General features: G+C 44.6%; 5 protein-coding genes and 1 pseudogene across 20 annotated transcripts; 2 read left to right on the plus strand and 4 right to left on the minus strand.

Annotated features, from left to right (window-relative positions):
- Window positions 1–14,748: 14,748 nt before the first annotated feature.
- LOC140579191 (zinc finger protein basonuclin-2 pseudogene) lies at window positions 14,749–18,772 on the minus strand (annotated as a pseudogene).
- A 5,709-nt stretch (window positions 18,773–24,481) lies between these two features.
- Window positions 24,482–57,340, minus strand: LOC111833831 (cell surface glycoprotein MUC18). 4 transcript variants are annotated; one of them, XM_023792457.2, is made up of 16 exons: window positions 57,147–57,340; window positions 31,671–31,795; window positions 31,266–31,500; window positions 30,755–30,825; window positions 30,388–30,472; window positions 29,981–30,160; window positions 29,557–29,681; window positions 29,070–29,193; window positions 28,825–28,940; window positions 28,586–28,727; window positions 28,351–28,478; window positions 28,054–28,189; window positions 27,344–27,370; window positions 26,769–26,892; window positions 26,560–26,674; window positions 24,482–26,329 (listed from the first exon to the last, which is right to left on the minus strand). In XM_023792457.2, the coding sequence occupies exons 1-16, from the start codon at window positions 57,208–57,210 to the stop codon at window positions 26,300–26,302; spliced, it is 1,827 nt and encodes a 608-aa protein (XP_023648225.1). In that variant the 5' UTR covers window positions 57,211–57,340; the 3' UTR covers window positions 24,482–26,299. The 4 variants fall into 4 exon arrangements, with proteins under 4 accessions (XP_023648225.1, XP_023648224.1, XP_023648226.1 ...); XM_023792456.2 differs by having other exon boundaries at window positions 29,070–29,217; XM_023792458.2 differs by having other exon boundaries at window positions 24,482–26,334; window positions 29,070–29,217.
- A 39-nt stretch (window positions 57,341–57,379) lies between these two features.
- Window positions 57,380–67,751, plus strand: LOC111833833 (E3 ubiquitin-protein ligase RNF26-like). Of its 3 annotated transcripts, XM_072701167.1 has the most exons (3): window positions 57,393–57,596; window positions 63,169–65,334; window positions 65,797–67,751. In XM_072701167.1, the coding sequence occupies exon 3, from the start codon at window positions 65,887–65,889 to the stop codon at window positions 67,087–67,089; it is 1,203 nt and encodes a 400-aa protein (XP_072557268.1). In that variant the 5' UTR covers window positions 57,393–57,596; window positions 63,169–65,334; window positions 65,797–65,886; the 3' UTR covers window positions 67,090–67,751. The 3 variants fall into 3 exon arrangements, with proteins under 3 accessions (XP_023648230.1, XP_072557268.1, XP_023648229.1); XM_023792462.2 differs by lacking the exon at window positions 63,169–65,334 and having other exon boundaries at window positions 57,380–57,596; XM_023792461.1 differs by lacking the exons at window positions 57,393–57,596; window positions 63,169–65,334 and adding an exon at window positions 65,341–65,646.
- Window positions 67,752–83,918: 16,167 nt separating this feature from the next.
- LOC111833843 (NLR family member X1) lies at window positions 83,919–104,268 on the minus strand. 8 transcript variants are annotated; one of them, XM_023792494.2, is made up of 9 exons: window positions 104,138–104,268; window positions 94,080–94,200; window positions 93,907–93,970; window positions 93,462–93,580; window positions 90,249–90,859; window positions 88,608–90,040; window positions 88,288–88,374; window positions 86,942–87,202; window positions 83,919–86,743 (listed from the first exon to the last, which is right to left on the minus strand). In XM_023792494.2, exons 2-9 carry the CDS (start codon window positions 94,177–94,179, stop codon window positions 86,416–86,418), a joined length of 3,003 nt encoding a protein of 1,000 aa, XP_023648262.1. In that variant the 5' UTR covers window positions 94,180–94,200; window positions 104,138–104,268; the 3' UTR covers window positions 83,919–86,415. The 8 variants fall into 8 exon arrangements, with proteins under 8 accessions (XP_023648262.1, XP_023648261.1, XP_023648266.1 ...); XM_023792493.2 differs by having other exon boundaries at window positions 104,103–104,262; XM_023792498.2 differs by lacking the exon at window positions 104,138–104,268 and adding an exon at window positions 96,839–97,012.
- Window positions 97,250–101,335, plus strand: LOC111839399 (uncharacterized). 3 transcript variants are annotated; one of them, XM_072701025.1, is made up of 6 exons: window positions 97,250–97,585; window positions 98,085–98,341; window positions 98,581–98,771; window positions 99,040–99,133; window positions 99,767–99,966; window positions 100,773–101,335. In XM_072701025.1, the coding sequence occupies exons 1-6, from the start codon at window positions 97,496–97,498 to the stop codon at window positions 100,778–100,780; spliced, it is 840 nt and encodes a 279-aa protein (XP_072557126.1). In that variant the 5' UTR covers window positions 97,250–97,495; the 3' UTR covers window positions 100,781–101,335. The 3 variants fall into 3 exon arrangements, 2 of the variants coding, with proteins under 2 accessions (XP_072557126.1, XP_023659042.2); XM_023803274.2 differs by having other exon boundaries at window positions 97,253–97,585; window positions 100,736–101,335; XR_011983190.1 differs by lacking the exon at window positions 98,581–98,771 and having other exon boundaries at window positions 97,252–97,585; window positions 100,736–101,335.
- Window positions 101,327–104,063, minus strand: LOC140578919 (uncharacterized). Of its 2 annotated transcripts, none has more exons than XM_072701024.1 (6): window positions 103,585–104,063; window positions 103,058–103,186; window positions 102,694–102,887; window positions 102,340–102,487; window positions 101,991–102,132; window positions 101,327–101,899 (listed from the first exon to the last, which is right to left on the minus strand). In XM_072701024.1, exons 1-6 carry the CDS (start codon window positions 103,870–103,872, stop codon window positions 101,595–101,597), a joined length of 1,206 nt encoding a protein of 401 aa, XP_072557125.1. In that variant the 5' UTR covers window positions 103,873–104,063; the 3' UTR covers window positions 101,327–101,594. The 2 variants fall into 2 exon arrangements, with proteins under 2 accessions (XP_072557125.1, XP_072557124.1); XM_072701023.1 differs by having other exon boundaries at window positions 101,991–102,195; window positions 103,585–104,062.
- Window positions 104,269–117,094: the final 12,826 nt, after the last annotated feature.

A 117,094-nucleotide genomic window follows, 5' to 3' on the forward strand; every position in this document is an offset into this window, starting at 1 on the left:
CGGATTGATGTCTAGCAATCTTGGATATTTTGGATGTCCACAGTACCTCCGCGGAAGTGTACACAGGATTCGGTGCACCTTCCCTAGGTAGACATGCAGGCAGGGCAGGGCCCGAGGTAAAGGGCCCTCGGGGGCCATTGACTAACTGTCCGACAAAGCATCGTTTAATATCAGATAACAATAGAAAACCAAGAAAGCGTTGTTTAATATTAGAAAACACTAAAGACCATGAAAGCATTATTTAATATCAGGAAACATCCATCTTCTCCATCACCCATGGAAAAACAAAAATTAAAGCACCACAGTTAATATTTTAAGCCTCAGTTGGGGAATGGACGGTGTGTGAGCAAGCGGGTGGATGCACCGATGGACCCGAATTGGCCAGTGACTTCCTGTGGCCCTGGGACGCTGGGGTCACAGGCCCTGGGGTTTCTAACCACAATTCATAACCCTAACCTAAACCCTAACCATAACCCGAAACGGAAATACTGAGCCCTTGGTGGGGAAATATCCTGAAACAAGAATAAAAAGGCTGATAATTACCTGCCTGCGTCACTGCTCCTCCATCTGCTCCTCCGGTCCACTTACCTGATGTCTTGGACTCTCCTGCATCCTTCTTCTCCATCACCCCTGGAAAAACAAATATAAAAAGGACCACAGTTAATATTTTAAACCACAGTTGGGGAATGGACGGTGTGCGCGCAAGCAGGTGGATGCACCGATGGACCCGAATTGGCCAGTGCCTTCCTGTGGCCCTGGGACGCTGGGGTCACAGGCCCTGGGGTCTCTAACCACAATTCATAACCCTAACCTAAACCCTAACCATAACCCAAAATGGAAATACTGAGCCCTTGGTGGGGAAATAACCTGAAACAAGAATAAAAAGGCTGATAATTACCTGTCTACGTCGCCGCTCCTCCATCTGCTCCTCCGGTCCACTTACCTGATGTCTTGCACTCTCCTACATCCATCTTCTCCATCACCCATGGAAAAACAAAAATTAAAGCACCACAGTTAATATTTTAAGCCCCAGTTGGGGAATGGACGGTGTGTGCGCAAGCGGGTGGATGCACCGATGGACCCGAATTGGCCAGTGCATTCATGTGGCCCTGGGACGCTGGGGTCACAGGCCCTGGGGTTTCTAACCACAATTCATAACCCTAACCTAAACCCTAACCTAAACCTTAACCATAACCCGAAACGGAAATACTGAGCCCTTGGTGGGGAAATAACCTGAAACAAGAATAAAAAGGCTGATAATTACCTGTCTACGTCGCCGCTCCTCCATCTGCTCCTCCGGTCCACTTACCTGATGTCTTGCACTCTCCTACATCCATCTTCTCCATCACCCATGGAAAAACAAAAATTAAAGCACCACAGTTAATATTTTAAGCCCCAGTTGGGGAATGGACGGTGTGTGCGCAAGCGGGTGGATGCACCGATGGACCCGAATTGGCCAGTGCATTCATGTGGCCCTGGGACGCTGGGGTCACAGGCCCTGGGGTTTCTAACCACAATTCATAACCCTAACCTAAACCCTAACCTAAACCTTAACCATAACCCGAAACGGAAATACTGAGCCCTTGGTGGGGAAATAACCTGAAACAAGAATAAAAAGGCTGATAATTACCTGTCTACGTCGCCGCTCCTCCATCTGCTCCTCCGGTCCACTTACCTGATGTCTTGCACTCTCCTACATCCATCTTCTCCATCACCCATGGAAAAACAAAAATGAAAGCACCACAGTTAATATTTTAAGCCTCAGTTGGGGAATGGACGGTGTGTGCGCAAGCGGGTGGATGCACCGATGGACCCGAATTGGCCAGTGCATTCATGTGGCCCTGGGACGCTGGGGTCACAGGCCCTGGGGTTTCTAACCACAATTCATAACCCTAACCTAAACCCTAACCTAAACCTTAACCATAACCCGAAACAGAAATACTGAGCCCTTGGTGGGGAAATAACCTGAAACAAGAATAAAAAGGCTGATATTTACCTGTCTACGTCGCCGCTCCTCCATCTGCTCCTCCGGTCCACTTACCTGATGTCTTGCACTCTCCTACATCCATCTTCTCCATCACCCATGGAAAAACAAAAATTAAAGCACCACAGTTAATATTTTAAGCCCCAGTTGGGGAATGGACGGTGTGTGCGCAAGCGGGTGGATGCACCGATGGACCCGAATTGGCCAGTGCATTCATGTGGCCCTGGGACGCTGGGGTCACAGGCCCTGGGGTTTCTAACCACAATTCATAACCCTAACCTAAACCTTAACTATAACCCGAAACGGAAATACTGAGCCCTTGGTGGGGAAATAACCTGAAACAAGAATAAAAAGGCTGATAATTACCTGTCTACGTCGCCGCTCCTCCATCTGCTCCTCCGGTCCACTTACCTGATGTCTTGCACTCTCCTACATCCATCTTCTCCATCACCCATGGAAAAACAAAAATTAAAGCACCACAGTTAATATTTTAAGCCCCAGTTGGGGAATGGACGGTGTGTGCGCAAGCGGGTGGATGCACCGATGGACCCGAATTGGCCAGTGCATTCATGTGGCCCTGGGACGCTGGGGTCACAGGCCCTGGGGTTTCTAACCACAATTCATAACCCTAACCTAAACCCTAACCTAAACCTTAACCATAACCCGAAACGGAAATACTGAGCCCTTGGTGGGGAAATAACCTGAAACAAGAATAAAAAGGCTGATAATTACCTGTCTACGTCGCCGCTCCTCCATCTGCTCCTCCGGTCCACTTACCTGATGTCTTGCACTCTCCTACATCCATCTTCTCCATAACACATGGAAAAACAAAAATTAAAGCACCACAGTTAATATTTTAAGCCCCAGTTGGGGAATGGACGGTGTGTGCGCAAGCGGGTGGATGCACCGATGGACCCGAATTGGCCAGTGCATTCATGTGGCCCTGGGACGCTGGGGTCACAGGCCCTGGGGTTTCTAACCACAATTCATAACCCTAACCTAAACCCTAACCTAAACCTTAACCATAACCCGAAACGGAAATACTGAGCCCTTGGTGGGGAAATAACCTGAAACAAGAATAAAAAGGCTGATATTTACCTGTCTACGTTGCCGCTCCTCCATCTGCTCCTCCGGTCCACTTACCTGATGTCTTGCACTGTCCTACATCCATCTTCTCCATCACACATGGAAAAACAAAAATTAAAGCACCACAGTTAATATTTTAAGCCCCAGTTGGGGAATGGACGGTGTGTGCGCAAGCGGGTGGATGCACCGATGGACCAGAATTGGCCAGTGCATTCATGTGGCCCTGGGACGCTGGGGTCACAGGCCCTGGGGTTTCTAACCACAATTCATAACCCTAACCTAAACCCTAACCTAAACCTTAACCATAACCCGAAACGGAAATACTGAGCCCTTGGTGGGGAAATAACCTGAAACAAGAATAAAAAGGCTGATAATTACCTGTCTACGTCGCCGCTCCTCCATCTGCTCCTCCGGTCCACTTACCTGATGTCTTGCACTCGCCTACATCCATCTTCTCCATCACCCATGGAAAAACAAAAATTAAAGCACCACAGTTAATATTTTAAGCCCCAGTTGGGGAATGAACAGCGTGCGCGCAAGCGGGTGGATGCACCGATGGACCCGAATTGGCCAGTGCATTCATGTGGCCCTGGGACGCTGGGGTAACAGGCCCTGGGGGTTTCTAACCACAATTCATAACCCTAACCTAAACCCTAACCTAAACCTTAACCATAACCCGAAACAGAAATACTGAGCCCTTGGTGGGGAAATAACCTGAAACAAGAATAAAAAGGCTGATAATTACCTGTCTGCATCGCTGCTCCTCCATCTGCTCCTCCGGTCCACTTACCTGATGTCTTGAACTGTCCTGCATCCTTCTTCCCCATCACCCCTGGAAAAACAAAAATAAAAGGACCACAGTTAATATTTTAAGCCCCAGTTGGGGAATACTGAGCCCTATACAAAATAAAAATAAAATCCTCTTCTTACCGGCTGCCTCTCCAGTCTCTGATGTTCTTCTGCGCAATCTCTCAGAACGGCAAAACAATCAAACATACAAGCTGGCTTCTTATACGCGTCTCCAAACTAAATAGTCTCACCTACTTCCTGCTACATCGCATGCGTGACGTCACAAGCGATATCACACCCATTAGATCGTAACAGCCTACGTTGTTTGACTGAACAGTGCTGCTGCTGACAGTGTCCATCACCTTCATGACCGCAGCCTCCCTGAGTGCTGCCGCTGACCGTGTCCATCACCTTCATGACCGCAGCCTCCCTGAGTGCTGCCGCTGACCGTGTCCATCACCTTCATGACCGCAGCCTCCCTGAGTGCTGCCGCTGACCGTGTCCATCCCTTTATGACCGCAGTCTACCTGAGTGCTGCCGCTGTCCGTGTCCATCCCTTTATGACCGCAGTCTACCTGAGTGCTGCCGCTGTCCGTGTCCATCCCTTTATGACCGCAGCCTACCTGAGTGCTGCCGCTGACCATGTCCATCCCTTGATGGCCGCAGCCTACCTGAGTGCTGCCGCTGTCCGTGTCCAAAACTAACGTTCTAAAACGTCCAAAACCTACTATTTAGCGATCTAAATCAATTATGTGACTCGTTAATGCTGCGGCTGAATGACAGTCTGCAACGCACACTTGGCGTCATTGGATTTCACACACATGTAAAAGAAAAGCTAACTTTTATGCACAAGCTACGTTTGATACTTTTTCCTCTATGTCTAAATGTTCACTCCTCGCAAATATCTAACTTACATTTTACAATGAAGGGACTGTAACTAGAGATATGCTAGTTATAAATACAGTAATCATTACTTTATTTAGGTAGAATAAGTTTGTTGTGGTTTCCAAGCTCATTAATGTTAACGTTAGCGGTCATCCACTGAAAGTGGCATTAGCTAGCTTTGTGGTTAGCTAGTCTATGATGAGCCATAATTTAGCAATGGATAACGTCATACTGCAAATTGTAAAACATACATTTTCAATACAACAGGCCAAGGAGAGATGATACGTCTCACTGCTATAACTGTCACGCTATTAAAGAAATACTTCAGTCTCATTGTCAAAAGTTAAAAGGACAGTCAGTCTACACTGTAAAACGTAACGTAATTACTAGCTAATTCCGCTTCACTCTCGGCTTATTTAACAGCAGCAAAACTGGACATGGCAGTCACGAATTTTGTCATGCTTATTTGAGTTAAGAGAACTGATGGGGATGTTCTTTTAATTGTTATTCAAGCAATGTATGTCTCGTGACCAACTCACCATGAACACACTTCACCAATGATCTCTCGCAGATAACTGGTTCTCTCTGCCCGACTGGATCAGGCTGGATCAGCAGGTTGCAGGATGTGTGGCGCGTTATACACGAGTGTTGCCAACAGGGACGGCCCTCTGGTGGACAAACTATACAACGCCAACACTCATGACATGGTTGAAGGGTGTTTCGTCCGTTTTTTTATTTTTTAAATATTCATTTATCGGCCATTATAAATGCCGATACCGAAAGTTTGGAAAATGCCTAATATCGGCCGATAATATCGATAAATCAGTCGGGCTCTATTGTCGTTGCCCCTTTTTACACTTGTTCCTCCTATTTTACACTTATTTTGCGCGTATAACGCGAATTTTTATTGGATGAGCGTCAATGTCTGAATGTCATTGATTGGTTGCATTTGAAGGGCGCCAAAGGCGAAATAATAATAATGTTGCATTATCGAATCTTACGTTGTGTGTCATGGATACTATTCGCTCCAAATCTCCCGACCACTATGTCGATCTGAGACAGCAAGACCAAGACAGAGGGATCCGAGAACAAGACAATAGACCGTTGAGACCGTGACAAGACCAAGACAGCATAAAAGACCGGTCTCGAGACATCAAACTCTAGCAAATGCACATACAAATATTCACATTACATATTAAATAAATTATTTCATTTTAATAGTTAAACACCTTCTAAAACAAGGAAGATAGTGATACACATTATATTCATATTACACAATAAATACCTTCCACCCGACACATGAGACACCTTCAACTCATCTTAAATTTCTGTATGCATCTCGCCGTTAACAACATACCTGCTTTTTTATACTACCAGCGTCCTTTCATATTTAAACCGGAGCAAAAATTGCCAACAATTACACCAAACCAAACTCATAATGCTGTCGCTCAACTTATGCCTTAAGAGAACCGCTACAACCACCAGTTATCAGCCACAACTGCAGATTTCACCGGCAGCAACAGTAAACCTCACAATATAAAAATAAAATCCTCTTCTTACCGTCTGCTTTTCCAGTCTCTGATGTTGCTCTTCTGCACAATCTCCCAGAACGGCGAAACAGACAAACATACAAGCCGGCTTCTTATACGCGTCTCCAAACTACAATTAGGTGAGAACCTACTTCCTGCTACGTCGCATGCGTGACGTCACAAGCGATACCACACCCATTAGATCGTAACAGCCTACGTTGTTTGACTGAACAGTGCTGCTGCTGACCATGTCCATCCCTTTATGACCACAGCCTACCTGAGTGCTGCTGCTGACCATGTCCATCACATTATGACCGCAGCCTACCTGAGTGCTGCTGCTGACCATGTCCATCACATTATGACCGCAGCCTACCTGAGTGCTGCTGCTGACCATGTCCATCACTTTATGACCGCAGCCTACCTGAGTGCTGCTGCTGACCATGTCCATCCCTTTATGATCACAGTCTACATGAGTGCTGCTGCTGACCATGTCCATCCCTTTATGATCACAGCCTACCTGAGTGCTGCTGACCGTGTCCATCACATTATGACCGCAGCCTACCTGAGTGCTGCTGCTGACCGTGTCCATCTCTTCATGACCGCAGCCTACCTGAGTGCTGCTGCTGACCATGTCCATCCCTTTATGATCACAGCCTACCTGAGTGCTGCTGCTGACCATGTCCATCCCTTTATGACTGCAGCCTACCTGAGTGCTGCTGCTGACCATGTCCATCCCTTTATGACCACAGCCTACCTGAGTGCTGCTGCTGACCATGTCCATCCCTTTATGACCACAGCCTACCTGAGTGCTGCTGCTGACCATGTCCATCACATTATGACTGCAGCCTACCTGAATGCTGCTGACCGTGTCCATCACATTATGACCGCAGCCTACCTGAGTGCTGCTGCTGACCGTGTCCATCGCTTTATGACCGCAGCCTACCTGAGTGCTGCTGCTGACCGTGTCCATCACATTATGACCACAGTATACCTGAGTGCTGCTGCTGACCGTGTCCATCCCTTTATGACCGCAGCCTACATGAGTGCTGCTGCTGACCGTGTCCATCCCTTTATGACCGCAGCCTACATGAGTGCTGCTGCTGACCGTGTCCATCCCTTTATGACCACAGTCTACATGAGTGCTGCTGCTGACCGTGTCCATCCCTTCATGACCGCAGCCTACCTGAGTACTGCTGCTGACCGTGTCCATCCCTTTATGACCACAGTCTACATGAGTGCTGCTGCTGACCATGTCCATCCCTTTATGATCACAGCCTACCTGAATGCTGCTGACCGTGTCCATCACATTATGACCGCAGCCTACCTGAGTGCTGCTGCTGACCGTGTCCATCGCTTTATGACCGCAGCCTACCTGAGTGCTGCTGCTGACCGTGTCCATCCCTTTATGACCGCAGCCTACCTGAGTGCTGCTGCTGACCGTGTCCATCCCTTTATGGCCGCAGCCTACCTGAGTGCTGCTGCTGACCGTGTCCATCCCTTTATGACCGCAGCCTACCTGAGTGCTGCTGCTGACCGTGTCCATCCCTTTATGACCGCAGCCTACCTGAGTGCTGCTGCTGACCGTGTCCATCTCTTCATGACCGCAGCCTACCTGAGTGCTGCTGCTGACCATGTCCATCCCTTTATGATCACAGCCTACATGAGTGCTGCTGCTGACCGTGTCCATCCCTTTATGACCGCAGCCTACCTGAGTGCTGCTGCTGACCGTGTCCATCCCTTTATGACCACAGCCTACCTGAGTGCTGCTGCTGACCATGTCCATCCCTTTATGACCGCAGCCGACCTGAGTGCTGCTGCTGACCGTGTCCATCCCTTTATGACCGCAGCTGACCTGAGTGCTGCTGCTGACCGTGTCCATCTCTTCATGACCGCAGCCTACCTGAGTGCTGCTGCTGACCGTGTCCATCCCTTTATGACCACAGTCTACATGAGTGCTGCTGCTGACCATGTCCATCCCTTTATGATCACAGTCTACATGAGTGCTGCTGCTGACCATGTCCATCCCTTTATGACCGCAGCCTACCTGAGTGCTGCTGCTGACCATGTCCATCCCTTTATGATCACAGCCTACCTGAGTGCTGCTGCTGACCATGTCCATCCCTTTATGACCGCAGCCTACCTGAGTGCTGCTGCTGACCATGTCCATCCCTTTATGACCGCAGCCTACCTGAGTGCTGCTGCTGACCATGTCCATCACATTATGACTGCAGCCTACCTGAATGCTGCTGACCGTGTCCATCACATTATGACCGCAGCCTACCTGAGTGCTGCTGCTGACCGTGTCCATCGCTTTATGACCGCAGCCTACCTGAGTGCTGCTGCTGACCGTGTCCATCCCTTTATGACCGCAGCCTACCTGAGTGCTGCTGCTGACCGTGTCCATCCCTTTATGACCGCAGCCGACCTGAGTGCTGCTGCTGACCGTGTCCATCCCTTTATGACCGCAGCCTACATGAGTGCTGCTGCTGACCGTGTCCATCCCTTTATGACCGCAGCCTACCTGAGTGCTGCTGCTGACCGTGTCCATCCCTTTATGACCGCAGCCGACCTGAGTGCTGCTGCTGACCGTGTACATCCCTTTATGACCGCAGCTGAACTGAGTGCTGCTGCTGACCGTGTCCATCTCTTCATGACCGCAGCCTACCTGAGTGCTGCTGCTGACCGTGTCCATCCCTTTATGACCACAGTCTACATGAGTGCTGCTGCTGACCATGTCCATCCCTTTATGACCGCAGCTGACCTGAGTGCTGCTGCTGACCGTGTCCATCTCTTCATGACCGCAGCCTACCTGAGTGCTGCTGCTGACCGTGTCCATCCCTTTATGACCACAGTCTACATGAGTGCTGCTGCTGACCATGTCCATCCCTTTATGACCGCAGCCTACCTGAGTGCTGCTGCTGACCATGTCCATCCCTTTATGACCGCAGCCTACCTGAGTGCTGCTGCTGACCATGTCCATCACATTATGACTGCAGCCTACCTGAATGCTGCTGACCGTGTCCATCACATTATGACCGCAGCCTACCTGAGTGCTGCTGCTGACCGTGTCCATCGCTTTATGACTGCAGCCTACCTGAGTGCTGCTGCTGACCGTGTCCATCCCTTTATGACCGCAGCCTACCTGAGTGCTGCTGCTGACCATGTCCATCACATTATGACTGCAGCCTACCTGAGTGCTGCTGCTGACCATGTCCATCCCTTTATGACCGCAGCCTACCTGAGTGCTGCTGCTGACCGTGTCCATCACATTATGACCGCAGCCTACCTGAGTGCTGCTGCTGACCGTGTCCATCGCTTTATGACCGCAGCCTACCTGAGTGCTGCTGCTGACCGTGTCCATCCCTTTATGACCGCAGCCTACCTGAGTGCTGCTGCTGACCGTGTCCATCCCTTTATGACCGCAGCCGACCTGAGTGCTGCTGCTGACCGTGTCCATCCCTTTATGACCGCAGCCTACCTGAGTGCTGCTGCTGACCATGTCCATCACATTATGACTGCAGCCTACCTGAGTGCTGCTGCTGACCATGTCCATCCCTTTATGACCGCAGCCTACCTGAGTGCTGCTGCTGACCGTGTCCATCACATTATGACCGCAGCCTACCTGAGTGCTGCTGCTGACCGTGTCCATCGCTTTATGACCGCAGCCTACCTGAGTGCTGCTGCTGACCGTGTCCATCCCTTTATGACCGCAGCCTACCTGAGTGCTGCTGCTGACCGTGTCCATCCCTTTATGACCGCAGCCGACCTGAGTGCTGCTGCTGACCGTGTCCATCCCTTTATGACCGCAGCTGACCTGAGTGCTGCTGCTGACCGTGTCCATCTCTTCATGACCGCAGCCTACCTGAGTGCTGCTGCTGACCGTGTCCATCCCTTTATGACCACAGTCTACATGAGTGCTGCTGCTGACCATGTCCATCCCTTTATGATCGCAGCCTACCTGAGTGCTGCTGCTGACCATGTCCATCCCTTTATGACCGCAGCCTACCTGAGTGCTGCTGCTGACCGTGTCCATCCCTTTATGACCGCAGCCGACCTGAGTGCTGCTGCTGACCGTGTCCATCCCTTTATGACCGCAGCTGACCTGAGTGCTGCTGCTGACCGTGTCCATCTCTTCATGACCGCAGCCTACCTGAGTGCTGCTGCTGACCGTGTCCATCGCTTTATGACCGCAGCCTACCTGAGTGCTGCTGCTGACCGTGTCCATCGCTTTATGACCGCAGCCTACCTGAGTGCTGCTGCTGACCGTGTCCATCCCTTTATGACCACGGTCTACCTGAGTGCTGCTGCTGACCATGTCCATCACTTTATGACCACAGCCTACCTCAGTGCTGCTGCTGACCGTGTCCATCCCTTTATGACCGCAGCCTACCTGAGTGCTGCTGCTGATCGTGTCCATCCCTTTAGGACCACAGTCTACCTGAGTGCTTGTCAAGTTGTCCCTTTTTCTTTTGTGCAATTTCCCAAACTTGAAAGGAATAACAGCATCCACTTGGAGGTATAACTGGATTCCACTCGACAGACTTGGCAAACCCGCTATTTCTTTTATCCTTATTTTCCTTTTATTTGGATCTCAGCAAGGTAACCAATGTTGCCACCAGATAAAATAGTCAGGTAGAAAACCTTTAAGCAAAGAAGAAAAGAAATAGACCCCAAACTATTACATACATGTTAAGTCGCGGGCAGTGGAGGAGGCCCTTAAGGCCACACATGACCGATTACAACAAGAGTTTGCTGGGAACAATCCAGTCCTCTATCTGACTCAGGCTGATGAGTCCAATCACTGAGGTTTCACTACAGTTCATTTGCTAGTAGGCGTGAATAGTACAGGTGAGGGATGGGTTTATTTGGCCCAGGTAATTATCACATGGGCTGCTGATAGAGCATGGGAGGCTGAGGACCCATTGGACACACATGTGAGGGCGAAGGGGAAGACCCTGCCTGAGGATGGCTTGGCTGTCATCCCTGTGAATGAGACTGTGTGTTTCCGTCTGTTTAATTCGGCCCAGTCGCTAACCCCTTCCTCCCCACCTCTGCACTGTAGGGCTTATGTCAACTTCTCTGTCCTTGGTGATGTCTTGCTAGTGGCACCACCACATTCTGCGTTTATCTGTGGCCACACAGACTCTCTTAAGGGTTACATTGTTTTGTCTCTTTTGGCGGCGGAGGTTGATTGGTATTATCTGGCTTATCTTGTTCCTCCTATTCGCGTGGTGCCCAAGGAGCAGATGTCTTTGGCTATGCGTGCATATTCACGCAGCAGACGGTCGCTTAGTCGGACTGAACAATGGTTTGGGGTGTTTATTCCATCCCTTGGAGTGTCAGACCTTCAGACTGAGGTGGCTGCCCTGCAGACTGCAGTGGAGAAACTGGCCAATCAGACACTTGATACTATAAAGGCCGTTCAGGGTGAATTATCCGTAGTTAAGCAGGTGGCTCTGCAAAACCGTATGGCATTGGATTTTCTATTGGCTGAGAAAGGCGGTGTTTGTGCTATAGTGGGGAGGGAATGTTGCACGTACATCCCTGATTCCTCTCAGGCTGTGCAGAATCTGGAGGACGTGGTGCACAAACGGATGTCTGCAATACATAAGGAGCATGGCCTGTTTGAGTACAGCTGGAACAATTGGTTCTCCTCACTGATTCCGGGTTTATCCGGGGTGTTTAAACCTTTAGTTTTTAGTATATTGATTTTGCTTGTAGTGTTGCTACTAATCATATTGCTGTTTAGGTGTTGTTCTAGTGTTCTGTCTTCCCAGGCGGGCTTCCCCTTACCCATATGGGGATGATCCTCTCCTTCCTGCCTGGCTCTATGAACCACAGCCCCAGGTTGTCGTCAATATGACCAGCAACGTCCAACTCTGCTGGTGACTCGTGGCCAACAGGCGCGGAGGCAGGGGGTGGCCGGGGGGGGCCGTGGCCACCCCCCGCCGAACCCCGGCCACCCTATTGGCCCCCCCTGGTCTGACCACAGCCATCCATGCAACCACCCGCGCGACGCGGAACCTTTTTTGTACTGCCACAGCAATGCCGGACACTTTTGTGTGCGCACATCCTGGTACCGCCAGTGGAGTGGCAGTGGAGTTCTTTTACTGTCATTGAGTGGAGCGGATATATTTCTATGAGTGGAGTGGAGTGGAGCGGAGAGGAGTCCAATACCACTGGCGGGAATTTGAAAATGCGACGGAACAAAAAATAATTACAGGTAATCTTGTTTAAACACTATTAATCTAATACAAAAGAAAAGATAGTAAAAGTATAAGCATTTTCTAACTTCTTTATGCCTCGGTGAATTCGTAATTAAACTGTTTAGTAAGCTACATGAGGCAAAAAAAGAGAAAAAAATAAAATTATGTCACATTTGTCATTTGCCACCCCCAAAATGATCACATAATCATCCTGGCCACCCCACAGAAAATTTCCTGCCTCCGCCACTGGTGGCCAACCAACCACCGCCAGCGCCCATCCCCCTGCTGCGCTTTTGTCTGGAGTATTACTACGCTGTGGACTCTGATTCTGTGAGAACAGTGCAGATTTCGCGTGTTCAAAAGGGGGGAGTGTGGAAGTAAAATTGGACATTAGTAGGCCTGGAAGGGGAGGCATATTGGGTCTGTTATGTTTTAGGCCTTAGGCAAGAAGAGATTGTTTTGAATACTGTGTGACCTCGCTTTGTGATAGCTGCCTGCAGTTGGCTCTGCAGAAGCTCGGACCTTGGAGAGGCAGACAGTGGAGCAAAGGGGGGGAGAAACCACTTGCAGGAAGAGACTCGTAGCCGCCCCAACTGGTGCACAAAAAGTTATAGCTTAATAAAGTAGTTGTTGTTACGCAATTGATCGCTTAAGTAATCATGTTAACCATACTAATCATATGTTAACCATGTATTTGCAGTGATTCAGGGACAATATGTCAATGTGTTATCAGAGGTTGATTTATAATTTTTCTACCACACTTAAACTTTAATTCGCTTACTTTAATTAAAGTAGAATCACTGTTGGTGTCCTCAATCCTTTAAATAAATATTTGACAGGGAGTCTAAGACAAGAGTATTACGTATGTGAGGTGGGGTGGGGGGGGGGGGCTGGGATTCATTTCCACTTTGCACAGCTGCACTCATAACAACAGCGGGGACGTCACTACAGCAGTCTCATGCGGCACTTACACCTTCATACACAGCAAGCAGGTGGCCATGATAATGACTGGCATTAAGTTACTGCTGCAGTCCGACACCAAAATTCATACAGATACAACGTACATCCAAACGCTGGTGGTCTGGTGAAGTTTGTCTCCAGTGGCTACCCATACTTATGCACCACTAGTGATGGTACAGCACATCAGAACACTAAGTGAGGACCCAAAGTGACTTGTGGCCAGATTTTCTGGAGAGCAAACTTAAAACTCGTGCCTTATGCTTGTGTCCCCAGCCTGAAATATGAAAACACTTCATTTGTTTTTCGTCACAGTTAAGTTCAAATATATGCTTGATTTATGCAGTCTTCAGAAAGCACCTGGATCACCTTAAATGAAGCATTAAAATGTAAATAATATAGAGATACAGAAATCTTGTCAACTTCTGGAGGGAACATTAATGAAGTAACAACTAAGCTTGGATATCACACTCTGGATGATACCTCAGAGATCACTCCCTGGGAACACCTCAGAAATCTCTCTCTGAACAATACCTTGAACAGCACTTGGGCTGCTCTTACAAGAGCTAAAAGCAGAGATTAATATTACTCTGCTTATCTGCTATTGCGCTAAGACTCAATGGTTGTGTCAAATGGAATGCAGAAAATCAGGTCATCAGCTCAGGAGCCACACATTCTCTGTATCTGGGACCCACAAGCATTTCAGCATTTTCTTAAAACGCCTTAGAGGCAGGTGACCTCAAGACACACAAAATATTACACATCCCCTTGTAGACTTGAAAAGTGCAAGACTGGGTCAACATACAAATGTTCATATGTTCAGAAGCCAAAAGCATGCAGGCCTTCTCTGCATTGGTACATTTATAAAAGAATTTGAGCTTTTAGTCTGAAGTGTGCATCAAAGTGAAATAAAGAAATCAAATGAGCTAGAGGCTACATTTTCCTTCAGTCTGAGAGCTGGAGGTGCCATGAAATGAAACAAGCATGGGCACTGACACCCTCAGTACATTTTTTACATGAAGAACCCTCTGGGATGTTATTTACAGATGAGGCTGTCATGCTCTGTTAATGGGTCATTTAAAAACTATTATTACACTAATAATACACTGAGAAGGCTCTCTTCTTATTACTACCATTTCTGCGAGCAACAGTCACAAAAGAAGTGTCTGAACAGTTTCTTTGGAGATGGACAAGGGTTTCCATGGAAGTGACAGTCACAGGGACGCAGCAGCAACAGAGCTACCCATCCAAGCGCGTCTAGAAACTTCCACGAGTACAGTGTGAAAGTAAGAGGCCTGGGGGTAGGGGGCAGTCATTTGGCCACGTGCCGGCGCAGGCTGCGGTTCTGGCTGTGCTGGTTGCAGCTCCGCGTCGAGGAGAATGTGAGGCTGCAGCCCGGAACCTTGCGGCGCTGCATCTGGCGCAGATGTACCGTCTTGAAGCGAGTGCCCTTGCAGCTGTATGGTTTGTGGCACAGCAGGCACAGGACAGCACTCGGGTCGACCCCCTGGCCCGGCAGTTCTGGGAACCCCTCCCTGGCACCACCCCTCACCCAGTCTGCCCTGTTTGAGCCACCCTCCCCTTCGCTGGCCCCCTCCACCTCTCGCTGGTAGTCCGAGCTTCATCCTGCTCCAGCTGGAGAATGCTCCTCAGTGCCAGCCCAGGGCTCACACTGCCCTCACTGTGGTTGCTGTTGTTGTAAAGGTGGGAATGTGGATGGTGGCATTCCTGGGTGCTAGTCATTCTATTCAGGACCCTGCCCCCTTCCTCATCCTCCTCCTCTTTGTCGTTGAATACATCAGCCACGCTGATGACCTCCTTCTCAGTTTTCACTGGCATGCTGGATTTGCGGGGCTTCTTCTTGGGTGTGGGGTCAACAAAATGTTCCTGGATGCCAGTACCAGGCAGCTTGTGGCTGACAAACCCTGCCTCGGCCACTAGAGGATTGTGGGAGCCAGGGGCCGAGGCCTGCTGCTCGATGAGAGATGTGTTGTTAGAGGCCGGAGGGAGTATGGAGCTGGTGGGCAGGGAGACCGGTGAACTGACAAGATCCCCAGGGGACAACAGCACACGATAGAATGGGGGTATCGGTTGTACTGGCTGGACTGATTTCAAGGATGGGAAGATCATAGAACTTTGCAGGGGAGACTGCAGCATGGGCTCGAGCGGTGGGGTGTTGAAGCCAAGAGGTGGCTGTCCCGGGCTCAAACTGCTTTTGGTGCTGGAGATGACAGATGTGCCAGAGCCAACGCTGGAGCGGATGAGGTCCTTGTCACGGTTGTTCCTCAGCATGGACATGTGTAGTCGGGGGTTAGGGTTGGCGCTGTGCTGGTTGCGGCTGCGCAGGGAGCTGAACACCATGTTGCAGCCCTCGATAGTGCAGCGGTGCTTGATCTTCAGGTGCACAGCATTGTAGTGGATCCTCTGGGTGCCCTTGTTATAGAAGGTCTTGCCGCATGCGTCGCAGCACACTCGGCCCTTGCGGGAGATAGAACCCATGCGCCGCATGCGGTGCATCTTGGAGGAGAAGGACGAGGTAACGATGCTCTTGGGTTGCTCACTCTTAACAAATGCATGTTGCTCACTCAGTCCAGCCGGCTGCTGCTGCTGCATTGGTGCTTGCTGCTGTTGAGGCTGCTGGGAGGTGGGGGTCGGGGAGATGGTTGTTACGCTAGCAGGCTCAGGCTTAGGCTCGATCGCCACGGTGACACCGGTGCCCCCCAGGCTTGGGCTTTGCCCATTGCGGAACGGTGAGAGAGACACCTCCGACTCACTGCTCTCGTTGGGGTCACTCAGGTTTGGCAGACTGGACTCCCGTGGCCTGTGACCTGGCTGCTCCAGCACGAGCCCATTTTGGGGCAGACCCAGCATGGGGGCAGACACTGGGTTGATGTACTGGAAAGGAAGCAGGAAGGCCAGGCTGTTGGGGATGTTCTCAAAGTGGTGTATAGTGGAGAGACTGCTGTTCTCGAGGTGCGTCAGCAGGCTGGGGCTACGAGAGCGGTTGTTGCTCTCGATGAAAGTCCTGATGTCAGAGTCAGTTTTGGATGAGGGCACTGCGATGGTCTGGCCTTCTTTCTCCTAGATGGCCAGATCTCCTCCTCCCGGGACATGATATTCCAGTGGTCCAGAACCTTGCCTGCAGCATCCTGAAGGCCATATCAAGGGGAACAAAGGACACCACAAGAAGTCATTGATTCTGCATAATTGGCACAGCTGATTAAAGGTAAATAGCTGCCTGCCTGCAATGTCCAGGCCTCCTGGAGCAAAGACCTCATAGATCTTAACAGAGCGACACCGCACACACCCTCCTTCTCCTAGCTTCCCTTTCAGTCTTCTTCTCTATCCATGAATGTAATGACTTCCTGCATGGTGACACAGGAGAACAGGAACGTTTTCAATCATTCAAGATTCAAGATTCAAGATTCAAAGCGTTTATTATCATATGTACAGAAAAAGTAGTATTTCTCAGTACAATGAAATTCTTACTTTGCTGCCCACTCACAAATGCCAGGTTAAATTAAATTACAAGTACAAAGAGCATACTTGAGAAAAAATAGTGCAAAAAGAGCTTAAAGTGCAAAGTGACCTGTTGTGCAAATGAGGTAGGTCATGATATGCAAAGTGATCTGTTATGTAAATGAGGTAGGTCGTCTATTTAGGAGTCTGATTGTAGTAGGGAAGAAAGAGTTGTTTAGCCGGGATGTTCTAGATTTCACACTTCTGAACCTTCGTCCCGAGGGCAGGAGTGTGAACAGTCCATGTTGGGGGTGTGTCGGGTCTTTGAGGATGGAGGCAGCTCTCCTCAGTGCTCTGCGATGGTAAATGCTCTGCAAAGAGGGTAGTGGAGTCCTAATGATCTTCTCCGCAGTTGTTATCACTCTCTGCAGGCGTTTGCGGTCCATAGCAGTTGTGCTGCCATACCATGCGGTGATACAGCTGGTCAGTGTGCTCTCCACAATGCAGCTGTAGAAATTGCTGAGGATCTTGCGTGACATGCCAAACTTCCTCAGCCTCCTCAGGAAATACAGCCGCTGTTGAGCTTTCTTGACCAGCTGTGTGGTGTTCAGTGTCCAGGTGAGGTCCTCACAGATGTAGATGCCCAGGTATTTAAAGCTGCTCACCCTCTCCACTTCAAGCTCCCGGATAAACAGTGGCAGGCGGGGGCTCCTCGTCTTCCCCATGTCCACTATCATCTCCTTTGTCTTGTCAGTGTTGAGGGTGAGGTTATTGTCCTCACACCATGATACCAGGCCGGCCACCTCTCTCCTGTAAGCCGTTTCGTCCCCTCCAGTGATGCGACCGATCACTGCAGTGTCATCCGCGAACTTCAGGATGATGTTGTCCTTACTGGTGGCGACACAGTCGTGGGTGAACAGGGTGTAGAGGATGGGGCTGAGGACACAGCCCTGCGGGACGCCAGTGTTTGTAATAATGCTGGCTGAAGTCCTGTTGCCAATCCTGACAGATTGAGGTCTGCCAGTCAAAAAGTCCTGTAGCCAGTCACAGAGGGTGGGGTGCAGGCCGAGCGTGGTCAGTTTGTGGGTGAGTTTGTGGGGTATGACTGTGTTAAAGGCAGAGCTGTAATCAACAAAAAGTACCCTAATGTAGGAGTCTTTGTTTTCCAGGTGGGAGAGGAAGTAATGAAGGACAGCAGCAATAGCGTCTGATATGGACCTATTAGGCTGGTAGGCATACTGCAGAGGGTCCAGAGTGTCTGGGATGTTGCTCTGGATGTAGGCCAGCACCACTCTCTCAAAACATTTTGCAATGATAGGAGTGAGTGCAACTGGTCTATAGTCATTTAGGCAAGTGGCTGGGCTTTTCTTGGGGAGGGGGACAATGGTTGTTGTCTTGAAGCATGTGGGAACGGTGCTCTGGCTGAGGGAAAGATTAAAAATGGAGGTGAGAACATCAGCCAGCTCATTAACACATGCTTTAAGGGCCCGTCCAGGAATGTTGTCTGGTCCTGTTGCTTTGCGGGGGTTGATTCTCCTCAGGGCTCTGCATACTTGGTCTGTTGTAAGTACTGGGGGGGAGGATTGGGTGATCTGGAGGTTCTGGGAGGTCTGGTTCCGAAGAGTCTGAGAAGTCTGGCAGTTCTTGGAGGTCTGGGAGGTCTCAAAACGAGTATAGAACACATTGAGGTCATCCAGCAGGCTGCCTGCAGAACTGATGGTGCTGGTAGTGGCCTTATACTCTGTGATGTGCTGCAGGCCTTGCCACATCCTCCCGGGGTCAGCAGAAGAGTAGAAGCCATCCAGCTTCTCTCTGTACCGCCTCTTAGCCTCTGTGATTGCTTTCCGCAGTCTGTACTTCGCAGCTTTGTACTCCATCTCATTGCCTGATCTGAATGCAAGAGAGCGAGCGCGCAGCATATGTCGTACCTGACTGTTAATCCAGGGCTTCTGATTGGGGAACTTCCTCACTTGTGTGGTGGGCACGATATTGTCAACACAAAAGCTGATGTACCCAGTCACGCACTCAGCATAGTCCTGTATGTTAATAGAACAGTCCTCCATAGTGGCTGCAGTTTCAAACACATCCCAGTCTGTCTGGGCAAAACAGTCCTGCAGGATGCTCTCAGTCTCTGAGCTCCAGCGTGTAACAGGTTTGATGACAGGGTTTGATTGTTTCAGCTTCTGTCTGTAAGCTGGGTACATAAACAGAGAGATGTGGTCTGACTGTCCAAAGGGGGGGCGCTGTACAGCCCTGTATGAACCGCGTATGTTACTGTAGACGTGGTCTAAGGTGTTCTTGTCCCGTGTGGGAATGTCCACATGTTGGTAGTATTTTGGAAGTACAGTCCGTAAGTTGCACTTATTAAAGTCACCAGCGACGATAAAAGCAGCGTCTAAATGAGTTGACTCTAATGAGCTGATGACGTCGTGGAGTTTGCCGAGTGCCGCTGTGCAGTTAGCTCGCGGCTGGATGTAAACAATGCCCAAAAACACAGCCGAGAGCTCCCGTGGCAGATAATAGGGGCGGCATTTCAGCATTAAAAGCTCCAAGTCTGGCGAACAGTACTTGTGGACAGTCTGTACATCTACACACCACGAGTTGTTAATAAATGCACACACACCTCCCCCAATAGCCTTACCGGAGGCTGCAGTGCGATCTCCCCGGTGTACTGAGTGTGTTTGTAGCTGAACGGCGCATTCCGGAACTTTGTCTGAAAGCCAGGTCTCAGTGAAAATAAGAGCGCAACATTCTCTTATTTCCCGTTGCGTTGTGATCCTGGCTCGTAGTTCGTCCAGTTTGTTTTCCAGGGACCGCACGTTGGCCAGTAAGAGGCTGGGTAGCGGTGGTCGGCTAGCCCGAGCCTTTAGCCTAGCATGTAGCCCCCCCCTCTTGCCTCGCTTGCGTCGCCGTCTCCGAAGCGCTCTCCTGGGGTCAGCCGGCTCGCCAGGACTCGACGCCTCGGGGTATACCCGGGAGTGGGGGTGGCGGTGGTGACGATGAAGCTCCGGTGGTATGAAAACAGTAAAGTCCAGATCATTGTGTCAGTTACCGATGTCCAGTAGTGCCTGTCTTGTGTAAGTTACCAGTGCACAACATTTATCCAGTGCAAAAAGAACAAAAAACACACAAAAGACTAAAGAAAACCGGCATTTGAGAGCGGAGCAAGCAAACACGTCTGCCTCGAGGGGCGCCATTTTCATTCATAAAATTATCATAATCATATTCATAATCATGTGAACCGTAAAAACAACCTAGGGCTTTGGGGCACTGCTATTAGTCAGTCCCTGCGATGCACGTCATTATAGAGAAGATGACCCACAGAAACACCTCAAAGTCTATTGTTTCTCAGCTGATCCATAGAAATACCTCACAGAAATACAAATACAATGACTCCCACAACAGAGGAGGAAGACTGACCTCTAACCGATGTGACCTCTAACCGGTGTGTTATGGTTTTGCAACGGTCCTGTTACACTTCTGTGATAGTTACCTACCTGCATTATGCTATCCTAGCTGAATCTCACCCCCGTATTGGTCCACACTCAAGCCCCAGCCACCTGTGGAAGCATTTCTCAGGTTGCAGAAGCTTTAAGTAATGTATGGTAATTGCAATACTTACATTCGGCCAGGAGATGGCAGCAAGGAAATAGAAAAAAAAAATTCCCACGGTTATTATGATAATTCACAAGGTAAATTTATTGTGTATGTGTGTGTATGTGTGTGTTTTACTGCACTTTGGGGACAGTTTTATCAAATGTGATCTAAGCAAACCCACACACACACACACAGTGCCCAGTTACAGCGTGCGCACACACACACACACGCACACACAGTGCCCAGTTACAGTGCACACACACACAACGCCCACTTAGAGCGCACACACACACACACACACAGCGCCCACTTAGAGCACACACACACACACACACACACAGTGCCCAGTTAGAGCACACACACACACACACAGAGCCCCCGGTCAGAGCTCACACACATTCACACAGTTCCCTGTTACAGCACACACAAACACACACAGCTCCCGGCTAGAGCTCACACACACAGACACAGCCCCCGGCTAGAGCTCACACACACAGACACAGAGCCCACGGTCAGAGCTCACACACATTCACACAGTGCCCTGTTACAGCACACACAAACACACACAGCCCCCGGCTAGAGCTCTCACACACACAGACACAGTGCCCTGTTACTGCACACACACATTTTATGCTGCCGTCTGGTGGCCAAAATTGAGTACTACCATTTAAAAACATTAAAATGATATTTTCTGGTAATTGCAATACTTACATTCGGCCAGGAGATGGCAGCAAGAAAATAGAAAAATGATTTTCCCACGGTTATTATGATAATTCACAAGGTAAATTTATTGTGTATTTGTTTGTCTGTGTGTATGTGTGTGTTTTACTACACTTTGGGGACAATTTTATCAAATGTGACCTATGCAAACCCACACAAACACACACACACACACACACACACACACACACAGTGCCCACTTAGAGCACACACACAGTCCACTGTTACAGCACACACAGACAATGCCCAGTTACAGGGCACCCACACAATCTCCACATGGAGTACACACACACACACACAGTGCCCTGTTACAGTGCACCCACACACATATACATACATACACACACAGTGCCCAGTTACAGCACACACACACACACAGTGCTGTTACAGCGCACACACATACACACACAGTGCCCAGTTACAGCACACACAAACACACACATACACAGTGACCACTTAGACCACACACACACAAAGTGCCCAGTTACAGCGCACACACACAGCACCCATTTATAGCACACACACCCACACACTGTGCACTGTTACAGCCCACACACACAGACACAGTGCCCTGTTACAGCACACACATGCATGCACACACACACACACAGAGCCCCCAGTCAGAGCTCACACACATTCACACAGTGCCCTGTTACAGCACACACACACATACAGGACTCAGTTACAGCACACACACACACACACAGTGCTGTTATAGCGCGCACACAAGTGCACACACACACAGTGCCCTGTTACACCACGTGCACACATACACACACAGTGCCCAGGTACAGCACACACAAACACACACATACACAGTGCCCACTTAGACCACACACACACACAAAGTGCCCAGTTACAGCGCACACACACAGCGCCCATTTAGGGCACACACACCCACACACTGTGCACTGTTACAGCCCACAGACACAGTGCCCTGTTATAGCACACGCACACACACAGACACAGTGCCCTGTTATAGCACACGCACACACACAGACAAAGTGCCCAGTTACAGCGCACACACACAAACACAGCGCCCATTTAGGGCACACACACACACAGGCCCCGGCTAGCGCTCACGCACACATACACACAAAAGGCCCAGTTACAGCGTGCACACACACACACAGCCCCTGGTTATAGCTCTCTCACACACGCACACACACAGACAAAGTGCCCTGTTATAGCACACGCACACACACAAACACAGCGCCGACTTAGAGCACACACACACGCAGGCCCCGGCTAGCGCTCACGCACACATACACACACAAGGCCCAGTTACAGCGTGCACACACACACAGCCCCTGGTTATAGCTCTCTCACACACACACACACACACACACACAGTGCCCAGTTTCAGTGCAAACATACAGTTTCCAGTTACAGCGCACACACACACATACACACTGTGCACTGTTATTGCACACAAACACACACACACACACATACAGTGCCCCCGGTTAGAGCTCACACACACTCACACAGTGCCCTGTTACAGTGCACACATGTTTTATGCTGCCGTCTGGTGGCCAAAATTTAGTACTACCATTTAAAAACATTAAAATGATCTTTTCTGGTAATTGCAATACTTACATTCGGCCAGGAGATGGCAGCAAGAAAATAGAAAAATTCCCACGGTTATTAGGATAATTTACAATGTAAATTTATTGTGTATGCGTGTGTCTTTGTGTATGTGTGTGTTTTACTACATTTTGGGGACAATTTTATCAAATCGAGTATGTAACACTGACGTAAAGTAGTACGCACAGTGGTGATTACTTCTAGGCTACCGTGATATTCAGCGAGCGACCGTCTCTTAATGACATTAATGTCACTGCAACGGACCTCAGTCACTCCATGAGCAGTGACTGTAATGATAACTGATTGCTATTATTAGTTACCTTATTGTCATCATCTGTTTCAGTGTAATCTAAATAGCCATGGTCAGGATCAGAATCACTCTTGGTCTCTGATGAAAAATGGATAACGTTAAATGATGTTAATGCATGTTTGATTAGTTCCCTGTACATCATTGTCTTGAGCCTTGTTGCCCGTTGTCTAGCTTTCCTTCTCTTTGTTCTCTCTTCCTCTTCATTAACATTAACGGTTCTGAGCGTTATACTGCAAGGTGGGTTTGCTGGCTTTACTTATGAACTTTCCATGCTGTGGATCATAGCTCAGTTCTGAATAGAGTATATTACCACGGTCATTTACACTGCACACCTACCCTGCTCAGAGTGGGTTTACTGGCTTTACTTATGAATTTTCCATGTCATTTTCCATGTCAAGGTAGAGTTCCTGTCGGGGTTTTTTTTTTGTTTGCTTTTGAACAAGAAACTACACTCTGCCAAACAAACACCAACCACCAGTACTTAAGTATTTAGTACTATATTAAGTACTATAAAACCACTCCACATCTAAACAAAAACGTACTTCAAAACACACCATGTTTCAAAATGCTTGCAAAAATATTCTAAAACAAATATTAATATCCACAATTTTCAAACTCAAGTCTGTTTACCTTCAGTTTTGCAAAAAAAAACTTGGAGCACCACTAATACGTAAGTATTTAGTACTATATTAAGGTGAAACAACAGGCTGTTGGAAAACAGGAAATATGCTACAAAATCATGCTAAATTGTGGTTTCCTATCCTACAAGGGCGCAGAACTGTCATAAAAACACATCAATATTTCAAAGACTTGGCAGCCCAGGCACCCCAAAACACAAAAAATAGGTTACAAAATTGCAAAATTGCCTTCGTGAATGTGCATCTGGCAATGCAAAACGTTAAAAAACTTCATACTTAGTAACATGCTAAAAATTAAGATTTGGCAGCCCCAGCATTGCAAAATGCAAAATCGGCAACCAAATTGCATTTTCAGGGGTGGGGGATCTTTTCCATGGAGGGCCAGTGGGGGTGCAGGTTTTTGGGATGACCTCTCAATCAGCCAGTAATAAAACAATGGTTCTCAACTCCAGTCCAGGGGACTGACTGTTATTAGAGGTCATACACTGTTATACACCGGCCCTCCACGAAAGTGGTTCCCCATGCCTGCCCTAAACTTTGACAGATGAGTCACTGTAGTACCTGGCTGCCATTGGTGGTACAGCACCCCATGTTACCATTAGCATGGTAATTTCATGATCATGCTCCAACTGTTCCCAAAATTCACACAATGGAAGGTGGAGCCTCAGAGCTCAGATTGGGCTTCAGAACTGGTTGTTCACGTCATTACTTACTGTGAACATAACAGGAATAACTTTAAATTCAAAAGCCTTTTATTTCACATATTCACTTTCAAAAGCATTGTTAAAAAAAATCTGCTCAAACATCCTTAATTTACACACTTGTGAAAATCATAAACATTACATATTAGATTTAATCTTTACAGTATAGCTATCTATCTATTGTTAAATGGTGATACATTTGAAATGAAAATGACATTTACAAGGTATCTGAAACGTTTGCGGTACACAGTGTACAATATACAACTTAAATTACCCAGATTAGAATATTCCAAAACTACCTATTTGATGATATTTAATCTTCAAACAGGGCCAAACAATTCAGAACGCTCAGTGTTTAAGGTATTAAAAAACAGTAGGCACAAGAATGTGACAGGCAGATTAAAATAAATTCTTTCCAGAACCAGTGCTTTGTTAAACTTAATGTATTGTATGGTGTGTGACAGCCATGTACATTTACATGCCCCAGGAAGCATAAGAAGGCTCTAAAAGAACAAGTTGCTTGAACCAGTGATATGTACATTTGTTTAAAAGACCTTTTCAGTTAAATAAGTCTGGTACAGCAATCCTCCAGTGTGTCTAATGTGCTCAACTGAGTATAGTTGTAGTGACATTTTTGCAATAGTATGAAGACATTTCCGGGTGCTTAGAAGTTCCTGGAACTGGGATGGGCAGTCTTGTCCAGAAAGGGCCGCTGTGTGTATGGGTTCTCTCCGCACCTCCCTAATTAGATTACTAATAAGAAGACTGATTGGCTAAAGAGTCCTCACACCTAGGTTTGAACAGCTGATCTAAAGGCTATCCCAAAAACCTACATATACACTAACCCTTTTCAGATAAGATTGCCCGCTGCCAAACTAGAATATATGAGCAGTTAAAGATGGTTGGCCATTTTTAAGAGTGGAGCCCTTACCAGCAAGTTTAATACACACCTATGTGCAGCTCTGGGTAGCAGTTCATTTAAATAAAGCCTAATTATTTGTCATTTTCATTTGATAGGTTGTTGTGTTGCTTTTCACTCCACCTCACTGGAGTCTTGTATATACTGTAAGTGCATCTTGACCGTATATAAAGTTCTTTGCTGGAGATCAGGACCCCCCCAAGATGTCTCAAATGTCTGAATGGGGAAGCCCACCCCACTTCACTCCACTCCACCCCCAGTTTGGAAGGAAGCTGTTGTGCACAAATCCTTTGTAATATGGTTTCCAAGCACCAAAATGGGCAGAGTACCACCCCCAAGGCTACTGAACGTGGATTCACCTATAGATATGCAGGCTGAATATTAAATAGCAGGGTTGTGTGGGGGGGGGGGGCTATGACACATGAGAGGCCAGGATCAGGAAAGGCAATCGCTTCAGCAGCAATTATCATGTACAACGATCTCCTCGCTTCATGTCCCGGAGAAATCCCACCTTCCCGGCAGCCCAGTTTGTCAAACCTGCATCCAATTGTGGGTCCATGAGGAAGAAGAGCAATCTCTGCCTGGCTCAAACGAGGAAGAGGAAGCGTAGGATTTGCTGACCTCTGTCCTAGAAGCTGGCATCTCATTTTTCTCCCCAGTTTTATATATATAGTGTGTGTGTGAGTGTGTGTAAATTTTAACAGCTTATCACAGTGACCAGGGGTGAAGCTTTTTTTGTTATGTACCAGTAGTCAAAAACTGTGAATGTCCTTTGACATTGCTTGTAGAAATAATTCAAATAGGCCTTATTTGTGATGTGGATCAGTCCCAGGCTTGTATCAGGGAAGAGGATGTGCAGCAGGTGGGGTGGGGGGGCTTGATGCTGTGCCCATGATTCTCCTCCTCCTTAAATCACAGAGGTCGGCAGCTCCTCAGTTTTCCACTTCCATGTATTCATCACACTTTACTCCAGGAGAAACAGGAAGATGACAGATGCAAACCATTACTGATCTTTTCCCTCACACATCAATCTCACTAACTATATGAAAATGGACTAAACTATCATGAATCAATTTGTAAAGAATATTATTAATTGCTTATAGTTGCATTTACTAGAAACAAAGACATGTTAATTATTGTTTCTAATCCAAGAGTCCCCTGTCACATATCTGTCGGATATGGCCCTAGTTACCTGATCATCAAGGCTTTTTTTGTCCCCATTGACACCCTGAAGAAGCACAGTCTCTTCTGTCTTGTCCGTCTTCATCTCCATGACAATGTCGTCTTTCTTACCCTTTTCCTTAGTTCTGTGGAGACATGAATAACCCTGGTCACAAAACACTAAGTAGCATACAATGATCAGCCCAACTGCTCATTTAAAAATCTGAAGTTTGTGCTCACATTTCCTTCTTCCCAGAATGTCCACAGGAGATCTTGCCCTTCTTGTACAGAAAGTAGAGGATACTCCCCAGGACAGCCAGCAGGAGAATAGAGATTATAATGACAGCGATAATCACACCACTCTCTGGAGGAAAACAGTGGAAATGCAGTCACATGCATTTTTCTCTCTCCTTATGCTCCCAGTATTTACACTATGAAAATTAATGATTCATAGGATATCATAGCAAAGTTATCTTCATTTTCGGATGCTGAAAGTTGACAACATTGCCCGTGCTGTAAACAATCTGAAGGGGGTTACGACCTCCGTGTTTTATTGTCCTGAATTTAAGCACAGAAGCACTATGCGGCAAACTGAAGAGACAGTCAGCAACATCTGACTACGCCCCATTTGGCATCACATAACAGCCAGTGTAGATGGCTGGATATCAGCTCAGTAACATTCGCAATATCATTAAATTAATAACATTACTTTGCTGTTGTATTGCAAAAGTACAGTAAATGCAGTAGTTTTTAACTATAATTTTCACTGGATATTTGTACATAAGGGGGTTGTGTATTAAAGATGGGATACACACCTTTTTGAACCTTCTTTGCTCTAGTACCTGTTAACAAACCAGATGACAATTATTAGAACAGATTCGATTAAACATAGGCAGAAGAGATTCTTGTTGAGTCATCCAGCTTTTCATTTGTTATGGTTAGTTATCAAGCTGGTGCATGTGTGTTTGGTCAGGTCCACGATTGTTATTCTGGAATAATGTGTTTCATGTAAAGGCTATTTCAGCTCTCAACAGGAAACCTATAAACAATGTAATTCAAACATCAAATTCAAAACAAAAATGTTCCCTGCAATGGCAACACGGGCCAGTGCTTAAGTTTGATTAAAGCTCCTCCTACTGTATGTGCCCCTCTGCTCTTCATTCCCAAGCCAGCTGGATACAAGGCACGTTCTCACTGTTGGGTATGTGTCAGAACTGGGTACAGGTCACGTTCTCACTGTTGGGTATGTGTCAGAACTGGGTACAGGTCACTTTCTCACTGTTGGGTATGTGTCAGAACTGGGTATAGGTCACTTTCTCACTGTTGGGTATGTGTCAGAACTGGGTACAGGTCACGTTCTCACTGTTGGATATGGGTCAGACCTGGGAACAGATCACATTCTCGCTGTTGTGTGTGGGTCGGAACTGGATACAGATCACGTCACTGTTGGGTATGGGTCTGAACTGGATACAGGGCATACCCACCCTAAACCCCCCACAGAGCCCAGTTGGCTGCTGACACTTACTGGCCCTGACCCTGTAGAACTTCTTGTCTGTGCCTTCGTCATTGGTCGCGATGCAGACGACTGCGAGGTTAGAGGTCACCTTCATGTCCAGCGCACTGTGAGTCCTGCCCTCCAAATGGTTGCTCCGCCCTGTCATCTGTATTACCCAGCAGAAGACCATGTATTACATTATAACTATTATATTAATCATAGAAACATGATGATATAGCCAATTCTGACTAGGAATTGACCCAAAAACTTAAATGTCCATAGTGTGAGAGGGGTATCGGGTCATGTGACATGGGGCAGGGATGTCACCTGACTGTTGTCAACTTTCCAGGTGAGGGTAGGTGAGGGTAAACCCAAAGCCTCACAGGTCAGGTTCAGAAAGTCCCCAATATGGGTGTCGATAATGACATCATCTGGCGAGATAATCATAGGGGGCCCTGTGGGGTGGGGGAGGTGTTAATAATGTCATACCTACCCAACTGCATCACCCCACTATCAACAGTTTTTGTACCATGGGAGATGGTGGGGGATTATGGGAGCTCACCCTGGGTGATTATATGGATGGTGGCACTGCGATGCAGATTGGGCAGAGAGGGCACAGTCACTTGGCAGCTGTACTCCCCTGCCATTCCATAAGACACATTTTGTAGCTCTAGCACATGTTCCTCTCCAATCTTCTTTCCACCCTATTGTTACAGATTAACAGATGGTTACTGTCAATCATAGTCAGTGTATCATGTGGAACACTCTGCAAACTGATATCTATGGCAACAGCAGTGGTACCTTGAACCACTCGGTATGGGTGCTCAGGGAGGACAAGGCATTACAGGTAATCTTCTGGCTGTCGCCCAGCTTCATCACCCTCCCTTTCTCAGCCATCAACACCACTTCATCCAGGTCTGAGGAGATCACAAGAAGAGCATAGAAATATCGTGGCCCTTACTCCCTCATAAAATTGCTTGTTGTGTATGTTTTTTAGCAAGATGGAGCAGGTGAAGAGCTGTCTGGACAAGCTTTACAGCACTCACAGTGGACTTGAAGCTCAGTTTTCCCTTGCTGCTGGTCGAGAATGATGTTTGTATCCATGGGATCACACAGGTACGTGCCACTGTCTGCACGAGTCACGTTCATTAGCAGTAGCTTTTCCCCATCCTGTTTAAAATCCATATCGATGTCCTAGGGACAGCAGAGGCAAACAGATGCATGGCACTGCACACACTCATGCAGGTGCATGGACATGCATGCTTACTTGTGGTCAAATCAATGGGTGACATGTCCATGTATGATTTGGAAGTGTTCACTGTAGTGCAAAATCTACTGTAATTTTGTGAGCTGTTAAAGCAGTGGTTCTCAACCCAGCCACCCCACACAACTCCATCATCTACATGTGGTAATTAGTTGACCAGTAAAATTAGATGTGTATGTAGCACAAAAAAAATGGACTAGCTTTTGGGGGGGGGGGGTGGTGAGGACAGATGAAAACCACTATGGTAAGCAAGTGGGCTGGTTTCCTACCTCCTTAGAAAACAAAAAATATGACGGTGGATTCCCATTTCCATGACAGGCGATCTCCACCTTATCCCCCTCTTTGACCAGCCTCTTTGGATGCAATATCCACATCTCAGTCTTCGTTGATGGATCTGTGTGTGGGTAGAAAAAAATGGCAAGGCTCTCATTATACTGGCACCTGTCAGTGTTCAGGAGGCCCACGAATGTATGAAGGCAGTGTACATATGTTGTTTCAAAGAGTACATGTACGGTCAGGTGTGGGACTGATGGTACGTGCGTGTGTTTTGGTCCGGTGTGAAATCGATGTGTGTGTACATTTGTTGAGGTCTAGGAACAGTATGGTTCATGTGCAATTGGTCATGGCTGGGGTCACTATGGTGCACATGCATTTTGTTGGGTTGGAGTTGAGTTGCATATGGTAGGCACTTACAGTGAACAGTGATACTGATGTGCTTTGATTCCATCATCCTTGTTTCACCAGGTAACAGGTAGGTGACCTCACAGTAGAAAAGGGCATCCTTATCCTGCTTGGTCACTTTATAGTGAAGCTCACTTTCGATGGTAAAAAGGCCGCTGGACTCCTGTATCTCCCGCTCCTGTATGAAGACGTCTGAGCGAAAACGGAACAGATTCATTACACCACCTCATTACTCAAGCAGGTATCCCTTTTAGCAAGAATCCACCAGTGAAAGAAGCACTGAGGTTAACCAGTCATAAATAAATGCAAGAAAACAAAGCAGTTGTACTGAAGAGTGAAAAAGTTAAACCAAACAGAGGCAGGAAGACTGTGATGATAGCCCTGACTCTGACCATCTACTTTTTCAACTCTGTACTCACCTGTGCTTTGCTGCAGTGTGGTGCGGTCACGGTACCAAGTAATTTTTGGTCTAGGGTAGCCATTTCTGGTCTTGCACGTTGCGACCTATAGCAGGGGTGGTGGAGGAGGGATGAACAGTGCAGGCAAAAGTAAAGGGCAGTCTTTATGCTTAAGGCCCCTGAGTGTCCAATTCTTTGCAATTTCTCTAGAACAGATTCTGTCCACCTATATATCTGGACACGTGAACAGAAGTGGATCCATACAGTAGAGCCTCCCCTGCAGCTTCAGCGAGGTGTAAACCCCTTGAGATGTCTGCCCACAGTGTCTCCTTCCCACACAAAAGAAATATGAAGCAAAGAACTTCTCTTTTTGAAGAGCATATCTTACCCTTAACTGCTCATTGCTGTCAACTCTGAATATAGACTCAGCATCTTCAATCTCGGGTGAATCTGGTGATTCTGTGGGTGGTGTGAGGGTAGGAAAGTCAGAAGAGTTTAGTTTTAACATCAAACGTCCTTTTGTACAAGTCTCTTAATTCACGTTTAATCAGCAGGTCTTGAATAACTGAAGATTTATTGTGACAAATATTAAAATTACATATCATGAGAACATGATTAAAAAACCTTAAATCTTATCTGATGGCTCAGATTAGGTCAGAATTACATTAGACACATAAGTGTGTTTTATTAGCAGACATGTTCTCATACTTATTCTCATACATGGTTTTTAACTTTTAATTGTGTTCCTCTGTTGACTAAGGTATCTGACTATTCGGCATGTTGACAGTCCCATCTCTCTGGTAGATATAACCCCAGAGGTGTACAGGGGTAGGTTAAAAAAGATTGCAGATAAACTCTCCACAAACAGACGGTTTACTTCCAATAGCTGGCAGTCGTACCGAACACTTTGAGCCAAGTCCGGCGTTCCTGCATCCCGGCCGACATGCCATCCACCTGGCAGGCAAACTGCTGCTCGTCCTTCACCTTCAGGTCCATTATGGTTAACACTGTTTCTCCCTGTCTGTCGTCGTCAGAGTCCCAGCTGATGTTGATGCGACCGACGAAATCCGGCAGCTCATCGGAAAGGCTCACCGTGATGTTGCTGTTGTAGATCCTCTTTCTATCACCTTTTAACTGGTGAACAGGGACCTTTTAATGATCTTGGTTAGTCTCCCCATGTATATGAACCAGTGATAACTTGAAATATATCATCAGTTTTGACCTGGACTTCGCATCATACCCAGTTCTCATCCCTGACTGCCATTTGTTCATGTCATCCCACTGTTGGTGGAGAGTATACTCACTGCAGTCCACTGTATAATCACATCCGGGGGCTTTTCGCTGAAGGAGTATGAGCAGGAGATCTGTGCTGTGTCTCCCACAGGAAACTCGACAGCATCCTCCATCTGCACACTCAGCTGTGACTGCACTAAAACACACATACACACACACACACAGAACAGGTATGTGTATTTTTGTGGGGACTCTCCATATATTTCTGAGGCGTATCCCTTATCCAAACTATGACAACCTGAACCCCTACCCAGCACTAACGTTAACCATAAGTAACCAAATAAACCTTTTTGGCATTTTTACATTTTTGATTGCCTTCACAGATTTTTTATTTTCCTTTTTTATATATAAAACAGTGTCCCCACAAGGTAAAAACAGGTCTTCATCACATTATAATATATACATTGCACATCCCCCCCCCACTGCACACACACACTGCACACTCACACTGCACACTCTTACGATTGGGCTGCTTGCACAGACACCTGTCCACTACAGAGCCTCTAATTCCAAATGCCATGGCACACATGGTCCACATGGTTTTGCGGATCATCATCATCTCATGCAGTACGCATCATCAGGTTGGCTGTAGTACACACTGCCAACCCCCCCATCCCCCCACCCACAATCAGTAAACAGCAGCACAAGCTCCCAGTGAAGGCCGCCCCATTATGGAGATCTGATTAAGGAACCCAAAGACATTTTCTGTGCATTAGTCTGGCAGCACTGACTCCTGCTGACTCATTTTTCACCCCAGGTGGAAAAGCAAGGTCAGTCGAGAACATGGTCCATTAGCATTAGCGTAAAACACCACAGCGGTCCAGCTCCAGGCCAACACACCAAGAGATCATTTAATTACAAATAAAGAATGCCCCCCGCCCTTTGGTATCGACACATCTGGCAGGTCACATTTGGGCGCGCTAATGTCCGTGTGCCCTGGCCCCTGCTGCATGACCAAACCGCCTTGTTAAAATAAAACAAAAACTGATATTTTGGTGACTGGTGGCATGCTCCTATTTATTTTTGGAGAGAGACATCACTCTCTTGCAATACAGAAAACAACAGTGGTGCGGTGGATGTCACATGATAATTTCCATTTTAAAAACGTGAACAAATATTCCATTTTAATCATAGCCACCACTAATGGACATTATGATAAACGAACTGAGGGAACCCCCCCCCCCAGCCTGGGAAATCTATTAAGGGCCCGTCTTGGGGTCGTGGGCTGAAAAATTTGGGAATCCAAGCATTACAACAGTCCTTGGAGACCCACAGATGGACCACATTTATGCTCCCTGCCAGACAGTACACATTTTTGCTCCCTACTGTAGCTGAGAGGGAGTAAAAACATGGATTCTCTGTTGGTCCCTGCGGAGCAGTTTTGGAAACACTGCATTAGGGGGTGAAGTGGGACAGTCCTGGGGAATGACCAGCTCATGCATGTGACAGATGCACCCACAAGAATACACAATGTTTAAGAAACTGTTTTTTTTGTAGCTCATCCCATAACATTCTATTCATGCTTAAAATGTGCTGAATGCCCCTGCAAGAAACAAGTCTGCTATTTAATTTATTGAGTTATAGAATTTAGTGATCAGTGATCACTGGTGATACACCACAACGACGAAATGTGTCCTCTGCATTTAACCCATATGTGACATCGTGATATAGCAGGGGGCAGCTAATTCAGCACCCAGGGAGCCGTGCTTGGGGGCGGTACCTTGCTCAGGGTACCTCAGTGGTGATTCGGGGATTCGAACCAGCAATCTTTCAATTACATCTGCGCTTCCCTAACCATCAGACCACCATTGCACTGAAGTTTGTCTGCTTCGCTGTAGTCATCTTTTGGAGGAGTTTTGCTGGACTTTCATGTTCTCTATGGGACGCAAGGTAACTGACAACCCATGTAGCAGCCAGTTGGTTCAGGGCGTAAGCATTCTTTAAAGGGCAGCACAGCTAACAGGGGGGGCTTATTAGGTGGCACCCATGGCTGCCTGGCAACATGCCCCGTTCCTGAAGCCAGCCTGTGAAGAGGTGGCATGCCATGCAGGCAGCTTCCTTGGAGACTTTTGCTGTGGCTGATGTATCGAAACACCTCCCACCGAAATACTCACTACTAAATAAATATAGCCACCACAAGGACCACATGATCGAAAGGTTACAGGTGCACACAGGCATGTGCTGGGGCGGAAGTCTCAGCCCTATAAATAGCAACTTTTCTTCCCTCAGCCCAACTGATTGCCTGGTGGAATATTTAATTCAGGTTAAAAGTATAACAAAATTACAAAAGCTCCCTTTCTGAGCTTTCTTCCTCAGGCCCCCTGTCTGACTGCTCCAGCACAGACTGCCCTCAAGGCATATTTTATCTATTTACTCATTTATTAAGCAGGAAGGAGCCTGAGGCCTGCCCTAAATAAACTGGTTTCATGCTCCCCTTGATCTCAATTCAGGACTTTCAGACAGTCCCTAAAAAGTTTGTGTAAAAAGGTCACTTTCTCTGTCAGTCTGACTGTTCTCCTACTTTCACCTCACTGTCAGTTGCTTAAAAGTTCTCTTATCCTGTAGGTTGCAACCATATTTTCGACAAAAGACATGAATGGTTGCCAGATACTGTAGCATAAAACTTCCCAACAGATCCACCAATGGTATATCTTATCTTTTCTAGATGAATATGACACATAACCTCTCTAATCCAATGCCCAAATGTTGGAGGATGATGGTCCTTCCATTTATAAAGAATAAGCCGTCTAGCCAGCAGAGAACAAAACGCAATCATCATAGACTTGTATCTACTCAAAGGTATGTCAGTTGGGACCACCCCAAATACTGAGATTAAAGGAGATGGGTATACAGTTTTCCCATAAGTATTTACATAAGTATTCTTATCAAAAGTGCATTTTATTGTAGGGTGCATTTAAATGTAAAATACACAATTACCTACTTATTTCATAGTCAGAGTTCCACCGCGACCTCCTTTACCGCCACCAACACGTACTTCTTTGTATGCACACCTTTCGTTTTTTTTAATATACCATTGCGTTAGTATACTGCTCACCCATCAAGAAAACCATGGGACAGTCAGTAATCCGCACAGCAGCAGAGCTGCCGCAACCCTCAGACGTAAAACCCATAATACAGCCGTATTCATGTAATATTTTAGTACTCATTAGGTACTTGTTTCGATAGCTTAATCTTATAAAATCAATCTTAATTCCACACCGTTAATAAAATAAAAGTCTCGCTTTAACATAAACACCAAAAAAACTGATCAATTTAATCGCTATTACAAGGGGGTATGGACGGTCTTTAAAAAAGACAGCGTTAGAGTCTGAAATCGTGTGTGACGCCAGATGTATGACATCTAGCAACCCCGAAGACGTACATTTAAATATTTTAACAGTTTCACCAGAGTTGATTTGTACAGGAAAAAAATCATTACTTTATATACTTGTTAAAAAGCGGAAACTTCGGCGAACATAAAATCACAAGTTTACTATGTCTATATTTATTCAACGTTTTATAAAATGCATACTGCGTTTGAAAACTTTTCAGCTGTACGATTTCAGGAATATTGCAGCGTTTTGATTGAATGTGTAAGATTGGCTTCTTAACGCAAACAAAAGGGCCGCATACACTGCAGTACGTGTTGCTTAGAGGTTAAAGGAATTTGTCATTATTTGGCGTGGGAAACGGCAGTTCTAGTGTTATTGGGGGTCCAAGTAGCGTTAGCTACAAGATCGCCGTTTTTCATTTAACTGGAATTGTTTTCTCTTTTATTATTACTTAATTTAACGAAACAGTTACAGCGTTTGTGATTGTTTTATGTTTGTTCTCTGCCAAGTTAAAAACAGTAATAGTCATGTGAAAAAAATAGCACACCCATTATATTTAGTTCTTTATTAAGAAATATCAACATATCAATATTAAATCTCCTTTCAAATCATATCTGTAGATAAAGGTGATGTAATTGTATCACCTATGCAAGAACAAGAAACCAATTCACTTAACTATGGTGCCAATTTTCACTGAAATGTATACATTTAACAAAGCACTGGATCTGGATATAATTTATTTTAATCTGCCTGTCACATTCTTGCGCCTACTTTTTTAATACTGTGACGTGTGGACTGATTTGGGTTTGGATGGGCGGAGACATAATTCAATTGATTTAATTGACCGTAGCACGTGTGGCTGATTCGGGAGTATTCCGGAACAAGGCAGGATATAAAAGGATACGAGAAATAGTTGAGGGGGTTTTGTTGTTTTGTATACCTGCGGCTTAACACTCTTGGGACGGGAGGGTGTCGTTCGCAAATATTTAGGATTGCAGGTGTTACGGAGATAGACAGATGAGGGGGATCAGTTCGTGCTGCATTAAGAGGGGAGGCTTGTTGCCTTCTTTAGTAAGTTAGGCCTGGGTTTAGGAGAGTGGAGTGCCGCAATTGGATTCGGTATATTGGCGTGAGCTTGATCCTTGTTTTTTTTGAGCTTGCGCTTCCCTTGGATTGTATGATAGTGCCTTGAACTTGAACCCCACGGGGGGGTGTTAAGCAACTTTTTATGTGTGTGTGTGTGTGTGTGTGTGTGAATGCGTGCGCGCGTATGTTGTGCGGGTGTGTTGCGGGGGAGGGAGTATAACTGCATCCCGCGACGGTGCTTCTCGTTGGTGTGTGTGCAGCCCTATATAGTGTTTGGGGATTACGTGGTCTGCAGTGCCTCCTTAGAGGGTTGTGAGCTTTAATTTAATGTGTGATGTAATGAAGCCCATTGTCTGGTATTGCTGATTATCTCTGCCCTCGCGATCTTTTTTACCCTTTTAATTGCAGAAAGTGTATGAATTAATAAAGATAGTCGATTCTCCTACATAAAGCTTGGGTTGTGATCATTACAGGCTCGGGTATTTGTTGCAGTTTTCTGCTGCGTTAAAGAACCCACATTTATTACAATACCTTAGGAACACAGCATTCTGAATTGTTTTTTTTTGTCCTGTTTGAAGATTAAATATCAAAGTTTTGGAATATTCTAATCTGGGGAATTTAAGTTGTATATTGTACACTAACTCAGATGTTTCAGATACCTTGTAAATGTCATTTCATTTCAAATGTATCACCATTTAACAATAGATAGCTAGCTATAGTGTAAAGATTAAATCTAATATGTAATGTTTATGATTTTCACAAGTGTGTAAATTAAGGATGCTTGAGCTGATTATTTTTTTTAACAATGCATTTGAAAAATTCAAAAGCCTTTTATTTCACATTAAAGTAATTCCTGTAACTTTCACAATAAGTAATGACATGTGAACAACCAGTCTAAGCCCAATCTGAGCATGCTAATTAAATTAGAATACTAGACTCTGAGGCACCACTGTCCATTATTGGCTGATTGAGAGGTCATCCCAGACACCCGCACCTCCACTGGCCCTCTATGGAAGAGATTCCCCACCCCTGCATAATTTTGCCGATTATGCATTTTGGGGTGCCGGTAAGGATGAAGTTCTCAACATTTTGAACTGGAACCTAATTCTATGCAATTGAAATAGTAATCACAGCATCACAGTTAATTTCTTCTGTTAAATAAGTGAATGTTTCTTGTTTTTGCATAGGTGATGCAATTATATAAATATAACTTGAAACAAGATTTAATGTTGATATTAATAAAGTACTAAATATTTAAGAACATAAGAACATAAGAACTATACAAACGAGAGGAGGCCATTCGGCCCATCGAGCTCGCTTGGGGAGAACTTAACTAATAGCTCAGAGTTGTTAAAATCTTATCTAGCTCTGATTTAAAGGAACCCAAGGATTCAGCTTGCACTACGTTATCAGGAAGACTATTCCATACTCTGACTACACGCTGTGTAAAGAAGTGCTTCCTTAAATCCAGTTTGAAATGTTCTCCCGCTAATTTCCACCTATGGCCACGAGTTCTTGTATTTGAACTAATGCTGAAGTAACTATTCGGTTGAACAGCATCCAAACCTGTTAGAATCTTATAGACCTGGATCATGTCCCCCCTCAGTCTCCTTTGCTTGAGGCTGAACAGATTTAGCTCAAATAACCTTTCCTCGTATGACATTCCTCTAAGACCAGGAATCATTCTTGTGGCCCTACGCTGCACCTTTTCTAAGGCCGCTATGTCCTTTTTAAGATATGGTGACCAAACCTGTACACAATATTCTAGGTGAGGTCTCACCAAGGAATTGTATAATCTTAGCATTACCTCCCTTGACTTAAACTCCACACACCTGGAGATGTACCCCAACATCCTATTGGCCTTTTTTATTGCTTCCCCACACTGGCGAGAATGAGACATGGAAGCATCAACATACACACCAAGGTCTTTCTCATAATCAGCTACCTTTATTTCAGTAGGTCCCATAAAATACCTGTACTTTATATTTCTGCTCCCTACATGGAGTACCTTACATTTGTCTATGTTAAATTTCATCTGCCAGGTGTCAGCCCAGTCACTAATTAAATTAAGATCCCGCTGTAGCTGCTGAGCCGCTAGTTCAGTATCTGCTACACCACCCACCTTGGTGTCATCTGCAAATTTCACCAGTTTACTGTATATATTGGTGTCTATATCATTTATGTAAATTAGGAACAAAAGTGGTCCTAAAATTGAACCCTGCGGTACCCCACTATGAACGCAGGCCCACTGTGACATCGAGCCTCTTATAACTACTCGCTGCTTCCTATCCGTTAACCAGTTATCAATCCAAGTCGCTACAGTTCCTAAAATACCTGTCGCTTTGAGTTTAAGTGAGAGCCTCTTGTGGGGAACAACATCAAAAGCCTTTTGGAAATCTAAATAGATGACATCATAGGCCTTCTTATCATCAACTTCCTGAGTAGCTTCCTCAAAAAACTCCAACAGATTTGTTAAACAGGATCTACCTCTCCTAAATCCATGCTGGCTATCCCTCAAAATGTTATTTGAGTCCAGGTAATCTACCATTTTCTCTTTGATTATAGCCTCCATAACTTTACCAGTTATACAAGTTAGACTGATTGGCCTATAGTTTGACAAATTACTTCTATCCCCTTTTTTGAAAATGGGCGTTATGTTGGCATGCTTCCAATCAGAAGGTACCACACCTTCAGATAAGGATTTTTGAAACAGTAATGTTAAGGGTCGGCAAATAATATCCCTCATCTCTTTTAACACTATAGGTAAGATGCCATCAGGGCCCTGTGATTTATTTATTTTGAGCTTAGCTAGGCTTTGCAAAACATCAGCTTCAGTTATATATATATTAGTTATAGACGATGTTGAATTAGTAATAAGAACTGGTAAGTTACTAGTGTCCTCGACAGTGAATACCCGTGCAAAACTATCATTGAACTCATTTACTATGTCAATGTCGTTTTCAATTATAAGACCCTTACTATCCTTAATACACACCAGTTAATATTTTGATGGTATCGTGGTAATACTGTCATGTTTTAAATCTGTTACACACTAAATATGGAATTGAAGCTTGACAAAAAAATTATATCCCAAATAAAGTATTTTCTATAACATACTAGGGCTACGATACTGCAATTTTTTTTAAATATCACAATGTGATTTTGTTACAATAAATATTAAGATATTTATAAAGCAAAAAGGAGTTCAATATTAATGAATTGTTCACAAACCTGTCATTTAAATGGCAAGGATGAAAAAGATTGATTATCTTGGCAAATGCGTGCAGCACTCATGCAAAAGCAGTGGTGGTAGACAAATTTTTTAGACATATATAGACGCTCCTCTACTTACGAACGAGTTGCGCTCCAAACGGCCGATCGTAACTTAAAATGTTTGTAAGTCGTTATTCAACATCATTTTAAAGGTATATGCAAGTACGAAGAACTAGGACGTTGGGAGTACGCACACCATACTGCTGCGTGGCGGAAATAGCGGCCAGAAGTCATACTTGGATTTACAGACCTCTTCGTTTGTATGTCTGAAAGTTCGTAAGTTGAAAGTTCATAAGTAGAGGAGCGTCTGTACTATATAGTCTTGAAAAGGAACAATTATTAAAATTGCAAAGCTTGTGAAGTTTTGTTCCCTATGACAGAGTAAATGTTTTAGCTAAGTTATTACACCAGCAGAAAAGGCACCATACTTTTGGTGTTTTTCTGAAGTACCAAAAAAACGGTAACCTTTGTAGTGGAAAAGCACCCTAAGAGATGTCACACCAACTAAGCTCTTCCAAGTTGTGAAATCAGCAGAGGAGGCAGAGGAACAAGAGCTGAGAACAGGAAATATGTGAGATTGAGCACAAGACAGGACTGAAAACCCTCTCATACATACAACCTGTAGCTGAACAAATAGAGCATTGCACCAACAATGCAATGGTCATGGGTTCTAATCAAATCATAACCCTTCCCTCTACTGTAAGTTGCTTTGGACAAACACTCACACAGTCACATGAGTACTCTACTTCCAGAAGGTTTCTTTCATTTCCTCTGAAGTTTCTCCACACAGGTCCTACCTGCCATCAGTTAGGAAGCCCAATTAGTTCATCTCTCCAGATGCCCCTCAGTCTATGACACCATATGACAACCCTAGACTTTCCAAAGATTTAGCTCTAGCTGTACAATCTCCCGGCCTCACAGGGCACTGTCATCAAAACAAACCAGAAGACCTCCATGTTCTGGCAATTATCCAAAGATCACAATAACTTGTAGACCTTCTTCTTGCTGCATGAAATGCTCTCTTTTCTCATGTACGAAAGCTCAAAGTGGTTCCCACATCAGCAAATATTTCTGAAGGTCCCCCAGGTTCATGAACTCCCAAGAAAGGAATGACACCCTTTCCTGCCCCCCCCCCCACCCCACCACACACAATCCAAAACAACCTCTTGGGGTTGGGGGTCTGTTTGACTCTCCATGGCCAAAATTACTGTGACCAAAATAACAAGGTGACTGAGAAGTGCAGCAATGAGGCCTGGTGATGGTTCGAGGGGTTGCATTCTGCTTGAGCAGATTCCAGCTCCAAAGATAGAAGCCTGGAAGCTTTGTTTTGGTGGTGAATGCTTTACCCAAGTAAATAAAGTATTCCTAAGCAGCTCGAGCCTGTTTTTTGTATGCCCCCCATACAGGAGTGAACCTCTGTGCTGGGAGAAAAAAACCAAAATCCATCGTAAGCACAGGGCCGACAAGATTAAAGAGGCATAATTTAAGGGAACTTAATACCTAAGTATTACAAGCTATTACAAATATACACAAAACCACAAATATACATAATTCCTTCTATTCATCACCCTTAACAGGGTCATGTTGAGGATGAAGCCAATCTCAGCCCATCATGGGGCATAAGGCAGTGGACACTGCGTGTGGAATGCCAGCCCATCCCACAGGGCACAAGGCAGTGGACACCCCAGGTGGAATGCCAGCCCATCACGGGGCACGAGGCAGTGGACACCCCTGGATTGGATGCCAGCCCATCACAGGGCACGAGGCAGTAGACACCCCAGGTGGAATGCCAGCCCATCACGGGGCACAACGCAGTGGACACCCCTGAATTGGATGCCAGCCCATCACGGGGCACGAGGCAGTGGACACCCCAGATGGAATGCCAGCCCATCACGGGGCACGAGGCAGTGGACACCCCTGAATTGGATGCCAGCCCATCACGGGGCACGTGGCAGTGGACACCCCAGGTGGAATGCCAGCCCATCACGGGGCACGTGGCAGTGGACACCCCAGATGGAATGCCAGCCCATCACGGGGCACGAGGCAGTGGACACCCCAGGTGGAATGCCAGCCCATCATGGGGCACGAGGCAGTGGGCACCCCTGGATTGGATGCCAGCCCATCACAGGGCACGAGGCAGTGGACACCGCGGGTGGAATGCCAGCCCATCACAGGGCACGAGGCAGTGGACACCCCAGGTGGAATGCCAGCCCATCACGGGGCACGAGGCAGTGGACACCCCAGGTGGAATGCCAGCCCATCACGGGGCACGAGGCAGTGGGCACCCCTGGATTGGATGCCAGCCCATCACAGGGCACGAGGCAGTGGGCACCGCGGGTGGAATGCCAGCCCATCACAGGGCACGAGGCAGTGGACACCCCTGGATTGGATGCCAGCCCATCACAGGGCACGAGGCAGTAGACACCCCGGGTGGAATGCCAGCCCATCACGGGGCACAACGCAGTGGACACCCCTGAATTGGATGCCAGCCCATCACGGGGCACGAGGCAGTGGACACCCCAGGTGGAATGCCAGCCCATCACGGGGCACGAGGCAGTGGGCACCCCTGGATTGGATGCCAGCCCATCACAGGGCACGAGGCAGTGGACACCGCGGGTGGAATGCCAGCCCATCACAGGGCACGAGGCAGTGGACACCCCAGGTGGAATGCCAGCCCATCACGGGGCACGAGGCAGTGGGCACCCCTGGATTGGATGCCAGCCCATCACAGGTCACGAGGCAGTGGACACCGTGGGTGGAATGCCAGCCCATCACAGGGCACGAGGCAGTGGGCACCCCTGGATTGGATGCCAGCCCATCACGGGGCACGAGGCAGTGGGCACCCCTGGATTGGATGCCAGCCCATCACGGGGCACGAGGCAGTGGACACCCTGGATGGGATGGCAGTTCAAAACAGGGCGCAGACTAATAGCGATTTGAGTTGCCAAGTCATCTAAACCTCACGTTATTGGATTCCAAAGTAAACACTAGGAAAATATGCAAACTCTACAGACCAAGAGTGGTAGATATACATGATTCATCAACAGATAAATAAATAATGAGTAACAGACTCCTAAATAGGCTCAAAAGCAACAAACATTTTTAATAAGTAGCATGTAGCAGGACCACGTGTATGACTGATGAGTCCTGCATCTACACAAACTCTCCAGCTCATCCTGAGAGACTGTAGCTTCAGGAAACAGCATCAATTATTAAGCATTACCTAATGATGGCGGCTGGGAAGACCCCACCCTTCAGCAAAATGCATTGGCTGATCACACACGACTCTCAGGCAGTAAACGGCAGCCTCCTCTGGGACTGGCAAGCTAAAAGCCGGCCTGAGCAGGGCTCTTACACATGGACAAAGATAGGGCCACAGTAACCCCACCCACCATGCTGCTGTGGCAGTCTCATGGTGTGCGAGTGTGATGTAACGGCGGCAAAGAGCAAGTGACTGGATTGTTAGCCTTGATACAAAGCACCTGTTCCTGTTTTCAATTCTCTGTTAGGTTTGGTCTCTTTTCCACCTTTGGTGATCCAATCCCAGAGACCAATCAATCTCCTGCATCTGATTCCTTTGCTTTTTCTGGATGTCCATCCAAGGTTTGTGCCGTTTTTCAGATCTTGATGAGACCCCTATTCATTTTGAGAAACCTGCTACCCTAATCAGATCCTGCTCCCTGGGTCCTGCTCCATTTTGTCTAACTGGATTCTATCTAACTGGATCATGAACTTTCTGACCAACAGACCCCAGCATGTTGGGTCAGGCCATAACTGCTCTAACACCATCACACTCAACACTGGCACTGCACAGGGCTGTGTGCTGAGCCCATTCCTCTACTCCCTTTTCTCCTATGTCTGCAGGTCTATGTATGGACCCAACTCAATCAAGTTTGCAGATGACACCACGGTTTTCGGTCTCATCAGTGACAACGATGAGTCTGACTACAGGGAAGAGGTAAAGCACCTAGTTGTATGGTGCGCTGACAGTAACTTGCTCCTGAATACCAGGAAAACCAAGGAGCTCATTGTGGACTTCACGAAGAAGAAGGGAGACACCCATGACCCCATCCACATCAATGGCTTGGCTGCTGAACAGGTTTCCAGCTTCAAATTCCGGGGAATCCACATCTCAGAGAATCTGTCCTGGTCAACCAACATCTCCAGCCTGGTCAAGAAGGCCCCTCAGCGCCTCTTCTGTTTGAGGACACTGAAGAAGAACCACCTGTCTGCTGACATACTGGGTAACGTTTATCGCTGTGCGATAGAGCATCCTGACCATCTGTGTTACAGTCTGGTATGGGAATTGCTCTGTTGCTGACCGCAAGGCACTGCAGCAGGTGGTGAAAACCGCACAGCGCATTATAGGGACTCCACTTCCTGCCATTGAGGGTGTCCACAAGAAGAGATGTCTGCGCCAGGCACGCTGCATTCTTAGGGACCCCACTTCCTGCCATTGAGGATGTCCAGAAGAAGAGATGTCTACGCCGGGCACACAGCATTCTTAGGGACTCCTCTCATCCTGCTAACAATCCCTTCTAGCTCCTCCCCTCCAGTAGGCACTACAGGAACCTTCAAACTAAAACCAGCAGATTTAGGAACAGCCTCTTCCCCACAGCTGTCACCCGATTGAACTCAGTCCCCCGCTGAACCTTCCTATCTGCACACACAATTAACTCTCTACACTTTGTAGATCTGTTTACTACACATCTATACATCTGTATATACATAGCACATCTGGATACTTGTCCATAGTATATCATAAGAACATAAGAACTATGCAAACGAGAGGAGGCCATTCGGCCCATCGAGCTCGCTTGGGGAGAACTTAACTAATAGCTCAGAGTTGTTAAAATCATATCTAGCTCTGATTTAAAGGAACCAAAGGATTCAGCTTGCACTACGTTATCAGGAAGACTATTCCATACTCTGACTACACGCTGTGTAAAGAAGTGCTTTTATATCTGTATATTTGTCCTACTGTATAGTAATATAGAATATCTTTATATATACCGAACTTATCTGTGTATTACTAATAATTTATCCCCACCATTTACACTGCCCTTATCTTCTCACTTAACGTAGTTGTACATAATCTGTACATAACTATTCCCACCTCTGTACATGCTCTTAAATGTACAAATTGTACATACTGCACTTGCTACTATCTAATAATAATAATAATAATAATAATAATAATAACAACAACATTTAATTTGTAATGCACTTTACATTTTACAGAGAAAATCTCAGTGCATAGAGACAATGAGAGAACATTACTTTAAAAACAGCATTAAAAAGAGGAATAAAACATTTAAACAGTTAAGCAATCAAGAACATTGGTTAAAAAGAAACGTTTTCCGTTTTTTTTTTTTTTTTTTAAACATGTCACAGTCTGTGGAGCCCTCAGATGAAGAGGTAGGGCATTCCACAGCCGTGGGGCAGCGCAGGAAAGGGCCCCATCTCCAGTGGTGCGGGAGCGAGGCCTGGGAGGGAGGATAAGGTGCGTGTTGGTGGAGCGGAGAGTGCGTGGGTGACAGTGGGGGGTGAGGAGTTCTTTTAAGTATACAGGCGCATTACCATGCAGACATTGGAAGGTAAGCAGGGAGATTTTGTAGGTGATCCGGGCAGAAACGGGAAGCCAGTGAAGTGAACGGAGCACGGGGGTGATGTGCTCGTGTTTCCATCCGCGTCAACCTGCACACCGGGAGCAATTTGGAGTTCAGTGTCTAGCTCAAGGACAATTTGATGCGGTCAGGAGGAACCATGGCTCGAACCTGCAACCCTCCAGTTGCCGAATGATAGCACTACCTCCTGCGCCACCATCTTCATGTGTACACGTGTGCATGTATACACATTATACATGTGTAGATTCAACTTTATTGTCATTAATCTAATTTTGTCACACACAAGACTCCAGCACTTAGATAAAACAAAACTGATTCATTCCGAGCTGTCAAACACATGACACCCCAAACCGGTCCATCCACCCAGGACACCAAAGATCATTGGATAGCACGCCACAGGACACTAGTAATTGTTGGTACAGGAACTATGCGGCTCTAGGACAAGGCACGTGGAGTCAAACTCAAGCAGAGAGCACTGGAGAGACCAAGAACAGGAACGGGAAAAGGAACAAGGGGGACGTGGGAAATGGGACTGAACAATGCAAACAAAACCCCCAAATAAGACTCTGTCTGCTCAGCACACCAGGTGTGGAATTCCAGACAATCAAGTTGACAAACCCAGAAAAAAGACATCATAGAAACATCTGGACAAAAAGTAATAAATTAAAATTAGCCCCATAGAGCTGTAAATGAGCTTTTTCCCAGATTATATGCATTGCACTCAGAGCACCCACAAGACTGAAATGCTGAATGACTGCTTAGTCTAAACCAGGGGCAGCTTGCACACCCATGAAAATCAGTTTGCCAAACAGCCCTATAATAATTCCAAATACAAATAAATAAATAATGCAATGTTTGGATTTGTGCGCTAGATATCATGCATTCACTCATTTTCATTTAGTCTGTTCAGATGTCTAAAACTGTCACACTGCAACTGTAGTTTCAATTATACAATTATCACTAACATCCACTGCCTGAAAATTCACACTGCACAATTTATGTTAATCGTGTTGTCTGATTGGGCATGTTTACAGTTTTTTGAAATGTTATATTTAACAGATGTGGGAGAAAAATTGATATTATGCTTAATGCTTATAGAATATTAATCAATGAGTATGCAAATCATGTAAAGCTGAAGTAATGAAACCATTACCAGAAGTAATTGTTAAACGGAGATGTGTATATATGTATATATATATATATATATATATATATATATATATATATATATATATATATATATATATATATATATATATATATATATATATATATATAAAATTGTATGATTATTATATGACCTTACTGTTTCAAACTTCTGATGATGTGATGATTCTGTAGCAGGCTGTAATGCTTAAAGTGCGGAACTAGTATGTCACAAGAGGCAAACTAAGGTATAGATCTAAGTTTGAGAAGTTAGCTATTGCAACATAAAACAATACAAATAGCCACGGGGAAGGGGGCTTGAGGGACAAGTGAGATGCAAGGGCGATAACAGCCTCAGGGGGCGGCTGCAGGGAAGGTTAACTCTGGTGTTGTCCTGATGGTCACTGATAACAGGGTAACCACAGCCTAAATTTTACCATTCAGTCACCCCTGCCCTGATGATCACCAATAGCAAGGTCACCACAGACTAATTTCCACTGCCCAGTCACCTCCCCCTATTGATCACAAGGTGGCTTAATAATTAATATGCTGATATGTCGCAACTCTTTGCTGATGTGTTGCAACTTTTTTGCCTATAAAAGATGTATCCACCTGTTGTTCGGAGAGCAGCTCACAAGACGCATGAAAGATTGCTGAGTGACTGTTTCCCAAAGCTTTGGTAACGGTAATAAAGCTTTGTCAGACTCTTAAACTAATGCCAAATTCCTTTCACACAGAATCATTTGTTTTCTCGTGATAACAGAATAATATTCTTAGAATAAACATACTGTGACACCATAGGGATGGTCATGCATGTGTGGCACTGCTTGTATATATAACTTTGTTAATATATGCATCCAAGTATTTTACATTGTAAATAAGTGTTGTACCCATGAAGTGTTTTACTGTGAAGTGCATGTTATGTCCTGTCTCTGTGCTGCACCACAGTCCAGGGAAATACTGTCATATCACTGTACACAGCATAAATAGGTGATGTAATTAAATCCTCTTAAATTTCATAGAAACAAACCTTCACAGCTACATTCAAATATATAAAAAAGTCTGAATCCTTGGGAGTTATTCCACAAAGCAAAATGTGCTATGCTTAACACGGTTTCATTTACAGCTCTGGTGGAAGACAGGCAGTGTCAAGCCTTTCAGGTAACACAGAATATGTTATTTATAATGTGCAAAAGTCTGTTCACTGATGAATGTTGTTCAGTGTTAAACACACCAACAATTGGAAGGGTAGTTCGTGGATACTCATTTTCTTAGGAAGCTCTCATCCTGGAAAAAAGGTTGGAGACCTCTGGTGCATGCAGTAGGCTTACAAACATGTACTATATCAGTGTCAGTGAAGGCTGTTTATTAGGGCTGCACGATATATCGAAAAATTATCGTTATCGCGATAATAGTATACGCGATATATGTAGCGCAAAGAGTTGCGATAAATGAAATTTAATTTATGTGCCAAGCATTTGTGTGTCCAAATTTGACCAATCAGATGGGCCTTACTATCTTTATACCTGCCTCCCAAGTAGGTGATATAATGCTATTGGGTAGACCGGGCCAAAAGGTGAACCTAGCGGCTCAGAGCAGAGAATGAAAAATAAATATGGCAGGAGTAGAGACAAGCGAGGAAAATGACAGCAGCGAAGAACTTGTGCCTAAAAAGAACGGTACGTCAGAAATATGACAATATTTTGGCTTCAAGAGAGTAGACTTGTCACAAATGCAGGTACTGTACAAGTCATGCCGAAAAACTGTGGTCACGTCGAGAGGAAATACAACTAATCTCCACAGTCACCTGGAACACAACCACAGGGAGCTATATGAAGACTTCCGAAAGTCTAAAGCCAAATCTACCAAAACTGCTAACAAAAAGCCAAGTAACAATAAAGGAGTCGTACAGACAACCATCAATCAAGGTTTTACAAATGCAATGTCTTGCGAAAAAACGTCGAAACGCCACAAGGAATTAACAGATGCTATTTCACGCTTTTTAGCTAAAGACAGACATGATGCCTGTTAACACCATGAGCAAAGAAGGCTTTGTGGGTCTAATTAACAAATTGGACCGAAGCTATCAGCTGCCATCGAGAAATTATTTTTCTCATGTAGCAATTCCACAGATGTACGACACTTGCGTGAAGACAGTGAGCTCCGAGCTGAGCCAAGTGAACTTCTACGCTAGCACCACTGACCTGTGGTCCAGTTGCACGACTGAGCCCTACATGAACTATACTGTTCACTTTCTTACTCAAGAATTTGAATTAAAAGCACGCTGTCTGGGAGTTGTGTACTTCCCGGAATCCCACACCAGCGAAAACATGCACTGCATGCACTGCGGGATATTTTAGCCAGCTGGAACTTAAGAGGAAAATCAAGTGTCCATTACAACGGACAACGGCGCCAATGTGGTGAAGGCTACCGAACTTAATAATTGGGTCAGACTACAATGCTTTGGTCATCGCTTGCATTGCAATGTACAGTTGTTTGTATAGTTGCATGTAATATAGACATGATTTTGGGTATGTGACCCCACCTGTGAAAATCTGCCAAATCTAATTATGAAATAAAGAGCGTCAAAGTAATCATAGCGAGAAAAATGTCAACAATATGCCATATGGGTTTATTGCAGTAAATGATACATTATGTACTGAGGTTTTCGGATGTAATGTTTGAAATGTAATTTCTAACAGGATAAATAGCGAAATTCGTGATTTTATTCACCTTATGTTTCCATTTTCCACCGGAAAATACTGGAGGTTGGCTTCGTAAACATTGCTTTTCTAACGTCTTTGGGATTACTTTATGTGCAAAAACAACTGGTGATTTGGGTGTTATTCTGTTTAGGAACTACTGTTCTATCATTATAAAGTGCATACAGACATTAAGATCAATGTGCATCCGTGGCAGTCACGTCAGGTAAAGAGCAGGTAGAAAAATTGCGACTTTAGCCGGGTGTCGCTTTCTGTGTGTGTTGCTTTGTGTCACTGTGTACATATCAGAAACAGTGCTTTGTTTTCGGTAGATGAACGTTTTGTCAATCTAACCAGGCAATTTCATCAACATTTTATGCTTGGTATATATATCTCTCTCAAAAAAAAAAAGGCTTTGACGCTAACTCTGAGGTAATTTTTTTCCATCCCCCATGGCGGAATTTTTCCATAAATGTGTCATATATTACTTGAAATGGGAGAATGTAAGCTTTAATTTGCTATATGACACACAATCAGGATAATTATGGTTCAAAGATGCATCAGTGTTGAAAATGTTTGTTTATACATTGAAATTTCTCAAAAACATGTTTTTCTGAGCCTGTAATTTGCCAAATCTTTGACATGGCCTTACTTGGTCAGTATTAAAGATATCAAGGTTACATTTTCAGAAAATGTTCTTTAAATTATGTAGAATTATTTTATGTATAAAACAGAGTTGCCAAAAAATGACTTTAGCTGGGTTATCATGGGCAGGGTCACATATTGTAATATTTAAGATAATGTGTTTATTTGGGAAAAATATTTCACAGAGGTTAGCAGATTGTAGCTGACAGTTTGAAAGGCTGTTTCAAATAGCTCACATCTCAAATGCTGTTATATAAAATTGTAATTATAATATTGCATAATATTTCACCCTGTATGTCCTTGTTTTGTTTTTTTCTTAACTCTTCAGAAAATGCTGTTAAAGATGATGAGCGCATTACTCGAGCTGTTGGTCTCTGCAAAAAATTAGTGAGACATTTCTCCCACACCTGGAAGGGGAAAATGGCACTGAAAAAAAGCACAGAAAGAGCACAACCTCCCGGAGCACTCCCTCATCACAGAATGCCCTACAAGGTGGGGTTCGAGGCAGAGAATGATTCAGAGGGTTCTAGTGAAGTGGTTCTCAATCCTGTTCCTGGCAACCCACCCGGCAGAATGTTTTCATTTCAACCGTACCTTAATCAGGCTTATATGGTCCTTAATAGGTTAAATAGGCATGCGCTGTGCTCGCCGCGAGGCTTCTGTGCAAAGAGTAGCCGTGGTTTTCAAAACTCTCTCCTGTCATTTTGGCTCGCGGTCAGTAGCGATGATGTATATTTTCCATTCAAAAAGATCCTACGCTTCTGTGATATAGCTCTGGGAACTCAGACACGGACAACATAAGTTTTCTGTGCCCGGTTCGGTGCCTTGTTCCTATTGATCGCGAGACAATGCGTCACCGCACGCAGCAGTCAAAGTTCAACAAATATCATCTTTGACCGCAGTGCTCGCACAAGCTCCGTGAGCGGCGCACGGCATGGAGCGCAGCGTAGTGCATGCCGCGTTCGGTCTGAACTGGCTTTAGCCTATTAAGGACCATATAAGCCTGATTAAGGTAGGGTTGGAATGAAAACATTCTGGCGGGTGGGGCGCCAGGAACAGGATTGAGAACCACTGTTCTAGAGCAGCAGCGGGCCATAAGCGTCGTCCTGTCAGCAGACAGAAAGTCAAGACATTTAGTTCCTTCTTGGCAGGACCTAGATGTACTTGAGTCTGTAAACCAAGCATTGCAGCCTCTGCAAGAATTTACAGATGCTCTATCAGGTGAAAGTTACATAAGTGTTTCATATGTGAAACCTGTACTTCACTTGATGAACACCTCAATTCTTGCTGCAAAGGAAGAAGACAGTGATCTAACAAAGTCCATAAAGATGAAGATTCTAGAGTACATGAACACCAAGTATGACAACCCAGCAACTCAAGAACTGCTGGACATGACCTCTTTTATGGACCCCAGATTCAAAGCCAACTACATCAGCTCTGACAAGGTGTCAGACATCAGAGCCAGGGTGATGTCTGAAATTGAAACAATTGTGCCAAAGGTAAATGTTAATATGACAATAATAAGGTGACAAAATAATGCACTATAACTAAATTTGATTACAATATTTACTTTATTTCTCTATTTTAAGAGCAAGACCTAAGTAATCAAGATCACCAGGGCATGGGTCCAACAGATGTCACCTTAAAGAAGGCCAAAAAGTCCCTGGGCAGTTTCTTCAAGACATCCCCAGCTCCATCATCTATGGAACCATCGCACACTGTGGAAGTTGAACTGAGAACTACATGATGTGTCCCACCATAGACAGTGAGATGGACCCTCTCACTTGGTGGCAAGTCCATCAGGTCGACTTCCCACGCCTGAGTAAGCTAGCCAGGAAGTATCTCTGTATACCAGCAAGCAGTTCACCTTCAGAGAGTCTTCTCAGTACATCAGGAAATGTTGTGACGTGCCAACGCACATGTTTAAAACCTGCCAAAGTCAATATGCTAGTTTTCCTGGCAAAAAACCTGGAATAAAATAGCGTTGACAGTCAAGCACATATGGTATGGCATTGTGCCAAAACAGGTTTACGTGTTACTTAATGTTTACATAATGTTTACATGTTAATATTAATTATTTTATTTATGTGGATGTTGACAATATGTTAGTGTTTCCACTACATACCAATTTATTTAAGGCCTGTACACTTTGTTTAATAGTATTTTCTTATTTAATTTTTGTTTAATATTTTTTTTATATATAAAAAAAAAAACAGGCAAGGCAAGGAAATATTTTGTTTAAAAGATGCTCTTGTTTTAAGACACTCTTGATGAGTGTATGGTTTTCAAATCTTTGAAAGCAATTCATATTGTGTTGGCAGGTCTATGGTAACAGCAAACCAGAAATCAGAATATCTGCTGAGGGTTTTAAGTCATTCATAGTGTTTTGAAGTCTAAATATTTGCAACTTCCTTGACATATTGTTTCTTTTTAGCCTGAATTAGATTTAATTAGATCAGATGAATATATATTACCTGTTTATTTTAGTATGATCACTATATATATATAAATGATTTTTTTTAAAAATAGCTAATAATAATAATAATAATAATTTAAAAAGCATTTCTCTATGGAAATGTTATATCGCAAGAAATATCGTTATCGCAATATTCAACAATATCACATATTTTCCCAATATCGTGCAGCCCTACTGTTTATACTGTATAATCTATCAGGCCTGGCTCCCGCTTTGACAGGAATTATCTGTCAGCCATCAGTGGTTGGCTGATTGTACGACTGTACAAAAAAACTGAGCGAAAAAAAAAGTATGTCTGATCAGTAATATCATAACACTACAGTGCAAAACCATGGAGACCACAGCAATTCCTTATCGATCATCAATCTGAGACTCCGGCAAAGCTGAAGAGTCTGATTATCTAATAAAGGTCTCCAGACCTCTTAGTGCTGAGTGACACTGCCTCATGCTCATCCCCAGCATGCAATGCACTTCAACAGGCAACATGTTCTCCTTGGATCGGTCCTCTGAACATAAATGCCCTTTAGAACAACTGATCAGGATGTCTGTTGTGGCTGAGACACAGACCCCGTGGTTTCCCTTCTTTTCCTTCCTTGACTATGAACTACATTTCCACAGATGTTGTTTTCCTACAACAAGACTGCCTATTGCACTTTTTGTTTATCTGTCCTGGCAGATATGGGACCCAGTGTATGGGAATAGAGATCCTGCAGCCACTTGGATCAGACTGGGTACTCTATGAGGAGTTCAAGGTTGGGGGTGGGAGTTTCTCCCCCGGGAAATTCCAGGCATTCCATATCAACATGGGAGGTGTGTCCCTCATGGACGTCACAAGTGCCGTTACATCAGCCAAAAGGACTGAGCAAAGCTTGAGCCATTGGGACTGGGGGTTCCATCTGGAGTATGAGTTGACATCAGGAATCACCAAAACCCAAATGGTCTTCCCATCTTACTCAGCTATGTCATTGAGACTGATGTGTTTGAGGGGTGTAGTCAAAGCTTCAAGCTTCCCACTCAACTTACTCCTAGCCCTCGGGAACAGAAGACACCTGTGTCTTTGTCATTTCTGGCTTGAGAATGAAGATCCAAGGAATCAAGAGTTACACTGATCACTCCATAAGTGCCACCACACAACAAAGATACCCAGTTCATCATGGTGGCACATTCACCAGAGAATTACAGTAGAAGTAGGTCATGACTGACCTACTGTCTCCAAAAGGAACCAAGCTTACCTGTAAGTTTTCCTACATTTTTCGGTTCACAGACCATAGTTTTTTTAATAACTGAATATTTAAGCTACATGACACCAAGGAATTAAATAATTTTCTCCAGTGACTGAATGGCTCTGGTGTCATTAAAGGAAAATATGAGGTCGACAAACATAAAGGAACAAATCATCTATTGGGATTTATTGCAGCACATGCTGTTACACTCCTGTTTCTCTTCATGACAATGTGAGGCAAAATCCTCAGCAGAGTCTTCCTTATACATCAGAGTAAACAGGCAATCTGCTACACTCATGAGAAATGGAATGTCTTTGTGGGATAAACTGTTAGCACATCCCAACACACTTCAACAGCCATAATCATCAGTTTAGATTTTCTTAAAGGACTACTTTTTATATTATTATTATTATTATTATTATTGTCTGTGATGCCTTTGTCTAACCAATGAGCAACCTTTTTACACCAACTGTCTGAAGCATAAGTGAAGGATGTTATTCAATCAAATGGGGACCCATTTGTCAAATAGGCAGTGTGGGGTGGAGCCTGGTGACACTGCTGACAGCACATCATAGACCCTCATCCCATACCATTAGCAAAGGATTTTGCAGACCAAGCAGGAGATGAATACACGTAAAGAACTTAATTTAACAGCCATACGATCTTTTGAAAGAGTAGTGGTGGTACCCTGATGTCCTGGCTAAAAACTGTGGTAACATTTAACTTAAGGTCATGTTTTTAGTAATTTATAGAGAATCATAACAAACAATAATGCATTCATAAAGCATTATAAACATGGCAATACATATTTATCAAAAGGCTTAACACATTAGAGCCATGTGTATTATGCATTATGAACGATTAATGAAGCATTCATCTATAAGGCACTATATAGATATAAGGTCTCCTTCCTAGACCTTCAATAATCTGAGTTCTTCAAAAAGGTGGGCTAAGACCCATGCACCTATACTCTGGTTTATGGATGCGGATTGTGCCAGAAGATGATCTGCCAATTATAGTTGATGTGTGGAAGTTTAAGATGTAGACAGACCTCTTTCTGCTTATGCATATGAATTAATAATAGCAGATAATTTTGATACCTTTCCAGAGGTTGATCTATGAGCAGGAGGTTGTATTTATTGCAGATTAAGATGTTTGTCTTTATAATGTAATTACTGGAGATATGGGGCAAATGTGGGAGCCCCAGATTGAGTCATTTGGACCATTTCAGGATGCCTGGGCAACACCAAGTCTTAGGATGAAGTGAGCACAAAGCACTCTCCTTATCATCTGGTCAAGCTTTCTCAAAAATATGTTGCTTTGGATAAAAGTGTCTGCTAAATAAAATGTTAATTATTCAACTAAGAACTGCTGACATGATTCTCCTTAAATCGCAACCGAGCCCAGATTCACTACAGCCTTCCTGAAATGTCCAACATCAATACACTCAACCTTTAATGGCAGTCAAAGAGGCTGGAACATTTAAAGACATTACAGGTTAAACTACGGAGTAAGATAATGGTGTCCAATGAATGTTATTGCATTTGGTGAACTCTGGGATGGCTCTGCCTTTTCAGGGGTCTTAGGCAAAGCTTTACGTGGGAGGCCCCCCTAACAAAGAAACTGATGATTTCTCCTCCTCCTCAATGCAAGTAATTCATTGGCCCACTGCAACTGTTTACTCTGCCTATAGCTAGAGCCGGTCCCGGGTCCCAGTTGAACTAGTGAGAAAAAGCAAGGAAATGAAAAAGGAGAACTTTACGGCTCAAGATGGCAAACAGTGACATTGAATATGGACAGTAGATATTGACAGTGACGTATTCATTGGGGGTTCCTTCTTGTCTGGACATCAGTGACAAGGCCAACAAATAGAAAAACACAAGATTCAAGGAAGGAATCTTGAGAAGCAAGACATGAGCCTTTCCTGTCTTGTCCTTGAATTGACACTGGGATCCCAGGTCACAAGGGGCAAATGAGAAACAGGCAAATACATACAAGGAACAAAGTATAGGTGAAACAAATTTGGAAAAGAAAAGCCTTAAAAGATCCCCTGTAGTTCCTGACCAGTGCTGGACATGCTTGTGGCAGAACTGGAAGCTGGCTGAGAGCATCTTCTTACAGCTTATAACAACCTGGAGGAACAGGGTTCAGACCCAACAGTCTTATGTCCTCAATCCTCCATGCATGACATCACTATGACAACAAGGCCAGAGGCAGGGGGAGCATCAATGTCCTGGTGCCAAGCCAGCAGCCAAATGTGCTCAAGCCAGTTTTTCCCCATGTGGATTCCCACAGAAGCCTGATAAGTGCCATGCCCAGTCTAACATAAACAGGAGAAGTGAAACAAGCCCACTGGGGCAAGCTCTTCTGCTGGCTCACTTCTTTTGCTTTTAGACGACATTGAAAGCACAGCTTCCGGGATATCAGCAGCACACTTAATGGGTGAGGAGCTGCTGCGTATCGCCAAGGCTGCAAATTCAAGTCTACATTCGAATTTTTCAGCCAACACTCAAATCTTTTAATTCAAAGATAAAACAACACCAAAGTAGTTGAAGGTCAATGCCCTGCTTTATGCATAACAGATTTTCAGTAGAATTAATAATGAATAAACAAAGATTTCCAGAATTTCTTCTTGGCAGTGAATGTTAACTGCACCTATCTTTCCAGTAAAAAAAAAAAACATATTAAGAAGCTGAAAGAGCAAAGAACAATGTGGATGTACTGTATATGGAAGTCCAGCATAGCAATCTGGCTGAAAAAACTTCCTGATGTCATCTAATGTATATATCTTTGGAAGGAAAAGTGCAGAGGAAATGAGTCCAAGATGGAAGAAAGACAGGAGGTGAGAAGAAAGAGGGATGTGGGAAGGAGGGGTAGCAAAGATAAGGGTCCCTGAACAGAGGAAGGTTCTGCCAGCACCACACCCAGCCACACACGCACATCATACATGCGTTCCTCATGCATCTCGAACTCCTTTATGAGGTTATGGACCGGCACCCCTGTCAGCTGACTCAAATCAGATGACGAAAAAAAGTCATTCGCTCTGTATCAACTACAGAATCGCTCTGTATCAAATACATACCGCAATCGCGTAGAGAAGCTGATTAGTTCCCCAATTTTAAAGCCCTTTCTCGTCGGTTTGTAGACTACTGACAGCAGCCATAAATAGTTAAAGTGGACGCGTCTCTCAGTTTAATAAGCGTCTCAGTTTGGCCTGTGCGACGTAAAAAGCGGAATATGGCACTGAAGGCAAAACATTCAATTCTTAAATCTCCTGTACTTTTTCTAACAGTCGATATACGCATGCAATGGGCAGATTTATCGTCAGAAAGAATAAAATAAAAAAAACGGCAACATTATTCATGGGGACACTGATCAATTAAAATAAGTAAATAAAATAAAACATGTCATCGGAATGGAAAACTAATTACATTCAAATACATTAACGATCTAGGAGTGATCGAGTTAACCTGCCACCCCTATCCTTTTTACTGGGAGCACTTGTATTAAACTGGGAACCATATGTTGATCTCTTTCTAACACCGCTGAACAACCTGTCTGATCGGACGCCGCGCAAATCTAAACATGGTCAAATCACATTGCTAAATAAGTCAATAATAGTTTACGTTTGGTATAATTTGCGTTAAATTGTTCAGACTTTAAACACACACACACGTATACTTTATTCATAATCTACTACACATTAAAATAAATTCTAAGATTAGGTTAGATGCCCTTTTCAGCTTATCACGTTGTTTGATACGCGCGTCTTGAGCTTGTACACCATGCAGGAGCGCTTATGTGTAAATACTCACCAGCGTTTCATCTCCGTTTGCTGCAAACAAACCTTGAACCTAGAGTCGGTCATCATCCCAACTCCAAGCGCTCCCCGAAGTTTCCTTGCATAAGCCGACTTTGCCTGAGAGACAGCGCGCAGTAACTCAGGAATATTGCCTATCGATTCCTGGTGTGCTTACCTTGCAAAGTCAGGAAGATGACATGAAGTCCTGCGGAGTAAAGAGCGCTCTTCGACGCGGCCATCCTCAAACCACGTCTGATCCCGTCTGAAGAGCGAATGAAGGCACTGAGACGCGGACCCTAAGTAGATTCAGTGAAAGCAAGGAAGAGAGAATGGGCGGGGAATTAAGCCTGTTAGTACAGTAAGAGGCGTTTGCAGGCTACTGTGCTATCTATTGACGGGCACGTAGGGAGAATTAATCCACAGCGCACGTATTATTACATGGCATCTCTGCATTGGGAACGCCTGATTCAGCTAATAATTACAATAATAATCCTTGGCAACCTACAGTAATATCCTGTATTTATTAAGTACTAATCAGTCAGTTTGCTTCCTGGAAGGGAAAAACTGTGACAGACCAGCCAGGAGCAAAGCAGGCGGCTCACTCTCAAGGATTCCATTTCAAGAGGTGAGTAGGTTTACTGAACAGGCACAGGTAACGATTGGCTTTGAAAGCAACAACATAAATGGTCATTGTTATAATGTATTGTTATATGTGATACTGAAAATGCTATTGATTGTAATGCTAAGCAACTGGCTAGATTCATAATTTATCTGTATTCAAGGCATCCTCAAAGGCAAGTCATACCTCTAATTGGGGGCCATACAGAGGAACACTTTGTTATCCATCACCTGCCGCATTCCATGTCTACATCAGATGGACATCCTTATTGTCAGCACCAAAAGTTTATTTTCAGGGTCTGGTTCCTTTACACTTTTTATTTGTGCCTTTCTGATACATTTTCAGAAATTTGGGGGTCATGAGAAATCTCTCGAGAAGTAGACTTTGAGACTCTACGACAGCGGAAGACTATCAGGGGCTCACTTGCACATAGAGTCAGGGACTGTATAATGCACAACATTGTCCAAGACTCTGACATAGAAGAATATCGGGGATCCACTCACGCACAGTCAGGGACTGTATAATGCGCAGCATTGTTATGGACTGGCACACACAGACTCAGCATATATACATGGCAGATGTTAATCCAGACCTCTTTTTTATGGACTGGATGCATTGTATCTTTAATGTTTTGCGCATTGCGAAGGAACTTCATTATATGTTTCTGTCATCTATGCCATTGCTCTAGCCCCCGTCGTCATGAAATGCTTTCAGAGACTCGTCATGGCACAAGTCAAAAGCAACCTCCCCCACTCACCGGACCCACTACTTCACGACTGTTTAGTTGCTTGATAACAGTAATTGTTACAAGAATAGTCATTAACTATAAATGGTAAATGGACTGCATTTTTATAGCGCTTTTCTACTCCTACGAGTACTCAAAGTGCTTTACAGTTATGCCTCACATTCACCATCCACACTCACATTCATACACCAGTGGCGGAGGCTGCCATGCAAGGCGCCAACCTGCACACCGGGAGCAATTTGGGGTTCAGTGTCTTGCTCAAGGACACTTTGATGGGACCAGGAAGAACCAGGGCTCGAACCGGCAACCTTCCAGTTGCCGAACGATAGCACTACCTCCTGTGCCACCATCTTCATCTATATATTCTATTCTATATATTTTACAATGCACATTTATTTTTCAGATGAAAAGCCTGCCAGCCTCACTATGCTATTGGGTGTTATACTAGTGGGGGGTGGAGGAGCATTTGTCATTAGGCGACTCAAATGCCTGACATTTGCTGATTATAAACGTCCCAAATGTCATATTGAAAGAGCACCGTGGTGCTACTCAGTATGTGTGAACCACTAGATTTAAGAAAAACTTTATGAGGTATATGAACTATGAACTGTTTCCACAACCCTATTGTCTGCTAAGCTATACCCCTTTGTAGCATCACAACTTTAGGTACCTGTTAAGCTCCACCCATACTGCCTGGTATTCTCTGTCATAATAATAATAATAATTGATACTTTTATTGATCCCTGTGAGGAAATTGTCTTTTTATGCTTCCCTCAACTTGAAGAGTAAGCTGTCTGTGAGGGGTAGCTGGGAGGTAAGGGCCTTGGTCAAGGCCAGTGACCTTCTGATTACAGACCTTCTGATTCAGGTACACCCTGAATAGGATGCCTGTCCGTCACAGGGCACGGGGTTGGGGTACACCCTGAATGGGATGCCTGTCCGTCACAGGGCACGGGGTTGGGGTACACCCTGAATGGGATGCCTGTCCGTCACAGGGCACGGGGTTGGGGTACACCCTGAATGGGATGCCTGTCCGTCACAGGGCACGGGGTTGGGGTACACCCTGAATGGGATGCCTGTCCGTCACAGGGCACGGGGTTGGGGTACACCCTGAATGGGATGCCTGTCCGTCACAGGGCACGGGGTTGGGGTACACCCTGAATGGGATGCCTGTCCGTCACAGGGCACCAACAGACACACATATTGACGCACTCTCTGAACTGATAATGTTCCCAGAAGCTGCTGTACACTGTAAGTGGTGCTACCTCCCCCACCAGCGGATGTGCAGCACAGGTGGCCAACGCTTTGTGATTTCATCCCGCTTCAGCCTTGTTGCTGGACCATGACACAGATATTTCAACATCTGAGAAATCAGAACCATACTTAGGCCCATTGGTTATGGGTCTCCTTTTTTCTTTGAAGAAAAAAACTCCAAATAAAGGTATGTTTTACACACAGTGATGTCATGGTGAATAGTGGGTGGGGTTGGGGGGGTTGGCATTCGCTTTCTAATGCTGAAGGGGCTCCAGCTTGAGGCTGTAGGAGGGGGAGGGGTGAAAGCGGGCATTCTTTTCTGCCTCAGCTCCAGAGGCCATTATTCTGCATGAGTGGGGGGGGGGGGGGGAGGGGGGGGGGTGCAAGCTGTACGCTAGTGGCAATGTCTTTAGAATATGGTAGGAGAACGGGCACCATTTTAGGGGTTTATGGATTAGGGCTGGTTGGATGGTCACAAAGGCAAGGATTATGTCCACGGGGCCTCCATCAGTCATAAATGAGCTGTTAGTTGTCATGGACACAGAGCAAAAATGTATGGAGAAGACAAGCCCAGCCCACACCTAAAGTTGTGATGCTACATAGGGGTATATCTTAACAGGCAATAGGGGTATGGAAAAAGTTCATAGTCCATATACCTCATAAAGTTTATTTTTTTTTAATCTAGGGGTCCACACATACCGAGTAGCACCACGGTGCTCTTTCAAGATGACATTTGGGACGTTTTTTTTTATTATTTTTTATTTTTATTTTTGAAGGAGCTACTGGATATCTGAATTTCCCCCTTGGGGATAAATAAAGTATCTATCTATCTATCTATGGTGGGATGGGACAGGATCAGCTGAGACTCAGTGACAGAGCTATAGAGGCCTCCAGTTGGCTGAGCAGAACTCCAGCATCACCCAGAAACTGGAGAGACATTTATCACCCATCAATCAGTAGCTAACAGGACAGTTTATGTTCTCCACGTTGTTATATCACCAGATATCAATCCAATGACAGGGACACTAATGCTCACACCACTGAGGCACGGAGTCCTTCAAAGCGAGTTTTTCCAGAGTGTGAGCATATCCATGGTGCTGAAGGAGGTTCAGCTCAGCCCTGTGGCGCCCTGTGGAATGTGAGGGTGTGCTCAGGTCAGGTCAGGTCCGGTCCGGTCATGCACCAGCGACCCCAACAATCCCCGATTTTTGTTTTCCCACAGAAGCTTCTTGTGCTGTATTCCCCGGCCACTCTGCTTGTCATTCTTCCCCTGCATATTAATAGCAATTTCTCCATTTATGTTGGCAGGAACCCAAAGACAATATGGTCGTAGATGGAACCCCTTGCAAGACATCCAGAGCCAAAATCTGCCATTTAAGTCAATAAACACACTAACATATCTGAAGATGCCATGTGTTTCAATAATGTTATAGCGCTACAATGCAGTCATTTTTTCCAGTACATTAATTGTTCTCATACAGAATTTTGATATTTAATTGCTTTGGTTTATCAGGAATTTTAATTAAACATAACTGTATGCCAATTAGTGACAAAGTTCATAAGTGCAAATTAACAGTAATTAACTGGTGAGGAATGCCTGACTGAAGCAAAGAGTGAGGGTCTGTGAGGTTAAACATGACACCTTAAAGTAGGCAGATGGCCAGGCAGGATCCTGAAAAATCATTAACAAAGACCCAAATCCCCATCCTCTTCCTTCTTTTGTAGGAAAAGTATATTCTTTTATGTTCAGGGGGCTGTTAAGATGGGGACTTCCTTGAGAATGCTGAGTCTGTTTTCCCACAGGGGTATGTGGGGTTGTTGGTCTGTGCAAAAAGACAGACAGATGTCATCACAAGCATGCGTTTAACGTTAAGAATGACTACGTTATGGCATGCCCGTTTAAAGGGGTTGGCTGGGCATGAGAGAGGGCATTTCTGAGCTGAAGGCACTGAATACTGGACCCATTAGCTGGGTTTCCTGAGGAACTGTCCTTTCTTCCTGCAGTCCAAAGATAAGCAATTGAACTGATTTGTGTCAACCAGCATAAGGTATGAGTATGTACCCTGGGATGCACTGGCATCCTGTCCAGGCTATATCCCTGCCTTTAGGCTTGGATTAAAGTACGAGTATGACCCTGGAATGCACTGGCATCCTGTCCAGGCTGTATCCCTGCCTTTTAGCTTGGATTAAAGTATGAGTATGACCCTGGAATGCACTGGCATCCTGTCCAGGCTGTATCCTTGCCTTTAGGCTTGGATTAAAGTATGAGTGTGACCCTGGAATGCACTGGCATCCTGTCCAGGCTGTATCCCTGCCTTTAGGCTTGGATTAAAGTATGAGTATGACCCTGGAATGCACTGGCATCCTGCCCAGGCTGTATCCCTGCCTTTAGGCTTGGATTAAAGTATGAGTATGACCCTGGAATGCACTGGCATCCTGCCCAGGCTGTATCCCTGCCTTTAGGCTTGGATTAAAGTATGAGTATGACCCTGGAATGCACTGGCATCCTGTCCAGGCTGTATCCTTGCCTTTAGGCTTGGATTAAAGTATGAGTGTGACCCTGGAATGCACTGGCATCCTGTCCAGGCTGTATCCCTGCCTTTAGGCTTGGATTAAAGTATGAGTATGACCCTGGAATGCACTGGCATCCTGCCCAGGCTGTATCCCTGCCTTTAGGCTTGGATTAAAGTATGAGTATGACCCTGGAATGCACTGGCATCCTGTCCAGGCTGTATCCTTGCCTTTAGGCTTGGATTAAAGTATGAGTGTGACCCTGGAATGCACTGGCATCCTGTCCAGGCTGTATCCCTGCCTTTTAGCTTGGATTAAAGTATGAGTGTGACCCTGGAATGCACTGGCATCCTGCCCAGGCTGTATCCCTGCCTTTAGGCTTGGATTAAAGTATGAGTATGACCCTGGAATGCACTGGCATCCTGTCCAGGCTGTATCCCTGCCTTTAGGCTTGGATTAAAGTATGAGTATGACCCTGGAATGCACTGGCATCCTGTCCAGGCTGTATCCCTGCCTTTAGGCATGGATTAACTCACCTGGAGGCCTTATATTGACATCGATTTAACAAACCATTCTTTTTTTCCTGAGATTGGCCCTAATAACCCATGCATTAATCTACATATCCTAGGATAGCCTATGCATTAATCTATATAGTCTAGGATAGCATGTGCATTAATCTACATAGCCTAGGATAGCCTATCCATTAATCTGCCCTACCTACCTTGTGCCCTATGCTGCTGAAGATATACTGCAGAAACCCCTGTAGCCCTGTGCATAGGCTATAGTTGAGGATAGTGAGGGGTATAACTTAGTGGTAGAGAACTTGTATGCAGATTAAGAGGTTCCTGGTTCAAATCCAGCTGCCCACTTTTTTGGGGGTTGCTCAGTAGGTTCAGACTCTGTGCCTGTGATCAGAAGGTCGCCGGTTCAAGGGCTGGCAGACTGATGCTGCCATTGGGTCCCTGAGCAAGGCCCGGAATCATCAGTTCCAGGGGTCCTGCATGCTGGGTGACCCTGCAATGTGAACCCCCCTCCAAGCTTGCTCCCACCTGTATGTGTGTCTTTTAGGTAAAAAGAGGATTTCCCCATGGAAAAGAACATCTCTAATCTACAGGCAAAGTGACTGGAAGATGGATACATGTCATCTGACATACAGCAACGTTTGTCTTCATATTACATCTCTAATCTACAGGCAAAGTGGCTGGAAGATGGATACATGTCATCTGACATACAGCAACGTTTGTCTTCAAATTACATCTCTAATCTACAGGCAAAGTGGCTGGAAGATGGATACATGTCATCTGACATACAGCAACGTTTGTCTTCAAATTACATCTCTAATCTACAGGCAAAGTGGCTGGAAGATGGATACATGTCATCTGACATACAGCAACGTTTGTCTTCATATTACATCTCTAATCTACAGGCAAAGTGGCTGGAAGATGGATACATGTCATCTGACATACAGCAACGTTTGTCTTCAAATTTAAAAATCCCTCCTTACCACATGAATGTTTTAATGCAAACTTAACCCAGTTATTGTACTTGCTTAAATTATAGTTAGTCTTTAAGTCTTTAAGAGAATGAAATTCCACCTCAGATGTAACGACAACAAATAAGAATGGGAAGAGGTGCCATGCAGCATTATGGACAATATCCCCAGCAGTGAGATTTTAATGAATACATGTCTATAAAAGGAACACATCTGCCAAGATAAACATGAAACTCCAAACAATCGTTTACTCCATAGTTTATTGTCATTGAGGCATGAATCCTTACCCATTACACCAATTTCCCTTTTGCGTAATGGATATTTTGGGTTTTTTGTGAATTTCAGGAAGACGCAACGTGCAAGCTGTTTGCTCAGATAGTTCAATGGGCCATTAATCATGAATAAGGGCAGGACTTAAGGTAGACAACACATGTTACAACAATAGACCATCCAAAGTGTGAGGTGAACAGGCAGTGGTGACGGAAAGCAGAGGAGTGGCTAGAAATTCTTGGTCCCCTGACAAAATGTGACCTTGGGCCCTGTTGAAGCCGATAATGTAACAATGGCCAATAATGTAATAGTTTTTCCATTTTTAACGTAATAAAAGTTTATAATGTAATAACTGGTCAATAATGTAATACCTTTTCTGAATTGTTAATGTAAGTTATTACATTAAGAACAGAGAAATGTATTACATTATTGGCATGTTATTACGTTATTGGTACGTATTACGTACATTATTGGCTGTTACAGGGCCCCCCACTAGGATTGGCACTTTCAATTTTGGATCCCCCCAGTAGATTTAGCCAAATAGGGGCAGTTTAACGTTAAACGCAAATTTCACTAGTAAATTTCACTTACTAACTAAACTCTGCTAGAGGTAAGACGTGTGTTAGAAGCAATCCGTGAATATTTTTTAATATTTTAATGCACTTTCATGCACTTTTCAGTATTATTGACCCATTTTTAAGTTTCATTGACATGTTTTTAATACAAGTACTATTTCATCACACGATAGGTACAATACTCATATCAAATAAAAATACTTTTTGATGACATTTTGGTGGTTTATTTTGAATTGCTTTAAAGTAGTAAAACACACTGCATCTTTAAGATTGCGATCATAAATACACATGATAAACTAACATGCAGAGCGGCTTATTCCACTCCCCCCGCTCTGTACTTGATATGTATTTGTCAATAATGTATATTTGTTTGTTTGTTTTTACTTGTTTGTTCTGGGTCAGATGAGGGATCTGCATGATTGCTCCAAAGAAACTGAAAATGGAAGGGGGTGTTTGTATTGTTTTATAGTGCTGTTTTCTGTCTCTTCGGATAGAAGTGATTTCACGCTGCTTTTCAACCTGTTATTCTTTGCATTGCTAGTAGGCTACTGTGATATGTAAATGAAAATACGAATTTGATAATACGGAAAAGTTTGTATCTAGATCGGGATGATCTAACCCAATGTTGCTTTGAAAAACCGGCACAAAAGTAAAATGGATTACCCAGTCCTGCATAGCAAATTTCCAAATCAAGATCATTCTGATCCAGATTAAACCTTTTGAACGACTAACCAAGAAAAATGGTTGGAAGATCGATGATTATTACGAAAATGGATATCTGTGCTTACTTGGTTGTGCCTAGTCTGCAATCGATTGACAGGCGATCGACTGTGAGACCTTAGAGATTTACAAAATCCGACGGAAATAATGTGGCTTAATGGCGTGTTGAATTCACAGGTAAAAGTCTTTCATAAAGTTTTAACAAGCTCAAAAGACTACTACAAATTGTGCGTGTGCCTGATATACAGTTTAATGAAAAGCGACATTTGATTTTTGTCATTTTGAGCTACTTTACTGCTTCGAATGGGTAAACACGGTGAAGGATGCGTTACATTTCAAATGTAAACATCCCCTCTGCCTGAGGAGCTGCTCCTTCGGCCGGATTCTCGGTTCGCCATTCGTCAGATTTATTGCTTTTTTTTTTTTCTTGCGAAATATAACGTAACTGGTTGGGATTTGCATTTTGTTTTCATTTATCGATCTGTCTTGGTAAGTTGGGTAACTTTTAGTAAATTATGTATACCGGGGAAGCCTGTTGTCGTGCTAACCAGCGTTTTCTCGAATTGTGTGCTGGTCGTAAAAATGGCGGAGGGGAAAATGAAGTAATTTGAGCTCTTTGTGTGTTGTTTGCCAATGTAGATGGTGTGGGCCGCTGCACGCGGGCCAGGACCGTAGTCATCCAGGGTACCGGCACACCCAGAGCAAGTCTGCGGGTGCACCGGCTGCGAGATGGGCCTCTTGTACTGCGTCTTCTGCGCCATTGGAAAGAGTATAGACATTTTATGCTTCTTGCTGGATTTGAACTTCTGGATGGTCCACTCGCTCATCCGGCTGCTGGTGACTGTGCTGTCCTTCGTGAAGGACTTGCCAGCAGTGCTGAGAGGCGCGCTGGCAGAGTGCTGGAGCACGGCCCTCCTGTGTGCTCTCAGCATGGTTGACGGGCTGTCGCAGGGCGTCAGGATGGCAGGACACTTTCTGGAGCACAGTGTGCTGCGGGTGAAAGAGCTGCTGCAGCGAGCCACACTCTCTGGCCACTCAGCGGTGCAGCAGGTTTGTGAGGCCTGCGGAGTTGTGCATGGTCTACTTCTCTATGTGCTCAACAGCGCCTCCACTGGGTTGACGTTAGGGGCACAGAGTGTCTGCTCTGCAGCTGTGGGCCTGTGGGATGTGGTAGGGGGGGCCCTGCTTCGAGCCGTTGAACTGACCGTGGCACTGCCAGCTGTGATTTGGAGTGGCCTCGCCGGTACTGCTGCCCTGCTGTGGACACTCTGTTGCTTTGTTCTGGAGTTCCTGGGTTCACTGAGCCGTGTCTTCGTCAGCGTCTTCCTGCTGGATCTCTGCGGCCTGGTGCTCGCTGTAATCGTGGTGGGTGTCGCGGTTCTCTACCTTAGCCCCAGCCTCGCTCGCCGCATTCTGTGGGATGGCGGCGCCTCCCCCATCATGGGGCGCCTGCGAGGGGTGCTGCGGCGCTTGCGTTTGCTGGCGCTGGAGAGCACACAGGTGGTCATGGAGTTGCAGACGCGGCTTCGTGCGGCATGGGGTGGGAGCTATGTCCAGAGGAGGGGGGTGGGGAGCCTTGACACTTCTCGCCGTCAGGTGACAACCAGTGATAGAACCCCGGGTGGCCTGGCGACACGGCGCAGCTCCACACTGGGCATGGCTGTCCCATGCTCCAGCATGGAGGGGCCCCTGCAAAGACTCTCAGAAGAGGACCCCCCTGCTGACAGCCTGCTGGGCCTCCTGAAGGAGCAGGAGGACAGGAAGCGCTGCGTCATCTGCCAGGACAGCGCCAAGAGTGTGCTGCTTCTGCCTTGCCGTCACCTGTGTCTTTGCCGCGGCTGCACTCAGCTGCTACTGCGCCTCCCTGTGCACCAGCACAACTGCCCCCTGTGCCGCCACATGATCCTGCAGACCATGGATGTCTATCTCTGAGGAGGGCAACTTCCACACGCACGAGGCTCGCTCGTACAGCTGCTTCCTCTTCCAGGATCTCACTGGACATTCCACTCCCCTCTTTTGTGGGTCCGTTTGTGCATGAGATGGATGCTGGTGTTCTGTGCAGTCAGGTAGTCCTGTAAGGTGAGGTTGTCTGTCTTTTTTAATACTCCCTTGCAAATTGCAATAAAAGCACTGCAAAAATTCCAGCTGTTTTTGAATAAGACAGCAATGTCACAAAATTGTTTGCAGTCTGTGATATACCACAGGAACAATAGGAATCGTTTATACATAGCTTGGAGTCTGGATCCCCTTTCAGTAGTATTAAGTGCAAAGTTTTTTATATCATTGTGGATGTCTAAGAATTGTTTGATACTTTAAAATTGTCTTAATGTTTGTGATATTTGTTGAAAGCAGGTGCAATGCAGGTATTTTTATTAGAATAAATAAATTTCTAATATTGTTGATGGAAGTACTTTATTCCCAAATCATTTTTCCATATCTCCTGGGAACACCAGCTTTACATGGAATGAAAATGTCAAATTCACAAAGTATATGTATGCTGATCATTCATTCAATTTTGACTGATTTATACGCTTTGTCTTGGACCACCGTTATAATTTGTTTTATAATAAAGGGTTATGTCCATCACGGTTGAATTTCCTGTTGCATCCTGTGCTTCTCCTGTTTCCTGCCAAGTCCAGCCTGGGACCAGATATTGACCTGTTGTCAGGATTGCTATTAGTCTGTCAGCAAACAGCATTCCACACCTTTTATGTTTATGCTGAAATGGTATCGATTGGAGGACTCTGAAACCTAAAACCTACAGTTTTGCAGTAGAAAGCCTCCCTGATTTTGCAGGGGTAGTAATTGAATTCTGTCCAAAGGCATCATCCAGTAGGGCTTTTCTGGTCTTTGGTGCTCCTGTTCTCGGAAACTGTCTGCAGCTCTGACACCCTGTATGCCTGGCACCGTCCTCAAAGCTGTTGGGGCTGGATAAGGTGCCATGTGATTCTCTTGATCTTACTTTTTCGGGAACTTTTAATATTATTACCAGGATGTTCTCTGTTGTTTTGCAGTGTTTGATTGATTTTTAGGCCAGTGCTCCAGTAATGCGACGACCATTAGAGTTAAAGTTCCTGTTATGTAACTTCTTATAGCTTAAAATCTTAAAAAAAAATTGTTTTTATATGCAATAAGATCTTAGTGCTCATTACTTGGACTTGTCAAAATTGACATTTTCATTTAGTACTGCTGGGAGTGTAGCTTATTAGACCTATCTCAGCTTTGATTCTTGTTACAAATTATAATTCCGGATGAGAAGGGTCCAGTGGAGTAGTTTTCGGAGTTATGAGTCAAATAAGAACAATAGAGTTTTCAATAGTTCAGTCTGAACTTCGGTGTGCAGGTCATATGATCAGAGCCAGCTGATGCAGTTTCACAATGTTGGTTAAAAGTCTAATTTTTCAAGTTCATAATACTTAGTGTCACGCCCCGCTCCGTCCGCTCCCGATGTGTGCCACGCCCACCTCGTTACCTCGTGTGATTCCCTGATTGTCTCTTACCTGTGATTCGTTACCCTTAGCCTGTGTCTTGTATTTAGTCCGTGTCTAAGTCAGTGTACCCCAGATCTGTCATTGTATTGTCACGTGTATTGTCCGTACCTGTCAGTCTGCGTGGAATAAACCCCGTTACCCTGACTTCCTGGCTGCTTTCGCCTGTTTCCCTGTTCGCCTTAAGCCCGAACGTGACAGAATGACAGATCTCCCAGACAACACGACGCGGGAGACCGAGCACCACCGGCTCGGTCTCCTGCAAGACTTCGTGTTTTGGCGCTCCCAACCAACAGTACTGGAGGATCCTGTAGCCCTGGAGCTGGCCACCCGGGGCGCGGACCTCCTCGCGGAAGAGCGCCCGCCAGGACAGCAGTACCCGCTCGAGCGGGCACGCAAGCTCCTACGCCGTCTCAGCAAGCGCCTCGCACGGCTGAGAGGCGAACGCGTCGCCCGGAGCCAGGACGAAGCGTTCGCGGTGGCTCCGCTTTCGCCTGCCAGCGGCAAGAAGCGGCGGAACAGAGTGCAGCAGGAGGAGGCTCCGTCGCTCTTCCTGGGGGCTTGCACTCTGCTCCCCGCCTGGGAGTTAGCCAGGGAGCATGATGGCTCACCGCTGCCCTGGGATGACTTCGCCGCTACCCGCCTGCTCGGCGTCCCTGGTGAGCTGCCGCCACCGCGGGAGGCATATCCGTACCGGCCGGAACGCCTGCACGGAAAAGGGATCAGCCCGGTGAGAGACGCGATTCCCCGGGTCTCTAGAGCCGGTGTGCCCGCGGCTGCGCTGCCGGCTGCAGCTGCCGCCGCTCTGCCCGCGGCACCGCCTGTCCTGCCTGACCCGCCTGTCCTGCCTGACCCGCCTGTCCTGCCTGACCCGCCTGTCCCATCTGACCCGCCTGTCCTGCCTGGCTTGCCTGCAGTCCCGGTGGCTGGCCGCGTGGAGGCTGCGCCCGCCGAGGCGCCCCCTGCTGGCCGCGTGCTGGTGGCGCCCGCCGAGGCGCCCCCTGCTGGCCGCGTGCTGGTGGCGCCCGCCGAGGCGCCCCCTGCTGGCCGCGGGGTGGCGACGCCCTCCAAGACGCCCCCTGCTGACCACGGGACGGCGGCGCCCGTCCTGCCGGCACCTGAACTGCCTGTCCTGCCGGCACCTGAACTGCCTGTCCTGCCGGCACCTGAACTGCCTGTCCTGCCGGCACCTGAACTGCCTGTCCTGCCGGCACCTGAACTGCCCGTCTTGCCTGTCCTGCCCGGCCAGCCCTGCTCCTGCTCGCCTGTCCTGCCGGCGCCTAAACTGCCTGAGGTGGCCGCGGTTGCGCCCCCTGCTGGCCACGTGATGGCGGCGCCCGCCGAGGCGCCTGCAGTGGCCCCTGCTCTGCCTGCAGCGCCCCCTGCTGGTCGCGTGCTGGCGGCGCCCGCTGAGGCGCCCCCTGCTGACCTTACGCCCGCTGAGGCACTTCCTGCTGGTCGCGTGCTGGCGGCGCCCGCTGAGGCGCCCCCTGCTGACCGTATGCCCGAGGCGCCTGCAGTGGTCCCTGCTCTGCCTGCAGCACCCCCTGCTGGCCACGTACCTGACTTGCCCGTCTGGCCTCTGGCTGCACTGCCTGCGGCCATGCCCGCGGCTGCATCGCCGGCTGCTGCCGCTGCTCTGCCCGCGGCGTCCCCGGTTGGCAGCTCGCCTGTCCAGCCCTGCTTGCCTGTCCAGCCAGCCCAGCCCTGCTCGCCTGTCCAGCCGGCCGCCGTTCCTGTCCTGCCCGCGGCCCCGCCTGAGGCCACCGTTCCTGTCCTGCCCGTGGCCCCGCCTGAGGCCGCCGCTCTGGCTGTCCTGCCCGCGGCTCTGACTGCCCCGCCTGCGGCCACGCCCGCGGCTCTGACTGCCCCGCCTGCGGCCACGCCCGCGGCTCTGACTGCCCCGCCTGCGGCCACGCCCGCGGCTCTGACTGCCCCGCCTGCGGCCACGCCCGCGGCTCTGACTGCCCTGCCTGTTGCCTCTTTGAAGGCCTTGACTCCCTCACCCTTACCCCGGCAAAGCCGACGCCCCCCGGGACCCCGCCTGTCAGTGTCCCGTAAGGGCAGAGGACACAGGCGTCGGGTCCGGGTCCCGCCCTCCCTGCCCCCTGGCTCGCCCTCGCTCGCCTTGGCTGGGGCTCCGGGGCCGCCTGCGGTTCCTCCGGCTCGGGGTCGGCGGTCGCCTCCGGGTCCCCCCCTGGATCCTCGGTGCCGGTCCTCGGTCCCGCCTCCGGCTCCATGTCGGTCGCCTCCGGGCCCCCCTGCTCCGGCTGTGCGTCGGACGGCGCCTTCGCCGGCTCCGGCTCCGCCTGCCGCGGCTTCCCCCTCCTGCCCGCCTGCACTGGTGTTCCCTCCTGCTCCCTCCGTGTCCCCTCCGTCACTCCCTCGTCCCGTTCCCTTGGCCCCTGGGTGGTCCCCTTCAGCTCCCTTCTCCCTCCCGCCTGCGGCCCCTCCGGCCGCTGCCCGTCGCCCGCCTGGGCTCCCTCGTGCTCCCCTTGTTCCTCCTCCCTTTCCGTTTGTCCCGCCTGTATCTGCTCCTCGTCCCTTTGTTCCTCCTCCGTTCACTCCTGGCCCTTTTGTTCCGCCTGTCTCCCCTTCTGTGTCTCCCTTCCAGGTCTGTCTGTCCGCTTTCCCTGTTCTTTGTCGGGTTCTGTCTTTCTTTTCGTCCCTGTTCCTGTTTTGTGTCTCGGTCTTGTTCCCTGTTTTTGGTTGATGTTTTGCTTTGTCTTCCAGGTCCTGTTCCCCGGTTTCGTCCCGTCCGTCGCCTCCTCTCGGGCGCGCCCGGTGTGCGCGCCTTTGGGGGGGGGTTATGTCACGCCCCGCTCCGTCCGCTCCCGATGTGTGCCACGCCCACCTCGTTACCTCGTGTGATTCCCTGATTGTCTCTTACCTGTGATTCGTTACCCTTAGCCTGTGTCTTGTATTTAGTCCGTGTCTAAGTCAGTGTACCCCAGATCTGTCATTGTATTGTCACGTGTATTGTCCGTACCTGTCAGTCTGCGTGGAATAAACCCCGTTACCCTGACTTCCTGGCTGCTTTCGCCTGTTTCCCTGTTCGCCTTAAGCCCGAACGTGACACTTAGCTAGTGAGGTTAATTTGGTTCTACTATGTTTTTTTTAATCGTCTGGCCAGAATATTTTAATGCTTTGTATTTATTCTGGTAAATATGGAAAACAGGATCTGCTAAAGGAATGAAGGCAACAGGAACGATGGATGTAACACTAATAACGAGGAATGATGGATGTAAGGCTAATCATTGGCACCCTGTTTGATCCTCTTGATTCCTGCAGGTTTCTCTCATGTTTAATGTTCCTGCCTCAGGGTTCAATTCTGCTCACATTTAGTCTCAGAAGGAGCACTTCATAACCCCGAAGCTGCGCAGTCTTGTGCCATGTGAAAGTTAAAGCTACATAAGAGAAAATTCCTCCACGTGAGCCCCTGCCCTGTATACGTGTGATGCCCCGCCCCCGCCACACACTCCTGAAGCATACACGTGATGCCCCACCCCCGCCACGCACTCCTGAGGCATACACGTGACGCCCCCGGCACACACTCCTGAGGCATACACGTGACGCCCCGCCCCCGCCACGCACTCCTGAAGCATACACGTGACGCCCCGCCCCCACCACGCACTCCTGAGGCATACACGTGACGCCCCGCCCCCGCCACGCACTCCTGAGGCATACACGTGACGCCCCGCCCCCGCCACGCACTCCTGAGGCATACACGTGACGCCCCGCCCCCGCCACACACTCCTGAAGCATACACGTTACGCCCCGCCCCCGCCACGCACTCCTGAGGCATACACGTGACGCCCCTGCCACACACTCCTGAAGCATACACGTGACGCTCTTGCTCAGCCCCAACTCACTGGAACGCGGGGCGTGGGAATGGCCCAGTACTCAGTGGGAGGGGGGGCTTATCTGCGCATGCTGTCGGGGGGTGTGAGAGGAAGCGTGGGGGTGCTTGACAGACAGCTGGCCTCTCCTGGGGCTGTGGGTGGAATTTGCCGGAGCTCTGCGACGTTTCGCTGTCACTCTCCGTTCCCAAACCCCATGCTAAAAATATCGCAGCCCCCATATGTTAAAGGTGAACTCCCGTAAATTATTTTGTTTGATCACTAAAAGTTTGCAGTTCTTTACTTAATATGAAGTCCGTGGGACTGGAAATAAAGAAACCCATATAGAATAAATACAAGACTACGTTTTGTATTGGCACCTTGCAGACAGTCACTTAAATTGAAAGTGAGACGATGCCATACAGCTCACAGCACGTGTGACAGTGTTACTGGAGGGGTGAGATGCATGTAACGTCCTAGTGCCTTCCAAAGTGACCTTGATGTAGTCGTAAAGGTGTCTCCCAATTAAAGACACTTTACAGTCTTTACTAATTAAAGAATTGTTGGAATGTTTGTTCATATATGGTAGGCCTGTGGTATTAGTCCTGAGCCATACTGTTAGTTGCATTCCGGACGTTAGCTGCCGATGCTGTTTGTGTTGTGCTGCTCTGCGGTGACCTGTCACATAAGAACATAAGGCCTTCTTATCATCAACTTCCTGAGTAGCTTCCTCAAAAAACTCCAACAGATTTGTTAAACAGGATCTACCTCTCCTAAATCCATGCTGGCTATCCCTCAAAATGTTATTTGAGTCCAGGTAATCTACCATTTTCTCTTTGATTATAGCCTCCATAACTTTACCAGTTATACAAGTTAGACTGATTGGCCTATAGTTTAACAAATTACTTATATCCCCTTTTTTGAAAATGGGCGTTATGTTGGCATGCTTCCAGTCAGAAGGTACCACTCCTTCAGATAAGGATTTTTGAAACAGTAAAGTTAAGGGTCGGCAAATAATATCCCTCATCTCTTTTAACACTATAGGTAAGATGCCATCAGGGCCCTGTTGTTTATTTATACACATACACTCACCTAAAGGATTATTAGGAACACCATACTAATACGGTGTTTGACCCCCTTTCGCCTTCAGAACTGCCTTAATTCTACATGGCATTGATTCAACAAGGTGCTGAAAGCATTCTTTAGAAATGTTGGCCCATATTGATAGGATAGCATCTTGCAGTTGATGAAGATTTGTGGGATGCACATCCATGGCACGAAGCTCCCGTTCCACCACATCCCAAAGATGCTCTATTGGGTTGAGATCTGGTGACTGTGGGGGCCATTGTAGTACAGAGAACTCATTGTCATGTTCAAGAAACCAATTTGAAATGATTTGAGCTTTGTGACATGGTGCATTATCCTGTTGGAAGTAGCCATCAGAGGATGGGTACATGGTGGTCATAAAGGGATGGACATGGTCAGAAACAATGCTCAGGTAGGCTGTGGCATTTAAACGATGCCCAATTGGCACTAAGGGGCCTAAAGTGTGCCAAGAAAACATCCCCCACACCATTGCACCACCACCACCAGCCTACACAGTGGTAACAAGGCATGATGGATCCATGTTCTCATTCTGTTTACGCCAAATTCTGACTCTACCATTTGAATGTCTCAACAGAAATCGAGACTCATCAGACCAGGCAACATTTTTCCAGTCTTCAACTGTCCAATTTTGGTGAGCTCGTGCAAATTGTAGCCTCTTTTTCCTATTTGTAGTGGAGATGAGTGGTACCCGGTGGGGTCTTCTGCTGTTGTAGCCCATTCGCCTCAAGGTTGTGCGTGTTGTGGCTTCACAAATGCTTTGCTGCATACCTCGGTTGTAACAAATGGTTATTTCAGTCAAAGTTGCTCTTCTATCAGCTTGAATCAGTCGGCCCATTCTCCTCTGACCTCTAGCATCAACAAGGCATTTTCGCCCACAGGACTGCCGCATACTGGATGTTTTTCCCTTTGCACACCATTCTTTGTAAACCCTAGAAATGGTTGCGCGTGAAAATCCCAGTAACTGAGCAGATTGTGAAATACTCAGACCGGCCCATCTGGCACCAACAACCATGCCACGCTCAAAATTGCTTAAATCACCTTTCTTTCCCATTCTGACATTCAGTTTGGAGTTCAGGAGATTGTCTTGACCAGGACCACATCCCTAAATGCATTGAAGCAACTGCCATGTGATTGGTTGATTAGATAATTGCATTAATGATAAATTGAACAGGTGTTCCTAATAATCCTTTAGGTGAGTGTATATATATATATATTAGTTATAGACGATGTTGGATTAGTAATAAGAACTGGTAAGTTACTAGTGTCCTCAACAGTGAATACCCGTGCAAAACTATTATTGAACTCATTTACTATATCAATGTCGTTTTCAATTATAAGACCCTTACTATCCTGCAGATTAGTAATTTCAGCTTTCAGAGCTCTTTTAGAGTTAAATACTGGAAGGAACTTTTAACGTCATCCTTAGCCTCCAATGAGATCTTCCTTTCGACATTCCTTTTAGCTCGTCTGTCATTTTTTTTTAACTCAGCCTGTAGATTTAGATACTCTTGCTTTATTCTGTCATCATCAGTTATTTTCCATTTTTGGAATAAAGCCCTTTTCCTCCTTACTTTACACTTTATTTCCCTAGTAAACCACCTAGGTTGCAATTTCTTAGATTTATTCTTGCTGGAAACAGATATGAAGTCCTCTTGCACTTGCAATAATGTGCTTTTAAAAAATTCCCATGCCTCTTCAACAGTTTTGTTATTTAACTCCATCCAGTTCACAGTTTCTAGTTTTAATCTCATACAATTGAAGTTAGCCTTCCTAACATTATATATTTTTGATTTGGACTTTGCTCTTCGGGCACTAAACTTAACCTCAAATTTAACCATGTTATGATCGCTACTGTCAAGTGGTTCTAAAACGTCTAATTTACCAATCCTGTCCTGGTTATTAGAGAAAACAAGATCAAGAATGGCATCTCCCCTGGTAGGGGTGTTAACAAACTGAGTAAAAAAACAATCCTGTACTAATTCCACCATCTCCAGTTCATTTTCAGAAGAGCCAGCAACAATGTCCCACTGCATCCCCGGTAGATTAAAATCACCCATAACACATTTTTATTGCTCATAATCCTAGTATCACTGTATAACAATCTGCTTTCCTCGGCAGCTACATTAGGTGCTCTGTAACACACACCGACAATTAGGCTATTTGAGTTTTTAGCATCTAATTTTACCCATATAACTTCCGTAGTTTTACTTATATCAGTAAGCTCCCTTGCCTGCAAGTTTTCCTTTACATATACTGCAACACCACCTCCCTTCTTACCTATACGGTCTTTAGGGAACAACGTGTAACCATCCATATTATATTCTTGTTCATCCTTTTCTCTCAACCACGTTTCAGTTATCCCTATAATATCATAAAAGTCCGATGAGATAAAAGCCTCTAAATCAGTGGTTCCCAACCTTTTTTAACTCACGGCCCACACAGCCAAACACATATGTTTCCGCGGCCCACTGCAAAAGAATTTAAACGATCCCGCTTTTTGTGTCGGGCTAACTAAGTACTCGGAAGCAAGGCTGTTAATTGTCTTTATTGAATAAACTGGTAATTTATTTAATTATATATCAAATTATGATTTATTTGATTTTGACTAGACATTTTTTATTATATTAACAATATTACAATTTCTATTAATAATAATTGGCGGCCCCCCACAGGTTGAAAACCACTGCTCTAAATCATGAATTTTATTCCTAATACTCCTGGCCTTTAAATACAGACAATAAAGCGTAAGCCTATTACGGTGCCCACTTATAATATGATTTTTTGGGGCTTTCCATTTCCCCCCACTTACATACTTAACTAACCTCCCTGCCCCCCCAGTCCCTCAACTACTCTACAAATACGCCTTCCCAGTACACTGGTTCCCCTCCGGTTCAGATGCAACCCATCTGGCTTGAACAGGTCCCACCTGTTCCAGAAGGTCCTCCAGTGCCCCATAAACCTAAACCCCTCTTTCCTACACCATCCTTTTAGCCACGCATTTAATCTCCTTATCTCAGCTAACTTAGCCTGACTTGCGTGTGGCACGGGGAGTATTTCAGAGAATACCACCATGGACGTTCTGCTTCTAAGCTTATTGGCGACTTCTATAAATTTATCCTGCAGAACTGCCCTCCTACCCTTGCCTATATCGTTGGTGCCAACATGCACCACGACAACTGGATCCACCCCGGCTGGGGCCAAAAGCTTGTCCACACGATCTGGAAGGTCTCCTACCTGGGCACCAGGCAGACAAGACACCGTACGGGACCCTCTATCATGCGTGCACACATAACTGTCTACTCCCCTAATAATTGAATCCCCCACTACCACAACCTCCCTCTTCCTGGGGGGAGGGGGCTCCTCAGTGCCTAAGGGCCCACCTGCCTCCCCAGTCTCTTCCGGCTCTAAAGCTGGAAGCACCTGAAACCTGTTAGACACAGACACCTCAGGTGATGCCGCCTCTGTAACGTGTGTATGCCTTTTCCTGCGTCTACGACCTACGGTCACCCAGTTCTCTCGACTTCTCTGCTCTTCATTCTCCCTCCTCCCCGCTAGTGGCATACACACCATCTCCCTAAACGGCGTATTAACTAGCTCCTCTAACTGTTGCATTGGATGAGAGCCAGTTGCTCCTCAAGGTCGAGAACCTTGACCATGAGTGAGTCCACTAGCTTACATCGCTCACAGATGAAGTCTGACTGGACACTAGCGTCCAGAAGGGCAAACATCTTGCAAACGCAACACTGAGCCGGCCCCATAATTAACTAACTCACTATGACCCCGTACTCCCAGCCCAGTAAATTTATATAGTGTATTTAACTGTAAAGATTAATTTGCATAACGATAAATGCAGTAAAGTGCCGAGTACACTAAAATAAGTTATTACTTGTGTTAAAACGGGACTTAATTATTATTTTATTTTAAAAATTTAAACCTGATAAATTGCATATACAGAATAGATTATTGAGATATATATCTCAATGGATAATTGATAATCCTGTACTCGGTGGTAATGGCACAGTTGCTCATGCATTGTCAGCACTTAACTCAGGGCTTGTTTTGTGTTTCACAATATCAGTCCATAAACATGGTATAATTTTACATGCAAACCAATTGTTTGATTCCCATCAACTCCCAGACAGAGGTGATGCTCTGCTCCTAGGCTGTATGTATTGTGTGCCATCTTCTTTACAGCGCATTCTAAAATCAGCAGCAAGAGTTGTAAGTAGGAAATGTAAATATCACCATATTACAGCTATTCTCTGGTTTCTGGTTACTAAAGCGTGAGGCCCCAGTTTGGCTAAATTAGCTGATCAAAGTCTACAGTCTGCAGTGTGCAGAGATCACAACACACTTACATAAAGAATACTGTTGGCGTTCAGGCTCTGGGCTTTTTATCTGTGGGACATTCTGCGCTCCTGGTCAGCAGAGGACTGAAGAGAGAGCTGCACTATGGATGTCGTGACAGTCGATAGCACTATGGCACAACACCTGCTGCTTTCTGGCCTGGTTGTTAGCTTGCCCTAGGGCCTGGGCTGCTGGCTGGTCTTGGGCTCCCAGAGCTTTTATTTCTTCAGTCAAACTCTGAGCTTAGGTTTGCTCTCCTCGGATGACTTCCAGTTAGGGCTGAACGATTTGGGGAAAATATCAAATCGCGATTTTTCTGACAGACATTGCGATTACGATTTGATTTGCGATATAATTTTTTATGTCAAGCTTCAGTTGAATATTCAGTGTGTAGTAAATTTAAAACATATGATGCAGCATTACCACATGAGATACCATCAAAATATTAACTGGTCTATATTCTAATGCAAGGATGAGAATTTAAAGATGTTAAATAATGTAATAAGGAAAAAGGAAAAACAATAGCGATCTTGCAGGTAACGCTGATTACCCCCTTAATAACAGTAGAACCGCCTTTCCCACGCCAGTGAACAAGCAAGAACTACTTCGTTGTATGCAATAGTGATGGGATTTATGGCTCTTTGAGGGGATCCGGATCTTGGCGATACGTTCCTTTCAAAGAGCCGTTCAAAATAGCCGTTAAATATTTAGTCAGTTTTAAGAAGCCAGCTTGGGGGCATCTCAGTTTATCCTGGAAATAATCACTGGGAGGAATGATGAGGTGAGATTTGTAGTCAAATAATTAAAACTCAGATATCACACACCAATATCTGAGTTTGAATTATTCTGAAATATTGATTATTACCTCATTTGTCATGTGTGTACTATATTCCATATGGTTGCACAACATCCCTCTGCTTAGACAGTGACATCACTATTTTGGATTTACCTTTAGTACAAAGTGTGTGTATGTGTAAAGCTACGTTGACTTATGTTATTCATACAATACCTACTCACAAATAAACATCAAAAACAAAGCCGGCTGCAATGAATTTCTGTGCAAAACAGCTTTTACTACAAACACTTCCACACAATGTGGAAGTGAAGGATGCGTGCACAACTATCATCATGCTGTTAGGCAGTAGCACCCCTGCGCTGGGTGCGCCCCTCCCCCTATAACTGTTCTGTCTCGCGGAGGAGCTAATTTGTGTGCATCTGTGTGAAACACGCATAGGAAAAAAAGAACGACAGAAAGAACGGCTCCCCTCCAGCCGCGACTCGGCTCCCATCGTTCATGTTTATGAGCCGTTCAAAAGAATCGGTTCGTTCGCGAACGTCACAACTCTAGTATGCAACCGTTTAGTTTGCGCTAATGTGTTATTAGTGTTAATAACAGCAGCGAATCTAACACTTAAAAAGCTGCAATGTTCATAACAGAGTGACTGTTCTGTCCTGAAACTGTAAAGCTGGAAAATTTTAAAAAATGCATTTTATAAAATGTCGAATAAATAGACGTAGTTTATTGGTGGTCGTGTTGGTCTACGTTTCCGCTTTTTAACAACTGTATAAGGTTATTTGTTATACAAATCAATTAAGGGGAAACAAAAAATTTATGTGTTCAGGGTTGCAAACTCTCACGGGTTTGGGTAACACGCTTTCAGACTCTCACGCAAGCTTAGCTGCATCAAAAACGTTAGGGCAGTTTGCAAACCCTACAGACTATTGACATGGTAATAAAACTCTTACATACACGTAAATGTATGTGCGCACGACTCGTCTCGAACAGAAAGCCTCACTCCAGGCAGCTGACCAAAGATTCGACTGAAGCAGCTTATCATTCCTTTGCCTTGTTGCTCTGACAAATATAAAACGGAGAAAACATTATATGCGTCACTTTTTATATCTTTTTTTAAATAATAAGACCATGCCCATACCCAACTGTAATAACGATTAAAGCGATCTGTTCTTTTAGTATTTGTGTTAAAGCGAGGCTTTCATTTTATTACTGTTGTGGTATTAAGATTAATTTCACAAGATTAATCTATGGAAAATCAATGAGCACAAAAACATATGACATAAACACGTATTATGGATTTTACGACAGACTCTGCTGCTGTGAGGATTACCGACCGTCTCATTGTTGTTTTGATGGGTTACATGCTAATGTGATTTCCTATTAACAAAAACAAAAGGTGTGATACGCTGAAGTATATCGCAGCTGGTGTTTAAAAGGAGGTCGCCGGTTCTATTGATGACAGGATCTTTCTGAAACAATCTCGGACCATGAAATAGGAAGGCAATTCACTTATAGCTCAGTAGCGGAATCAGTATTTTTTCCGCACCGCGAATGCAACATTTTCTTCACGTGTTTGTTGTTCGTGGGCGTGTACTCCGTCGCCTCGGGCCACTTCTGATTGGTGAGCATGGCTGTCACATAAGGAGCACGGCGCTTGTGATTGGTGAGAACGACTGTCACATAGGAAGCACGGTATGAGTTTGGAAAACTATTCTTAGAACAGTTTTAAACCCTGGGTCCAACGTGCTATATAATGTATGTCCTAAATCGCAGCCTTTGCTATTTGCTAATGGCGTTGTTTCAAATCGCGATTTCGATTTGAAATCGATAAATCGTTCAGCCCTACTTCCAGTTCTTATTCACTTCCCATTTAGACTATTGTTGCCATAAGCTGTGATTGGTTTGTGTCTCTGGGGCCTATACTGAAAAAATAGCCGTACTTCTTCAGCCATCATCAGAAGAGAATCTGCAGATGAGATCTTGTGTTGTCTTCCCCAAACTTTTTTTTGTAGTCATTGCTTTGCCCTCATGGGGATAAATCCTTCTTCTGAAGTTTGTTTTATTGTCTGAGAATCTGTTTTTTTCCTACTTACAAATAAGAAACTAAGCAATGTCATCTGGGTATGAAGATGGAAGTTTTTGGTTATTTCTCTTATCTTGTGAGCAGAAAGAGACCAAGTCTTAGGGACAGCATCTTCTTTCACTCTTCTGAAGTGTCCCCGTTTCAGATAATTTCTCCAGGTCGATATCTAGTCCCTCTCCTCCAGAGTAGTACCAGTGTAACCCAGCCTTGGTTTTATCTCATTTTTGCCATTTTCACTCCCTCTAGAATGGCCAGACATTTCCATCATAGCTCTGCCCCCCATCCGGGAAGAGTGAAGACCAGCCAGGGGAGAACACCCCACTTGGAACCCGGCAGTGTAGCGCAGCTCAAACCGAAGCTGGCAGGTTCTCCTCTGGTCGGCTACATGGTTGTCCTGGGTCCCAAGCTGCTTCTGTGCCCAGCAGAACCCAGCAGTGTAACACAGCTCAAACCCCAATCAGGCAGGTTCTCCTCTGGTCGGCTACATGGTTGTCCTGGGTCCCAGGCTGCTTCTGTGCCCAGCAGAACCCAGCAGTGTAACACAGCTCAAACCCCAATCAGGCAGGTTCTCCTCTGGTCGGCTACATGGTTGTCCTGGGTCCCAGGCTGCTTCTGTGCCCGGCAGAACCCAGCAGTGTAACACAGCTCAAACCCCAATCAGGCAGGTTCTCCTCTGGTCGGCTACATGGTTGTCCTGGGTCCCAGGCTGCTTCTGTGCCCGGCAGAACCCAGCAGTGTAACGCAGCTCAAACCCCAATCAGGCAGGTTCTCCTCTGGTCGGCTACATGGTTGTCCTGGGTCCCAGGCTGCTTCTGTGCCCGGCAGAACCCAGCAGTGTAACGCAGCTCAAACCCCAATCAGGCAGGTTCTCCTCTGGTCGGCTACATGGTTGTCCTGGGTCCCAGGCTGCTTCTGTGCCCGGCAGAACCTGGCAGTGTAACGCAGCTCAAACCCAAGATGGCTCACCTCTCTACACAAAGAAGTCTTTTCTCTTGGAGTGCTGTTAGAGATTTTGGGCCCCATGAAAGTATGTGAAATTGGGCACCCAACCCAGACCAATCCAATTATGTTCCAAATTTTTTTGGCCCAGTAAATTATCCTAACGCCCCCCGATGGTGCCCATGCTCTTCTCTCTTACTAATGCTAATGCCATAACCGCTTCCCTAGGGCTGCACCGTTTGTGGATACACTGGGCATGTATTTTTAATGGCTTGTGGTTTTTGTAGGTTCCTTCATCTTATTGGTGTGCATCTGCAGCAGGTAAGTGCCCTTATCTTTCCCAGAGGGCCAGTCACAGTGTGTGGAAACCTTTTGAATGGTTTAATCAATAATTAATGTAAAATACATGTTTATTCCTGAAAAATACCATTATGGAAGCATTTTTAAGCCAAATTTTCATTTTCCCTATTGTAGAGAGATGAATTTTTGCAGTCTGCTTAAAGCTTCTCCACCTACTCTTACTGCTGCAGTTTCATTTTTAATGGATCCTATCAGAGGAAGTTCTGTTGTTACTTAGGTTAAAGTGGTTTGCTGTGGTGTGTGAAGATAGCGATATCGCTAAGTGCCCTTTCCAAAACACAAAGTCGGGTTAATCCTGGTCACAGTGTGCTTCACCCGTGGGAGACTTGCAGATGTGCAGGGGGGTGGGCTCTTTTCTTGATTGACAGTGATGTATAAAGAGAATTATTTCCCATTATGGAAGTTTTCAGGGTTGTCAAAGCCATGCTGCAATCTGGGAGTCGTCCCAGAGCCAGTCCAGCCCTGGATGAGCCACAGGAAATGCTTGGAGGGGTCTGTTCTCAACTCCCTGCTGAGGCAAGCCGCTCCCGCCCCTCAGGTCACGGGAGAGCCCCAAGAGCTGCAGCACAGGACGGGAGCACAAGCACATCCGTCGCATTTCCCGTACTTTCTGCTGGTCCTGTTGCCATGAGAATGAGTACGGCTTGGGAGCAAGTTAAAAAATGCAAGGTATATACTCATCCTACAGGGTGACGAAGCAAGATCAATTCAGACTCTTAGACTGGCAAATATTTTCCAAAAATAAAAATGCCCACGTATTTGCCTTATTTGTAATTCACTGTTGCTTGACATTGTAATTGTTCACATAAGGTGCTGGAGGAGGGTGCTATTGAAGCATGGACGCCCCCTTGTGGAAAGATGATGAGACTGCTTTCTTACGGAAAGTATTTCGTTACTCCTAGATTGTTGCAGCCAGTTAAGTTCCAAAAAGCCTTGGATGTTTGATCTGCAGTGTTACTTCTGTGTTTTCACATGGTTACCACCGTATGCCAGAGAACAGCTTCAATGGCATTATGGCAAGATATTCATGCTGAATTGGAAGAGGCAGCAACTGTAGTGGAGATCAAAAAAAAAATTATGAAACAAAAAAGTGCCTTTTACCCTTGGTAGTTCGGACTCCCTGTCAACCTTATTTGCTACACAGCCCTGACATAAGGACATTTTCATGTGTCCACAACATGCAGCCTGGCAGCCCTTCAACCCATCAGTGGCAAGGGCTGGTAGGTCAGGGCTCTGGGGGGGGGGGGGTCTGAGGAGCAGTGTCAGGGCAGCAATGATATATCAAAATAATGTTAGAAAGTAAGACAAGCACAAGTGTTCTAATTGGCTACTGTGCATCCTTTACCAGAACAATGGAGGGGTGGGATTTAGCCACAGGTAAGATGTCAGCTTTCATCAGAAGAGAATCTGCAGATGAGACCCTGCAGTGTCTTAGTTACTAAAGTATCCAGGCAATTCACTGGTGTATAGAAAGGAACAAGCCAAACTGCAAAATGGACAGTGATCTGCAGACTACATTTAGTATAGTATCATCTACACACTACCCTAAGCTCAGCAGATACAGCAGGCTACTACCTTAGCAAAGATCAGACAAATAGTTTGACTCACCAGGTGAGTATTGACAGAAAGCAGCAAAACCACTTTTGTAGACTGGGGCCTAAAAATTGAGGTAAAGGCAGAAAAGGCAGAGTAAACCAACTAATTATAGTGTTCATCCCCGATCCCTGAAGCGTCAAGGATTCCAGTAAAAGTTAAAACTGGCACCATGACTTGCAGTATTTGTGTTCAACAAGACAGTGGGAGCTGGACAACAGTTTTTATTAACATACAAAATCAAGACAAACCTCACGGAAATCAATCTGAGCTCCAGAATCCCAAGATCTAGTGTGACCTCCTGCAACTGCTATTGTCCAGTGTTTTATCAGTCACCTGATTTTCAAAACAGTCACAGATATAATCAAATCAGTCAAAAAGATTTTCCTGAATCATTATGCTCTGGGTTTGGGCATGTCTAGATGATGTTCAGTACGGGTCTGGATCAGGTTCTGGTTGGACTGGAAGACAACAGAAAATGACCTAAGCAGAATCATGTTGAACAGGCCTGTTCATCATCTGTATGTCCTTTCCATTATTCTTGTGGCCAACAAGGAGAGTAACAACCTGAACACTGAATTGCCCTTGAACTTTAAGGACACAAAAGTAACATGGTCCTGTTTAACCTTGCTCTCTGAAGACTTTAATCCAAGAGTACTAAAACTGATCCATCACACCAATGAGCATTTGAATGTCATAAAACAGAAATATATCACACAAAATTGTTCCACAGCTCTATCCCCTATACCGCTTTAAAAGAAAATAAAAAAACAACCTTGTGGAGCAGAGCTATAAAAAACTTATATTAATCATTCAAAATAAAAAGGCAAAACATATTACAGCTATTCCTGTGACATTCAGGTTCAACTGACCAGGAAAAAAGTGTCTCCCTAAATGCATTCAAGTTAAAACAAAGCACCATTGTGAGAGCACAGACAGCCTGAAGCACAAAGTAACAAAAGAAACATTACTCCTCAATTAAATAATCAAAAAATTACCCAAAACTCAGTTGTACTAAAAATTCAAGTCAAGTCAAATCTATTTAGTCAGCTGTATCTGTATTTTATGAACTACTTATCTTGATTTTTTTGCTCAATCCTAGGATAAAACATTTCTACCTTAACTGCCTTAATGCCACACCACCTAATTAATATCTTTATTACTGAGGCTACTGTATGTAAACAGTTTGGGAGGGGTGTGGCTCATAAGGTCACTGCCTGAGATCAGAAAATTGCCAGTTCAAATCCCGTGCATGGCAGAGTAGCTGTCTCTCTGTTGGGCACTTGAGCAGGACCCTAAGCTCCACCCAAGGGGATGAATGGCTGACTCCATCAGAAAAGTAAGACATGCATACCTGTTCTCACATGTGCAAATAAAGCTTAATTTCAATGGCAGGTTCCTTTTTATCAGAAGAAACATCAAGAAGGCACATAAATGTCAGTGATGGCAAGTCCACGGGCAGCTGGCTGCTTCATCCTAGGGGCCGTCTGCGCAGATGTGGGTTTAGGCTGAGAATATCTTCTGTGCAGATGTGGGGTTAGGCTGAGAATATCTTCTGTGCAGATGTGGGGTTAGGCTGAGAATATCTTCTGTGCAGATGTGGGGTTAGGCTGAGAATATCTTCTGTGCAGATGTGGGGTTAGGCTGAGAATATCATCTGCACAGATGTGGGGAGCTTCTGAAGCACAAGCAGGCAGGATGCCAATCAGCCGCACCCAAAAGGCACGGGCTGAGAATATCATCTGCAAATCCATGCATCTTTCCCGCTTGAGGAATGATGTCATGTCAAAGGGCAGCACTTGTTCATTATTTAACTCATATTTTTTTGTCATAGTTAATTGTTATATTATGGTTTAATAAGGGCTGGTTTATACTTCATGTTTGCAACGTGTGCGCTCACTTGTGCTGCTTCTATGTAAGCAGTGTTGCTGCTCGTACTTGTACAAGTTAACTTTAATTCTCCAGATTGACATAATGTCCACAAGGGGGCAGTGCAACAAATTATTATTGTTAATTCTGCAATATTGCTCCAGGATTCTCTATATTGTTCCCGCTCTGCCACATGATATTGCTGCTCCGCTCGGCCACATATCACTTCACTACCTCATGTTGAATGTTGTATTATATACTGTTAGATATATGTTGTTAGATATCTCATAGTACTTAGTATTTTGTGTCATATAGTATTTCGTGTGATTTTTTGCGATATTACAATATTCATAGACCAGAAAAGGAGTTCAGAATAAGGTTCTCACAAACCTGCCTGTGTGTGGCTTAAACAGCAAAGATGGTTATGATTGGCTCCAAGAGCAGCGGTAAACAAGCTATTTTTTAAAAAACATGTACTGGATAATCTTCCAGCCACTTATTCTTAATAAATAAATAAATCAGATGCTACTTTAATACTTTAAACTAAACTAACTGTACCATACATATAGGCCTGTAACAGAAGTTGACCATACTGCCCAAGATTTTAATTGGTACTGCATGTTACGTACAAGTAGCTACACAAATGACACAAGAATGACCGCAAGAAACGTGTGGCAGCCATGGTGCACAAGCGTATGTGTTGCACATGTTGAGTATACACCAGCCCTTTATACCATAAACTAGGGTGTGTTCTTACAACATTCTTACAATCACTCCCCTGGGCGCCTAAGAGGAACCAGGCCTCTCAGTTTGTCTTTTTTCTTTTCCTGTTTCCCTTTAGGGGGTACTGTCATCCAAAGTGCGCAGGCACTCCCTCACTTCCTTTTCCACACGACGGAAGTGGTACTTCTTCAGGAAATTGCGCTGCTGGCGCTGGCTGGACTCCAGGTCCCTGAGAAAGTCCAGAAGCTGCTCACGGACACGACCGCGGTCCCAGGATGTGGCGTTCTGGCGGATGATGCTGAGGATACGCGGCCAGGCATCAGATAAGTCCACACCCTCTGTCACGGAGGTCAGGACCTTGGGCCGACGAGTGGCGCCAGCGTCACTGCCATTCACATACAGGGACTGCTTCCCCATCTCACTCAGCTGGTTCAGGTACAGGCTAGAAGGATACCCCACAGAGAGAGAGAGAACGAGAGTGAAGAGATGGAGGAGTGACAGAGAGGAGAGGGAGAGATGGAGGAGTGAGAGAGAAGAGAGAGACAGATGGAGGAGTGACAGTGAGGAGAGAGAGATAAATCAGTAAATCAGTGAACTGGGGTATCTTAGTGGGACTTGAGGGGTTGGGGCTGTTACTCACTGCACGGTATGCACTGTTGGGTGCTTCTGGCATGCCGCCACCAGCTTCAGTGCGGCGCTGTCCCCAATGTCGTTGTAGGCCACGTTGAGCTCCTCTAGGCCTCTGGGGCTCGTCATGTCACTTAGGTGCACTGCAAGCTGCCTGGCTGCACTGTCATCTAGGCCTGTGTGCATGAGGTCCAGCCTTTTCAGTGAGTGGTTCCCCTGCAGACCCTCCAGCAGGTGCTGGGCTCCCGACTCCAGCAGGGGGTTGTTACACAGCCTGACGTGTCACACACACACACACACACACACACACGGAAATGTGTTGAGTTTCCAAGGTGTGATTATGTTACAATTATCTTAATTCAATTAAATGAAAGAGTTTGTCATACATCCACTAAAGAGACTGCTAGACTAAACAATGATCATACACAACTTAAACATACAGTAAATACAAAATGAAGTGCTTAAAGCAGAGTATACTAAAACAGTAAGGTGCAATGTAAACTGCAAATACTACGAATATTGCAAGGGAGCAAGTATGAGCCAGTGGCAGCTTATAATGCAACAGACAGAAGTATGTGCAAATCAGCAGACTGTTCTCTACAGAAGTCTATATACACCATTGTCAATGGTGGGTGACTGAGTGAGTGTTTAGTGCAAACTCAGTACCTCATTAGTTTGAGGTAAGGTTGCCATATACTTCAAGTGACATCTGACAAAACTGTCAGAGAGCAATCGGTCATATACTTAAAATGACACCACCACCTTGTTCGTTCTATGTCATACCACAATTCTTGAGGGCTCAGAATGTTTTCGATGAAGCGGACCCTTATACGTATTGTAGTGAATGTGTGAGTCATTTTAGTAAAGGAGAAGACAGCGCTTTTAAAATGGAAGTGATTATCAGCCACTCACGGTTACACGCCAACAGAACACATGCATTCCGCGGCATATATTGCACAGCTAAGACATTTACTATTAACAGAAATACACATGATGATTTACACAATTTAAAGTGCAGTGCAGTGCAAAGCAAGCCGGTAACTGCATAGTCAGTCCTGCTGCCCAACCCTGCAGCATCACATTTATGTCAGCCAATCAAGGCCAGTGGGCGGGATCCGCACAAACGGAAAAGTTTGCGGACACTGCACAAGCAGTGCGCAGAAACAGTGATCACCGCATATGATATTGTATTGCCAATGCGACTGATTCCATCAATTTCTTCTGAAGTATAGGGCCAATTGTGGATTGTGTCAAAAGAATCGGGGGCACAGAGGGGAGGGGCTGATGGCCTGCAGGAAGAATGTGTTCTGTGTCTAAACCTGTCAGTCAAACCAAGGTAAAGACAGACTTGCTTCTTACTGTAGGAATCTAATAGCGCAGTTTGGATCAAGAAGCAGATCCTTCAGAATAACACAGGACTCTGGATCCAGGCTGTTAAACTGAAGACTAGAGATAAACGCAATATACACAAGCATACAAATGTCAGGCACAGGATATCAGACACAGAGCATAAATACAAACATCAGCTCAGTCTTGGCTTGGCTGTACTTTCCCATGTTGAACTTCTGCCATGCCTGGGGTTATCCTCTGTGGTGTCACAGAGACTGGGAATATTCTATACTACAAATTCATACAATCCATACTTGTTTTACCAGAAACTGTAAGAGAAGGCCCCTCACTTCAGATGATGAGTGCAGTAGAAGGCTGATCTCAGCATCTCCAGCATCTCGGACCTGAGATGGCAGGAGGACAGGTTCAGCTCATCCAGAAGGAGCCTTCGGGGGCTGCAGGTCAGCACCCAGCTCAAGATAAAGCATTTGATGGGTGTCATGCGAATGGTGGAGAGGTTGATGGTCTTGAGGGAGCTCAGGACCTGGCTGGTAAGGCGTGGGTTCTGGAACTCATAGAGGAACAGCAGAAGGTCCATAAGCTCAGTGGGTGGCAGATTCTTTTGGCCGTGCTGAGCTAGCCGGCGGGTGAGGCCATGCGTGATCTGTGCCACAGCCGTGCTGGTGATGTGACAGCCTAACTGCTCCAGCAGTGCTCGGTTTCCATAGTGCAGAAGACCTCCCATGAAGATGGGATAGAGCTCAAAGGACTTCATATCCAGCTCTTGCCTCGGCTGTGGACCCTGCACGCCCAACAGGCTCTGCTCCACCTGGTCCAGCACATCCTCATTGAAGCTATCCTCCGAGCGGAACATCTCGGCTGCCATGGTTCGGGCAATGCGGCCTTTGGTCATGTTGAGCACGCGCTCATACAGATTGGGTGCCAGCCGGAGTAGGTTGAAGACAGCGAAGATTCTGAGGGGGATGAACTTAGAAAGGATGTTCCCCAGGCTTTGCAGATCCTCCCCAGCCTGTCCCAGAGCCATGGACATGTCTCGGCTGAACCTCTCCAGAGCTGACTTGTTCTCTCCCAGCACCATGTAGAGGGCAGCAAGATACTCCTGCATAGTAGGTATGGCGAATACATATCGCTGTTTGGTCACATCCCCAGCCTCCAGCAATTTGGTGTTCTCCACACAGGGCACCAGAAAGAAGTCCAGCACGTCATTGCGGAACACGGACAACTGCTGCAGTTCCTCGTCCGTTTTAGTCTTGCCACCCACCCATTGCTCCAGCTCCTCCTCGGTGAAGCGCGTCCGTCTTTTGGTGACACCATCAAAAGCCAGCTTCCCCACCGTCTGCACCACATATCGCATCAGGGAGCTCTGCTCGATGGCACTGCTGCTGCCCTCGTTCACCTCCAGCACCTCCCCACCGAAGTTGAGCCGGAGAAAACTGGTGAAGATGCCTGTGAGTGTGCGGATGGGTGCCTGGGTGTCCGTGAAATGCAGAAAATGCAGGGTGGCGCAGGTGAGCCAGCAGTAGGACGGCAAGTAGCAGGCAAAGGCTAACTGGCTCTCCTTCTGCAGGTTGAGATAGAGCAGCTCGATCAGTGACTCAGCCTGTGGATTGAGCTTCTCTGTGGCCTGCTGGAGAAGCCGGCTGGTGAAGTAGGAACGCTGGCTCTCTGGGTCATTGAAACCACAGATCTGCATGTAGCGGCTCACATACTTCTTGGGGATATGCTCCACCGCGGATAGTCTGGTGGTGACCAGTATGGTAGCCTGGAAAACATTTATCAAACCATATAACCTGAAAGTAGCCATATACTATTCCTTGCATACAACAGACAGTGGTTTGCCCTCATAAAAAGAAACAGCTGGTCACACCAAGCAATGGAAGTCACACACCACAGAGCATAAACAGATGCATTTTGACTCTCCATGCCAAACCAAGAGCAGTTAGGTTATATACAGAGTTAAGAAGGCCTACCTCAGGCAAGAGGTACTTTCTCAGAAGGTTGACCATGAGGGTCCCCGTGGGAAGTGCCTCATTAGGGTCACTGCAGAGCTCAGTGGAGGCGATGCGGAAGTTCAGCCTCATCCTCTCCATGCCATTGAAGATGAAGAGGACATCCTGAGCTTGCTGAGCCTCACCACTGAGGAAGGGAGTCCGGCGCAGGTGCAGATACTTACGGCCTACCAGGTCACGCAGGGAGGTGGGATTCTTCGACTGGGAGAGATCCTCACAAGAGAAAGGCACCAGCAGCTTGAACTGGGAGAGGGCGGTACCAGCACACCAGTCCAACACCAGCTTGCGCACCACTGTGCTTTTCCCTGTTCCTACAGCCCCATAAAGCATAATGTTCATCCCTCGCTCACTGGGGTGCCCTGGTGGGCGATCAAAGAGCTGCTCCACACTCAGCGAGGGGTGGTGGGGGATCTGCGATCTCTCGATGCCCCTGCTCTCCGCTGGCTTTCTCTCCAGGATCAGTGGATCTATGTGCATAGTCTCTGGGGTGAAGTACCCGCCAAACTGCTTCTCCTCCTGGGGCAAATGGCTGAACCACAGCTTCAGCCTCTGCTTGTGTATCTCAATGGGGTCTGTGAAAGACAATAAGCTTATTAGCTAAGGGGGTCGATTCTCCCATGTGCTTAAGTCCAAAGAGTGCGTAGCTGCACCTTTGTTTTTTAACTTAAGCATATTCTCCCTTCAACTTAAGTCTGGGCTTTATGCTCACTTGGGCTAGATATGCATTTTGAGTAGAGAAACACTAAAATATGGGCATCGCATGTAAATGACCCTTACGTGGATGGAGCCTTACATGGATGGAGTCTCGCGCAGATGGAGGGATATTATTAGCCAACCTTTAACATTAATATTTCAGAATAGGCCAATCAGTTTAACTTGCATAACTGAAAAGGTAATGGAAGCTATAATCCAAGTGAAAATGATAGATTACCTGGATTCAAATAACATTCTGAGGGATAGCCAACATGGATTTAGGAGAGGTAGGTCCTGTTTAACTAATCTACTCTAAATTGATCACAAAAAGGCCTGCGACATGATCTACTTAGATTTCCAGAAGGCCTTTGATGTTGTCCCCCACAAATGGCTCTTGCTTAAGCTCAATGCTGCAGGGATTTTAGGAACTGTAGCAGCTTGGATTGAAAACTGGTTAACAGACAGGAAGCAGCGAGTAGTTATTAGAGGCACAATGTCGCAGTGGGCCTGCGTTCATAGTGGGGCACCGCAGGGTTCAATTTTAGGACAATTATTGTTCCTAATTTACATTAATGATATTGACACCAGTACATACAGTAAACTGGTTAAATTTGTAGATGACTCCAAGGTGGGTGGTGTAGCAGATACTAAACTAGCAGAACAAAGGCTACAACGGGATTTGGATTTAATTAGCGACTGGGCTGATACCTGGAAGATTAAATTTAACATAGATAAATGTAAGGTAATCCATGCAGGGAGCAGAAATATATAGTACAGATATTTTATGGGTTCCACTGAAATAAAGGTAACTAATTATGATAAAGACCTCGGTGTGTATGTTGATGTTTCCATGTCCCACTCTCGTCAGTGTGCGAATTCAATTAAAAAGGCTGATAGGATGTTGGGTTACATCTCTAGGTGTGTGGAGTTTAAGTCAAGGAAGGTGATGCTACGATCATACAATTCCTTAGTAAGACCCCACCTAGAATATTGTGTGCAGGTTTGGTCACCATACCTTAAAAAAGATATTGCTGCCTTTGAAAAGGTTCAATGTAGGGCTACAGGAATGATTCCTGGTCTTAGAGGAATGTGTTATGAGGAGAGGTTAGCTGAGCTGAATCTGTTCAGCCTCACGCAAAGCAGATTAAAGAGGGACATGATCCAGGTATATAAGATTGCAACAGGTCTCCATGCTGTTCAGCCAAATGGCTACTTTAATATTAGTTTAAATACTAGAACTCGTGGCCATAGGTGGAAATTAGCGAGAGAGCATTTTAAACTGAATTTGACAAAACACTTCTTTACACAGCGTGTAGTTAGAGTATGGAATAGTCTTCCTGCTAGTGTAGCGCAAGCTAAAACCCTGGGTTCCTTTAAATCAGAACTAGATAAGATTTTAACAACTCTGAGCTATTAGTTAAGTTCTCCCCAAACGAGCTTGATGGGCTGAATAGCCTCCTCTCATTTGTAAATTTCTCATGTTCTTATGACTCTTACACGGATGGAATATTATGTTGATGGACTCTTACGCGGATGGACCCTTATGTCACAACCCTCTACATGGCCAAACGCAATGCTGTAGTGGTCAGAAAGTCAAAAATGTAACCTAATGAAACTTTTTACATTTATTATACATTTAGAAGTAAATGCTACAATCAAAAACTCACATGAATAATTCATGTAATTACATAAGAATTATACAGAAATTAAATAATCACACAGTATAAAGTAAAGGCTAAATTAGTTGATTTAAAAAAAGTAAAAAATAAGTTCAAAGGAAGCAGCATGTCCTCGCAATCCCGGTGGTGATCCAGGATGGTGATCAGCTGATCCAGGATGGTGATCAGCTGATAACTCAGCTGATCTCTTCACCCAAAAATGACAACTGTGTCAGGCTCATGCTCGCAAGGACACTTGCGTCGTGCCCAGTGCCGCTTTGCACCTGATGTAAAATAGGGTCCTAAGTATCTCAGGGTCATCTTCGCTAGTGAGGGAAGAAGCAGGTGGGAGTTCAACAGGCTGATCAGTACAGAATTGGTAGTAATGCAGGCGCTGTGCCATTCTCTTGTGGTAAAAAGAATGCTGAGCCGGAAGATGAAGCTCTGAATTTACTGGTCGTTCTACGTTCCTACCCTCACCTATGGTCACAATCTTGGAGTAGTGACCGAAAGAATGAGATTGAGGATACAATAAAAATAAACTTCAGAAAATCGTTTTAAATCGGTGCAGAATTAGCTGCAGTTCAGCTGCTCGTTAAGAAAACCTCATTAATATATGGCTCTGCAACAGTAAAATGTCACTGGATTTTATGCATTAATGATTATATAGCATTTCCGTCAATGTAATATTCTGGGATGTTCAGCCAAACCACGTTAGACGTGGGTATGAATCTTCAGATATTTACAATATTTGTTTTAATATCTGCAATATTTATATGATTACACAGTTGTCTTTTTAGCTAGAAGAACCCGTCCTGCTTACCTGCAGCAACACTGGCACTGAAACACAGAGCCCTGAGTACAGGTACGGGCCCAGAGGCTGAGGACAGAAGGGGCTCCCTCATCTGTGGCCTCCACAGTGCCATGCCCAGACTCTGATGCCTGTGTCACAAAATTCAACAGATCGTATCACCACTCACATGGCAACGACAGTCAAGAAACCAATCTGAGACCTGCAGATCGCCTCAAATTTGGCATAAAACAAATGGCTTCACTGACAGCCCAGCCAAAGAAAAAGGTCAGCCCAGCCTACTGTAGATGCTCCTTTCAATAAGAACATCTACTAAACCACCACATGAGAAGAGGTGAGTGTTCCATACTGTCTCCTACTGCAGACATCCAGACATCCACACTGCAAAGCCTGTTTCGTGTTACAAGGTTGGAAGACAGCTATGAAAGTGCAGATGAGAAAATCAACCTGGGCTTACCAGTGTGGCTCTAAAGGCCAGGTTCTCTTCATGTCCATACTTGAGAAATGCCTCTGTTTCAAATCTGAAAAATAAAACAGTCTCAGTCAAGGTCAATTTTAAAGATCAATTCATGGCATTAGAATCCATTTCAGCAGCTGAAAACTAAAGCCAGAAGAGCTGTCAGGTCTTACCCTTCCATGAGGTGAAGATTGTTTGGTAAGAAGTAGCTCGCTGTTTCCATCGCATTCTCCTCCAGCTGTACACACCTGCACATCTCCTACATAGCCACATCACGCCAATCCAGCTACGAACCTTTACATGAAGACACAACATAAATCAAGGTTCACTGTGACTCAGATCCATTTTGGATGTGCAGAGTATACCTCCATGAAGGAAGACACCCTGAAAGGCACAAGTTCCCGATAATTCAACACATCGGAACACACATCAGCTCCCTGCTAAGTGTAATGTCAGAGCTCCAGTGTGCCCAGCAGAAAAGAACAACGCTGCACCTTCGGAGGCCAAGAAGGGAGCCCAACTCCTGCTCATTCACACTTAAAATGCTTACAGTCCAGGGGGCGGAAAGGGTTTAATAGACTGGAATTAGCACTTCCTTCACTAAACTGTACATAGAAAAAATAAGGTAAAACAATAGCCAGCTTTAAAGATTATGGTTGCAGTCATGAGAGGGAGGTCCTTCCATGCCATCCTCAACCCAAATGGACACAGCAGCCTGCCCCAGATTCTCCTCCCCACCCCAACAGGAGCGCAACGGGGAAAAAATAGATCCTCTAACCCACATGATCTCTGGTGAACCCTCTGACACTAATTCTGGGTGAAGCAGCAGCTGGATTACACTGCTATTCCAAGCCAGACCCACTGAACCGGAATGGTGCTGTGACGTTCCACACTTTTCATAGCCCCTCCTCTTCTTCCATAACTCTGCAGGCCTGGGCCACCTCCCACCCCCCAGCCCCCACACAAGTAATTACCTGACAGATTTATGAGAAGGAGATTTCAGCTACTTCCCTCAAGGGCATTGGTGCAAAACAGATCAGTGGAAATTACAGGATACAGAATACACCATTTAGAAAACAATTAACTACCTAGCATTACAGGACATGGTAGCTGTCAGAGCTGGCTGTATCTCCGTCGTGAAACATACATATTGTCACAGGTCACCAAGACGAACCTGGTAGCAGAAAACTTGAGAAAGTTGTTGAAATGTCTGGCAACTGGTTTCAGTTCTGCAACTGAATCATTAAGAGCTGGGTGTCATGACCTTACAGTACCACGTAAATGCAAAGCTGATGATTTAAGACAGCATCATAGTGTCCCACACAACAAAATCCCACATACTGAAGAATAAAAACATTACTTGGAAACCTATTGCGTGTTAACATTCCACCTGACCACTAAGACTATTACTAGTCCTGCAATTACTTCTGCATGTTCCAGGCCAGACTTCCAGATAATTCCAGACTATTGTTAACTGAAACAAAACGGTGACATGTCACCTCCCACTAGCTATTTACTGCAGATAAATTAATGGTTTACCAAGTAATGAAACTGGACAGCAGCACCTTGGCAGGGGGGTAGTCTGTGTAACCGGCTGAACATCTTTAACAGATTAATTGTTGTGTTTCTCAACTAAAATCCTGATCACTTCTCTCCTTGTACAGCTGGTAGGTAGCATGAATCATCACACATTTACAATACCATTATGAATGTTGTAATACATTTTACACTCCAAGTTTGCTTTAGAATTCCTTTTCTGCTGAATGCGATGCTCGTGTATGAAAACAGCCACCATCATGTTACACTGCTTGCAATATTTATGAGACCAATATTTCATACTTTAAGCAGGGAAGATATGCTTTCCTTAATTTTGAACTGGCTTGTCAAACAAACACGAAAAAGGCAAAGTTATAACTCACAATAATTATTCTTACTGAAATTAGTATAAACACCCACATGTATAAAATCTAGCATCAATATCAATCTGATTGAATAAATACAACGTCAGTTACAAGAAACATATAAGAATTAAACCTGAAATAAGCAGGGATCTCGGGAAATCGCACCGGAAGGGATTAATTGGGAAGATCCTTTAACACCTACACTTCACCCACGACGTTAACTTTTATTTAACTTAAGTACCACGGCAACATCCTCTAGTGCAGAAGTTACTAACAGGCGAACCGCAGTCCGGGTCCGGACACAGAAGCTGTCCCATACATTAAGTTATTATTTAAAACCTGATGGGACGCTTATATTTTAACCGGCGCAGCTTTTGTAGTCTTTTCGGTAGTGACTTAGCAGTAGAACCGCCGTTTCCCACCCCAATGGACGTCAAACGCCTTTAACCGCCAAGCAAGACGTAGTTTGGCTTATGCAGCACTTTGTCTGCGCTAATATGCTATTAGTGTTACTAGCAGCAGCAAAGCTAACAGTAATACCCGCACCCAAAAAGCCGCGATGTTCCGAACAGAGTGACTGCATGGTCTGTCCTGAAATCATACAGCTGAAAAGTTTTCAAATACAGTATGTATAATATAACATGTTGGATTAATAGACGTAGTTTACTGTTGATTTTATGTTCGTTGAAGTTTCTGCTTTTTAACACATATATACAGTAATGTTATCTTATATAAACAAACTCAGGTGAAACAAAAAAATGTACGTTTTCATAGCTGCCAAATCTCAAGCATCTGGCATGACACTCACGCTTTCAGACTCACGCAGGAAATCTTACGGTAAATCTATATTTTTCCATTATAAAACCTAAAAGTTCTATGTCACGTGACAATAAATATTGTCAAAACATTTTTGAATTGTACTGAATTAATTTGATTTGACAGTCAGATACTGATTACATGCAATGTTGATACAACTAATAGGCTACTTAAATATATCACACTAAATATTTAGACATTATGATGTTCCGGACCTTTGCTTCAAGAAATTTTCTCTAACCGGAGCTCTTTACATTTTAGTTGAATACCCCTGCTCTAGTGTCAGTGGGCTTCACGTGACTGAACGCCAGCGTAGTAGGAAGTAACCTGCAGTCAAAGCGAAAAAAATTCGAGATGCACAACGCGCTGTCACCACAATAATTAGCCTACGCTTAAAGGACAAGTAAAGTCAAGAAAGACAAGTTCTACCCATGTCAAAACGACAAATTACCTGGCAAGCATCAATAGATCAAGATTAAGAAAATATATGAAGGCGGGCTAGTTATTATTCAATGTCGATTTCCAGCGAAAGGCACTTCAAAGAATCAGATGTTTGGCATAATTTGGCGGTACGATTCATTTACCTCTTCAATCCGTGTATCATTCGTTCATCCGTTTTTCAACATGAAACCAAAACAAAAAAAAACGGAAAACCACTCGTATTTTCAGTTTTTGTTTCCAAAACCAAAACGACAAAACGGATAATGGCTCGTTTTCCGATTTCCCATTTTGTGCTCAAATCAAAAATGGAACAAACGGATAACGAGCGCTCATGTCCGATTTTGTTTTTTTCATTTGAGACAAACGCCGTGACCCGGAAATGACTGTACTGAGCTGAAAACTGGCAAACTTGCAAAGAAGTTTTAATCAAAATGGAGAATTTTGTGTTGTTCCTGGGCAGCAAACGAGTCACTCTGAAGGAGGAGGATATGACCACAGAGAAGATCTCGGTTATATTTCAGGTATGTATTTTTTGTCAATCCACTCTAATTCAATGTTATATATATATATATATATATATATATATATATATATATATATATATATATATATATATATACGTATGGTACAGTCATATGTGAAACTTTTAAGCACACATCCATGCTAATGAAAACACACACACATGCACATGAAACGCTCGCGCACATACATTGAAATTAACGCATGCACATACATGTGTGAAAAGCTTCTGTATGAGCGCGAGCGAGTGTAAGTTAACTTCAACTGTGTAAGTGTGAGTTTTCAGTAGTATGGATGTGTGCTTAAATGTTTCTCATATGACTGCGTGTGTGTTTAATAATATACAGTATGTGTTTTGTTTGACCAAAGTTTTAAATATTTTCTAAACGGCGCCTCATATTTTTTAGTACCGCGATCAGGTAAAACATATTCAAGCTAGACCGAAATCTGTGGGTGCGTGTATACATATTGAACCTTCTGTACTCTCAAAATCTGTCACAGGTACAAAGGCAAAGTGTTTATTTGACCGACGATGCCAACGTAGCCATTTTCCCCCAACCTCACGGCAGCTTCAATTGCTTTGACCTCAACGACAGAGGCCATTACGAGGTTCACGGTGACAGTATTACTGTGGAAAGATCAGCAGGGGCACTGCCCTCGGACCATCCTGTCCGCTTCTCCTTCCACCGGACCCCTAGCACAGCCGCCAGCTCCTGGTCTCCAATTCCACGGGCTACCATGACCAAAGCTTTCCAGAGGTAATTTCTAAGGAAGTTGAAATTTTCTAAGGAATTTCCCCATTGTGGGATTAATAAAGTCAATGTAATCTAATCTGAGAAAAATTCTCCTTCTTGCTAAAATGTGTGTTTATGCTATTCTGTTGAGTTGCTTTTTAGTGAAATGCTCAGGCCTATATGTCTAGGGTCTATCTAGAACTGTACAGGAGCATAACGTTTTGACTTTATATAAAGAAAGTCTGTGTTCATGCAAATCTCAGGAATGTCTTCATTGCTGATGTACTGAATGGAAAGCTGGAGACCAGCAAGATGGTTACAGTCCGCCTCTCAGAGTTTGAGGCTTGTGTGCCATCAATCGTCAGTAAAGTGAAAGAGGCCCTTGGACAGGAGGAGTCCATCATTTTGACAGATAGCCAGGGAAATGAAATAATGGATTCTGAAGGAACTAGGGGTAATTGCTTGGCTGTCACAATAGTGTTACAACAGCTTATCTGCATACAGAGTTAAGCTCACTTACAACAGCTGCATGACATACACCTACTTAAGAGCATTTTATTCTCACACAGAAGTATGTTTTGTACTTATAACTGTCTTAGGTTCTTTAAATTACCTACTTAGTGCCTCAAGTACATTTTTTTAAAACTTGCTGATATGATGAAAATTGTCAACAATCCAACAACCGTTTGGTTAAATGATAAAACCACTTACTGTTATTCCAGGATTAACATACTGGAAGCAAAATTCCAGAAAAGTCTTTGCAGTACCAGAAGAACAGATAGGACTCCTACAAAGCAATAAAAGGCGGAGACTGAGGTAAATAGACTGCTGTTATATTATTTTTACTCATTTTTATTTTGCGGCACAGCATTAATATGGTAGGTTAGTAAGCTCAGTCAAGTAAGCGCATGAAAAGCTGACTATGGAACTACATTCTGGTGTGCGTTGTGCTATTAGTCTTTTGTTCAACAAAAATGGGAAGTTTTTTTTTTATTGCATGACGGGTGACATTTCGGACTATAGTTTGTTAAAGTACACATTGAATAACCTTTTTAAATAAATACTATTAGAGATACAGTATAATGCAAGCTTTCAATAAGAAAAGTTTTTTAGTTTTAGAAACTTCTTAATTTAAAACTGTTTCGCCATAATGCATCCTCTATTTTGGGTTGATCTGACATTATAATAAATGGAATCTCCAAATTAATATATTTTAATCACACTCCAGTAACAGATGAAACTGTAGATAACAGACAAACTTCTCGATTTTCATTCATTAAATTAGGGGACATTCAGAGTGCTGTAGTACTTATTCCTGTTTCAAAAAATTAAATTGGCTTTCCTTTTAGACTACATAACACCAGTAAGGCTGCACTGGTTTTTACTACTGTGTCTTAACTAATTGTTAAAATCACTTTTTATGTTTAATTATTAAATTACATTTTCCAGCCGAAGAGAAGATACTGGCCTTCAAGAGGTTGTAGGTGACATTCAAGAAGTCGTCGAGGCAGCCCAGGGACTTAAAGATGTGTCAAAGGCGATCAAGGAGTTGAGCGGATTTGCACATTCCAGACTGACAACAACACTGTCGCTTTCGGAGGCTGAAGTGACTTCTTTAAAAGCTGTCTTTGGCTGTCTTGTCTGCACAGGTTTGTAATGTTTTAAATGCTTCAATGTAAAGACATTATAAGGGATCACACCATGCACTACATTATTACACACTACTCTGTATGTTCATGTGTGTTCTGGTAGACCTCAGAAACTGGGTGGAATTTCTTTATTTGCTCATTAGTACAGGTTTTAGAGTTGGCATACTTCCAATTTACAGGTTAACAGAGGTCAACAGAGAAAACTGCATTATTGCAGACTTGTATCAATATTACAAGCATCAAATTTTTGCCACAGAACAATGTTTAGTACAAAGATTAAATCATTTTTTTCTCCAAGATTTTTCTTACAAGATGACTTGTAACTTTGGGACTTTTTGCCAGCATTGTGGTGCAGAGTGCAGGAGCAGTGGGCAGCACGCAGGGATGTGCCTGGGGGTTTTGGGGTTGGGTCCTTTCCTAATTGCACTTTCCAGGCCTGCTGTGTCTAGAATTTGAACTGGCAACCATTTGGTCACAAGCCCGCTTTCCTAACCATTAGACCATGACTGCCCCCAGTCCTCTAACCATCATTCACACAATCATTTTATATGTTTCTAACATTTAGATCATGTTGTGCTGATGTATATCCCATTTACCATCAGTAATTTTTTAAATTGTTCTATAAGTACGCTTAAATCTTTTAGCTTGGGTTCAATGTCAGATTATTCTACAAAAAAAGAACAATTATTTGCAACTAGATAGGCCATTAATGTTGCACAATTAAAATAACACCTATAAAGCACTGCTTAACTATGTTTTTACTTAACAGGTCCTATTGATAAACCAATTTTCTCAACCTGCTGCAGAAGCTTAATTGGATGTAAGGGATGTATTGAGGAGTGGAGCAGCACCCATTCTTACTGCCCAAAGTGTCGGGCTGAAGACTTGGAGAACAATAATCACGAAGTGGCTGGACTCTCTGAAGCATTGGCACCACTGGAGAAGATATTCATTTAGTATGTTGTATTCACTACAGCAGCCACAAATGTTTGTAAAATGTTTAATTACCGGTATGTGCACTTTTGAGGTATTATTTAAGCAACCCCCTTTTTCAAGGTTGCATAACATGGCACATTCAGTGGAGAGGCTGCCAGTACTCTTGTGATTAAAAATGTTGTAATATTTGTTGCGCTTCAAATATACTCTTACAGAATATGTTCTAGAACGTTTCAACTGTAACGTTTGTTTTTTCCAGTCTTACTCTGGCCATGTGCACAGACGTAAATGTAAAAAATGCACTTTTGCCATGTAGTACTGTGAACTTGTTACATGTTACAATGTTAAATTATTATATTTGTTAGAGTTATGTATTTTATACTTGTTACACTGACCTTTTGGACATTAAAAGACATATGAGGTCTCAAGAGAACTGGTATTTATTTCAACTAAAATTGAGGTTACAATACCTCAAAATATTGTAATTTTACAAAAATGTAAGTTCAGAATCCTTTGTTATATGTAATGATTAAAAAATTTCCTATGCAAAGGTAAGTACACACAAAAATAATCAAGTAGTTACCCAAAATTGCATGAAAAGCATCATTAACATACCTACATCAGATTAACATACATATACAAATATATACATATAACAAATGTGAATGATCACTCCCCTGTGTATATTTATCTTACATATACCTCTCTGTAATGTTGATGAGATAAAACAGTGCCTCCTGAAAAACTCTACGGTCATTGTTGACCACTGTGTCAAAGAGAAGAGATATGTCTGGAAAGCTCTCTCCAAACAGCTGTTCTGCACGGCATCTATCTTCCTCAGATGAAAATGGGTCAACTGCAAAGGCAGACACCCAAGTCAGGGAGGACCTCAACTCCTGCTCGTACATGTTTGCTGCCTCTGCAGCAGTGGGCAGCAGTTCCTGTGAGATTCTTGCTGGACAACCAGCAGAGGCAAGCTGGTTTGGTATCCCTCTGCCTAAAATGTTGTGTGGGTAAAAAGCTTTTTTAGTTTATGACACAACCTTACCAGTTGTTATACGGCTTTATACCTACAAATACTACCATACCTGGTATCCTATGACAATTCCAGGACTGCACAACTCTTGCAAGTCCAATTTGGCTTACTTGGCATGCCAGGTTGGAGACACAAAATTTGGTCACATTATCCTCCATATTGAGCAACTCTTGGTCCAGCAAGTGAACGAGGGCCTGTTTAATGGGATAGTTTACCCGATTATTAACTTCTGGCCAAATTCTTTCCACACGAAGATTCTGTTTGGAAAATAAAGATGCAAGACCAATAAAACACAAGTCTCCGGATACTATTTTTGGTAAATAACCACTGGAAATGCTTTAGCCAAACTTAAAAAAAAAAAAAAAAAAATCTAGATATGTGCTCAGTAAGACAAAATTCACCCTTGAAGAAGCTGTCTGCACATAAGGCTGCCTGTCAATGTTGTGTCGGTGTTGAGCAAGCTTCTCTTGCATATACAGAGCCAGGTAAAACTCTCTGCCATGATCTACTCTGACTTGGTCCCACATGCCATTGTTGGCAACTGCTACTCTGTAATAAAACAAGAGTGCTAAGTTTAAATTCTTATACTTTATATGGACAGATATGCCACATTGAACTGCCCACAGTAATGACAAAGGAAATACAGACTTTTTTGACATTTACCATTGTGGCCAATACTAACATAATAAAATAATGTTTAATAATCCCAATATAATGCAAATTAATTTCAGTGTTTTAACCTTGAATGGACTTACCTGTAAATGTCCTCATAAATAACAAGGTTGTTCTTCACTGGCATTGTTGCTTCAGCAACAATTTTGCTGCTGAAGCCATCCACAGCCAGGACGTGTGTGACCCCGAACATTACCATCTTCTCATTCTGGTCCATGTGGAGTTTATGGCCCATATACTCCGCATTGTAAGGAACAGGGTTTAAGTTACGTGCTCCCTAAAACAAGTATAATTAAATCAATGTAAAGGCAGTACTCTAATTAAAAATGTTCACCGAATCTATAAAATCCATACACACATGGACTGCTAATAGTTGAACACAGATAGGCCTGGGATTTTAAGGATCATTGAAATGTTAATAATTATTATTAACGTTGGTGAACTTACCTTGCGACGCTCCTCGTTATATGGTTGGTGCACATCTTTGAGAATTCTTCCCACTCGACATTCTCCTGCTCTAACTCCCACTGATGACAGGTATCCTGTCATGAACTTTCGTCCATAAGACGAGCCCGTCTGTCAAAACATAAATTTAGCAGTAAAGTAATAGCACCATATATAAAAGAGAGCTTCTTGGATAATGAAACAATGTTACTCATGATAACATATGCTATTTATAAAACTACAAGTAACATAATATGGTATAATGAGACACAATGCAGTAAAGTATCTATAAGTTTAATATAGTCAGGCTTCTGCTTCAACCTCAAACTTTTATGAAATTAAATACAATCTACACCAAAGACTCCAGAGTGCCACACAGCTGTATGATCCCTAATATAAACTTGTTTTCAATAGGCAGTCGGGTTGCAAGGGTACGCAAGTGAACAACACTCAAAAGAACAAAATTAAGATTTCATTAAACCATTAGCATGAAAAATAGTGCCTGTTAATGTTGAAATGTGAAAACATACCTTATGTATTGATGATACAATGGCTGTTTCCAAGTCTGTGTCAGACACATGCCTTTTTCTCTGTAGTTGGTGCTGAATACAGAACCGTCGAACTGACATTTCTGAGCATGTTTGAACACCTAAGTGCTGCAGCGCGATGGAAATCTCAGCATGCGTTTTTCCATTATCAAAAAGTTCTTTCACTACATCTGCACAATCCTCCAATCCGGCCATGATGGTAAAACTAGCTAATTTTATTTCTCGCAGCTGTATTGTTCGCGCTTGTTTTACTATAAGTACAGACGTCATTTCCGGGTCACGGCGTTTGTCTCAAATGAAAAAAACAAAATCGGACATGAGCGCTCGTTATCCGTTTGTTCCATTTTTGATTTGAGCACAAAATGGGAAATCGGAAAACGAGCCATTATCCGTTTTGTCGTTTTGGTTTTGGAAACAAAAACTGAAAATACGAGTGGTTTTCCGTTTTTTTTTGTTTTGGTTTCATGTTGAAAAACGGATGAACGAATGATACACGGATTCTCTTCCCCTAGTAGGTAAAAAAATACGGAGTTACCGCTGGTTGTCTCTGGTTTTCCAGTGAAGCTGCGCTCTAGTCCTCTAACTCCCTTGCATCGGTTGGAAGGAGCACCTGGTGGAGTCCGTTTGCCCTCGGAACGCGGATTCCGATTCGGGCTGTGGCAACTCCTCAGCAAGGAAAGTAGCTATTGGCTGTCCCAAAAGTCGCTAGATGTCGCTAAAGGACGCCATCGCCTCATTTGCATAATATGCAATGTGCATGTAATTATAATGGACGCTGTAGGAGAGGAATAATGTCGTGGGAGATACAAAAAGTGGTTAAAAAACACCATAAGTACGTTTAAAACTCAAATGAACTGTATATATGTATATATATATATCACAATTCCAACCATCCTCTTATATCCGGCCTTGGGACCAGCAAAAGCGATCCCAAAGAGACACGTACTCTGGCGGAGTTTTTTTTATCATTATTATTTTTATTAATGCTGTACTATATACAAACATTTTATAAGCACATCTTAGGATATAGTTCACTGTGACAATATAAACGGTAGAAGAGAACTAAAACAACAACAACTGTGTAATTATTGAGGTCTGTCCAGAATATCTTACTGTATCTAAAATCCCAAATATAAATGAATTACAGTTTCAAGAGCATTACATCCAAAAGAACAGGACACATTTATATCTCTTAAATTTGGCAATCTTACAATTCACTGGATAACAACGGTAAAGAATCTTTAAAGTTACCTCCCGCACCTTATTCGTAATAATGAAAGTCCTAGGTAACATGGAAGTAGATTCCCAATCTATGTCATCGAACAGATTATTCCAGTAAAATACTGCAGCTGGCTTAGAGACAATATTCCTCTGAATTATATGTCTAATGCGTTTGTTGGTCGCTTCTTTGCTCAGAAGAGGACACATGTTGCCTATAAACAAATTCTCAGTAGCTAGATGAGGGAGAGTGCAGTTTTTGCACTTTACAGCCGATGATAGCAGAAGGACTGCCCCACTATGTATTGCATCAAAAACCACACAATATTCTTTAGGAGAAACAAGAACCTTATACTCGGACAAAAACTTCTCATATGTAAACAGACCATCTTCGTTCAATAACTGACTAATTAAAATATAACCATTATCAGTCCATCTTTCAAGTTTTGATTACTCTGGCGGAGTTACTTATTTTTGACAGCCAGGGCAGTATCAGCTAGCGGCGGCTTCGCGCATGCGCGGTTCATTTGCATTCTGGACGCAGAAGGGTGGGGCTGCTGCGCGACGACTGGCCGCCTGTGAGTGCTTTGGGACAGGAGGGGAGCCCACGGCAGCACCCGCTGCTTGGTGAGAAGAGGAAGAACGATACGTGCTTTCACGTCAGAGTCTTGAAAAGTCTCCAATAACACCAGAAAAAGTCGCCAGATTTGTCGCTAGTTGCTTTTTTGAAAACGAGTCGCTAGAGGGGTCTTTTTTTATTATTATTTATTGTTTATTTGACATGGACAGTGCACATTAATAAACATAAAATGTAAATGTGCCAGAATTAGCCAAAAAGGCTATTTTACATCTGTTGTCCATGGACCGATGGTAACAGGTCAAATACATAATAAAAGAAACAAGATACATAAAGTATAGATAGATCATAATAAAAGAAGTAAACAAAAAGACACATAAAACATACAAAAAGAGAAGGGTCAGAAGTTAGCAACACTGGGAAGGAGCACAATTCGTGTCGCTGCAGACCAGCGCTGCGCGCGGCTAGATGTTAGCGCTTCTTAAAATGCACAGTAATTCTTTGTGTAAACACTGCTTACAAAACAAGTTACTGCTGCAATAATCACAATACCTTAAAACATTAATACAAATCTACATTGTAATTATTTATATTACAGTATCATCACATTGTTAAAAGAGCGTACGTCAAGTTTGCCATTTTTACTTTTTTTTAGAGAAAAACTAAAAAAAAAAAAGTTTTTTTAGAGAAGGTGAACGTTTGATTTTTTTGCCTACGTGTTGAAACTTTTTTTTGGTGAATCTTCTTATTAACAAGAAACAAAGTCTGCTAGCTGAGTACTGCAAACTGTCACCGCCAAAGGATTTTTTCCCCCAAACGGCTAAACGCGAGCCACACGCCCCGCAGCCAAACAACGTCACCGGGAAACGCACGTACTCAGGTACTCTGACGCATTCTCGAAATATAAAATTGGAAAACATCCAAAGCTTTAAACAGTTTTTGTCACCTCAACAGTTTTTTGTGGAATTAAGTTCCAGGTTGTTTGAACAACATCACGTTGTCAACTGCTTGATCTCCTCTCTGTATGCTGACTCGTCACTGTTCTGAATCAGTCCAATCAGGGTTATGTCATCTGCAAACTTAATGAGTTTTACAGTGGGGTCCCCTGATGTGCAGTTGTTTGTGTACAGAGAGAAGAGCAAAGGAGAAAGCTTGCAGCCCTGTGGCGCTCCGGTGCTGTTGGTTCGTGGTTCTGAGGTGTGTTTGCCCATCCTCACACGTTGTGTTCTGTTTGTGAGGAAGCTGTGGATCTACATGCATAGTGGTTCAGGTACGGACAGTTGTGAGAGTTTAGTCTGGGAGTGAGCAGTTAGCTAGAGCTAGAAGTAGAGTCCCTATAAGCTAGACCAGTGTTTCTCAAACCAGTCCTTGGGGACCCCCAGACAGTCCACAATATTTGCACTCTCCCAACTCACAGGGCATTGGGAAAGACCACAAACGTGAACCATCTGGGGGTCCCCAAGGACTGGTTTGAGAAACACTGAGCTAGACTAAACAAGTGTGTTTTTAGTCTAGACTTGAATATTGAGAGTGAGCCTGAATCATCTACTGGGAGACTATTCCACAGCTGCGGAGCTCTGTAAGAGAAAGCTCCACAGCCTGCTGTGCTTCTTTCTGCTATAGGTACTGATAGATATCCTGCTTCTTGAGATCAAAGCAGGTGAGGAGGGTTGTAAGAGTGCAGCAGATCTTTAAGATATTCTGGTGCAAGGCCATTCAGTACTTTATAAAGTTAGCAGTAGTATCTTGTAATCAATCCAAGACTCAACTGGAAGCCAGTGAATGGAGTGTAGAACAGGGCTAACTACTGTAATATGGTAATTTCTTTTAGTTTTTGTAAGAACTCTGGCTGCTGCATTTTGTACAAGCTGAAAGTTTATTTAAGGATGCAGATGGGCAGCCAGATAGGAGAGCATCACAGTAGTCCAGCCTGTAAATTATAAAGGCATGAATTAATTTTTCTGCATCATGGAAGAAGAAGCATCTTCCAAAGCTGGGCCATGTTCTATAGATGGTAGAACACAGTTCTAGTAATACTTCTTATGCATGTTAAGCTGAACCGGTAAACTACCAAGGTTGAATTTGCCAGACTTACTTCGAGCAGCCTTAGCACCAACAAGCAGGACTTTTTCTGTGTGTAACATAAGGAATTTTTAGCCATCCAACACTGGATGTCTATTAGACATTTTTCTACCCTCTGTTTAAGTTCACGTGTATGATTAGAATACCAGGGGGCAGGTTTCTTATCTCTGTGCTTTATTTTCTTAAGCTGAGCTACAAGATCTAGAGTGCTGCACAGTGATTTCTCCATGTTCGCAGTTACCCGTTCCAGTTCATTTTCACACAAGAATTCATATGTAAAGTTGAAAGACTGTGGAAGTGGGTCAAGAAACACTGTGGTGGATAATGAGGCTATGGAACGGCTAGTACTATAGTTCAGTTCTGGTGCGGAATGGAGGATGTATTGTATTCCAAACAGTAATGATCTGAAAGTAGAGGATTCTGAGGGATAAATTAATGATTTGGTTAAAAACCAAGCATATTCTTCCATGGGCTGTGAAGAATACGGGCAAACCTCTGCTCGATTCTTAAGTGAAGTGTTTTTTTTTGGGAAACTTTCCAATCTTTATGAACAACTACATGTCTTTGGTTAGGTTTTGTTTCTGAGCTGTTTGGCTGTAGTTTGCAACCAGGGATGTTGGAGGGACATGGATACCCTGGCGAATTCAGGGGGTGCAGCACCTTACAGGGGCCACGGTAGGGACATGGATATCCTGACAGATTCAGGGGGCCCAGCAAGTTACAGGGGCCACAGTAGGGACATGGATACCCTGACAGATTCAGGGGGGGGGGCAGCAACTTGCAGGGGCCACGGTAGGGACATGGATACCCTGACAGATTCAGGGGGGGCAGCAAATTGCAGGGGCCACAGTAGGGACATGGATATCCTGAGAGATTCAGGGGGCCCAGCAATTTACAGGGGCCATAGTAGGGACATGGATATCCTGACAGATTCAGGAGGCTCAGCACTTGCTAGGGGTCCTTGAATATTTGAATATGAGGGGCCAAAAATTTCCAGGTACTCCTCTGCTTGCAACATAATAAAACAGTAAAAACCGTTTTGTAACATGTATACCTGACATGAATGCAAGTGATGGACAGCAGGGTTACTGCCCCTGTGTTAAGCAGCAAGCCCAGAAATGGTGCTGCTTCCCATGGGAAGGACAAAATTTGCCCTGTTTATCATGGAGTGCAAATGTTTGGTTTCATAGTGACTGTGCGTGCGCACGTGTGTGCGTGTGTGTGTGTGTGACCCTTGCACCTTACTCAGCAAACTTATTTCTGCACTATTATAAGATTTTATTAATTTTTTATGTATTTATCTATCCCATTGTCAAACTTTATTACTATGTGTATTTCGTATTGCATGTGAACCATGACAATAAATCTGACTTTACTAATAAGGCGGAATCACAAACATCATTATGTCCTCATCCAATAACGTTGTATGCAATATTCCAGGAGATGGCGCTTTGCCGCAAATTAATTTCCAAGCCTGTTTAGCACTCAGAAAATTATTAAATCGATTGGCCACAAGAGGGCATCTGTCTATTCAGCACCAGAAAGCCATGAATGTGACTGTAGCTATAATTGATACATTGGTTAGTTTCATAAGTTCATTGGTTAGTTTGACTGATAAATGGAAGCACAATTGGTGTTATACATATGTCAGAGGCTGTTGTAAAAACAGTGTTACTCAGTTGGTCCCCATGGGGAAATTGCCTTTTTCTCTGTTTTGTGCCCCATGAGAAACACATAGAGATGAGATGAGACTTTGCTCAGGGGCCCAATGGTGGCATCAATCTGCCCACCTAGGGATTTGAACCAGTGACTTTCCGATCATAGGTACAGAACTCTAACTCACCTCACCACACACTGCCCTACCAGTATATAATACAATGCTTGATGTTTCTTCCATCCATTTACGTGTGCATCCATTGATTCCATTCATCCATCATCTAACTGCTTGTCTGGTTATGGTTATAGCTGAATAACATCCCTGATCCTTCAGGGTCCAGAGTTAATTGGTGTACGCAAATTGGCCTTTTCCCTTTGGTACTGTAGTGGTACTTGTAGGTGTGTAACTCCAAAGGAATCCCAAAAGATTCTCTTCCTATATTTCCTTCAAGTCATATAAATCTATGTTTAATTGAAAATGTAACAAAGACAATCAAATCAAATGTTGAAACTGAGAAAATTTAAGATAATGCCAAACTGCATTCTGCACATATTACAACGGCATGGCTTCATAGTAGAAGAGTTGTGGTCAGAGTAGCTTGCAGTCCAGACCTATCGCCCTTTGGAAATATTTGGTGCATCATGAAACAAAAACTACAACAAAGGAGCAAACAACAAACCCTGAACTGTTGAGCAGTTGAAATCCTATATCAGACTAGAATGGGACATCATTTTACTTTCAGAACTCCAGCTGGTCTCCTCAGTTACCAAACATTTACAGAGTGTTGTAAAGGTAATGGTGCAACAGAGTAGTAAACATGCCTCATCCCAACTTTTTTGAAACATGTTGTTTGACCTCAAATTCACATTAAGCATATATTCCTCATAGAACAATACAATATCTCATTTGATATGTTGTGTTTGTTCGATTTTCAATTAAATATGGGTTTATATGATTTGTAAATCATGGCATTCTGTTTTTATTTACATTTTACACAGTGTCCCAACTTTTTTGGAAATGGAGTTGTATCTGTCTGTCTGTCTGTCTATCTAAACTATTTATTAATCCAATTTTTTACTGACCCCTGATAGTGTTACTTAGGAACACCATCCTTATCTGGAGAATTGCTGACAGCAGTATTTTAATACAGGTTACCTTGTACTGTGTACATTACATATCACATAAACCAGAATAAGATATCAAGACCATATACATTGAAAAAGAAAAAGGGATTTAGAGCTCATATTTCAAGGAAATGGCTTTTATTTATAAAATGGACCACAAATAAAATAATGGTTATGGCTACAAATTAAAACAATTCCAAAAACTTGTCAGAATATCTTACATAACTTTCCTATACATAGCTTTCCTTGCAGCTGTGAAAACAAATATTAAGCTTTTCCATTATTTGAATACCAAAAGCATGCCAAATCATACATTAAACAATCTTGTGGACACAGCAAAGGAACATTGTGCTGACAAAGGCTTTCTTAGTCAGTAGTATAAAGAGAGGTATAGGTAGAGGACAGGTAACAGGTGAGAGAATAGCATCACATGAGGGCTGAGAGAATGAAGCCAACTGCCATGATTCTCCTCGTCACAGCTGTCCTACTGCTGGTCCTCTGGGCTCCTGCGCTGGCAGGTAGGAGACATACGGAAACATTTACAGTAGCATTCATTCAGCTACAGCCGACATCCGTTTGATCCTTTATAGTGTGGACTAAGAAAAAACTGAATATGCCCAACAGGCTTAAATAGGAAAAGTTCTACCTGCTTTTGATGTTAATTTCAGGCACACAATGATACATCAAGTCTTTTTCAGCAACAGTCTTTGTGACTGATAAAGTTAATAAGATGTAGTTTGAGGTTTAGTTATGGGTTTATTGTCTTATTATGTTTCAAGTTTCAAAGTTTTATGTGTCAGATACACAATAATATTCAGTACAATGTGCAGTGAAATAGCCAGTTGCCTAGATCCACACTGTGAAGAGGCATAAGTTTAAGGGATAAGACATAATGTATCAACATAACGTATCAACATAACATGTCAACAATCATTAAATATTGAACACTGAAGAATAAACTATATACATATATATTTTCAGGTCCCCACAAAAATCTGAAAAAATTCTTATATTTTGTTTGGTTATTTATGGTTAAGGTTAGGACTGGGTAAGGGTTAAGGTAATTATGTTGGGATTAGAGTTTTCCCTATGGAAATGAATGGAGAGTCCCCACAAAGATATAATTACAAACCTGTGTGTGTGCACATGTGCGTGTGGGTGTTGAGTAGACTGAGAATGTTAGCTATACAGGGCCTAAACACTGTCTTCACTAAGCATCCAAGTGTATAGTAAAATGGAAATTTTGCCCATAAATCTCACAGATTCTGGGTGCAGGTAGGGAGTAATCAGCATTTCTGCAGAACAGCCAACCTTGTCTTTGCACAGGTTCTGCAATGTCCCCCCTCAGTATGACGGTGTTTGACAGCATCACAAACACTCCTAATCAGACCTACAGCACAACTATCGTCTACAGGGGTGTACTGCTGGGCGCCATGAGACGGCTGATGATGGAATCGAATGACTTCAAGTGAGAAAATGATACAAAATTCATATCTGCGTTACTGTCTAGCAGACACGTACCCCGAACAAGATGGATTAAAAAGTTAATTAATTAATTAATTAATTAATTCATTCATTCATTCATTCGTTCATTACAGCCTTACAGAAAATCCTTCATACAGGTCAATATTAGTTGAGGTTCTTGACATACCCTTCTTATACAGCAGAATTTTCACACCAGTTAATCAGAGTGACAAACTTTCCGTTTGAAAAGGCTACATCAGGGCTCTTCAAATCTGGACCTCGATTCCAAATTCAGGACTTGTTTTCAGTTCTCCCAGGTAGTTTAATAATTACTGATTCTGATTGGTCAGAGGCTTCACACCTGGCTCACAGGTAAAGGAAGGCTGGGAAATCAGTAGTGCTCGGACCTTTGAGGACCGTGATCTGAATAATAGGAGGCTACATGAAAAATCATGTACACACAGCCTTGCATCGCACTCAAGAGGACAGGTAGAGCATGTACACAAAATTTCCTACCATCTCTACAGGTTCACGGTGCTTGAGAACTTCAATTACGGCCCCTACCTGGAGAGCATCAATGGCATAGCTGGCAATGAAGCTGCTCAAACCTACTGGGAGTTCCTGGTTCGACTCGCCAATGGTACCATCTTCAAACCTGATGTGGGTGAGTGTCACAGTGATAGGGCCTTGACCTCAATTCACCTGAGTTATACAGAAATAAGGCTATAAAACAAGTCAAATGTAGCTTGTAGAACATCGTTTATGTCAGACTCTCACTATGCATTCTTTATGAACTCTATGTCTAGGGGAAGATTAGCACCTTGTTACAATGTTAATTTTAATGCTGCATTGTACAAGTACAATAGGAGTCTTTGCACGGAGGTCAAAGCCTGCGGGGCATAAAGAAGGAAATACTAGAAAATATTTCAGACCAGGGGTCCTGGGGGGTGGGAGGGGGATTACAGAGATGGCAAGGTGATACCCTCAACCTGACCGGAGTCTAATGGCTATGTTGTGCCTTTTTCCAGGGATTGGTTGCTACATCCCAAATGTGAATGAGAAGGACCACATAGATGAGCACATCATCTTTAAATTCACCCGCTGGTGAATGTTTTGTGGATTCAGAGAGATTTAAAGTTTCCATGACAGAAAACCTTCTGCATGGAATGATAAGGCTGATCTTGCTGAAAGAAACGAGTAATTACTTTTTAAAGCTTCCAATGGTGTCACAACGTGTCTTCTTACTTCCATAATGTCTCATGCACACAGGCGTTTGTTAAAATATTATCTATGACCTCAGCTTACCACCAATAGCAGGTTCCTATACTGAGAGTCACAGGAAGAGCACTGAAGCAAGTGACCGGTACAAAGCCGATAATTGGACCACAACACAACCACTAATACTGCCGTTAATATAAATTACATGAAATTCCATTTATCCTGTATAATCCTGCATCTAAACTGAAAACTAAGGCCTGGATGTGGGGGAATGTCCATAAGAGATGATGTCATGACCATATTCAGCAGTCAGATTCCTCAGTCAGATAGATTTGGCTATCAGATGAATTTTCACAGTCACCTGTGGAAGGAAGAAGGCAACTGACAAACTGGTTCCAAGACAGGGTAAGATCAGGCAAAGGTGCCATTTGAAATGGAAGCATCCAGATTGTGAGCCTGCTCCACTGTCTCTGGTGTCTCCCAGCAATTACAGAAATGTAATGACAGAAAGGAAACCTTAAACCCTCCATTTACTTTCTCAAAGCCACTGCTTTGTTTGCCTTCTGCTGTGTTTGACATTCCAATTCTCCATACCTCTATACACAGCATAAGTACTTCATAGCGTAATGCCTGCTCTTCTGACAGGTTACATTCTGCTGTGCATAGGCAGACATTTATAAATAACACCTAATAACCCAGTTTTCAGGATCTGCAATTTTGTTGCCAAACAAGTGTTTAACACCCCAGTTCTCCATATCTCTACACACAGCACAAACATGGTAAATGAATATCTACTCTGTGAACAGTTTCACTACATAGTGAAACCATTAATCTTTCCATTAGACAATGCTCACGAGGATCACATGACGACTATTGCAAATTATGGCTGCAAGTCATAGAACACTTTGAAACTTTAAACACATGAGACAAGGCAGAAGCTTAGAGCAAGAAATAAGAAAAAGTATGTCTCCCCAGTTTGCGGTCCAAACACAAACACCATCATCTATATTTCCCTACCGTGTCATTTCCTGTGAACAACTCTTTCCGGCATCCTTCTGATATATGACTCAAATAACAATAGGCTGGAGACTCACCTCTTCACACAGTTCGTTTTAAAAAACCTTTTCTTTAAAAAAGTCATGTTAGAAATAGTCCTTGCAGGCCATTGAAGAAGCATGTGTTGCGGCTCTCTCCAGACCATTAACTGCACAATAGGATATTAGCTGTATTAGAAGTAAATTAAAATTGCACAACGAAGCACTCAGTTAAATAAAATGTGTTTTCTAGGTTTATTTCATGTCTCTTCATGAAAGTGTCTGCTAAACAAATTAAAAAAAAAAAAAAAACAAGTTACACCAAATGCAAATGTCCAGAATTTACTTTTTAACACTCCTGTCTGTATTTTTACACCCCAAATATACTGAATGCTATTCAAATTCCACAACACCAGACAATCACCCACATTATTGTACCAACAATAAGAATAAAGCACCCCTGTATTCGTTGACTGTGGTAAAAATTATCTCACAATTATTAATTACAAAACCAGGCTCAGTTTTCGTGAATCTTGAATTTAAGGAGGGAAACCAGGCGGAGGAAATAGAACTTTCTGAAAAAATAACAATAAAGGTCCTCTGCTTGTTGAAATTTCTTCTACATGTATGAACACACTTAAATAAGACTTTCAATTGACTAGGCTGTCTGTTCTGGAGTGATAAAAAATCGCTTGTATGTCAAGCAATTTGTACAGATTTTTGCATGTCTAGTGATGAAGGCATGCTGTGATCAGATTCCACCATGGAAGAAAATTGGAGCAATTCTTCTAGAGGTGTAATAGCCGATATATCACATTTCACAGTCCACAATTACTAATGTAACAATGCCCCTGCGCATTGTGGTTAAGAAGCCCTGTTAGATCCACTGATATTTTTTCTGAACTACTTTTTTTTTAATATGTAGTTTTATGCCTGCAGTGTTTAGGCTTCCCCAGTTGTCTTGCTGTTGGGATTATGACCGACTATCTGGAATAAGGATTGAAACTGGACTTCACCTGTTAGATGGGATGCTCATGTACTAGCAATCGCTTACATCCTGAATAGTACAGAATGAGCTCTACACATATTTTAAGGCTTAGAGGCATCTGGGATGTTCATGATAGACAAGGTTATATGGTAGTGTGTCCTGTGCTATGATTGTTTGTACCATCGGTCATTCAGTACCTTCAGCTTAATGCTTCTGCTATGGAAACGGGATTTGGAGACAACAACTCGTGCTTTTCTCTACAATGAAAATAAGATGGTCTTGGGACAAGAATGGGGGCGGGGCAGGATGTTGGATTTTGAATTGGGGATACAATGTTTCCAAGTACCTTAGGTAACTTGGTTAGGGATGTAGGAACTGGAGGGGGGCGGGGGACATATGTTTACATATGTTCTGTTTCCCTCCTATAATTTACTTCATGCCCCCCCCCCCAAATAAAAAGATCTTTGCATTTAAATTATGTTTCATAAAAATTTAAAGTGTTTAGTACATTATATAACATTTTGCAGTTTTGAAATACAATGACAAGGGGCGGGCCAATAGTTTATCGAGATGGATCATGGGGGTGTGATGACGTTATATGAACTCTACCCGAATACCGTAATTTTCACCACCACTTCAAATATCAGTCTGAGAATGAAAGGGGATATAAGAAAAAAGCGAATAAAAGAGAATGTGAGATATTAGATATTTTTTTGAAGTAAAAAATGTTGTAAGTACTTTACTAAACAATAACATGCATATCACAGCAGAATAATGGCTAGCATTATAACTAACATTAACCAGTAAATCATCCCAGAAATCAGTAACATATCACGGTGGGCAACTTGTGAAAAGGTTGCATTGGTATTTATTTTCAGTAGTATCACTTTGTGTATCCTTCCCAATACCAAACTTTCTCTGAAGCCCATGAATTAGGCTGTTTGGTAGCTGACATGCAACCTGAGGAATACATTTGTTTTGAAGCTGCGTTCTGACAATTGTGCTATATACATATTATCAAAAGAGTGCAGAGTTTACTGGGAAAAGTAAGCATTTTTTAATTTTGTGCACTTTGTAAAAAGAAGTTGGTGACAGCCTTGGTTTTAGACCCTGCCCCTACCTTGACCCCGCCCCACCCCTGAAGATAATTTGGAATTGTCACTGCACAAAGGAGAACAATTTTGCAAGACAAAGACAAGACCTATTGATATTAATAGAAATTGACATCATGTGAATGATATGGCTTTTCACATGACCTCACCCCACCCCCTGCCTTACCACAGTGAACAGTGTTTAGGCAAAAATCCTCCCAGCTGAGAAACGTTCCCCGGGCAGCCATGGTGACAGTAATAGTATAAATAGAGGACAGATGACTACAGGGAGCCTCAGACAAACACAGGTGACTACAGGAAGCCTCAGACAAACGCAGGTGACTACAGGGAGCCTCGACAAACACGGCGGGCAGAATGGCTTCGGCAGTGATGACTCTGGTCTCTGTGGTCTTCCTATTTCTGATCCCATGTGTCACAGCAATTGGCCCACACTTAGGTGAGAATATTATATATTTTTATTGTGTCATATTCTACAGCTTGTTTTCACATGATTTAGCAATAAATTATGAGATATTCCGTAATGAGGGTGAGACTGTTATACTTGCTTTGGACTTGCTTTTAGATATGCTTTGGATTTTCACAGCCCCCATGGTCATGTCACCAATCACCATAACTGTGGTCAACAGCATCACACGAGCCCCCAATAAGACCTTCTCGGCCACTGTGGCCAAAAGGGGACTACTCCGGGGTGCCATGATACGCCTGGCTGATCATGACCGTGGCTTCAGGTCAGTACAAAATTATTCCTGTCTATATGGAATTATAGCGCAAATAAAACAAAATATTTTGTCTTTGGGTTAAAGCTCACCCCTTTGTCTCCGTAGATACTCGATCATAGAACACGAGGAGTATGGTGTTTTCCTGAGGAGCATCAACGGTGTATTAGCTGACCATGAACAAAACCTTTACTGGAGGTTTTGGGTTCAGTTTGCCAATGGATCCATCATCAAACCAAACGTGGGTGAGTCAGGATGGAAGATCAAAGCCTGATCTTCATTCAGCCTCCGATAAGACATTG

The sequence above is a fragment of the Paramormyrops kingsleyae genome, chromosome 17 (assembly GCF_048594095.1).
Source record: "Paramormyrops kingsleyae isolate MSU_618 chromosome 17, PKINGS_0.4, whole genome shotgun sequence".
In the NCBI taxonomy this organism is placed as follows: Eukaryota; Metazoa; Chordata; class Actinopteri; order Osteoglossiformes; family Mormyridae; genus Paramormyrops; species Paramormyrops kingsleyae.

What these genes read in the sequence shown, in the direction of transcription:
- LOC111833831 (XM_023792456.2), bottom strand. Translation starts at nt 57,210, where the DNA reads ATGGCCGCGTCGAAGAGCGCTCTTTACTCCGCAGGACTTCATGTCATC. An exon ending in CCCATACCGAGTGGTTCAAG is followed by an intron (nt 28,728 to 28,824) that starts GTACCACTGCTG and finishes CTGTAACAATAG; the next exon opens with GGTGGAAAGAAGATTGGAGA. An exon ending in AGCAAAGAAGGTTCAAAAAG is followed by an intron (nt 26,893 to 27,343) that starts GTGTGTATCCCA and finishes GTTTTCCTCCAG; the next exon opens with AGAGTGGTGTGATTATCGCT.
- LOC111833833 (XM_023792462.2), top strand. Translation starts at nt 65,887, where the DNA reads ATGGGCCTCTTGTACTGCGTCTTCTGCGCCATTGGAAAGAGTATAGAC.
- LOC111833843 (XM_023792494.2), bottom strand. Translation starts at nt 94,179, where the DNA reads ATGTGGCTATGTAGGAGATGTGCAGGTGTGTACAGCTGGAGGAGAATG. An exon ending in AATCTTCACCTCATGGAAGG is followed by an intron (nt 93,971 to 94,079) that starts GTAAGACCTGAC and finishes TTTATTTTTCAG; the next exon opens with ATTTGAAACAGAGGCATTTC. An exon ending in CAGTGCCAGTGTTGCTGCAG is followed by an intron (nt 90,860 to 93,461) that starts GTAAGCAGGACG and finishes TGTCTTTCACAG; the next exon opens with ACCCCATTGAGATACACAAG.
- LOC111839399 (XM_023803274.2), top strand. Translation starts at nt 97,496, where the DNA reads ATGGAGAATTTTGTGTTGTTCCTGGGCAGCAAACGAGTCACTCTGAAG. An exon ending in AGATCTCGGTTATATTTCAG is followed by an intron (nt 97,586 to 98,084) that starts GTATGTATTTTT and finishes AATCTGTCACAG; the next exon opens with GTACAAAGGCAAAGTGTTTA. An exon ending in AATAAAAGGCGGAGACTGAG is followed by an intron (nt 99,134 to 99,766) that starts GTAAATAGACTG and finishes TACATTTTCCAG; the next exon opens with CCGAAGAGAAGATACTGGCC.
- LOC140578919 (XM_072701023.1), bottom strand. Translation starts at nt 103,872, where the DNA reads ATGACGTCTGTACTTATAGTAAAACAAGCGCGAACAATACAGCTGCGA. An exon ending in TTGTATCATCAATACATAAG is followed by an intron (nt 103,187 to 103,584) that starts GTATGTTTTCAC and finishes ATGTTTTGACAG; the next exon opens with ACGGGCTCGTCTTATGGACG. An exon ending in GAATTGTCATAGGATACCAG is followed by an intron (nt 101,900 to 101,990) that starts GTATGGTAGTAT and finishes ACAACATTTTAG; the next exon opens with GCAGAGGGATACCAAACCAG.